Source organism: Lycorma delicatula, chromosome 1 (genome assembly GCF_047948215.1).
Source record: "Lycorma delicatula isolate Av1 chromosome 1, ASM4794821v1, whole genome shotgun sequence".
Classification (NCBI taxonomy): domain Eukaryota; kingdom Metazoa; phylum Arthropoda; class Insecta; order Hemiptera; family Fulgoridae; genus Lycorma; species Lycorma delicatula.
In genome coordinates, this window is record NC_134455.1 from 115,739,758 (window position 1) to 115,883,936 (window position 144,179).

Consider the following 144,179-nt stretch of genomic DNA (forward strand, 5'->3'; position numbering starts at 1 on the left):
TAAGCTAAAATTCACTGTTAATGTGATTATTTGCAACCAATATGCCATAAAACTTATTTTAAGATTAAAAAAGGCTGTATAACCACACTAAGGATATTACTTTAACAGTGAATTTTAGCTTTTTGCTTATTTATTTGCATAAGCTATTTATTACCCATAAAGGTTTATAAGCTAAAATTCACTGTTAATGTGATTATTTGCAACCAATATGCCATAAAACTTATTTTAAGATTAAAAAAGGCTGTATAACCACACTAAGGATATTACTTTAACAGTGAATTTTAGCTTTTTGCTTATTTATTTGCATAAGCTATTTATTACCCATAAAGGTTTATAAGCTAAAATTCACTGTTAATGTGATTATTTGCAACCAATATGCCATAAAACTTATTTTAAGATTAAAAAAGGCTGTATAACCACACTAAGGATATTACTTTAACAGTGAATTTTAGCTTTTTGCTTATTTATTTGCATAAGCTATTTATTACCCATAAAGGTTTATAAGCTAAAATTCACTGTTAATGTGATTATTTGCAACCAATATGCCATAAAACTTATTTTAAGATTAAAAAAGGCTGTATAACCACACTAAGGATATTACTTTAACAGTGAATTTTAGCTTTTTGCTTATTTATTTGCATAAGCTATTTATTACCCATAAAGGTTTATAAGCTAAAATTCACTGTTAATGTGATTATTTGCAACCAATATGCCATAAAACTTATTTTAAGATTAAAAAAGGCTGTATAACCACACTAAGGATATTACTTTAACAGTGAATTTTAGCTTTTTGCTTATTTATTTGCATAAGCTATTTATTACCCATAAAGGTTTATAAGCTAAAATTCACTGTTAATGTGATTATTTGCAACCAATATGCCATAAAACTTATTTTAAGATTAAAAAAGGCTGTATAACCACACTAAGGATATTACTTTAACAGTGAATTTTAGCTTTTTGCTTATTTATTTGCATAAGCTATTTATTACCCATAAAGGTTTATAAGCTAAAATTCACTGTTAATGTGATTATTTGCAACCAATATGCCATAAAACTTATTTTAAGATTAAAAAAGGCTGTATAACCACACTAAGGATATTACTTTAACAGTGAATTTTAGCTTTTTGCTTATTTATTTGCATAAGCTATTTATTACCCATAAAGGTTTATAAGCTAAAATTCACTGTTAATGTGATTATTTGCAACCAATATGCCATAAAACTTATTTTAAGATTAAAAAAGGCTGTATAACCACACTAAGGATATTACTTTAACAGTGAATTTTAGCTTTTTGCTTATTTATTTGCATAAGCTATTTATTACCCATAAAGGTTTATAAGCTAAAATTCACTGTTAATGTGATTATTTGCAACCAATATGCCATAAAACTTATTTTAAGATTAAAAAAGGCTGTATAACCACACTAAGGATATTACTTTAACAGTGAATTTTAGCTTTTTGCTTATTTATTTGCATAAGCTATTTATTACCCATAAAGGTTTATAAGCTAAAATTCACTGTTAATGTGATTATTTGCAACCAATATGCCATAAAACTTATTTTAAGATTAAAAAAGGCTGTATAACCACACTAAGGATATTACTTTAACAGTGAATTTTAGCTTTTTGCTTATTTATTTGCATAAGCTATTTATTACCCATAAAGGTTTATAAGCTAAAATTCACTGTTAATGTGATTATTTGCAACCAATATGCCATAAAACTTATTTTAAGATTAAAAAAGGCTGTATAACCACACTAAGGATATTACTTTAACAGTGAATTTTAGCTTTTTGCTTATTTATTTGCATAAGCTATTTATTACCCATAAAGGTTTATAAGCTAAAATTCACTGTTAATGTGATTATTTGCAACCAATATGCCATAAAACTTATTTTAAGATTAAAAAAGGCTGTATAACCACACTAAGGATATTACTTTAACAGTGAATTTTAGCTTTTTGCTTATTTATTTGCATAAGCTATTTATTACCCATAAAGGTTTATAAGCTAAAATTCACTGTTAATGTGATTATTTGCAACCAATATGCCATAAAACTTATTTTAAGATTAAAAAAGGCTGTATAACCACACTAAGGATATTACTTTAACAGTGAATTTTAGCTTTTTGCTTATTTATTTGCATAAGCTATTTATTACCCATAAAGGTTTATAAGCTAAAATTCACTGTTAATGTGATTATTTGCAACCAATATGCCATAAAACTTATTTTAAGATTAAAAAAGGCTGTATAACCACACTAAGGATATTACTTTAACAGTGAATTTTAGCTTTTTGCTTATTTATTTGCATAAGCTATTTATTACCCATAAAGGTTTATAAGCTAAAATTCACTGTTAATGTGATTATTTGCAACCAATATGCCATAAAACTTATTTTAAGATTAAAAAAGGCTGTATAACCACACTAAGGATATTACTTTAACAGTGAATTTTAGCTTTTTGCTTATTTATTTGCATAAGCTATTTATTACCCATAAAGGTTTATAAGCTAAAATTCACTGTTAATGTGATTATTTGCAACCAATATGCCATAAAACTTATTTTAAGATTAAAAAAGGCTGTATAACCACACTAAGGATATTACTTTAACAGTGAATTTTAGCTTTTTGCTTATTTATTTGCATAAGCTATTTATTACCCATAAAGGTTTATAAGCTAAAATTCACTGTTAATGTGATTATTTGCAACCAATATGCCATAAAACTTATTTTAAGATTAAAAAAGGCTGTATAACCACACTAAGGATATTACTTTAACAGTGAATTTTAGCTTTTTGCTTATTTATTTGCATAAGCTATTTATTACCCATAAAGGTTTATAAGCTAAAATTCACTGTTAATGTGATTATTTGCAACCAATATGCCATAAAACTTATTTTAAGATTAAAAAAGGCTGTATAACCACACTAAGGATATTACTTTAACAGTGAATTTTAGCTTTTTGCTTATTTATTTGCATAAGCTATTTATTACCCATAAAGGTTTATAAGCTAAAATTCACTGTTAATGTGATTATTTGCAACCAATATGCCATAAAACTTATTTTAAGATTAAAAAAGGCTGTATAACCACACTAAGGATATTACTTTAACAGTGAATTTTAGCTTTTTGCTTATTTATTTGCATAAGCTATTTATTACCCATAAAGGTTTATAAGCTAAAATTCACTGTTAATGTGATTATTTGCAACCAATATGCCATAAAACTTATTTTAAGATTAAAAAAGGCTGTATAACCACACTAAGGATATTACTTTAACAGTGAATTTTAGCTTTTTGCTTATTTATTTGCATAAGCTATTTATTACCCATAAAGGTTTATAAGCTAAAATTCACTGTTAATGTGATTATTTGCAACCAATATGCCATAAAACTTATTTTAAGATTAAAAAAGGCTGTATAACCACACTAAGGATATTACTTTAACAGTGAATTTTAGCTTTTTGCTTATTTATTTGCATAAGCTATTTATTACCCATAAAGGTTTATAAGCTAAAATTCACTGTTAATGTGATTATTTGCAACCAATATGCCATAAAACTTATTTTAAGATTAAAAAAGGCTGTATAACCACACTAAGGATATTACTTTAACAGTGAATTTTAGCTTTTTGCTTATTTATTTGCATAAGCTATTTATTACCCATAAAGGTTTATAAGCTAAAATTCACTGTTAATGTGATTATTTGCAACCAATATGCCATAAAACTTATTTTAAGATTAAAAAAGGCTGTATAACCACACTAAGGATATTACTTTAACAGTGAATTTTAGCTTTTTGCTTATTTATTTGCATAAGCTATTTATTACCCATAAAGGTTTATAAGCTAAAATTCACTGTTAATGTGATTATTTGCAACCAATATGCCATAAAACTTATTTTAAGATTAAAAAAGGCTGTATAACCACACTAAGGATATTACTTTAACAGTGAATTTTAGCTTTTTGCTTATTTATTTGCATAAGCTATTTATTACCCATAAAGGTTTATAAGCTAAAATTCACTGTTAATGTGATTATTTGCAACCAATATGCCATAAAACTTATTTTAAGATTAAAAAAGGCTGTATAACCACACTAAGGATATTACTTTAACAGTGAATTTTAGCTTTTTGCTTATTTATTTGCATAAGCTATTTATTACCCATAAAGGTTTATAAGCTAAAATTCACTGTTAATGTGATTATTTGCAACCAATATGCCATAAAACTTATTTTAAGATTAAAAAAGGCTGTATAACCACACTAAGGATATTACTTTAACAGTGAATTTTAGCTTTTTGCTTATTTATTTGCATAAGCTATTTATTACCCATAAAGGTTTATAAGCTAAAATTCACTGTTAATGTGATTATTTGCAACCAATATGCCATAAAACTTATTTTAAGATTAAAAAAGGCTGTATAACCACACTAAGGATATTACTTTAACAGTGAATTTTAGCTTTTTGCTTATTTATTTGCATAAGCTATTTATTACCCATAAAGGTTTATAAGCTAAAATTCACTGTTAATGTGATTATTTGCAACCAATATGCCATAAAACTTATTTTAAGATTAAAAAAGGCTGTATAACCACACTAAGGATATTACTTTAACAGTGAATTTTAGCTTTTTGCTTATTTATTTGCATAAGCTATTTATTACCCATAAAGGTTTATAAGCTAAAATTCACTGTTAATGTGATTATTTGCAACCAATATGCCATAAAACTTATTTTAAGATTAAAAAAGGCTGTATAACCACACTAAGGATATTACTTTAACAGTGAATTTTAGCTTTTTGCTTATTTATTTGCATAAGCTATTTATTACCCATAAAGGTTTATAAGCTAAAATTCACTGTTAATGTGATTATTTGCAACCAATATGCCATAAAACTTATTTTAAGATTAAAAAAGGCTGTATAACCACACTAAGGATATTACTTTAACAGTGAATTTTAGCTTTTTGCTTATTTATTTGCATAAGCTATTTATTACCCATAAAGGTTTATAAGCTAAAATTCACTGTTAATGTGATTATTTGCAACCAATATGCCATAAAACTTATTTTAAGATTAAAAAAGGCTGTATAACCACACTAAGGATATTACTTTAACAGTGAATTTTAGCTTTTTGCTTATTTATTTGCATAAGCTATTTATTACCCATAAAGGTTTATAAGCTAAAATTCACTGTTAATGTGATTATTTGCAACCAATATGCCATAAAACTTATTTTAAGATTAAAAAAGGCTGTATAACCACACTAAGGATATTACTTTAACAGTGAATTTTAGCTTTTTGCTTATTTATTTGCATAAGCTATTTATTACCCATAAAGGTTTATAAGCTAAAATTCACTGTTAATGTGATTATTTGCAACCAATATGCCATAAAACTTATTTTAAGATTAAAAAAGGCTGTATAACCACACTAAGGATATTACTTTAACAGTGAATTTTAGCTTTTTGCTTATTTATTTGCATAAGCTATTTATTACCCATAAAGGTTTATAAGCTAAAATTCACTGTTAATGTGATTATTTGCAACCAATATGCCATAAAACTTATTTTAAGATTAAAAAAGGCTGTATAACCACACTAAGGATATTACTTTAACAGTGAATTTTAGCTTTTTGCTTATTTATTTGCATAAGCTATTTATTACCCATAAAGGTTTATAAGCTAAAATTCACTGTTAATGTGATTATTTGCAACCAATATGCCATAAAACTTATTTTAAGATTAAAAAAGGCTGTATAACCACACTAAGGATATTACTTTAACAGTGAATTTTAGCTTTTTGCTTATTTATTTGCATAAGCTATTTATTACCCATAAAGGTTTATAAGCTAAAATTCACTGTTAATGTGATTATTTCACAGTTTTTCGTTAAGTAATTTCAAAAAATTATTTTTGCACTTTTGTTCATTTAATAAATTACAATAACCTTATTTTCCAGTTACAAAGCTCACACTGCCCAAAATTTTCACAATTTTTCTATTAATCGTGGAATAGAAGAGTAGTTTCTGTAAAAGGAGGACGAAAAAATTTTTTTTCCGTAAAAGTTAACAAGTCTTCAAAAGAAGAGTCTGCGATATATATTTTAGTTCCCTATAATTTTTTTTTGAAGATTAATAACATAAATCAGCCTAATCTGAAGCAAAAATCTGTTAAATACATTTTAGAAAATTGTATTGTAGTATATCGTTATATATAGCGACTATGAAGAAAACAGAGTGCAAAAGAGTGGAAATATTTGAGGTTACATCTTTTGAATTCCCTTAGAGCGCTAAGAATTTGCGAGTGAGTGGATAAGAGACGAATACAAAGATCCTACAGAAGATAACTTGAGTAACTCATCTGTCGAAGATATTCTAAGAGAAGTAATAAAGGATTATACCAAATATTTCAACACTAGAGCGTTTTAAAAATCAGTAATATGAGTAAAAAGAAAAATTTATGATAAAGTTCTTAGGAAATATATTTCTTATGAAACAAATTATAATTTTCGTAAGTTACCATGCCAACTCTCAAAATGTTATCAGACATGTCGGAATTCTTTTTTTTTATCTTAATGATCAATTTAAACGTACTCAAATCTTTAAAAAATTAAAAAAAATTGTCTCCTTTTTTATGTTAAAAATAGAGTAAAAAGTGTTTTATTTAACTTAACTTTTTGCACTGAATTTAAGTTTAGGATTAATCATTTGTTTTTGCAAAAATAAATGATAACATCTATAGAAAACGTCTTTTATTTAAAAATAAATTTCATCATCTAATATGGTAGTTATATGATTATTTTTTTACTACAGAATCATCTTTGACAAGTATCGTATATTATAAAACTACCAAAGATATAAAGAAATAATAATTATAAAAAATAAATTCACCGAAATATTAAGGGAAAAAATATCTAATGTAATTTACATTCTTTATCAAACCAAAATATCTAACAAAAATAAAATGTAATAAATACTGTAATCCACTTACGGAGCATGTATGTAAATTCTCTAACGAGTATATTAAACACACGTGAGTATATGCGCTTACGTACAGCTAACATTTATGTTGCAATATCAATATACTGCGTACATTTCATGTTAATTGTTAATGCACATCTTTAATTAATACTCAATAAAATATAAAACAAATTAATAGTTATAATTTCTCAAAATTATTTGTTCGTTTCTTCTTTAACTAAGACAACAAAATTATATTTATTTAAAGAGAAAAAAAACGTCTATCAAGAGTACATAAACTAAACGTTTTTCACAATAAAATACGAGCATCTGTTAACAAATTAAACATTTGTTTAAAAAAAATCCAGTTCCATATTCCCTCAGCTTCTTTATAAGCTCCGTGGTGAATTAATACATCAAGCAAAAAATAAAAAAAATGGTATAATACATTATTATATTAAGCAATTTATATATAACTAGCAAAATCGGCTTCGCTTCGCTATTGCTAGATTTGATAAATATTTAATGCTAGATATATATATATATATATATATATATATATATATATATATAAAAATATTTAATGCTAGATTAAATATTAATTAATGTATACATATTATATATATGTATATATATATATAATATAATATAATATTAAATAAACACAATTGAAAGTTTGATAAAACATTAAAAAACTGAAAATTACGGAACTTCACAAAATTTTACCTTCACTTTATAAAGTCATAATGTAAATAAATCTAATTGGCAAAACAACAGCACTACCTATCAACACTATGTTCACAGTTCCGACTAATAACGCCCGTGGCACTTCTCAGGACCCAATTTCACCTTATTTTTATGTTTGATGCAGAAATGATGATAAAATGATAGACGTTTGCTAATGTTCAACCCAACGCCAGTGGAATTAGAAGGCAAAATCTCTTGTAACTGTAGGCATGAAATGCAGTAGTACGAAACACCTCCCTCGCGACAAAATAATCTAAACACGTTAATTCTTTGAAAAACTAATATTTTTCTGTCGTTAATTTTAAAAAATTTGAAGAGGAAACTTTTCTTCATTAAAGTTAATGTTTTATATTTTTCGATTAAGAAAAAAACATTAATTTTGTTATTTCTAATTGTACTAATGGTAAAAAGTAAAACATATCGCAAAGTGAATCGTGTATTTAAAAACAACATAAATTTTAATTTAAGGAAGAACGAGCATACTGCACATCCTTAAGCACCTCAGTAACAATCCTTTTATACTTTCCCTACCTTCTGATCTTTCAGCCTAGACTTTACAATGACTCTCATAGCTTGGGTTATCGAGTTATCTTTACCTGAGAAGAGAGGATCTTATAAAATCTTTTGCTTTAGAGCAACTTAATATTTTACAATTAAATCAATCAGGAACTCGTTATATTGTTGGCATCAGTCTAAATTTTTGATATACCAATAGTTTTAGAATTATTTATGAACATACCATGTCCAATAGAAGCTTAATTTGAACTTAGTGTGTCGTAAGAAAAATGTAGTTTCTTTAAATATATTTTAATTCTAAATCAGTAGTATCTTTTTATTTCCCCAAAATAATAGTGATCCCATTTTCTCGGAGTTGTTACTGTTCATCCAAATTACTCTTTTGACAGTTTCTTATTTACAGTGCAAAATCTTCTTAGATAGGACAGAAATGAATGCATTATTTTGGGAAGCACTATTTAATATTTTTAAATTAGTTTTTATTAAACTGTGCTCATCAGAAACACATACCGTTTTTAAAAGATGTTTTGCATTGTTAATATTTTCATGATAATATTTTTACATTAATTATCTTAAATAAGCATTCAACGAATCTTTTCGTTCTATTTTTTTGTAGTTAATTTGTTCTTTTTTAAAGATATTTGTTCAAGGAGTGACCAAAGTAAATGTAGGAATTGAATGAAGTGATAAATTGATTCCGGATTGAATTTCCTTAATTGTTGATTTTTATTTCCTTGTACGAAGTAAAGGAAGTATTGTGATCGCAAAAAATTTCGGTTTTCAGATTTCAACGGAAATATCCATTTTCATTATCCCTGAATCCATTTTTACTAGTTTCGGTGTGACGTCTGTACGTATGTATCTCGCAAAACTCAAAAACTATAAGCTGTAGGATGTTGAAATTTTGGATTTAGCACTGTTATAACATCTAGTTGTGCACCTTCCATTTTGATTGCAATTGACTGAACCAAAAGTGTCCAAAAAAGCCCAAAATCCAAAAAATATTTGGATTTTAGACTTTTTCTTAACTGCAGTAATAAGCCCTGATTGAGAGCTTTTGAACGATATATGATACTTATTTTCATTGGTTCTAGAGTTATAGCCAAATAAAATTTTAATTAATGAAAATTTAGATCTTAGAAGAGGAAGGCACATCAGTTCGAATCAAACTTCATGTTCTTTTTTTTTTATTTATTTGAATTTTTTTAAAATTTAAATATATTGATTTATTAATAATTATTAACCTCTGATTGTAAAAAAAAATTACGATAAATAATAATTCAGTAGTAATAACAATAATAAAAATAATAATAATAATTTTTTTTTGCGGTGGGAGGTGGAAATGCATTTACGCACGGAGTGTCGGCCTCCCGCTGATGGTATTATCCAATCACTATCAGCAGACTTACACGCGGCTGTGGGGGGGGGGGGTACTCGAATAAATACAGTACTTTTCTTTTACAAATACAACTGTATTCGCCCAAGTTATTGTTAATTATTTGAAATTGTTATGCACATTTCCCTATTCTGGTTATCAAAACTAACAGTACACTTATTAACAATTTGATTTTTGAATGAAACAATATTTGACTGAACTATCTATAAGTTAAAAAATGTTCGATAAAACTTAAAATGTTTGGCACAAAAACTTCCAAACTGGACCGGTGCTGATGAACAAACACACAGCAGTGTTCAGAAAAAAATTCTTAATGGATATAGAAGTCATTGTATTTATCTACGCACTCGCGTAGATGTGGAACAAACGTACAAACATACACACCCATATTTGTACGTTTGTTCCACATCTCCTTCTAATACAAAGGACCTATCTCAACCAAACTTGGGACAATTATTACTTACTAACTGAGCAAAACTAGTGTAGAAGTTAGGCATCCCTACCGCAACCGCTTTGGGATGGGTGAGGGGTGAGAATCTTAAAACTTTATAAAAGGTTAAAATTCTGGAACATTTGGAAATATTTTCTTACGCTATTATATTTTTAAAATATGTAGAACTTCCTACAAGTTTCTGGAACTTTTTTTGATCAGTTTAGATCATTCTCAAATATTTTTGAACATTATTTGGAACATGAATAATAAACAAAAAATGTTGTTTACAAATAAGAAATTGATTAGTCTAAGCTGTTCCAGCCTGTTGTGTTGTAATTTGAGAGCTGTGTTTACTTGAATGTATGTTGTATATTTGAATATATTTGTACAGTCGTATTAGTTATTTGTATATTGAACATTTGTACGTGTTTATACGTTTTTCGTATACAATTTGCGGCTGTCTATAAAATTTTTCTCGATGCTCACGGCTTAATTTAATTTAATTAAATTAAAAAATTATGATGTGGACCCCATATAACCTTCTTCTACTTTCTTTTAAGAGGTGGAGGAACCCCATTTACGGGCGCCGAACCAGTGTCGGGCTCGCTAACAGGTTGCGCAAGATGTTATTAAATGCGTATGTGATCCTGCGCAGTACCGACTAAACCTCCACCCCTCGCTACCCATCCTTCCTGGTACAGCTGATGTTCATTACTTCAGGAAGAGGGGAATGCACCCTCAACACATTTAGACACCAGAGTCAACAGACACGGACTTCGCACTCACAAGATACCAAACATCAGACAAAAATCTCACCACACACTTCATGACATCCAATCATCACTCAGAAAATATACTTCACGCCGCACACTCCACGCATCACATCAAAACCAGTCACTTCCAATCACATAAACAAACACCTCACAGACAATCGAACACAACAGAATACTTACCTCACCGGTCACCATCGGACGTGGGAGCGGAGTGCACACGACCTCATTGCATCCACACGTTCAGGGAACCCTCCTAGACTCTTAGCCGTCTGCCTATCCGACCCCGCACCATCCGAGAACCCTTCTTCTACCCCTGCAAGACTCCTGCCAGGCGTACAGCTCCTCCATGATCTTCCTAGCAAATCTTGCTACAGCCGTCCAGTTTTCCGCACTTTCTAACACGATCTGCTGCAGTTCATCTCGGAGGAACATTTCCCTTCTATCTATGACACCACATAGCTTTCCTAAAGGCCTATTAAATTACATATACACATTTTTAAAAGTACGTAAAATTTTATTTCACTAATAACTTTTGATTTTCTTTCAAATTTCTTTTTTTTTATTGTTGTTATTGAATTATTATTTTAATAATGTTGTTAATAATTGTTATTGAATAATTCAATAACAACAATAAAAAAAAAAAGAAATTTGAAAGAAAATCAAAAGTTATTAGTGAAATAAAATTTCCGAAACTAGTCAAAATGGATTCAGGGATGATGAAAATGGATATTTCCGTTGAAATCTGATAACCGAAATTTTTTGCGATTACAATACAAAAATAAAAATTAGATTGTATATATTTTTACAGTCGCATAAGTTATTTGTATGTGGTTGCATTAGTTACTATACTTTGCTTTGCTTGAAAGTTTAAAATACATGTTCGTTCTTAAAAATCCTCGCGTTTTCATTCAAACCATACCATGTAGGGTAATAAATAGGCTATGTTTGGAAAGCTAAATTCAACATAAATCTCCTTTGCAAAGGATATTTATGATTGTTGTAGAAAGTTAGTGACAATTTTTGTAAAAAAAAAATTGATGGACTATGAAGAAATTATGACCCCGAGCAACACCGGATATATAAACCAGTAAAATATATTAATGTAATACAAGTAAGTCGTACCGTTTCTTCAGGCTACGATCGTTGGAATTCGAAGTGGGGTATTACAATTGTTACAAACCGACCTGCATTTAATTAGGTATCGATTAAATTCATTTATTTAGTTTTAAATCTATAATAGTAAAACAAGTTTTATATTTAGCAATAATATTCGTATACGCGTGGTACTTGATGTTGCGATCAGTGCACCGACTGGTCAGCTTTATTTCGCCATCTGAACTCCTTATTTATGTAGTACAGGTACAATATTACTACACTCATGCATCTAAGATCTCTTTCTCTGTTCATAATTTACATTAGATCTCTTATAATGATCAATTTTTTTTTTAAATAAATTTCTCGTCTGTTTATTACAATTATCTAAGGTATTATAAATATTTTATAAATACTGAAGTAACGGATGTGTTCTAAATCTTTCTTATCCAGAAATATGATTTACTTATAATGAAATATGGTTTAATAAAGTACGGACTATTCTGTTTTTAATAATCTTTTGTAAACGAGGCAGGTAAAATTAAGAGTTTAGTTGTACCTACCTTAATATATTATCTAGAAATGCGCACATTTTTTATAATTTTAATTTTGTAACTGTTTACTAGTAAGGTTTATTATTCAATGAAAGTCTTTTCTTGTATTGAAAAACGCAAAATGGTCATTATATTTAGAATAATTACGAAGAAAACTTTACTTCAGAAGCGATGTACTTCAGGCGGAAAGTCAATGAAGATCTCTTCAAATATTTTTTATCTTGTCGAAACTTTATACGGTGACCGACTTGAAACATTTGCACATAATTACCATTCAATACTGGAAATACTTAATCAATAATAATTTAACTAAATAGCTAATTAATAATATAGTATTAAAAAATAACAGAGAACAGACCACGTGGGACGAACATGCGTAGGCGACACAAATAAACAGAAAAGTCTGATGATATACAAGTCTAAGCCTAGAAAGAGTATGAGATTAACATAAAATTGGTTTATAAAACTATGCGAAAGTTGTCTATAAAAAAATCTGATGTAGACACCATATGACTTCCTTATACCCCTATTAAATTACATATACATATTTTTTGTTGCACTTAAACTTACCTTCCATATTAAATATAAAGGCTGTGTAATCAGCCGAGTTACAATTCCCAAGTACCTAGGTGTTTTGTTTAATGAAAAGTTGCTGTTTAGCTATTAGGCAAGTAGCGGTGGACCCCGTCTCAGTGATGCACAAACTAAAGAAGTTTGCTCGGAAAGACTATGGTTTGTCGGGCCGTCAAATGTACATGGTGTACCGAGGTGTCTTCGAAAGCATGACCGCTTACCTGGCGCTCGTTTGGGCGCACAGGTTGGATATGAATAGAGCACTTAGGAGTTCAAAATTTAAGGAGTGTCCAGCGCAGAGTCTTAATTGTATGCACTGGTGTTTTTAAAACAATCTCCTACGAGGCTACCACCGTTTTCAGAAAGACTCTCCCAATCGATTCGGGCAGCCATGTGGAGATTGCGAAGAGACCGGGAGGCCCAGGTATTTGGGATGCGATTTCGAGCAGGGCCAGTGCGGGAGCGGAACGGTGATGACAATACAGCGGATCTAACTTTCGTTCAGTTGCCCACCTCCCGCCTGCGGAAGAGGCTGCAGAGCCTCGCGATGGAAGCATGGCAGCTGGAATGGGACACCACGACTAAGGGAAGATCCTTGTATAATTTTATACAGGATCTGGAGTAACGGTATGCTTCGAGCTCGTTTTTAAGGGCAACGGGTGCTCACCAATCACGCTAACTTGAACCAATATCTGTTTCGGTTTCGCCTGGCAGCTGATGAGCTGTGTGTCTGCGGGTAGGTCCAGCCAGATGAACACCTGATGTTTGATTGCAATGCTCTTTGGAATCCAGAGACTGGGCCACCCTGGAAGTTAGAGGTCAAGAGGAGAATTGGCCACTCAGAAGCGGCGAGTCAATGTAGCGAGAGCTGCATTGTCGGACCGTGTGGGAGTTCCTAGACACGATTGCTTTCTTCAACCGGTATCCGTAGTTTACTTAAGGGAAAGACTCTTACCGCATTGCCGTGGGAAGCTAACCCTGAGTATGGCTGACCGCCAGCCAATTATTATGGCTCCGAGCACTATAAAATGGTGGCCAGGTACTTGCTGACATTCAGCGACCTAGGCGTGGCAGCGAATTGCTGCCTAGACGAAATAAATATTATTATGGATGTCATATGTATTTTTAATAGTTGACGAGGTGCGCCTACCCATTTTAGCAAATATATGACAAATGAACCGTTGGGATACGTAAGCCGATGGTGTATGGCACCACGCTTAGTCCGTTCACCGTGTTAGGTAAGCTCTAGGAGCTATGTTAGGATACTGGTCTCTAAACTGTTCGAGGCTCAGTTGCCGTTTGTAGCACAGACATTTAATCTTATGCTTTAGGGCGACCGAATGAGGTGGTGGCGGGAGAAATGCCAAGCACTTTAACTTATTTCATTTGAAAATGAGATACGATCCACCAATTCTTTAATAAAATGGACAGTTATACAGATTGTGGTGGACACCAGATTGCATCACATTTTTTTGTGGTGTCCGTATCAGCATTTTGTATTAGTTTATATATTAACTTTGTTTTCACGTCGCTCTGGTAGTGATCTGGTGTAAGTGAGAACGTGTTGGATTCGTAATCATGAACACATCGGTTCAAATCCGACTTCATATACATATATATATTTTTTAAACTTTTTTATTTTATTTAATTATATTGGCTTATTAATAATAATTAACCTCTGTAAAAATTTGTAAATAAAAATGAAATGTACATAAATTTTATTTCACTAATAACTTCTAATTTTTTTCGTATCTTTTTCAATCAGAGGTTTATTAATAAATCAATATATTTACGTTAAAAAAAGTTAAAAAAAAAGGAAATGAAGACGGATTCGAACCGACGTGCCTTCCCCTTGTAAGATCCAAATATTTCATTAATTAAAATTTTATTTGGCTATAATTCAAGAACCAATGAAAATAAGTACCACTTAAGGTATATCATTGAAAAGCTCTCAATGAGGGCTTATTATTGCAGTAAAGAAAAGGTTCAAAATCCAAATGCTTTTGGATTTTGGACTTTTTTGGACACTTTTGGTCCAGTCGACTGCAATGAAAGGAGAGGCGCACAACTAGATGTTACAACAGTCCTAAATCCAAAATTTCAATATAACGGCTAATCGTTTTTGAGTTGTACTAGATACATACGTACAGACGTCACGCCGAAATTCGTCAAAATGGATTCAAGGATGGTCAAAATGCATATTTCCGTCGAAATCTGAAAACCGAAATATTTAAAAAAAATAATAATAACAGAAATTTATGCTAATTTGGATAAGGCAATACTAAGCGACGTGAAATTAAATTCGGTACTTACGTGTACTTAATAAATATATAGATTTTATTTTATTCATTCTCATGGAATGTAAGATATAAGAATTGTTTTGTTTTTAGGATACTTCCTGACATTATTCTCAAAAAATTTATGAAATTGATGTTGTGTAATCAGATAAGTGAAAATTCATTATTTTTCACTTATAATGAAAAATAAAAATTTTTTTTTCGCTGGAATTACAAGTAGTTTTCTTATTTGAAATGGCTATTTGCGTATTATCTCTAACAGTATTAAAGAAACTTATATTTTAGGGATTTGTAAGTTTAACTTAACAATAACAATTATTAGAAGGAAATTTCTGGTTAAAGAAAATAAAGATGATTATAATTCTGTAATACTTACAAATATTTAATATATTCTTACATTTCGTTGTGAATAATTTCACGCAAACCCTTATTAACACAAAAGTAAGATGAATATGGTACACGCTTACTCATTGTGGGTGAATGGAATCTCGCGTATATACGTATATAACTTTTTATCTATGTTGGAACTTCTTTATTAAATCTATCCAATCAGTAAAAATAGCTGTAAATAATTAAAAATATATTTAAAATTGAGAAACAACTATGACAAATTAACGGATTTAATTAAGATAAAAAATAAAATTCTGGAGAAGCTGTTGTGAAGGAAAGGTGTATTAAATACACCTTGATTCTTATAAAATTCTTTCAGGTGAATAATAAGTAAAATGAATCATGGCACACGATTTCTGTTATTTGATTGCCTAAAAAATTATAGAATTACTTATATTCAGTCCATCCATTCCTGTCTGTAAAAAAAAAATTAAATATGTGTGAATATGTTTAATAGTTTTTGAGTTGGTGCCTAATCTAAGTGGAAATCCCGGAAAAATTTCTTAGGATAATGGTTCGTTAAAAACTCTCATAAACCAATTGTTTTGTTTTTATAAGTAGTTGTTCTGTTCAACAAAAGATGACGCTGAGATATATATTTTGAGGTAGTTAAGTGTAGATAAAAAGAGTGTCCGTAACACTGTTAAAAAATTTGATGATTATAATTGGATTTCGTAAGGTGCGGCAATTACATGTTTGCTCATCAGTCTGCCTATCAATACTTTTTACTGTTATAATAAATTAGTACCCGAAAACGAAATCATGCCTTTTAATGCGAATGCAAGGAACTGACAGTTGCTAGCGCAGGATTGCAACTAGCTATTTTCACAAATTAATGAAACAAGGACAAATAGCAATTCTGTTTGATATATGTTCTATAATAAAAATTAGTTCGGCGATTGAGCGCCTAGCGTTAGAATGAAATATTACGTTTCTTTCGACAGGTATTAAAATTCAATTCCTAATTAAAGGTGAAACATCTATCCTTTTCCTTTTTCAATGCTAGTATAGAGAATCACTAACAAATATTATTGTATAATATACAACAATCTCTACTGTAACCACTGAAGAAGACAGTAGTCCAGGCTTTAGTTTCAATTTATATAGTTTGCCAAAAAGTAGAACTTAAGATCTGCGTCTAATCAATTGCAACATTTTTTTTTATACCTAGATTTAATCGCTTTAAATTTATCAGTATACGCTGTCTCGATGTCAGATGACAGTTAGATGCGATCTACTTAAAATCAACCGTTGAAGATAGAATGCTGTCACTAAGATTCAGTGGGGACAGCTGCTCCTACAATATTTAACTTTTAGTTATAGATTTAATCTACTTGTCCTTGTAACTGTTTAAAACAGGTATTAAATTTGATGTAGTTACATACGTAACCTTTAAACTTATATTTTTAGGCGATGTTTGCAATAATGATTAACATTAGAGATAAATCAGTTATAAAAATTAAAATTTACAGAAAAAAATAATTGCAGTAGTTTCACACATAAAAGTAATATTTCTGTCTAGTAAAAAATAAAATAATTTGCTACGCCTTACTTCAAAACTATTCGAAAATCAGTTGAAAATTCATAATTAATTCTGATTTTATTCAAAATTTTTCCCCTTGTATGATCCAAATATTTTATTAATTAAAATTTTATTTGGCTACAACTCTGGAACCAATGAAAATAACTACCATTTATGATATCGTTGAAAAGCTCTTAATAAGTGCTTATTATTACAGTTAAGAAAAAGCCCAAAATTCTAATCTTTTGGATTTTGGGCTTGTGGTCAAGTCGATTGCAATCAAAAGGCGCATAACTAGATCTTACAACAGTCCTAAATCCAAAATTTCAACGTCCCACGGCTAATCGTTTTTGAGTTATGCAAATACATACGTACAGACGTCCCGCCGAAATTAGTCAAAATGGATTCAGGGATGGTCAAAATGGATATCTCCGTTGAAATTTGGAAACTGAAATTTTTCGCGATCACAATACTTCCTTTAATTTTTACAAGTATGTAACAAATTAATTTTTCCATTTCACTTATATATATATTTTTTCATTTTGAACATTTATGAATTTTGCTTTTGTTTTATAGGGGCGAATACCAGGATGGTTCATTATCGCTCGAAAGTCTCGATAAAAAAAATGCTGTATTATACCTGAACTGCTACACAATGCAACTTTCCATAAAAAGAGTTCACTGTTTTTGAAGTTGTATAAAGTAATTACTATTTCTCCAATAGATTTTTTCAACGTGTTTGCATTGAAACGTATTAAGTACTCGTGCACTAAAGAAATGTAGGTGATATTTTTAATAATTAAACATTTTTAAACTAACAATATTTTTTTTTACTAGATATATTACTAGTTTTATTATTACCATATACAGTATTTCTATTATTTTTACTTACGTAATATTGTTAATAATTACAGTATAAAATATTTATTTTTGTTTAATTGAAGGTTGTCCAGGATTTTTACTTAATTATAATCAATCCTATTTTTTTAGCTGTAATTGATGTCTATCATAAACATTTATTATACGATACAGATTTAACTGTTGAAATATTAAGCGTCCATTTAAATATGTAAAAAAAAATTATTGTTTAACGCTCATTAAAAATACTTAAGTACCTTTCAGTTCGTTATAAGTTGCCTGTCAATAAATATTGTGTAGGTGCATGTACTTATAATATGCATTTGTACCTTTTGCAGCTGAATTAATACGGCAATGCATTATGATGTGGGGAAAGGAATGTTAATATTACAACGAGTAATACCTTTACCCTACACCGACACACTTTTTCAGGCGTCTGTATTATTATAATTAATTAAGTAACAGTAATAATAATAAATGAAAAATAAACAGAAACTAAAACACTATTGTACTAATATATAAAAAAAAAAAAAAAATTAAATAACAATAACATTGTATAATAACAGATCGCATATGCAATAATCGTATGTAATTAACAATTTTCTCAAAAATTATAATCTTTTTACGGTATTGTGTAAGTTTTGCATGAGTGGTATTGTGCGACATTTTTATGAGCAATTATTTATAATTTTTATTGTTTTAGAATAATAGTATTTAAAGTATTTTTTTAGTTTTTTCAAATGTATAGTTTTAAACCGTTGGTTCAATGATATCGGCTAAAAAGTTGAATCGATGACCACTTTTAAAAACTGTAAATATGAAACATCTTCATCTGCTCAATCGAACACAAAAGCGTGAGTCGTCAAAATCGATCCAGTGATTTTTTTAGAGAAAAGGAAAAGACAAAACATGAAGGAAATTTTACTAAAAATTACTTTTTGGGAATAAATTAGAATCGATACACCGAGCGAAAAAGTCGTTCCAAATATAAAAACATTTGGACATTTAAAAAGGGTTCAACGATTCTAAAGTGTGATAATTCACATGATCAATTTGTAATTGTACCTCGAAAAACGTTGGCCTGAATGAAAAAATCTGATGTGCACACCACATGACTTCCTTGCACGTCTATTAAATTAGATATACAGATTTTTAAAAGTAAATAAAATGTTACTTCACTAATAACTTCTGATATTTTTTCATATTTTTTTTTTGTTGAATTATTATTTATTGTATTTTTTTTTAAATCAGAGGTTAATAATTATTAATAAATCAATATATTTCAATTAAAAAAAAAGGAGATGAAGTCGGGATTCGAACCGATGACCCTCAATCTTGTAAGATCCAAATATTTCATTAATTAAATTTTTTTTTGGCTATAAGTCTGGAACTAATGAAAATAAGTACCATTTACGATATATCGTTGAAAAGCTCTAATGAGGACTTATTACTGCAGTTAAGAAAAACTCCAAAATCAATTTTTTTTGGATTTTGAGCTTTTTTGAATACTTTTGGTCCATTCGATTGCGGTCAAAAGGAGAGGTACACAACTAGATGTTACAACACTCCTAAATCCAAAATTTCAACATCCTACAGTTAATCGTTTTAGAGTTATGCGAGATTCATACGGACGGACGTACATACGTCACGCCGAAACAAGTCAAAATGGATTCAGGGATGGTCCAAATCGATATTTATGGTGAAATCTGAAAATCGAATTTTTTCGGGATCACAATACTTTCTTTACATCGTACAAGGAAGTAAAAATGTAAAATTTAAAATTATATTTATTAATTAATTATCAATTTATTTCGTTTTCAATACATTTAATTAAAACAATTAACTTCTGGTAATTTTATGAATAAAAATTCATAAAAAAACCGAAAAGATTGGTTAAACTTTATTATGTCGGGTAAGATATTTTTATAATAAACTTTAAAACGAAAATAAATGTATGAAAATATTGCTGTTTGAGATTCTCATTAAAAATTGTATGTGTTTTTGTTTATTATTTGTTTTCAGATAAAAAATATTACGTGCGTTCAATAATATCAATGATAAATATTTAAATAATTTGAGATTATCATGAGGAAAACAGTTTAAAAAACAGTAAATATCTTTGATTTACCTAATTATAAAATGTTTATTATAGAGAAAAATAAATACAAAGGTATCATTGTTTCACTATTGAAACTCTTCAAAATATCTCAAATAACCAATAAAAATCTGATGTGGAACCACATGATTTCCTTGTATGCCTATTAATTTACATATACAATTTTTTTCTTTTAATGAAAAGTACATAAGGTTTTACTTCATTATTAACCTGTGATATTTTCTCTTTTTTTTTGTTATTGAATTTTTTTTAATGTAAATTTTTTTACAATCGGTGGTTAATAATTATTAATAATTCAATATAACTAAATTTAAAAAAAGGTAAAAAAAAGAAGTCGGATTCGAACCAATGTGCCTTCCCCAAAGATTCAAAACTTCATTAATTAAAATTTTATTTGGCTATAACTCTGGAACCAATGAAATTAAGTACCACTTATGATATATCGTTCAAAAGTTGTCAATCAGGACTTATTACTGCAGTTAAGAAAAGTCCAAAATCCAATTTTTGGGTGGTTTTGGACACTTTTGGTCCAGTCGATTGCAATCAAAAGGGGATGTACATAACTAGATGTTCCAACAGTCCTAAATCCAAAATTTCAACATCCTATGACTAATCGTTTTAGAGTTATGCGAGATACATACGTACAGACGTCACGCCGAAAATAGTCAAAATTGATTCAAGGATGGTCAAAATGGATATTTCCGTTGAAATCTGAAAAGCAAAATTTTTCCCGATCACAATACTTCCTTTACTTCTTACAAGGAAGTAAAAATACTTAACACCATTCGACTGAATTCGAAATTAAAAATTTTAAATAATGAAAACATGAAACATTGTTTTCTATTACACGGTTATGTTTTTCGTAACTGCTAAAAACATTTTGAAATGAAGTTTAAGACAGGTTATTTTCATAAAAACGTATTACTCAAGTTAAAGTTTGATTAAAGTTTCTCAGATTAAGTTTTTTGCTCAGATTAAATTTGCGTTCTGGGTCTGTAATTTTTTTATTAGAAACATTTTAATCTAATCTACGAAAAGATAAAAAAGACCTTTTATTTAAAAACTGGTATACAGGTTTTATTTTAGAATGTTCTTTTTTACAAAAGGCGAACGAATTAGAATACATATAAAAATAACCCCCACTTTTAAATTTTTCTGTCTAAGCGATTCATTAGTTAAGTTGAATTTCTGACATAAGCAAACATATGAAAATGAAATATGGGTGAACGTATACTATCATTATTTCATAATCTCTTTTTGGATCGTGAAATATACTGTGATAAATGTAAGAAAATATATTAAGATAAACGAATTATAAAACAAATTTTATTTAGTTGAAGTCAACAGTATGACTGATTTATATCTCTTTTTCGTATTTTATAATTTATCTTATGAAAATAAAATTTAACTATATTGTAACATTTAATTAACGACGCCATATTAATATAGTGCAGAAAAAACTTGTTAAACTATTTTGGCTTGTAGCCAGAATGTCAATCAATGTGTCTGGCGTGACTGGAGAGGCTACATTTTTTTTTTTGTTTGTGGGATCTTGGTATCTGAAATTATTAAGTCGGCTGAAATCAAGGCAGTTTACCCTTATTATTTTTTGTGATTTAAGGTGGAAGACATTATGTAATGAAATAACTAGTTTATTTAAATCTATAAGAAGTAATATATCATTAAATATATCATAAATTTTTAACTCGCATTATGAGTACCGGGTGTTTGTTTAAAAAGCAACCCAATTTAAAGAAAAATAATATGATATTTAATGCGATTAGTTATAAATATTACAATTATTTGTGAAAAACAATATTTAAATCAAATTTTTTTATAAAAAATGTTGAAAGTGCCCGCCATTTTCATCAATTCAAACCATAACCTTCTTTTTCATAATCCTTGCAAACTTTCGAAGGGTACTTCTTCCAATTTTTCGTAATTCTTAGTTGTGTTGGCTTTCAGTTCTTCAATGGGCGTGGATTATTTTTGAATATACAACTTTTTAAATATCCCACTTTAGAGAAAAAAATCTGCAGGAGAAATATCAGGTGATCTAGCTGGCCATAAGCCAGTCTATATTACTCTTTCACCAAAGAAATTTCTCAAAAGGTCCATTGTTGTTCTTACCTAGTGACATGTGGCCCCATCTTATTGAAACAACGAATCTCTCTCATTTAATTCTAGATTTACAATAAATTGCGTTACAATTTCTCGGTAGAGATCTGCATTAAGAGTGTTTTTAAAGAAAATGGGGTCACTTATTCTTGGCCTGGAAACTGCACACTACACACCAATTTTCTGTGGTCGTAGAGAAAGATTTCAAAAGAAAATAAACTGAATTATTATAATAACTACAATTATCATTTTACCAAAATCATTTTGAATAAAAAAATCTCGATTAAATATAATAATAAAAATAATTAAAAAAAAATTAATACATGAATTTAAATCCCACCACAAGGAAATCTTAAAATTATTTTTTATAGTTACAATAACTGAAATAAATAAAATATTTGGAATAAAAAAAATTATAAAGTTCAAATATAGAAACGCAGTTACTTTACTTACAGATATTTATTTGCAGATTCGAAACCATTATTTTGCCAATTAATTTATTCCAATGATTACAAGATATTGACTTTTTTGGATTTAAAAATAACGGAAATTTAACTATTAATACACCCATTAATTTTCAATAACAATTAGCAGGTGAAAATTCGTAATATTCTGAATTTGTTTTTTTTTTTGAAAATGGGTAAAACTTGTACCAATTTAACCTTAATAAAAGTAAAACTAAAAAGACGTGAAGTGATGAAACTTAATTTAACTTAACGCTGTGATCAAGATTAAGTGGAAAGGAGACAAAAACAGAAATTGAATGGGAAAAAAACAGCAGTGATTGAGTGCCTTTGTGAAATTACTACAGTATAGGTTAGAGCAACTTTTGATTTTACGAACTATATGTATTCTATCCATTTGTTTGTAATCCTTTCATTGATTTATCTTTAAAACCGTTTATTTGTACAGTAAATCATATATGTACGAGGTGCGACAATAAAGTAATGAGACTGATTTTTCTTTGCAAGATGTGGCAACTCTGCAGCTTGCGTAGGCACACCATCTTTGACCTTGGTCTATAAGCTACTTCTAGTCCCAGCGGCACATTGATGCAACTGCTCAGTCGTGAGTTGTGCTGTAATAAGTGAACACGTGTTTGTGTCTCTCGTCACAGAAATGAAACTGCAAAATATTGCGCAACGGTATGCCATTTCTTTTTGCGTTAAATCGGGTGAAAACGCGACGACAACTTATGGTAAGCTTCAGAAGGCTTTTGGAGAGGAGGTTATGTCAAGAGCTCAAGTTTGTCGGTGGCATAAAATTTTTAGTGAAGGCAGAACGAATGTTGAAGATGAAGACCGCAGTGGACGACCATCAACCTCACGGACAGATGTCAACTTGACCAGGGTGCGTGAAATCGTACGATCTGATCGAAGATTATCCGTGAAAATGATTGCAGAAGAACTCAACATCAATCGAGAAACGGTTCGTCTAATATTAACTGAAGATCTTGGTATGAGAAAGATTTGTGCAAAAATGGTCCCCAAAAATCTCACACAACAACAGCGAGAAACACGGAAAAATGTGGCAGCCGATCTGTTAGAGCAAACGGAAATCAATCCAGATTTGTTGAGCCGTGTTATCACTGGTGATGAAGGTTGGTTTTTTCAATACGATCCAGAGACAAAACGCCAAAGTTCGCAATGGTGCTCAAAGGGATCACCCAGACCAAAAAACGCTCGCATGTCAAAATCAAAAGTGAAATGTATGCTTGTGTCTTCTTCGATTCCAAGGGAATTATTCATAAAGAGTGGGTGCCTCCTGGACAAACAGTTAACCAATATTTCTACAAAGAAATTTTAGAAATCTTCGTAAACGAGTTCTTCGTGTCCATGCCAACATTGCTGATAATTGGATTCTGCATCACGATAATGCGCCATCCCATACTGCTCTGTCAGTACAGCAATTTTTAACCTCAAAACAAATTTCAGTACTACCACAGCCACCTTATTCACCAGATATCGTTTGTGCGACTTTTTTCTATTTCCAAGAGTCAAAATGGCGGTCAAGGGACACCATTTTGAAACACAAGATGTCCAAAAAGCTGTGACGAGGGTCTTGGAGGATATTACAGAAGATGAGCTCCAGAAATGTTACCATCAATGGCAGAAGCGCTGGAATAAGTGTGTGCAATCAGAGGGGAACTACTTTGAAGGAGACAACACTAAACATGACTAAAACGGTAAGCAACATTTTTTTTCACATCAGTCTCATTACATAATTGTCGCACCTATTATGTCCAAATTTCTTAAATAAAGCAGGATTGAATGTAGGGCAGTTGTATGAACAAAATTCATCAGGCTTAAACGTCTGACCAATTCTGTCACACAGGTAATTAAAACTTGTTATTTCCGTAATAAGTAACGAATTAAAAAATCAGCTTTTTTTAGAATTTTTAAATCGGAAGTTTATTTTGACTGAATATAGAAATAAAGTGCGTTTCTTTGATTCAAATTACAACCTTGTCTATAATTGTTTCTTAAGCTAGATTTTGTGCCTTATTATGTTAATAGGACACATTCGGATATACGAGTTGTTTGTATTGTCCTTGCGAAAATCCACAAGGTTATTGACACTACGACTAATTGACAAATAAACAAAGTAATTTATTATTTACTTTTTAAATTGTATTTAGCGTATTTGTTTTTATACAATTTTACAGAAATTGTATTTACTTACAAATTCAGTCATTTTTCTAATTAGTACCTTAGTTGTTAAGTGCTTCTGTCCCTAATTTCATTACGTCATAACAATACTATCTTCTTCAAATTTACTTAGAAATAAAGCAAATGAAGTTTTTTACAAACATTAAAATTTATAACCAAGTTTTACATTCTGCTCCATATCCTGATGCTTTGATTACTCTTAAATTTTCTATCAGAGAAAGGAATCCGCAATCTTGTAAAAACAATAATTTTCTTTGAAAATATTTTATACTTAAAAAAAAAATAATTTTCCTGTCAAATGATACGGATAAGAAAATAATCGACTTATAATTACAAAGGTTATCTCTAAAGTAAAGACCGTTTCATTGTAAAAAAAGTTTATTTTGAAAACTTTATAAATATTTTTTATTTCTCTTAAACTACATACCTTATACTACTTCTTTATATAATCGCCACATGAATTAACACACTTATTATAGCGATACACCAGCTGCAATATACCTTCGTCGTATTCTTCTGCGGCCAGTCTATTTAGCCACTGATTAACAGCATTTTTAAGTTCATCGTCACCGCGAATTGCTTACCACTCAGAGATTTTTCAATTTCCCAAACAAATGGTAATCAGATGGAGTTAAGTCCGGACTATGTGGTACGTGATCGTAAATTTCTCATCCAAATGTTCCCAGTTGTTGCGAGTGTCGGACTCGCAACAACTGGACGTGCATTATCGTGCAGCAAGACGACGCCGTCGGTCAGCCGCCCACGTCGCCGATTTTAAATGGCGCGCCGTAACTTACGTAGAGTTTTCCACTAGGCTTCTGCATTTATAGTCGTTCCACGTGGCACGAAATCAATCAGCAGTATGCCAAACCGATTGCAAAAGACTGTGTCCATTAGTTTGCATCCAAATGGCTGTGACTTGACCTTTGTTGGTCTGATTGGTGATTGAGGATGACGCTAATCACTTCACTGCCGTTTTATCTCTGGCATGTAAAACAAAATCCATGTTTGATCGTCGATAACAATTGTATTAAGGAACTCATCACGTTTTCCTGTGTAACGCATCAAAAATTCCAAAAAAGATCCCACACATGTTTTTGTGACATTCCGTTAAGGCTTGCGGCGCCCGATGTGCACAAACCTTTCCGAAGCCCAAATGGTCATGTACAATGGAACCAATAATAGCTCTTGAAACATCAAGAAAAAGAAGGGCCAGGTCGAAAATCGATGAGCGACGATTTTTTCTGATTTTATCACCGACGCGATTCAACAAGTCCTCCGTGATTATCGAGGGCCTCACCGAACGTTCTTCATCATGCACATTAATTCTGTTATTTCTAAACCTTTCACTCCATCTTCGGACGTTTCTTTCATGCATTGCATTATCACCGTACACAGCAACCAATTGCCTATGAATTTCAGCCGGCTTAACGTTTTGATGGTTTAAAAAACGTATGACTCCACGTATTTCACTGTCAGCGACAACATCGATTTTCCTATTCATTTTATCACGTAATAACTCACACCTAATGAAAGACACTAGAACGCGTTAAGTTACAGACACCAATGCAGTGTGTACATTACTAGCGTGGTCATGAATGTCACAGGTTCGCCAACCTTAAAGAGAGAAATTTCCAGTGGCCTTTACTTTAGAGAAATCCCTCGTAAATTTTCTCCTTCTTGTGTCATTCTTCTAGCTAGCCTGCCTATTGTCTGGGAAAAGAGCCAGTACGCTAATCGGAAGAGCCGTTTTGTGAATGTCTTGACTAGCAGTCCAAGGAAAACTTTCAGTATGGAAATTAAGGTATGCTATGCATCATCGAAGTGGATATTTTTTTTATTTTAGAATTATTCTTATAAATAAAGTTATAGTGTCGGTCCGATTGGGCTATCTAATGGAACACAAAAAAATTTTAATCAATAACCAAAAAAAACTTAAAATATTGGATGAAATCATCGTAGTTGGACAGGAACTAGTACTTTGTATCCTAAGGCTTATAGAAGTATGATATTAGAGGTATCCGCAATCCCATTCCTAAAAATCTTATATGGAATTCTTCCATATAATTTCTTTGTGTACGATGATTCACTATTTTTGCTTTGTCACCAAAGTGTGGACTTGTATCCTTTTCTTGAGTACAGAATAAGAAATTTAAATGAATTTTTATTTACTTTCATAATCCGACTCGCCAAACGTTTCTATATTTTTCTCTCTTCGCAAGTATTATTTGGCAGACCGCACCTTAACGATAAATCTACAGAGGGAATTTTTTCCATTGGTGGATGCCTTGCATGTTTTCATATTTTAAATTCATTAATAAACATAATAAAAAATCAGAACGCTCTACAGGTTTGTTGTGAGGTTATACAGAAAATTGATTCTACAACCGAGAGCTAATTGATACAATCCAATATAAAATTAGATTTTGGACTTTTTCTTAACTGCAGTAATCAGCCCTCATTGAGAGCTTTTAAACGATATATTATATATATTTAAGAAAGTAAACTATCGGCAATTAAGAAATGTTATAAACAGGAAGTGCAAACTGGCGAAAGAAGAGTGGATTAAAGAAAAGTGTTCAGAAGTGGAAAGAGAAATGAACATTGGTAAAATAGACGGAGCATACAGGAAAGTTAAGGAAAATTTTGGGGTACATAAATTAAAATCTAATAATGTGTTAAACAAAGATGGTACACCAATATATAATACGAAAGGTAAAGTCGATAGATGGGTGGAATATATTGAAGAGTTATACGGAGGAAATGAATTAGAAAATGGTGTTATAGAGGAAGAAGAGGAAGTTGAGGAGGATGAAATGGGAGAAACAATACTGAGATCTGAATTTAAGAGAGCATTAAAAGATTTAAATGGCAGAAAGGCTCCTGGAATTGACGGAATACCTGTAGAATTACTGCACAGTGCAGGTGAGGAAGCGATTGATAGATTATACAAACTGGTGTGTAATATTTATGAAAAAGGGGAATTTCCGTCAGACTGTAGGATGTAGTGGGTATACTGAAATGAAACGACTAGCACTAGATAGGGAATCTTGGAGAGCTGCATCAAACCAGTCAAATGACTGAAGACAAAAAAAAAACGATATATCATGAATTGTATTTATTTTCATTGGTTCCAGAGTAAGACCAAATGAAATTTTAATTAATGAAATATTTGGATTGTACAAGGGAAAGGCAAATCGGTTCAAGTCCGACTTCATTTTCTTTTCTTTTTTTTTAATTTAAATATATTGATTTATTTATAATTAACCTCTGATTGTAAAAAAATGTGTATATGTAATTTAATAGGCGTACAAGGAAGTCATGTAGCGTCCACATCAGATTTTTTTAAATTTGATATTATATTACCTCACAAAAAGGCTTTAATTCCAATTAGTAAGGCATTTTTCTCGGTCTCAGTCCGACGATTCGTGAGACAGAGCCGTTTACTGAGCCTCAAAGATAAAATTATGGACTAATATCGCGTAAAATTAATCATACTTTTAGGTTAATTAAACAGGGTTCTGAAGCATTATAGTGCAGTTGTAATAAAAATAGATTGACGTCATTATTTGTGATAATACTTATAAGCAACAGACGGATTGAAATTTTCCTAACTGAATGCGATTGTTTAGATCGTATGTAGAAGAAGACTTACACAATACATTCTATTGTTATAAATACAGTCTTGAAAGTATTTCATTATTCTTTTGTACATCATAAACCATTTATATCAACAAATGGTTTAAACAAAAAATACCACTTTTTTACTTTTATATAATTGTAAGTTGAATTCTGAATGAATTTTCTTAACATCGGCATATGAAAAACGTATGAAAAATTAATATAAAATTTACAAATTTATAAAATATATTTTAAAAATAATTACTACAGTAATATTTTAAAAAATCCTTACACAAAAAAAAAATATCGTTGATTTTTTATTTAATGGAAAGTTTTTTATATTTGTACCATAAACGTGTGTAATATTGTTTAGTGGACTATCGACCAGAGGTTCAATAGCAAGCCTATAGCTGTGATCTGTATAAATCATGATTAGACGTATATGAAGTTATTGATAACCTTACCTATAAAGAACATGTGCTCTTTTTTAAAGTAAATTTGAGATAGTCTAATCAAAAAAGACAACAAACTGAAATTAATATTTAGCAATCTTATCTGCGAGCGACTAGTATTTGGGGAATTAATTTAACAACCAAAGGAAACGCTCATTTAAAGATAACTTCACTCAATTCGAACACAGTTATTTAATATGTTGAACAGCTGTAATAACTTTTGATTAAGTTTTTATAAGACCTTACTTCTTTTTGTTTATTACATTAATAATTTTCTTTTTAAATATTTTTATTTTAAACTTAATTTTGATATTTCTTACAGATTCAGTTTAATGTAGTAATTTGAAAAAGGGAATTAAAAATAGTATTACTCTTTTTAATGAAAGCCTTTTTCATAAATCAGTAATTTTCCTGTTATAACCAATGGACAGTTCTTAATCCAGAATACCTTAATTTATGAAGGTAAATTGCTGATCTTTGGGGTGGAGTGGTAGCGTCTCGACCTTTTATCCGGAGATCCCGGCTTCGTATCCGGTCAGATATGGAATTTTTCATACGCTAAAAATTTTAATTTTTCATTCCCATGTACAAATTTCTTTGTAACGTTTTTGTGATGATATAATTTGTCACAAAAAAAATAAATACTGATATACCACATTCACGATATCATTTGCACTTTCTTTTCAGATATGCAAAATTAAAAAAAAGGATGAATTTTTTCCCAAATTATCCACAGTTTTAAACAGAGATATTCCTTTATTTTAATACTCTTCCAAGTTTACGATTTATTTATTAGTTGCAAGTAATTGAGTACCATTAGAAATTTGTAATTATTTACAATATATTCAAATAAAAAGAATTTTCTCATCATGCGTATTTTACCGATGTTTTATTATGTATGTATTTATAATGACTGACTGCTATATTTCGGAAGCAGAACAAAAGCTTTTCCAAAAATCTGGATACCAGCTCAGGAATTAACAGATTTCATCAACTGACAGCTTTTTTCTAATCCAGTTTACGATTCGCAAGGTGCTCACTGTTTTCTGTGTTTTATCTCCTAAAACGGGATCACTAATGTTGTCGAGTGATACTCCAGTTTGTCCTTTCACAAGGTTTTCCTGTAACATTGCGTAAAATTCTTAGTTACATAATACTTATATAGCTCTACTACGAATATATATGGTGGATAAAGAGAGTGAAAAGTTATGCGTCTAAGACTGAAGTCAGTGACTTCCTCTATGTTATATGCTGCGCCAGTCTGGGTATTCTTTGATGGTTTTTTCCTGTTTAGCTTCCGGTAATTACCGTTCAGATAATACTTCAGAGGATGAATGAGGATGATATGTATGAGTATAAATGAAGTGTAGTCTTGTACAGTCTCAGTTCGACCATTCCTGAGATGTGTGGTTAATTGAAACCCAACCACCAAAGAACACCGGTATCCACGATCTAGTATTCAAATCCGTGTAAAAATAACTGACTTTACTAGGACTTGAACGCTGGAACTCTCGACTTCTAAATTAGCTGATTTGGGAAGACGCGTTCACCACTAGACCAACCCGGTGGGTTGTTCTTTGATGGTTGGGTTTCAATTAACCACACATATCAGGAACGGTCGAACTGAGACTGTACAAGACTACACTTCATTTACACTCATACATATCCTCATTCATCCTCTGAAGTAATACCTGAACGGTAATTCCCGGGGGCTAAATAGGAAAAAAAAGACTTAAGTAATGCTCAAACATGAATGTCGCGTTCATAACGAAAAACTGATTATCACATCTTCATTGTTTAATATTTTTACTTTTTGTTATGAAGGAAAATGATATACATCTTTGTCTGTTATTTTCTTCCTATTCACCATTTCTTCTTTCGTTCTCTTAAATCGATACATTTTAAGACGTTAATAGTTCTGCAATAATTGATTTAATTTTGACATTTTTTGTTTATTTTTATCTTTAATGTAATTTTGTTATTTTTAGTTTTAATTGTAAAATGAGACCTTTAAAATTTCATTTATTCTTTTTTTTTTTTTTTGTTTAAGAACAAAATTTTAACTTTAATCAAAAATGTTTTCATCTCATCTTAGTAAAATTTCAATCAAAATTTAATTATAGAACTAATAATTACATAAATTTAAAAAATAAGAATGTTTTAGTCCCGAATTGGTTTATTACAGAAAAAATCTGATGAGGACACCACATGACTTCCTTGTACGACTATTAAATTACATATACACATTTTTTTAAAATGTACAGTATATAAAATTTTATTTCATTATTAATTTCTGGTATATTTGCATATATTTTTATATTTATTTTTATTATTGAAATTATTTATTGTACATTTTTTTTCCAATCACAGGTTAATTGTTAAATCAATATATCTAAATTAAGAAAAAAGGAGAAGAAGTCGGATTCGAACCGATGTGCCTCCCCTGGTAAGATCCAAATACTTCATTAATTAAAATTTTATTTGGCTATAAATCTGGAACCAATGAAAATAAGTACCACTTTATGATATATCGTTGAAAATCTACTGAATGATTATTACTACAGTTAAGAAAGAGTCCAAAATCCAAAAAAAATGGAATTTGGGCTTTTTTGAACACTTTTGGTCTATTCGATTGCAATCAAAAGGAGAGGTGGACAGCTAGATCTTACAACAGTCCTAAATCCAAAATTTTATCATCCTACGGCTAATCCTTGTTGAGTTATGCGAGATACATACGTAAGTACGTATTGACGTCATGCCGAAACTAGTCAAAATGGATTGAGGGATGGTCAAAATGGATATTTCCGTTGAAATCTGAATACTGAAATTTTTCGCGATCACAATACTTCCTTTACTTCGTAAAAGGAAGTAAAAACTATATCAAACATCATTTTTTTCTATAATAATATGAATATTATTCATTATTACTGTCCAAGAAACTGTTTTTTTTCCCACAAGTTTGTTTAGTGTGTTGAATGATTAGGTCTGTTTTACATGAAGAGTTTTCAACGATTCTAATTTGCTCTTTTACCCCATTGTCCTCTTTTCCGCATAAAAAGCATCTCCGTGGCCTTTTGTTCACCACGCGGTCGACACCAAAAGTAATAATAATTGGTTTATGGACACTGTCGTAAAATTGTCACAAACAGACCAGTTAAGATGAGGAAGTAAACTCGGTAAAAATAAGGAGATGTCGATGTTAGACAAAGTACCAGACGATGATGATATAAACGTGCATGATCCAACATTTAGCAGACAGTAGTCCAAGTCCCGTCTCATTCACTTTATTATATTTCCTCGAGAGGAACAGACTAATGAATTCCATGAATTATTGTGAGCAATAAATCTCTTTTAATAAAGTAATAGTATGGATGGAATTTTTGAAGGAGATTTAATATATCTAGAGCATCGAACTCAGAGCTCGGTAAGAGGTACAGATTGCAAACATGCAGTTTGAAGGACAGGGATTTTTATGGCGACTGCAGGGATAAGAGTAGCTAGTGGTATCCTTGTAGCTGACACCTCGTCTTGCATGAAGATTGCAAGACCACTTTAAAGGCGGATTTATACTCTAACATCTTCAATGCGGAACCGAAGACCTCGAACGTTCCACTGGATAATATTCATAAATAAAATTAATTTTATATATATATATATATACCTATTACTAATTAAGAAAATCCTATTGTTAGGTTTAGAAAAAGCTATAATATTTGGTTTAGAAAAACCTATTATTAATTATATATACGCATATAAAATTAATAATTTTTTTCTTGGAATTTTTAATTTTAACAAGTTCCTATGCCCTGGGGTCGGGCGGTTCCTTCATATCATATCCTCCGGCATACGAGCTGATGAAGGGGAAGATTTTGAAAAATGGGAAGTCGCAGAGGACAACCCAGTGGGAGTATTTGTGTGGGCTCCCTTAACAGGAAGCTTATTTGAAGACTTACCGCCAGGTGTATTTATACCTACCCGTAAAGACAAAATCTTGGGGTAGGAACTTTCAGAGGGATCCCATAAAAGTGGTTTCCTAGCTGCAGCTACTTACTTCTTGTTCACCTTAATTAGCTCTGTGAGCGAAGCAAATTACATCTGAAGAACTTTTTCAACTCACTGCAAGATCCGCGCTGTTGATTACCTGCATTTGTAGGGATTTGCTTTGGTGTAGGGGCTGCAAAAGAGACTTCTAGTATAATCAGGTTCCGGGAGTTCAGCGTCTTTTTGTATTCTCTTCGTACGGTCGGAAAATATAGTTTCTATATATAATAAATTTTGAGAATTGCCTTCTCTTCTTTAAATGTTGGGCAATCTCGTGAACGAGCTGAATGTAGCCCATCACAGTTAGTACATATTTTTCTCCTAGCAGTTAGTGTCGTTGTGACCTTCTTTAGCACATCGAGCACATATTGGAGTTTTCGATTAAGATGTTGTAGTATGGCCGTACACTTGACATTGGAAACCTCCGTGAGTTGGGAACAAATGGTCGTACTCGAACTGACAGGTAACCTACTTTTAGTTTCTCCGATGGTACGAGAACGTTGAACGTTAATATAAGGGAAGGAATAGATTCCTCCTTGCTGATTGACGTTTAATCATTTGCTTCGTCTCTACAAGACCTTCGGGAAGCTCATCGGCTATTTCAGTAACGTCCATCTCCAGAGGGTCCCGGAAAAAATTACCCCGCAGCAGATATTTAAGGTTTTTTGGCATACTCCATCTATGTATATACCGCCCATATTGATGAGACGTAAGAGAGTTCGACTCTGCCTGTTATTAAACGTTTCGATCAATATCGATCCGTCTGTAAACTTCTTTTATCAGAAAAGGCAAGAGCTTATGAAGAAAGAGTATAAAATAATTATTTCCATTACCATTATTCCATATTAACATAATTTTGAAGAACTATAACTAATATTTTTATACTGTAGACAGGATGTGTCGCAATTTAAGATTATATCTTCTACGGAACTGTTATCCTCACTGAGCGAGGTCTTTTCACAAGACTAATATTGGTGTTTTTTTCAGATGGACCACTAACCACCATAGAAGGTTTTTTGAGAACTAGAAATTTCGGCTCCACGAGTACCAGGGAAATACAAAAACAACTCTGCAGAGCCCATGTCTACAGAGACTGGAGCTAAATACAACTGGGTTCGCCCAGGTTCCCCAGAGGACATCGTTCGATACTCACTACTTAGAGCCGTTCACCCATCGGAACGATAACCCCCACCTTGGATTACGGTTACGGTTCGTAATACGTTGCAACGGTCGTGATAGGAGAAGGGTAAGAAGTGCAAATGATAAGGGTAAGAAGGAAGGAACAGAGAAAAAGAAAGAAAGGTAATTTCGATCAGTATTTCCAATGTCCTCTGAGAAACTGGATGAACCCAGTTGTATTTAGCTCTAGTCTCTGTAGGAGTAGGCTCTGCAGAGTTGGTCCTATATTCCCCTGGTACTCCTGAAACCGGTTGCGTTTCGTAACACATCCCAACGGTCGTTATAGAAGAACAATAAGAAGGGATATAAGGGGTAGGAAGGAAGAGAGAAAAGGAAAGAGAGGTAAGATCAATGGACAGTTGCTCTTTAGTCGCCTTTTATGACCTGTAGTAGACATCGTGGGCATAGATTCTTCCCACCGCTTATTTGATTGGACCTCTGAACCAACAAAAGTGAGAAATAATCATATCTTATTTTTCAGTTCGTAAAAACGAAAAACCACGTGTTTGACAACAAACTTCAAAGTGTAGCAAAAGTTTATGGTGTTCACTTCGTATTTATTTACGAAGATTTTTGAAAAATCTTGAATTGTTTCATAGCAGATTTTTCATTAATCAGTATAGAAACCATAACTTTTGTAACAGGTAATATAAATTCTTCATTCATTTTGGAAAATATTCTGGAATTTTTTACATCCGTTGAGAAACTTTAATTCAGGCTCTCATGGTATTTTCATTTTTATACCTAATCTTAGCCTTTTTCTACACTTTATTATTTACCCAAAGCTTCTGCTCTTTACTTAGTGTTGAGATGTCTTTGCAATTTTAATGGCTTCATATCACCGTTGCAAAAATAAACAGTAAAAATCTTTCTTCATTGAACAAAATTTTTAGGAAAAAATTCAATTGTATTGCTTTTAATCAAGTGCATTGAATTCTAAGAATTTTTATCCCACTTAGCACTGATAAGTAAACGTTTAGCAATGATAATTAAACACATTAGTTATCTTAAATACTTAAAAATGTATCAAGAACACCATTATTTTGTAATTAATAATAAATAATTTTTGTTATCATTCACTTTACAATCTTCTATTATCTTTATTGTAGCTAATATACGATTAGATCTATAATTATTTTTGTCAGGATGACTTCAATTGAATTATACTATACTTAAGTGATTATCGAATTTGATAAAGATATTTTAAACTGCATTAATAGCTTTTAACAGAATTCTATACCTCCCTTGATGAGTAATTACGCTACAAACACACATTTGACGTATTATCGATTACATGAAAAAATATATTTCACCCAAGTGTATCAGTTAAGCTTCGAAACATTAACTTTCCATCCTCTTCACACCACGCCAAGTCACTAAAGTTGTTTTCAATATTTTTTTTTTAAATTAAGTAATTATTACTCTACGTTGTTTTCGTATTCTGAATTTATATTTTATTATTATCATATTATATAAGTATCAAGTAATTAAATTCTGAAAACTAATAATATTTTTTGTATTAATGAAAAAGTGCTGACAACACAGTTGTAGGAGTTTCCCGACACGCGGCTCTTTTCTGATGCACGGCTTACTCACACATACACACACAACTTAATTTAAAATATTTATCATTTTAATTAAATGTAATATTTCTGTTTATGTAATTCAATGATTTTAACTAAAGCGCGTGCGCATACCGTATTTCATTCCCGCGGGTGTGGCGGTAGTAGCGGCCACTTTAAATACTTTTTACATTTTAAATATTAATCATTTATTTAATCCCAACGCTCACCTGTGACGTCACAACATAGTATACGACTTCCTTTCTTTCTTTCTTTTTCCTGTTTAGACTCCGGGAATTGCCGTAAGTATTACTTCAGAGAATGATATGTATGAGTGTAAGTAAGTCTAGTCTTGTACAGTCTCAGGTTGAACATTTCTGAGATGTGTGGTTAATTGAAACCCAACCACCAAAGAACACCAGTATCCACGATCTAGTATTCAAATTCATATAAAAGTAACTAACTACCTTTACTAGGACTTGAACTCTGGAATTCTCGACTTCCAAGTCAGATGATTTCCGAAGACACGTTCACCACTAGACCAACCCGGTGGCTACATAGCAGACGACAACAACTGTACGTCACTACTACACTAGCGCTCCTTGTGGTGAGAGGGAGTACTATTGACACAATATATCCATTTAGCCACTAGCATATTTAGTGCACTTTTTTTGGGGGGAAGGAGTGCGATTTGGCAAAAAATTTTTTTCAAATATTATTTTTTAATTATTAACAAATAAGCCTAAGAAAAATACGATCTTAATTAGCCGAAATCTCCAGATGATGAACTTGTTGTACAGCCTCACCTCTTTGACCTTGTAAGTTGAAAATTTAATGGTATCAATTTCCTTGGTCAAAAGCGGTCCAGTAGTTCTGGAGATATAAGAAATGCAACAACAAACACACACACGCACATACAAACATCCGGAAAATTTCCATGGGGTTTTTGGGGTTCCTTTGATGTGAAAACCGCATATGCCCAAATTGGACCGATTACAATACTTTCCTTTGTAAAGCTATAGCTCTGCTATAGCGCTAGACGGGAAAGTAAATATATATATATATATATATATATATATATATATATATATATAGAGAGAGAGAGATATTTAAAAATTAATTAAAGATAAAATTTATTTAATAAAAGACGAACAAATATAAATTGAAATAATGATTTCTTTGATAAGAAATATTATTAATGTATAGTTTTTCTTTTAAACGAAAGAAAAATAAGTTTTCTTTACTTTAATTTATAAACCAATGAATGGCTGGCTCATTTATTTTGCTCTGTTTTCTTTAATATCGTTCTATTTCTTTTTTTAACCTAATTCTAATTCTAGTTTAAACCCGTGTTTGACGCGTAAAATACACTCTAAATGTATACCTATTATTTACCTAATATTGTCTATTTCCGATTTCGATATTTAAGGCACAAGAGATTTTTTTTTAAATTTAAACGGGTTTCCAATTATCGGCTTCTCAAAAAAATGAATTAATTTCTAAAGGATTTAAACAAAAACATTCTTGATTGACATAGGTATTATTTTAAAATTGCTAATAATTGAAAAATCACTTACGCAAAAACACCTAGGATTGGGCGAGCACAGTGAGAAAAGATTTATTATTAAGTAATTAGTTGGCTTTTAAGTTTTTCAATGCGTTTTGTACGAACGTGTAATGTACTTTTCTAATAAAGGGATCTTTTAGTTTAGAAGAAAAATTTCAGTAATGAAATTAAATTATTTTGGTTAACAGAAAAGTAATTAAAGAATAAAACGAAGACCGATGATTTTTTTTACATTTGTTATGTAGTAGTGAATTACTAATCTTCAAAATAGAGCGTATAAAGTATAAAATTCTATAAAAATAAATATGAAAACTTAAGTTTTTGTTTGTAAGTATTTTTATTTATTTATGTAAAAACTTTTATTTACTACTACATATATTATCTTTAAAAATAGTATTAATTTTTTAATGCTCTTTTTAAAAATATTATATAAAGTAGCTCGTACTTGCGTATAGGTTATCTTTTGCAGATATTATGTTCCCTATCTATATATTGTAATTCTTTTTTTTGTCATATTTAAAGAAAAAAATTAATTCCTCTGGTAACTGGTCTCTGTGAAAAACCTTTCCTGCTCTTCTTTATGTTTAAAATCAGTACAAAAAAACTCTTTGAAAAGTTAGAATCTGAACTCAGAATAATAATTCTGCTATTAAAATGATATAAGACTGGAATGGAAAACAGTTGCTGGCTTCCTTAGAATTTTAGTCGTGTGGAGGATGGCTGATGGGATCTGATGCTGTTATAGATGTGGAGATAGAATAACAACCCGGATGGCTAGGAGTTCTCCTAGATGCTTACTTCACCAAGATAGTCGTTTTGACATCGATTCCCATTAGCTGAGATATTCGCTGTTAGGTTGAGAATGGATGTTTGGAGAACTTTGTTGCGGAGCTGCGGTGTGGGGGTGATGTAGGCATTGACCTCGCTTTCGAAAGCGGACCAGAGCAGAAAGGGGTAGGGTATTTTTTCATTAGAGGCTTATTAATTTTCAGAATTTGTTTCTTGATTTTTAAGTAAATCAAAAGGACTTCGATTAAATTGAATGGTAGGACATATTGTCGTTGTTACGATCAACAATTGTTTTGTTGGTATGAGGATAGTATTTTTGGCGTTTAAAGACTCAATCAAGCATTGTTCTTACTCTAATTGAAGTTAAATATGGGAAGAATTTTCGTCTGAAACCTTCGGTGTTAGAGGAAGGCGCGGAAACTGCGCTTCCATGAATCGGTTAATTTGATAGTTGAGGGTTTGTAAGTTGTGGTAGGTGGTCGTGATTGGAAGAGGACATACAAAAGCACTAGTAGGTTGTGTAAATGCTGGTGGAAATGTCTGCCGAAGTATTTGCATCTGTGGCATCCTGACAGAGGCCAAACCGATGACTGTGTTGTGTTATCAAGTTTAGAGGGTCTAAAAGACAACCTCCGGTAAAGCTCATCAGGGCTAGTGACGGTGGTGTGGCAACCGGGATCGTGACAAGGCGGGTGTCCTCCCATACAGAGGTCAGGATGATATAAGACATAAACAAATGTAAAATCTAGGCCTTCTTCTTAATTATTCAAATATAAAGAGGAAGTTTTAGCAGATATATCGGGGCGCAACTCGATATTCAGTATTGTTAATCAAGTTGGGTTTCAAGTGTATTTTAAGAAAATATTTATAACAGTTCCAAATAGTGTAGTTTGATAAAAAAGTTTGCATTTATTAATTTTAGCTTTGTAAAATTTAAAGATTCTTAAAAAAAAATTTACTTGTAAACTACAACTTCAATTTTTAGTTTCGTTTGTGGATTTGTAAAAACAAAATATGATTAAAGAGGGCCCGTAGTAGGTAAAATAATCAAAAATATAGATGTAAAGAAAATTGCTTAGATATAAATGTGTACCTGTTAGATTATATCTACATTATTAAAAGATGTTTCCGTTAAATTTATTTATTAACTTCTTTTATTTTGAGTAAGATTATTATTTGTAAGATGTTAATTCCGCTATTGTTGTATATACTACTTCCCCATCTTTTATTCCGTAGTATCTTTTTTTTTCCGTCCCATCTTTTATTCCCATCTTCCCATCTTTTATTCCGTAGTGAATTTAGGATGATAATCCTCCCAGGGAAATAGACGAGAATCCCCTTTTGCGCGTTTGTATATTTTTGGTTATATATTTCACTTATTTATTTTTATGGTTTTTCAGTCTAATTGTTATGAGTTTTAAAGTTTTTTTTGTGTTCTGTTCTTATATTTTCTTAACTGATTATTTTTTTTTACAGTTGTTTGCAAATCAGTCATAAACACTGAACGATTTTTAAATCCAAATTATTTATATTTTATTTTCTGTAAGAAAAATAATATTTGTGTAGCGGAGTAAATAAATTATTGCACAGCTTGATTCTAAGCTAGCGCTTGTTTTGCTGAAATATTAACTTCGACTGAAATATTGGGTGATTGATATGGGAAGGAGAAGATGCAGATATTTTGCGAAGAACATTTAATTTTATAATCAGAAACCGAAAAAGCGTTCCCCGTTATCGATTAAATACATATTTTAAGAAAATCTGCGACAAAATCTATGTATTTTACGTCTTCTTACGAAAGACTTCAGTTTACCGGATCAGACAGTCGATTAAATAAGGTTCTAATTCGATATTTTAATGGTTAAGGTTCCGGTAGGTTTTCCAGAAAATGGCAATTTAAGAATTCCAGAAGAATATACCAAAAAAAATATTCAAACCACACACAAAATGTAATATCGGTCTGATTAAATTCTAGAAATAAATTTTTATAAAAAAAATTAGCTTTTTATACGAGTATATATAAGATGACGCGTTCATGAAGTAATAATTAGTGTAAAATCAAACCTGTGCTGAAGATAAACTGGTAATGTCCATTACCTTGAAATGTCCGCCTACTTACCCAGCAAACTCATATAAAGGCACATATGTAAACAATTTAAAGCGTACATTAAATAAAAGTACAAATATCAAGTTAGATGAGATGAGATCATGCCACGTCTCACTCCTTTTTTAGTCGTCAGTGGTATTTACTAGTATCATCTATTTAGCTGATTTTTTTTTTATATATAAAACAAACATCTGTAGATAAAAGTTAACATTTTACAAAATTATGGAGTTTAATTTCTGTTTATACATTACATATCGGCTGATCTAAACAAATAGATGAATTATAAATAAAAAACTAAATATAGTGAAATAATTATTATTCTTACTATCGATTCATTTATTTTTAATGCTGACAATTGTCAGTTGATTTATCAGCAGCTTCTCTGTAGCGATAAACTCGTCTGTTGTGAAGTAATTAATTTCCTATATACAAGAAAATATAGCACAGTATTAACTATTAGGTAATTACATGATCTTTCTTCTTGCTTATTTGTATCGCATTCGCGTAGGAACTATTACTCGGTCAAAGTTTAGAAATCGTTAAGGAAAGATGCGCAGTAATTCTGGTTAGGTATCTGAAGTAGTGTTGGCACGTTATTATGTATGTTGTTTATTCAGTACAACTACACGTGATTTATGTCACGTGAATAGCCACATGGGTGTCTTTGTGGGGGAAGATAAAAACCTTCAAGAAGAAGAAGATGAAAGGAGTAGATAAACATAACAGTAATTCAAGAGGAAATTGCAGTAGAAATATGAAAATGGAGAAATAAAAATTAAAAAAAAAAGAAGAAGATTAATGATATCTCAGTCTATTTCTTCGGCGTGGTAGACGAAAGTTTATTAATACTGTAGAAATAAAAAAAAAAAATTATTTGCCATTCAATGAAAATAAAAAAATTGAGTCCAATTAAACATGAAATATCCTATACTAAATTAACATCTTTATTTTTTTATTTATTGAATACTAGTTATTAAAAAGTTAATTTGTTAACTTTAAACTTTAATCTAACAACAATAAACGAAACCCGACTAAAGTTCAAGAATTACCTGTTGCAGATAACGACCTTGGAATATTTTAGATGGCGTGGGCAAGACGAAGATACAAGAATTTAAGCTAACAGCATTCTGTATTAAAAATATTTGTCGTAGTTTTACAGATACCTTTTTTAAAAATTAATGAAACTTAAGTATTTTTGTTATAGAAATCTGTGTTATTTTTTGTTGTGAATCGTAAGGGATGTTTTCTTCAGTGATGCTTATATAAATAAGAATAAAATAATTATTTTTACGATGGGAAGAGTCATTCCAAGGAGAATCTTCTACTGTGAGAATAACAGTTTTATCTCACTAGGAAATCGATCAGTAATCATGTTTACATTGCAACTTGGCTATGCAATGTGTGGTTTCATGATTATCAAATTTTCGCCATAATGAACATTCTCGGAATATCACTTATAACTTTTTTCCTGTTTAGCCTCCGGGAATCACCTCAGGTATTACTTCAGAGAATGAATGAAGATGATATATATGAGTAAAAGTGAAGTGTAGTCTTGTACAGTCTCAGGTCGACCATTTATGAGATGTGTGGTTAATTGAAACCGAACCAGCAAAGAACACTGGTATCCACAATCTAGTATTCAGATCCGTATAAAAGTAACTGTTTTTACTAGAATTTGAACATTGGAACTCTCGAATTCGAAATCAACTGGTTTGCGAGGACGCATTCACCACTAGACCAACCTGCTGAGTATTACTTATAACTTACACCGCAGTATCTTACGAAATATTTTTACTCTAATTATCCGATTAAGAACAAAAAACTGAAGGCCTCCTACACACCTAATCCAATTCGATCCGATATCCTAAATGTAGGATGAAAATGGCAAATTGTGTAATGTGTACGTTGATCGTTCTAACAAAATAGTTGGAGTTCGATTTAGGAAGGTCTTCCCCATCCGACTAGCCGATTTAGGACAGACCCCCCTCCACTTTTCTTCGTAGATCGGATAGTATGTAGCGCAGTCATGCGTCGGTTCCGATTAGTAGTTGGTTTTCTTTAATTTAAAGTATTTATTACAATACAAATAAAATAACAATATGTTAGAACATATATATTGCTGGAAATTTTCAAACTCAAACAAAGAAGCACTGTAATGCAATAAAAAATTTTCAATGATTGAGATAAACAATAAAAACTGGCACATTTTCTGTGAACGGCTTTACCATTCTCAGCAGTTCTATAAAACACTGTTCATTAATTCGTAAAAAAATTCGGAAATCGTCCGAGTTCAAATGCTTCAATAATATCGAATGGGTAAATTTCTTTCTTTCCTTTAGCCACTTTTTTGCTCAAAATTTCCTTTCTGATGGGGCTTTCGGAGGATCAAAAATGTTGTAAGAGCAACCCCAATTTTTTGATTTTTCGAAAAAACGTGCCATTACGAGGGTGTGATCAGGTCGGAAATCTCAGTGTTACTGACTAATGGCGAGAAAAATAAAATAAAATAAAATATTTATAAAATAAATATTTTATATTTATTTATACGAGTAGAAACAAGTCTCTGAGTATAAATCGGTTTTTATATTACTCGTTTGAGAAACTGTAGGCAAGATTTTTTGCTAACTGCCATGTTTTAATTCTTGTCCCTGTACAATTTTATTTTATTTTGGTCATATTCTATGCAAAGTAAAGTAAAAAAAAAAAAAAAAAAAACGAAGAGAAAGGTCATATTTTATTCAAAATAAAAAAAAATTTACAAAGAAAATGTTTGTTTGCCTCATAGAACCAAATGGACCTAGCATGTGGATTAAGAGCAGTTATTTTTCTGTTCCATTAAAACTGTAGAAATAACGGAATTATTTTAGAAATGATTTTCACCAAATTACACTAGATTTATTGAAGAAAATACACTGATACTTCTCTTTCTTTAAAAAAAAAAAGTATACTGAGTTTAGTTAAAGCATGTAATTTAGTCAGTGTGTAATACTTTAAACTGCAATAAATTTTATTACAAAACATAGTTACGGTTTTTTAAATCAGTTGATTATTATTTATTTCCTTGTACGAAGTAAAGGAAGTATTGTGATCGTATAATAATTTCGGTTTCGTATAATAAAACGATTAGCCGTAGAATGTTGAAATTTTGGATTTAGGACTGTTGTAACACCTAGTTGTGCACCTCTCCTTTTGATTGAAATCGACTTGACCAAAAATGTCCAAAAAAGCCCAAAATCCAAAACAAATCTGGATTTGGACTTTTTCTTAATTGCAGTAATAACCCTTCATTGAGAGATTTTCAACGATATATAATAAGTGGTGCTTATTTTCATTGGTTCCAGAGTTATAACCAAATAAAATTTTAATTAATGAAATATTTGGAGCTTACAAGGGGAAGGCATATTGGTTCGAATTCGACGTCATTTCCTTTTTTTTTTTTAATTTAAATATATTGATTTATTCATAATTATTAAACTGTGATTGTAAAAAAAAAATTACAATAAATAATAATTCAATAACAATAATAATATTAAAGATAAAAAAATATCAGAAGTTATTAGTGAAATAAAATTTTATGTACTTTTAAAAATGTGTGTAATTTAATAGCCGTCCAAGGAAGTGATGTGGTGTCCAGATCAGATTAGATTTGGTGAAACGTTTGATTATTTAATATTAATTGAAAATTATAATTTAGAATCGTATTATTTTTATTTATGCATTTGTTCCAGTCTCCTTGATAATAAATATCGCTATAAAATTTAGTAACCTGCTGCTGTTTCAGTTTGTTGATGGTTATATCATAATAATTTTAAAAAAAACATAGTATTAGATGCATATAATACATTTATTTAAAGAGTAATAAAGAGACTTTTACTCTAACCTAATATTTCAAGTAAGATTGTTTAATTAATAATTGTATAAATATTTTACGTTATTAAAAACTAATATTTTAGCAATTGTGTAACTGTCCACTTTTTTAAAGAATTGGAGGATCGTATATCACTTTCAAATGAAATAAGTTTAAATAAGGTGAAGCAAAAATGTGTAAGTGTAATTTAATAGGCGTACAAGAAAGTCATATGGTATCCACATCCATTGTGGATAGGAAAAATATCCACAATATTTTTTAATTACCATTAAAATACGTTCTTTAGATCACTGAATTTGGGTAATAATTTTCTTCTGACTAGTAGCAAATACAGAAAAAAATATTTACTTTTTCTTACAGTTATTTTCTTTTGGACAATTTACGTCTTTTTTACTATTAAAAGCAATCGAGAAAACTGGATAACTTTGTGCGTCGAAAAAGGTACTTGGTTTAGTTAGGTTCGGTTCTGTATACAAAATGATAAGACGTGTAAATAAACAAATTTCTTAACTGTATTATCCATATTACGGTTTCAATTAATCTTCATTAAAAAATATAAGAATACCTTTTTTTCTTTTAATTACTTTCTCAGAACAGGTGGAATTAATTTGGCAAAATATTATATTATAAATTATCTTCTTTAAGTTACTATTACTTTTAATAATAATCTAAGGAAATTACTATAACTGTCTAATTACCGTCGTGTTGTCAATGAAGAATCAAATCTACCTCAGTAATTTTTAATGATACAATATTCTCATTATGATGTCAGATGTCAACTGCTTTATTTTTATTTAATCTTACTGAAGCTACTGTAATTTACAGAATTAATATTTTATTTTTAGCTTTAGTCATTTTTATTATCTCATTTAAATGCTGCAGTACTACATTATACTAATAAAATTCTAACACTGTTATTTTCAATAATTAAACAAATATTGTGAACATCATACAATTACGTTGTTATTCCAAGCAAACCAGTTTATTTATAAACAACATACAGTGTACTTCCCCAGGTGTATTATACATCTCAAATAATATTTTTTTATTAAACAATTATATGCATTTATTTCATAAGCGGGACCTTTTATATGAAAATTATAAAATCATATTTTTATTTTTCTAATCTGTCTTAAAATATTTCTTAGTTTACTGTCATAATTTTCTTTTCATTATAATGATTTAAAAAAAGTGTTTTAAATATCTGTTTATATACTAATAATATGTGCTAACAATATAATTCGTCGATATAAAATGTTTAGCATTTTAAAAAGTTTAGGGTTCAAGTATAGAGATAGAAGAATAATAAATAGAAGTATAGATCTAACATTTACAGGAACCAAATTGCAACAGCAATAATCGAAGAGCATAAGAAAGAAGCAGTAACAAAAAAGGAAGTCGTCAAGGATGTTCCCTATCTCCGTTACTTTTTAATCTTTACATAAAACTAGCAGTTAATGATATTAAAGAAAAATTTGGAACCGGAGTAACAGTACAATGTGAAAAGATAAAGATGCTACGATTTGCTGATGATATAGTAATTCTAGCCGAGAGTAAAAAAGATTTAGCAGAAACAATGAATGGCATGGATGAAATCCTTCGCAAGAACTACTGCCTGAAAATAAACAAGAACATAACGAAAGTAATGAAATGTAATAAATATAAAGTAGATGGACCACTGGATATAAAATTAGGACAAGAAAAGACTATGGAGGTAGAATAATTTTGTTATTTTGAAAGTAGGATTACTAAAGATGGACGAAGCAGGAGCGATATAAAATGCCGAATAAATCAGGAGAAACGAGCTTTCAATCAGTAATATAATTTTCTTACATCAAAAATGAATTTAAACGCCCGGAAAACATTTTTGAAAGTTTATGTTTGGAGCGTAGTTTTATATGGAAGTGAAACTTGGACGATCGGAGTACCTGAGAAGAAAAGATTAAAAGCTTTGGAGATGTGGTGCTACAGGAGAATGTTAAAAATTAGATGGGTGGATAAAGTGACAAATGAAGAGGTATTGCGGCAAATTGATGAAGAAAAACCATTTGGTAAAGTATAGTTAAAAAAGAAGAGGCAGAGTTATAGGTCACAAGGCATTCTGGAATAGTCGCTTTCGTATTGTAGGGAACAGGTACACTGGAAAAATTGTGCAGGCAAGCAACGTTTGGAATATGTAAAACAAATTTTTAGGGATGTAGGATGTAGGGATTATACCAAAATATATTTTTTTACAATTTTTTTAATTTCTTTTTTGTTTCTAGAAAAGTACAATGATAAAAAAACTGAATCAATCACCTTTTACTTTTGGGTAATAATAATTTTCTGCTTGGTCATTCCAAAGCTTGGTTCTTCATCCAAAATTTCAACATTCTACGGCTAATCGTTTTTAAGTTATGCAAGATACATACGTACATGTATGTCACGTACATACGTACATTCAGATGTCACGCCGAAACTTTACAAAATGGATTAAGGGATGATCAAAATGGATACTTCCGTTGAAATCTGAAAACCGAAATTTTTTGCGACCACAATACTTCGTTATCTTCCTACAAGGAAGTAAAAAAGACAAAAGTATATTATTAAAAAAGGCAAACTTGAATTCAATGCCGTTGTAATTAACGAATTACCTGAAACAAATAAAACTAGTGCTCGTCTCTCTTGTATACTAAATTAAATCCTGTTATGTTAATAAGGGCACATATTTTAAGGTGGACGGAAGCAAGTACTTCTTTACATAATACTGAAAGTATAGTCCCCTTCCCCCCATAAAAGGAAATTTTACCGACAACAATAAAAAACAGGAAAAAACAATGCAGTTGATTTATTTCGTCAAAACGTTTTAAGTTTAGCAAAGTAAAGCCGTAATTAATTAAGAGTAAAAAAACAAACAAAATAGTCTGTCACGGTGTAAGTGACAAAATTACGTAATTGCAATCATTTTTAATGATGTCCGAAAGAATGACTTGGAGTATTATGACTTATATTAAAAAAAAAAAACTCCGTATTTTATATTTTTTGGTTCAGTTTGTAGTTAAGAAAAATTTACAGATTATGATTTCAAATCTAATGACTTAAGTTGAAAGCTTCAGTTAAATAAAATTTGGCTCTTTGTAAAAAAATTTAATAATTTAGTATAAAATTAATAAACATAATTTGCTAGTTCTATTAGGACGCGCCAATTTGTCACTTTCTTCATTTTGGTAAGCAAGCTCATCTGACTAGAACGAAAGTGGCATAAGTAGAGACTTGTGATCTCTATATTTAATATTATGTTAATATTACTATTATACTAATAATATTAAAATTTAATCCGCTGGGTTAGTCTGTTGATTAAACTCGTCATTACAAAATCAACTGATTTTCGAAGTCGAGAGTTCTAAGGTTCAAGTCCTAGTAAAGGCAGTTGCTTTTTTATGGATTTGAATGGTAGATTATGGATAGTAGTGTTCTTTACTGGTTTTGCTTCAATTAACCATACGTCTCAGGAATTGTCGACCTGAATCTGTTCCAGACTACATGTTTACGAGTACATTTACACTTACATTGCACTACATCTGCAGCTACGTCAGGTCTGACAAGCCAGTTGCAGTAATTGTATTTACGTATACACACACCCAGATCCGGTGGTAGCTGGAAAACTGGTTGAGAAATATTTCTTTGAGAATGATTTTAATAGACTTCATGTAATATGACTCTAACATCAAGTGGGCGTGATACTACACTTCATTTAGTTTTCAGTCTCTTGGATGTATGCATATATATGTATACTATTATATAAAGAGGAAGAGGATTTTTTTTTAATTTGGGATAAACGAAAAATCTAACCGATCTACTACTACTAAAAAACTTTTACCCATGTTTCTTGGCATAACTGAGAAGGTTTTTAGATATATTTTATTTCGGGAAAAAAAAACAATATATATGAGTGTGTGTGTGTGTGTGTGTGTAATAGTAGTAGTGGAGGTTTGTCAGTTGAAACAAATATTTTAACGAATTGAATTAATGAACTGTGAACAGGGTTTGAACTGAATGATTCGAAACAATCGAATGAATAATATTAGATAATTATAGAATTAAATGTACATTAAATAAAGTAATCTATATGTATACTATTATATAAAGAGGAAGAGGATTTTTGTTTGTTCGGGATAAACAAAATCCTACCCGATCTTTCGCAACTAAATTTTTACGCATGTTTCTTGGCATAAGTGAGAAGGTTTTTGGATATATTTCATCTCGAAAAATGTCTAGCTAGCTATAATTTTTGGGATTCTACTTGTAAAACTAAACAGAAAATATCCTTAGGAAAATAAAAAATTTCTTCTTCGTTCTCCCCCTGTTCATCATTTTGTTATTTTTATGTAAAAATTTATATCTCAAGTTCGGATAGAGGAATCAGATTAACATTTGGTAAGCTTCTTGGTAATAAAATTTTTAAATTAGCAAAGAATCAGGACTTAAATACCTTCACAAATTACAAATTGGCTGCCGTGTTTATTCTTCAATCCGTTATATCTCCGTAAATATTAGTTTTATCAAAATGTATTTTTTTCTAAAATATTAAGCCTTTTATTTTGAAAAAAATGACCATCTTGCATTGATCTGATTGGTTTTTCTTTGTTTACATATCCATCTGATTTATTACCCTCTTATTTAAAAAAAACTGTTCAAATTAAAAATAGATAGATAGGTTTATTAAAAATAGATGAAAACAATATTTGATGCTGGTTATATATTGTGCTAAATTTTTTTTTTATCGTGTTTATTAAAAAATAAAATACAGATGTTTTAGCTGTTAAATATAATTCAAAAAAATTTGGTCGTTTTCGTTTGATCATTTTTCGTTTGACAGCGGCCATCTTGCATTGACCTGATTGGTTTTCCTTTGTTTACATTTCCAAATTAAAAATGTACAAATTAAAAATAGATGAAAACAATCTTTGGTGCGGGTTATATATCGTGCTAAAATTTGAGCTCAATCGGTGCAGAACATTTTGAGTTTTTGAAGCCGTACACAAACGAACTTAACATTTTTATATATTTTATATATATATATATATATAGTCACCCGCAGTATATATATACCGCTAGTATATAAAGTATATATAATCACAGTGGAGATTAGCCGGTTGAAACACAAACTTTAATGAACTGTGAACTGTGAATGTCTTATCACTGTGTGAACTGATTGATTATTATTAAAATGCAAAAATCAATTTCTAGATTTTTTGAGTTTTATTCTGAATTTCAAGGGTTAAAATTTATTTTTGAGTTTGTTTTGAAACCCTGTTGTTTTTTTAATTAACAAATGAATTTTTTTAATCGGTAACAAATGAAAAAATCAATTTGATTTTTCATGAGTATAATCTTCATGTCAATAAACCATTTTTTAGATTTTTGAAATTCGACCTTGAAAGGGGATGAAGAAAGATAAAAAAATGTTTGATTAGCGACTCTAAATTTTTCAATTTCGATTATAGTAAACGAGATCTTCAGTAGATTTGGGTTTGCAAATACTATTTAGATAAACATTTAAAAACCATTTTCGGTTTTTTTTTTATTTCGATTTTTTTAAGGACTTGAGGTATACGGCGCTGTGGTTCAACTATCACAGCTAATGCCACCGTTACTATACGTGTAACTGGCTGCACCTCCCTCCGGTAACTTGACTAATAAACATAAAATAAAAACATTGACCGCTACGGAAAACGCAACTAATCATATAGTGCGGGCGAAGCTGCGACGGGGAGCTAGTATATGTATATATATATATATATATATATATAAGCATCTCCGTTGCGTCTTCGCCCGCTCTATATAGTTTACTTGTCTTTCCCGTTACGGTGAATCATTTTATTTTATATTTTTTGGTCAAATAACCGGAGGAAGGCAGGTGCAGCAGTCGCTTCGCACATAGAGTGTTGGTTGTACATCGTCGCCCCCTTAAAAAATCAAAATTCAAAAACACCCGAAAATGGTTTTCAGATATTTATCTGAAGGGTTTTTCCAAGGCCAAATCTACTGAATATCTCGATTAGTCCAGTCGGAAATGGTGAAAATTTGCAATCATTTTTCAAATGTTTTTTACTTTTCTTCACCCTTTTAAGATCGAATTTCAGAAAATCTAGAAATATATTTTTAGTTTTTAACATGAATATCACACACACCAGAAATCAAAGTGATATTTACATTTTTTACCGAGAAATTCAAAGAATAATAAATCACATTGTCACTTCATTTTAAGCCTTTAAATTCGGGATTTAAAAAATCCTTTCTTGGTATTTACTTACAACGTAAGAAAAACGTGTACAAATACTTCATCAATTTATCTTCCGTAGGTTTTGCTGGGCGTTGATTATGAGTGACTCACGACATGTTATTTTATATATATATATATATATATATATATATATATATACACACTTGCATCCCGTTGCGGCTTTGTCCGCGCCATACGGTTTCTTACGTTTCCCGTCGCGGTCAGGGGATTTTTAGCATGTAAGGGTGCGCTTCACTCGCCCTTCTCCCCTATGTTCATATAAAACTCATGCTTGTGAGAATAATAATGATAAATAAAAATGAATACCTGTCCAATTTATAAAATATATCAGTGTATTGCAATTTCTTCAGAGAACGGCTTGATCAGTACAACCCCTGAAACTTGAAGTGATTTCAAGAGTGTCGGTTTCATAATAATCAGGCTCAACATAAAAATATTAGTTGTAGCTGATATCGTACAAGTAATATTAGTTGTACGGATAAAAATGTATTTTTCCCGATTCTTAGCGTTACTCAACAAATACCACTAGGAGATGATCGAACTTCGTTACTCATTTTTTTAATATATTTTTTTTTATTTTATGTTTTTTAGTTAAGTAACTGGAGGCAGGAGCAGCCATGGCGTCGCTCATACAGTGGCAGTGGCTGTATTGGCCGCCACGCCTTTCACTGTCGCACCGCTTAAAAAATTTTAATTAAAAAAACTCATAAATTGTTTTTAGATATTTATCTGTAGAGTATTTTTAAGACCAAATCTAGTGAATATTTCGTTTATGTAGTCGGAAATAGGGAACATTTGCAATCATTCAATTTTTTTTTACCTTTTTCACTCCTTTCAACGTAAAATTCTGAAAAATGTAGTTATTGTTTTTTTAGATATTTACATGAAAATTACACACACAAAAAAATCAAATTAATATTTTCATCTGTTACAAGGAAATTAAAAGAATAGCCGGGTTTAAAAAAAATCAAAATCCTTTTTAACTCTTTAATCTCGGAATTTAAAAAAAATTCTTTCTTAGTTTGCACTTATACCATTACAAGAACATGTATGCAAATTTTCTTCAATTTATCTTCAATAGTTTTTTCTGGACGTTGGTAAACCAGTCAGTCAGGACAAGTTGCTTTATATATACAGGAATTAAATTTAACCAAAAATAAAGATGTATAATATAATACTATTTTATTATGAAATATAATCTGGGTTACCCAGTATTTTAAGGTTTCAACCAGTTCTATTATAAAAACGAAATTTTCATAATATAAACAGTTAGTGATCATTTAATTAATTTATTTATTTTCAAATATTTAAATTAATACCATTAATTATACCTAAGCATTATGATTCATCGCCTAACGTTTCCCTTCCTTTTTTATTTTCATTGTAACGTAATTATACTTTATGTTTGTGCTCACTCTTAAATTCTAGATATTGTACTTTTGTTGTGGATCTATCTATTGTGTTTGATTACACTTGGGAACGATAATGTATTAAACTACAATTCTGCATATATTATTACAGAGAATGGAAGTTTACGTAATGATGAGTGTTAAATTACAGTTAAAATGTAGGAGGTTTATATTACGATATATTTTGTTGTTAAGAAAAGTAAACTTTTTTAAATTATCGGTTAATTATTTGAACAGGGAGGGCATAAAAGTAAAATTACTAACAAAACATTAAAATTAATTCCTGCGGAGATAAGAAAAAAATTTTTCTTATAATTTTAATAAATTTACCAAGATTAAAGAATTCTCATAAAGCTGCTTTAAATGCATCATCTTCTAAAAAAATGCAATCCGGTTATTTTTAGTTCAGTAAACGTTTTATGCAAGTTTATTGTTTATTATTTGGATTACTATTTTAATAAAAAGTAATGACTGCCTAACGAGCACGGGTTTATAATACTATTCGATTAAGACAGTATGTATACGGTACGACTATTGTTTATTCCAATCAATGAACAAATTCACGTCTTATATTTATTAGTTACTTATTTAATCCTGAGTTTATATATTATTAAATTAATAATTTATTTCATTATTAAATACTGAAATAGATATGTTATGAAATATTATGCAGACTAATCGGCTGTTACTGATTAGTGTTTAGGTCAAAGTATATTTATTTATAGTTGTATAACTGTATATAATATCCAAATCAACCAAGCGCAAGGATTGATGTCTACTGTTTATGCTGCGCTCTTTGCTCTTTGTTCTCGGAGTGGCGAACAACTGTACGCTAGCCTAGGCAAGAGTTACACATAAGAAAATTTTTTTTATTAAATAATAACGAACGATATGTCATTCCAAACATTCCAATGAAACATCATACTTATACAAATCTCTTCTGATTCATTCAGAGACTAACTTGTTTTTGTAAATGATTCCTTTCTAATTTAATTAAATTATTACAAACAATAACATAAATCACCTGATTTTTTGCGGGCAATTATGTTAAGAATCAGGTTACTCTTTAAAATTTAAATCTCTTTAAATAAATTCTCACTTTTTTTGTTACTCTTATTTGATGAATTTTTCTAATGTGGTTGGTCAGTCTAGTACCAACCATCGGAGACTCAACATGTATTAAAACTTGTCCAGTTAATTGTGTGTGTCCGAAGAGTAAGGCTATTGTCCGATTATAGAGTTCTTTGAGTATCAATTCTTGAAAGTAGTTGAAGTCTTAAGTGAAATTTTAAAATAATTTATTCCCGTTAAAATAGTAAATTTTTGTCGGCTATATTTTATGGTAGTGAATTGATTTTATTATTTTGCATATTATATCTAATTTACGTTGAAAAGACAATCGCTGCCAACGGAAAGAAATTATACACAACGTTTTTAATTACATGACAAGAGAACCTACAGTTGGAATGTTTTTTAGTGACACCAAAAAATTGTGTCGTGTGCCACAGGGGTCTCAAAAAGAACAGTTTATTGAATTACTGGTGAAATACCTTCGGAAAAAATTCACTTCTCCTCGCAAAGGAATAAAACGCAAAAAGGATGTGACAAACCCGGACAGTTATGATCGGAATGCTGTACGATGTAAAATGTTAAAAATTTACTTAACCGAAGGCTACTTGTCTTCTCTAAGGAAACTTCCCGAAAAACTAAAAAGTGATGGGGTATTTAATGGATAAAAGAGTAGCTTGCGGACACTTTTGTTAAGCATGAATTTCAAATGGAAGGGAATCAGAAATAACAGGGTAATTTTTATTGGAAAACACGATATTCAGTACAAACTGTTTGTATATTTGAATAAAGTTGAAGGAAGACCAATCGTCTACGTCGATGAGACTTACATTTTAAGTCCTCATTGTCAACAGAAATGTTGATAATCTTCAAATGCGTCTGAGTGTTTTGCTGTGCCGATTTCAAAAGGAGAAAAGATAATAATTATCCACGCCGGTGGTGAAATGGGATTCGTTCCCAATTGCTTGACAGTGTGGAAAGCCAAATCTTCCTTAGGTGATTATCATTCTTAGATGAACTGCAACATGTTTTTAGAGTGGATAAAAGAAAAATAACTGCCTAACTTGCCAGTAAACAGTGTCGTTATTTTAGATAACACTACTTATCACAATGCTGAAGAAAGCCGATCACCGAATTCAGCAACAACAAAAAAAATCAATGATTGACTGTCTGCGGACTAATTAATAGATTACCGTTCCATGAAAATTTGACGAAAGTTCAGTTGTAAGAGACAATTAAAAAAATAAAGATCATCTGAAAACAGATACGATATTGAAGGAAAACGGGTACCCTGCTTTATGCTTACCCTCATATCACCCGGATTTGAATTCGATCGAAATGATATGGGCACAGGTGGAGAACCCGAAAATGTACAATTTACGACAGCTGCAACTTTGGAAATTTGTCATAAAAAATTCTCAGAACTCTCAGTCAAGGACTGGATAAAATGATGCGAACATGTTAATAAACGAAGATGAGTATCGGAAGAACAACAAATTGAAGTGTCATCATCAATTTTGGTAGCGAGAGTTCATCAGAACTATCCAAAGAAGACGAATACATGCAATAGGAGTGAAGTGCTATATATTCGGAAACTTTGTAATTTTTTATTTTAGTTATTTGTATTATGCTAGTGCTAGTTACAAAATTCATAACGAAATACATCATAACGTAAAGTGTAAAAGTTCTAATATAAAATGATAATTGAGCTAGTAAAAACAATTATAAAAACACAGAAAAACAAGAAATTCCTACATTTCCAAGTAATTTTTATTTATATATATATTTTTTATTTTAAGTAATTAAAAATAGGTTAGCTAAATATTTATGTATTGTTTTATTCGGTTATAAATTTATTATTTTTTTTATATAAATATAATTTAAAAATTGATTACGTGAATTTGTTTATTGATTGGAGTAAACGTTAATAAAAAAAAATCTGATGTGGACACCGTTTGACTTCCTTGTACGCCTATTAAATTACATATACACATTTTTTTTACAATCAAAGGTTAATAAATATTAATAAATAAATACATTTAAATTTAAAAAAACAGAAAGTTAAAAAAAGGTAATGAAATCGGAATCGAACCGATGTGCCTTCCCGTTGTAAGATCCAAATATTTCATTAATTAAACTTTTATTTGGCTGTAACTCCAGAACCAATAAAAATAAGTACCACTTATGATACAACGTTGAAAAACTCTCAATGAGGACTTATTACTGCAGTTAAGAAAAACTCAAAAATCCAATTTTTTTGGATTTTGAGCTTTTTTGAATACTTTTGGTCCATTCGATTGCAATCAAAAGGAGAGGTACACAACTAGATGTTACAACAGTCTTAAATCCAAAATTTCAACATTCTACGGATAATCGTTTTTGAGTTATGCGAGATACGTACATATGTACGTACAGACGCCGAAACTAGTCAAACTGGTCAAAATGGATATTTCCGTTGAAATCTAAAAACCGAAATTATTAGCGATCACAATACTTCCTTCGTTCAAGGAAATAAAAATACTAAAAAAAATTTATACCTTAAATTAGAAAAAAAAATTAGTTAAGTTAGAAAATTACTATAAAATAAAATTTAAAAATAATTATACTGTATATTTGCCGTAAAATTTATTATACTGTACATATGCTGCCATCCTGAATAGTCTATTATAGCCCCGTGCTAGCTAGGCAACCATGGCCTAGACTGACTGATATGTGCGAATTTGTCACTTTATCCACATATCTGATTTTTAACATTTTCCTGTAGCACCGAATTTCAAAAGCTTCTAATCTTTTCTTCCTAGGTACTCCGATCGTCCAACTTTCACTTCTATATAAAGTTACCCTCCAAACATATACTTTCAAAAATCTTTTCCTGACGTTTAAATTAATTTTTTATGTAAACAAATTATATTTCTGACTGAAGGCTCGTTTCGCCTGTGCTATTCGGCATTTTATATCGTTCCTGCTTCGTCCATCTTTAGTAATTCTACTTCCCTAATAACAACCCTAATTCCCTAACTTCCCTAACTTCCCTAATTCTACTACCTCCATTGACTTTTCTCGACCTATTTTTACATTCAGTGTGGCCCATCTTCGTAATTTTTACATTTCATTACTTTCGTTTTGTTGTTTATTTTCATGCGGTAGTACTTGCGTAGGACTGTTCCATGCTGATCCATGCTGTTCACTGTTCCTTCTAAATCCTTTTTACTCTCAGCTAGAATTACTACATCATCAGCAAATCGTAGCATGTTTATCTTTTCACCTTGTACTGTTACTCCGGATCTAAATTGTTCTTTAACATCATTAACTGCTAGTTCTATGTAAAGATTAAAAAGTAACGGGGGTAGGACACATCCTTGTCGGACTCTCTTTCTTATTACGGCTTCTTTCTCATATTCTTCAATTATCACTGTTACTGTTTGGTTCCTGTAAATGTTAGCAATTTTTCTTCTATCTCTGTATTTGAACTCTATTTTTTTGGAAATGCTGAACATTTTATTCCAGTCTACGTTATCAAATGCCTTTTCTAGGTCTCTAAATGCCAAGTATGTTGGTTTGTTTTTCTTTAATCTTCCTTCTACTATTAATCTGAGCGCTAAAATTGCTTCCCTTGTCTCTATACTTTTCCTGAAACCAAATTGGTCTTCTCCTAATACTTCTTCTACTCGCCTCTCAATTCTTCTGTACAGAATACTAGTTAAGATTTTTGATGCATGGTTAGTTAAGTTAATTGTTATGTATTCTTCACATTTATCTGCTCCTACTTTCTTTGGCATCATGATTATAACACTCTTTTTGAAGCATGATGGAACTTCCCTTTTTCATAAATATTATACACCGATTTGTATAATCTATCAATCGCTTCCTCATCTGCACTGGGCAGTAATTATACAGGTATTCCGTCTATTCCAGGAGCCTTTCTGCCATTCAAATTTTTAATGTTCTCTTAAATTCAGATCTCTACTGTTCAGATTAAAAAAAAAAAGTGTAGGCAACATACGTTGTCAGCGTTTTAAACAATGATCACTTTTTATTAAAAACATTCCCGTTTGATAAAAATATGATATATGATTGTTGAAATACATTTAATTAATTTTTTTTATCATACTTACACAAATAAAATAATTTCTGTATAAATTTTTTTAAACGACCTGGCAGCGGCGCTATTACATGACAAAAGTATAAAAAATATTATTAACTGTAAAAATAACAAAATTGTGGAAACAAATGGAACAGTTCTAAAATGTTCTAGTTTTTAAATTTAATTCTTCGCAACTATCGTCATATCCCTGTACTCAAAATCGTCTTTTTTAAGCGAGTACGATAATATATAATAAGACTGCTCGAAGATGTGCTATTAATATTCCTATTTTAGACCATTCACTAAGTTTTATAGGATTAAGTTCACACGAGTAAGAAGAAGAAGAAGGTACAGTTTAATTTTACAGTTTAACAGTGTAATATTTTTCTTTTCAGAAATCGTCAGTAACGTTAGTTTTATTTTCCATTTGATGTATTACTAATTTAGAGAAAAAATAAACTAGTCTACTTTCATTTTTCAGTCACGGGGTGCCCTTTGGTTTTAGTAACTAATTTGTGATTTATTTATTATATTTCAAACGTTTGTGAGAAGATAAATTTCAATCGCGTTTTTATAAAAACATACACCTTATTTAAGGTAGCATGAGGTCATCGACTAGACCTCCTCTATGAATCATGAGACCTTGCCGTTGGTGAGGGGGCTTGAGTGCTCAGGGATACAGAGTAGCTGGACCGAAGGTGCAACCATATCGGAGAGGTATCTGTTGAGAGCCAGACTAAGGAATGATTCCTGAAAGAGGGCAGCAGCTCTTTCAGTAGTTGTTAGGGGCGTGAGTCACAATGACTTAAACGGCCATATCAACATCACTCAGTCCTCTGAGTACTGCGCAGCTGAAAGCAATGGAAAACTACAGCTGCTTTTTTTCCAAGAAAATGTGGCTCTCTGCATTTTCACATAGCAACAATGGAGGCGCCTTCCTTGGTAAAATATTCCGGAGGTAAAATAGTCCCCCGTTCGGATCTCCGGGTGGGGACTACTAAGGAAGGGGTCACCAGAAAATTAAAAAATAACATTCTACGAGTCGGAGCGTGGAATGTTAGAAGCTTAAAAAAGGTTGGTAGGCTAGAAAATTTAAAAAGGGAAATGGATAGGGTGAATGTGGATATAGTAGGAATTAGTGAGGTTCGGTGGGAAGAGGAAGGCGACTTTTGGTCAGGTGATTTTAGAGTAATTAACTCAGCGTCAAATAATGGGCAGGCAGGAGTAGGTTTCGTGATGAACAAGAAGATAGGGAGGAGAGTGGAGTATTTCAAAACGCATAGCGATAGAATCATTGTAATAAGGATAAAATCAAAACCTAAACCGACAACGATTGTTAACGTTTATATGCCTACAAGCGCCCATGATGATGATGAGGTAGAGTGTGTATACGAAGAGATTGATGAAGCAATTAAACACGTAAAAGGAGATGAAAATTTAATAATAGTTGGAGATTGGAATGCAAGCATTGGAAAAGGCAAGGAAGGAAATATAGTGGGTGAATACGGGCTGGGCAAAAGGAATGAAAGAGGGGACCGACTTATAGAGTTTTGCACGAAGTATAATTTAGTAATTGCCAACACCCAATTTAAAAATCATAATAGAAGAATATACACTTGGAAAAAGCCAGGCGATACTGGAAGGTATCAGATAGATTATATCATGGTTAAGCAAAGATTTAGAAATCAACTCGTTGACTGCAAAACATACCCTGGAGCAGACATTGATAGCGACCATAATTTGGTGATAATGAAATGTAGATTGAGGTTTAAAAACCTGAAGAAAAGTTGTCAGATGAATCGGTGGAATTTAGAGAAGCTTGAGGAAGAGGAGGTAAAGAAGATTTTTGAGGAGGACATCGCAAGAGGTCTGAGTAAAAAAGATATGGTAGAAAATGTAGAAGAAGAATGGGAGAATGTTAAAAAGGAAATTCTTAAATCAGCAGAAGCAAACTTAGGCGGAATAAAGAGAACTGGTAGAAAACCTTGGGTTTCAGACGATATATTGCAGCTGATGGATGAACGTAGAAAATATAAGAATGCTAATGATGAAGAAAGTAAAAAGAACTATCGGCAATTAAGAAATGCTATAAATAGGAAATGCAAACTGGCGAAAGAAGAGTGGATTAAAGAAAAGTGTTCAGAAGTGGAAAGAGAAATGAACATTGGTAAAATAGACGGAGCATACAGGAAAGTTAAGGAAAATTTTGGGGTACATAAATTAAAATCTAATAATGTGTTAAACAAAGATGGTATACCAATATATAATACGAAAGGTAAAGTCGATAGATGGGTGGAATATATTGAAGAGTTATACGGAGGAAATGAATTAGAAAATGGTGTTATAGAGGAAGAAGAAGAAGTTGAGGAGGATGAAATGGGAGAAACATTACTGAGATCTGAATTTAAGAGAGCATTAAAAGATTTAAATGGCAGAAAGGCTCCTGGAATAGACGGAATACCTGTAGAATTACTGCGCAGTGCAGGTGAGGAAGCGATTGATAGATTATACAAACTGGTGTGTAATATTTATGAAAAAGGGGAATTTCCGTCAGACTTCAAAAAAAGTGTTATAGTTATGATACCAAAGAAAGCAGGGGCAGATAAGTGTGAAGAATACAGAACAATTAGTTTAACTAGTCATGCATCAAAAATCTTAACTAGAATTTTATACAGAAGAATTGAGAGGAGAGTGGAAGAAGTGTTAGGAGAAGACCGATTTGGTTTCAGGAAAAGTATAGGGACAAGGGAAGCAATTTTAGGCCTCAGATTAATAGTAGAAGGAAGATTAAAGAAAAACAAACCAACATACTTGGCGTTTATAGACCTAGAAAAGGCTTTCGATAACGTAGATTGGAATAAAATGTTCAGCATTTTAAAAAAATTAGGGTTCAAATACAGAGATAGAAGAACAATTGCTAACATGTACAGGAACCAAACAGCAACAATAACAATTGAAGAACATAAGAAAGAAGCCCTAATAAGAAAGGGAGTCCGACAAGGATGTTCCCTATCTCCGTTACTTTTTAATCTTTACATGGAACTAGCAGTTAATGATGTTAAAGAACAATTTAGATTCGGAGTAACAGTACAAGGTGAAAAGATAAAGATGCTACGATTTGCTGATGATATAGTAATTCTAGCCGAGAGTAAAAAGGATTTAGAAGAAACAATGAACGGCATAGATGAAGTCCTACGCAAGAACTATCGCATGAAAATAAACAAGAACAAAACAAAAGTAATGAAATGTAGTAGAAATAACAAAGATGGACCACTGAATGTGAAAATAGGAGGAGAAAAGATTATGGAGGTAGAAGAATTTTGTTATTTGGGAAGTAAAATTACTAAAGATGGACGAAGCAGGAGCGATATAAAATGCCGAATAGCACAAGCTAAACAAGCCTTCAATAAGAAATATAATTTGTTTACATCAAAAATTAATTTAAATCTCAGGAAAAGATTTTTGAAAGTGTATGTTTGGAGTGTCGCTTTATATGGAAGTGAAACTTGGACAATCGGAGTATCTGAGAAGAAAAGATTAGAAGCTTTTGAAATGTGGTGCTATAGGAGAATGTTAAAAATCAGATGGGTGGATAAAGTGACAAATGAAGAGGTATTGCGGCAAATAGATGAAGAAAGTAGCATTTGGAAAAATATAGTTAAAAGAAGAGACAGACTTATAGGCCACATACTAAGGCATCCTGGAATAGTCGCTTTAATATTGGAAGGACAGGTAGAAGGGAAAAATTGTGTAGGCAGGCCACGTTTGGAGTATGTAAAACAAATTGTTGGGGATGTAGGATGTAGAGGGTATACTGAAATGAAACGACTAGCACTAGATAGGGAATCTTGGAGAGCTGCATCAAACCAGTCAAATGACTGAAGACAAAAAAAAAAAAAAAAAAAAAAAAAAAAAAAAAAAAAAAAAAAAAAAAAATACCACAGCAAGTCATTGAAGTAAAATCAAGACATATTTTCTACTTAATGGTTTAAAGAAAACAAGGTTATAACGATTCATTGCATTTTCGAAGTTTAATTTCATTACACTCGTATTGTAAAGCAGTAAATCAAAATTTGATCGTTAGTTAATCATTAAAAAATCTAAAATTTACCAATCAGGTGAATTAACAATACAGATCATACCGTTTATAAGAGTTCGCAGTATTACTTTCATTCTTAATCAGGATTTTTTTTTTAACCTCCGGGTCCACCGTTAGATATTGCTTCAGAGGGTGAGATAAATATTTTGTAGCGTGAGTGAAAATGCCATGCCTGACTAGGATTCGAACCCGGGACCTCTGGATGAAAGGCCGAGACGCTACCACTCGCACCACGGAGGTCGGCTTTAATTAGGAATAAAAAATCCCTTTCGGCACGCCGGACGGCGGAGGTAGATTTCACCGGTACTAAGCAGGGGATAAAAAAGATTTCCACCTTAAAGTTAAGAAAGACTTTAAATTTACTCAATACGACAATGGTTGTATGTGAAAAAAAATGCTTCACTTGTTAAGCATACGACAAGCCCCATTTTCTTAAAATTCCAGCAACATTTTTGTCATTCCTTGCCGTAAGAGTCAGTCATATCAAAAATTGTTTTAAAGGTTTTAGGTAATGTTTAGAGGCCTAACGACCACTAAACCGATTCGATACTGTGCCTATTAAGGGAGGATGATTTTTTTTTGTCTTTAAAACCCCATTTTGTCCACCCCCTGGGCCAATAGTTGGTGATATCAAAAACGTTTACTTAGATAATAATTGAGCAAAAATTTGGATGTTTTAACTTTTTTCTCATAGTATATTGTAGGGGGATTAGATTAGGTTGGGTATGAAGTATTCACCGACCGGGTCGGTATAGTGGGGAACGCGTCTTTGCAAATCAGCTGATTCGAAGTCGAGAGTTTCAACGTTCAAATCCTAGTAAAGGCTTTTATACGGATTTGAATACTAGATGTGGGATACCGGTGTTCTTTTGTGGTTGGTTTTCAGTTAACCACACATCTCAGAAATAGTTGACCTGAGACTGTACAAGACTACACATATAAATATCCTCATTCATCCTCTGAAGTAATACCTGACGGCGATTCCCGGAGACTAAACAGGAAAAACGTAGGGTATGAAATATTGCATGGTAATTCAAAATTGGTCTACATGTTATTTATTTGTTTAAATTTAATTTAAACAATAAACTCTTTAGATTAAAGCTTAGTTTTTAAATTGATAAAAAATTTAAAATTCGAATAATTGTTTAGTAATGCATTTTACAACAATAAAATTAAAACAGTAGTTATCTTAACATAACGAGTGATAGCAAAGTCATACGATTAGTTAATGATATGACAAAACAATATTATTTTTATTAGAATATTTTGTTTAGTTTATCAGAAATAAAGTATTAGGCTCTACAGACAATCATATCTTACTATTTTTGCTGTGTTATAATCTCTAATAGTTTTCTTCCTTTTTTTTTACTAAATACGCGCGATATTACGTAGGTTGTATCTTTAACATAGTAGTAAAGTTAATGTGTTTAAAAATCAATGTTTTCGTTCTTCTGCCCGACTGGATTTTCCCAAAGCGGTGAAGTATGTACTATTATATACAGCATGAACTTATACAACTTCATGCTGTTTTTTTTTTTTTTTTTTTTGACAACTGATAGAAACACGTATTCATTAAATATGAATTCTGAATTCTCAAATGTTTAATAGATCGTTATCTTAAATTTATGTTTTTTTAGATTTAATTAAGCATGTTTAAAAAAAATTAGTCAAAAAACAGGGATGTTTGATTTGCACAGAAGTTATAGCAGCCGTTTGTAATATTTTGCATGTCTATTCTTAAAACCTATTTCAAAATGTGTATCAATTTTCTCAATTTTTCGTATGTGATTGTGGAAGACCCTTAATAAACATTGAAATTTCTTCCGGATTTTTTACTTCCATCTTGATATATAGAAAGCAGCGTTAAAACTCTTGCCCAAGGAAAATATTTTTTTTAACCTACTAAAACTCATGAATATCTTGCAAAATAAGGCAACTACTATGCTGGCTCCCACTGTCTTCAATACGCGGGATTTTCTTTCTAAAATTGTAATCTTGAACTAGGAACTGTGAGTTCCTAGTTCAAGATTACAAGTTCAATTACTAGTTCCTAGAACTAGTAGAGTTCGAGCCACTCTGGAACTTAAAGATCGAGTGTGACGTGAGCCGCACTGTTGGACAATGTGGGAGCTCCTTGATGCAGTTACATTGTTCAACCGCATCAATAGTTTGCTTAAGGGAGGACTCTAACCGCGTTGCTAGCGGAAGCTACCCTTGAGTAATGATCAACCATCGATCTATAACTCCAAGCAGCTATAAATAATGGAAAGGTACTTCTTGCTAGCATACAGCGACCAAGGCGCGGCAGTCCTTATTTAATTAAATTGACGAGATAAATTTTTAATTTATGACGCACATTTATTTTATTTTAAGACGGGAAGCGCCTACCCATTTAGAAAATATAAATATATGAACGGCTGGACTCAAAAGCAACTGGTGTAATAGATCGTGCTTATACCGTTCATTAGGTTAGCTCCGGGAGCTATAAGAAACTAGGTCGCTTAAATTGTTTCAAGGTACAGTAGCCCTTCCAGGCACAGACATTCAGCCTCATGCTTTAAGGCGACCGATTGGATCGTGGCAGGAAAGAGTAAATTCAAGCAACAGTCGAAATGAAACTTCTTTTAAACAAGTAGGTGTCTCTGACTGCCTCAATAAACATCATTAGTAGATGGCAATTTAGTTTTAAATAATCTAAGGATATTCAAGAACAGGGCGAAGGAATTAATCTGATATATATGTTTGAAATTTTGAATTGTCCACAAAAATTAAATGAATTTAACCATTAAATATTTACTGCTAATATCTAATAATTTGTCGTTATCCTCCCAAAATATAATATTATTACACTAACGATTTTCGAATCATCGGTCATTTTCCAATCAATAAATATTTCAATCAGGAATGCTAATTTTTAAAAATTCAAAAAGCGTTTGTTTTGATAAGCCGCGTAAGAAAATATTTATTACAGTGAAAAACAACAATTTTTTAAAAATATAATTTTTTAATTTTGTAAATTAAAATTTGAAATTTAAAAAAAATTTCGACAGAATAAGGGTAGCAGCATAGTTACTCTCGTAAGAAAATGATAAAAACCCGCATTGTCTTATGAGCAACTGTCTTTTCTTATGCTCTACGTGTACATCGGTTTACGTAGCGTTTATACGACAGCAACTTTTAATCACTGTATACTTTTTACCGACTTTTCGAAGAAAAGTACAGTAATACTTTCGGTTGCATAGAGGGAGTGGAGGGTGAAAATGAATTTTAGGTAGATTTCATAAGAAAGCTACCTATTGTAACGGTAACATCATTCGACTTACAGAAAATTTCGATATATCTTCGCGTTTCCCACCTCTCAGACCCAGATAAAAACGTCAGCTCAAAAGTTTATATATACATTTATTTATACAGGGAAGGATCAAAAAGTAGTAGGACTGAATTAATTAAAATGTTATTATTGAACTAATCTGTACAAATCCTTAGTAGTCCTCAAAATAGCACCCTTGTGCTTCGACACAACGCGTATAACGCGATTCCCACTGCGCGTTCATGGAAATCAACATGCTTACTCTTCGCTTGCCCGCAGGCGACTGGAAAAAATATCGGTCCCCACTACTACCCTCAGGTGGTCCGACCCATCTCCACCGCGCTATAAAAATTCATTCCTACTACTTTTTGATCCTACCTTGAATATATCTGCATATATATTTCACGTTCCTGTAGACACGATAACTGCCGTAATTTTGGGCCAATAACTTTCACATTGTTCCTTAAAAATAACTCGTTCCAAAATCTCGGTCGAGTTTGTTAACGGCCAAAATGGGAGCATGGGGGTGGAAATGGGAGCTTTTTTGAAAAAACAAAACGTCGCTATAACTTTCTTAAGCAAAATATCGAATTCTTTTAAAGTTCCTACTATTCTTTGGATAAGGGTATAAAACTTATCTAAGTAAAGTTTTTTGATATCACCAACCATTGGCCCAGGGGGTGGAAAAAATGGGGTTTCGAAGACAAAACTTCATACATCCCTTAATAGGTATAGTTTCGAATCTGTTTAATGTGGTTTTTAGTCTCCTAAACATTACCTTTAACGTTTCTGAAATGACCGGAAACAATTTTTGATATGACCAACCCTTATGGCAAGGAATGGCCAAAATATTGCTGGAATTGTAAGAAGATGGGGTTTGTAGTATGCTAAACACGTGAAACTTTTTCACATGCAACCGTTGTCGTATTGAGTAAATTTAAACTTTTTCTTAACTTTAAGGTGGAAATCTTTTTTATCCCCTCTTAGCAACGGTGAAATCTATCTTTGCCTTCCGACGTGCCGAAAGGTTTCTTTTACGTTTTAAGGTATGAGGAATATGAAAAATCAGTAATTTAATTCTTGTTTCCTTATACATATAGTTATAAGCCTATGTATAAAATTTGTGGCTCGAAAATTTCCAGAACTTCTACATTAATGACATTGAAATTTAGATATGCTCTAATAGTGTATCTGAAGTTGTGCTTGTAAAAATTTAATGACGATTGGATCAGTCGTTTGTGAGTTACGTTCAATTAATTTTCGAAAAAAATTGAGCGTGGTTTGTTATGATGCTGCAAGTTGGAACGTTGACGTTTTTTTATCCGCAGTATCTTTTGTTAGTAGTACTCTTCAGCATATTCAGGTAGCGTTACCTGACCCACCGGGTTGGTCTAGTGGTGAACGCGTCTTCCCAAATCAGCTGATTTGGAAGCCGAGAGTTCCAATGTTCAAGTCCTAGTAAAGCCAGTTATTTTTACACGGATTTGAATGCTAGATCGTGGATACCGGTGTTCTTTCGTGGTTGGGTTTCAATTAACCACACATTCTCAGGAATGGTTGAACTGAAAATGTACAAGACTACACTTCATTTACACTCATACATATCATCCTCATTCATCCTCTGAAGTATTATCTAAACGGTAGTTACCGGAGGCTAAACAGGAAAAAGAAAGAAAGGTAGCGTTACCTACTTTGAAGGTCGTGATGACTAAGTATGTATTTCAGCGGGGTAAATTAAACAAAATAAAATAACGAAAAATTGGTACAGAACTGAGCAAGAATTTTTTAATTGCCTTAATTTTAATCATTCTTGTCTGAAATAGTTATTACTTAGAAAACGGTGGATAATTGAAAAAGCGATGATCGAAAAATTTCCACCTGTTAAGAACACTGGAAAAAGGTTTGTTATTAGAGCATATTTTAAAAAAAAGTTTTTTTTTGCCTTTCATGGAAGTATAAAGTTTGTTGAGATAAAAATCAGATGTGGACACCACCTGACATTCTTGTACACCTATTAAATTACATATACACAATTTTTAAAATGAAAAGTAATAAATTTTTATTTTATTAATAACCTTTAATGTATTGTTTGTCTTTTTATTGAGTTATATTATTTATCGTAAAAACATTTTACAATCAGAGGTTAATAATGATTAATAAATCAATATATTTAAACTAAAAAAAGGTAAAAAAAGGAGATGAGGTCTGATTCGAACTGATGTTCCTTCCCCTTTTAAGATCCAAATATTTCATTAATTAAAACTTTATTTGGCTATAACTCTGGAACCAATGAAAATAAGTACCATTTATAGTACATCGTTGAAAAACTCTCAATGAGGGCTTATTACTGCAGTTAAAAAAAGTCCAAAACCAAACGTTTTGGATTTTGGGTTTTTCTGGACACTTTTGGTCCAGTCGATTGCAATCAAAAGGGGAGGTGCACAACTAGATGTTACAACAGCCCTAAATCCAAAATTTCAACATCTTACGGCTAATCGTTTTTGAGTTATGCGAGAACGAACATACGTATGTAGACGTCACGCCGAAACTAGTCAAAATGAATTCAGGGATGGTCAAAATGGATATTTCCGTTCAAATCTGAAAATCAAAATTTTTCGCGATCACAATACTACTAGTAAAAATTAGTTAGAAGAGTTTTTTATTTAAAATTTAAAAAAAAAATTAATAATGACATGAAATCGCATACTTTAACAGAGTAGTAATTAATTAATGATATTGTAAATAAGATTTCATTTGAACTTGTACCGTAATTGCACAGCGAATTATTTATTACGTTTCAGATATATTGGAAATGATAACGTAACTTTGAATTGTACTTTTTTTTGTTATCTTGTTTAACAAAGGACGATGAAAATAAAAATAGGGAAGTTATTATTGCATTTAATATTGCGGGAATACCTGAATTTGACAATCATGAGCAGAGAACTATAACCAGCCTCAAGGGCTTTAATTCATCAGAATACCTTTCAAATTGTTGTGAATGGAAGATTTTATTAATGGATATATTCTTTGCTTTTTTTATTATTTACAACTCAAAACTTTAAGAGATTATGTAAAAATAAGTTCTTAAGATTATATAGTTTTTATTTCACTCTAATGATATAATACGTAAAACAAATTACTGAAATAAATAAAAAATTTTATTTCATTTTAAATCTTTTCATTATTTATTTCTGTAGAATACCAGACAAAAAATGGTTTAATATGTTTTCACATAATAATAAGTTAATAGGCAGATGGAAATTTACAAAGTGATTTATAACTGTCATCGGAACATTGTATATTATTATAGTAAACAAGGTATTTTTCTACAATTAATTAATGATATATTAATGGAAAATTTCTTTCTCCTTACGTTAATTTTAAATCTTTTTTTTGTCTTCAGTCATTTGCATTTAGGCAGTTGAATTTAGTTAGCAGAATGTTACATGGAAGTTTCCATGACAAAAAAGCCCATTTATGAACAATGAATGCAGTACATTTTTTTTAAGACTCTGTAGAACATACAAGCTGAACTTCAGTAACCGTTGGAGCTGTTAAGTTAGGATGCTCTATCCAACTTTCATTAAGCCTGATAATACATAGAATGTCGGGGTTGTACTATTATTTTTTTTTGTCTTCAGTCACTTGACTGGTTTGATGCAGCTCTCCAATATTCCCTACCTAGTGCCAGTCGTTTCATTTCGATACACCCCCTACATCCTACAACCCTAACAATTTGTTTTAGATACTCCAAACGTTGCCTGCCTGCACAATTTTTCCTTCTCCTGTCCTTCCAATATTAAAGTGACTATTCCAGGCCTTAATATGTGTCCTAAAAGTCTGTCTCTTCTTTTAACTCTCAAACCACGCGAACTTGAACCAATATTTGTTTCGGTTCCGACTGGCAGCTGATGAGCTGTGCGTCTGCGGGAAGGTCCAGTCGAACGAACATATGATGATCGACTGCCCAGCTGTTGGGGGGCAGAACTCAAGCCAGTCTTGAACTTAGAGGTCAAGGGGAAAATTGGCCACTTCTAAGCTTGATACCGTTGCTTTGTTCAACCGGCATCAGTAGTTTATTTAAGAGAATGACTCTTACATCACTGCTGTGGGAAGCTACCCGAGAGTTGTGGCTGGCCATCAGCCAATTAAAGGCCCAAGCGGTTTAATATTGTTGGACATGTACTTGCTGGTATTCAGCGACCTAGGCGTGGCAGCGAATTTCTGTCTTGACGTGATAAATATAATTTATTGAATGCCATACATATTTTAGTAGTTGACGGGGTGCGCCTACGCATTTTAGAATATACGACAAGTGAACGGTGGGACACAAAGCAAGTGGTGTTTGGTACCATGCTTAGTTCGCTCACGCAATTAGGTTAGCTTTGGAGCTAGTTAGGGCACTGGTCGCTAAACTGATTCGAGGCCCAGTAGCCGTTTGTAGCACAGACATTCGGTCTTATGCTTTAGGGTGACTGAATGGGGTGGTGGCGGGAGAAGTGCCATGCAAATCAAATCAAATCTACTTTTAACTATATTTTTCCAAATGTTCCTTCTTCATCAATTTACCGCAACAGTTTTTCATTTGGCACTTTACCCACGTATCTGATTTTTAACATTCTCCTACAGCATCACATTTCAAAAGCTTCTAATCTTTTTTTCGCAGATACTTCGATCGTCCAAGTTTTACTTCCATATAAAGTTACGCTCCAAACATATACTTTCAAAAACGTTTTCCGGGCGTTTAAATTAATTTTTGATATAAGCAAATTATATTTCTGATTGAAAGCTCGTTTCGCCTGTGTTATTCGGCATTTTATATTGCTCCTGCTTCGTCCATGTTTAATAATTCTACTTCCCAAATAACAAAATTCTTCTACCACCATAATCTTTTTTCTTTCTACTTTTATATTCAGTGGTCCATCTAACACTTTAAATCGAACAGGTAAAATATATATGGTTTTGAAAAGATTTTGTTAAAGTAAACAAAATTTTTCAAATTATATTTCCTCATTTTTTTTCAGAAAATATATTTTAAAATTTTATAAATAGGTATGACGTAAAAAAATGACTAACGAGTTATTGAATAAATAAATATACGTAGTTGTTTAATAGTAAGTAAACGGTAACACTTAACAGGCTATTTATACTTAGCCGATTTAACGTCATAATAATAATTCAAGGAAAATTGTGTACTAAGATATCCCGAGATATTAAAAGAAATATATGAATACAGTCTTGCCTAATTTTTGTAAACAAATAAGAGTTTAGTTATTAAAAATAAATAAATAATATTTTTATTCTTATTGGAACATCGTTATAAAGCTCACATCAATATAAGATAAATTTTAAATTAAAAACAAATTATTAGATAAAAACGATGCGATTAAAGTCTATATTAATTATTTAAATACTAACACATGAAATAATGCAAAAGTAAACACCTTAAATGTACTTTAATATACCATTAAATATAAAAAAAATTATTACAAAATAATTCAGAATCGGTTACTGAAAATTATTTTGAGCATATATTTTGGTACACGTTGAAATGGATGCAAATAAAGTATATATTTTTTAAATTTGTATCATTTAAAACTTTATAGACTGCGTAATATTTTTTTCCTAAACAAATTCTTTTATTAGTTTTTAAAAGCTTTTATTTAACTCGCTTTAGGAATAATCAAATCTTGCAACTGCTATATCTTTTGATCTATCGTATGAAAATCAATGAAATTTAGTACAAGTATGTAACTTCAATGAATATACAGCACTACGGTGTCGGAATTTGATATGACCCACCCCCAGGCCCCCACGCGCTACCCCTACGCTAAATTTTAGTTGAAAATTTTCATTTTTCATGAACTATCGTATGAAAATGATTGAAATTTGGTACGCGTATGTAACTTCGATGTGTAAAAATAAATATTTTTACTTTTTTTAGTCTTAAGAAAAAATACAAAAAAAATTACAAAAATATATTTGATTACATATAAAAAATTATTTTTAAAAAACGCTTTTATTTAACTAATATTAATATTAAAATTAATAAAAAAAGGAAACAAATTAGAAAAACCCTCTAAAAAGTAAGAAATAAGAATTAAATCAAATTGAGAATTTTAAACAAAAAAAAAAAAAACAAATGTAAAAATGCACTGAAAAGTATAAAAATTAGATAAATATCTAATAAATAATCAATAAATAAATGTAATAATTATTAAATTTTAAAATTAAAAGTAATGAAAATATTTAATTAAATAAAAGCATGGTGCCGGTTTTATAACAATGTTTTCGAATAAGTATTTATAGACATTTGCTGTATTTTAAAATATATTTTTTGTTTAATGAGGTTGTTTAGTATAAGTATATACTTTATTTATCTGTAATAAAATAACTCAAGTTTTAATCCTTTGATGGCTCAAATTTGCATCGAGATAACCTTTAAGGGTTAATAAGATTAAAAATTAATAAAAAATTAGAAATCTTGCGAAAAGTTATTACATTTTGACGGTAATCTGAAAAATTATTAATTATTATCATTATTATAATTTTAATCGTAATTATGAATTCATTAAATAAAAATTCATAATTAATTAAAATGAAACTTTTAGGGGAAAGAGTGAATTCAATTTGGCTTAAATTACAAGCAGAATTCGAAGATGAACTTCAACTATGTGAGAACACGTACAAAGAAAGCGAGTGGGTGCATTTTCCCAGATTGTTCCTTGTAGCTAGTCAGTCTCAACTGGAGAGGTTCCAGCAGACCTTTCCGCCTCCTCGCGTCGTTATTGAAAATGAAAATGAAGATTAATTGCTGTAAAAATAAATGTTGTGTTATTTTAAATAAATTATAAAAACTGCGCCACGTTTTTATTTAACTAAATATTTTCATTACTTTTAATTTTAAAAGTTAATAATTATTACATTTATTTATTTTTTACTTTTCAGTGCATTTTTATATTTGTTTTTTTTTTTTTTTTTTTGTTTAAAATTCTCAATTTGATTTAATTCTTATTTTTTACTTATTAGAGGGGTTTTCTAATATGTTTCCTTTTTTATTAATGTTAATTAATAATATTAGTTAAATAAAAGTTTTTTTAAAAAATATTTTTTTATATGTAATCAAATACATTTCTGTAATTTTTTTTGTTTATTTGTATTTTTTTTAGATAAATTGATAAGGAAAATTTTTCAGATGTTTCGACAATTTTTAAAATTTAGCAATGAAGCAAAATACGGTTCCTTTTTCTCTAAGCCATTTTTTCTTTGACGGATTAATTCATCATAGAAGCTTTTGAAGCTTGTACGTGGGAATATGGAAATGGAATTTTATAGCGTATGAAAAATAGCCTGACCGGTATTCGAAACCAAAACTCCCGAATGAAAGACCGAGACGCTACCACTCCCCCACGGAGTGGCAAAGATATTGTTTTGAGTTCCGTTGTCTGGTTTAGTAAAGGAATAAATGACTAAATTTTTAACAAAGATTGTACATTCATAAATATAAACAAAAGGATGAATATACGGTATTTAATTTTTTTTTAAATGGTCTACACGAATCATACTTATGAATGACAGTTATTAATGGGAATTCTTTCAACGTAGTCAGCAATGTTAAATTCCATCTGAGAAATATAATGCAACGGTTTTTTTATATTTAAATTTAGATAGTTACAATCCATCCAGAATAATTTTTTGAGCTGCAATCGTACAATTTTCATTTCCTTTTAAATAATTATATTCAGATATATAGACAGTTCTGTCGTCAGCGAAAACGGTTACAACTGAAGGGCTCAAGATTTTTATGGAGGTCATTAATAAAATAAAAAATTATAAAATTAATGAAAACTTTATTAGACGATTAAAGTAATAAATTGTTTTATTTTATACATTGATGCAGGGTTCGTAAATGTATGTATAATGTTACATTAAGTATTACAGATATGTCATGAATGGTATTTTTAAATTCGATTAAATAACTAACAGTATTCGTTGTGGTGTACTTGTCTACACATTTTTTTCAACATTACATTAAATTTCAATAAAGGAAGAAGACTGTCGGGAAGAAGTTAATATCTCCGGTTTACGAATAATAAATTAGACTATTGTTTATCTACACATCGTTACAGATTGTTCGAGAAGCAAATTAACACTGCAGGGAGAAATAATGCAGAAGGAAGCACTAATAACAATATAAATAACATACTCGTTGAATTTAACTGAAAAATGAGTCAGTGTGTAAGGATGGTTATCAAGCACTTATGTGTGTTGCCAGTTGTAGAAATTAGTTGTGATGTCAACGGTATTATTTACATGGTGAAATATTCATTTGTATTTCAGGCATAAAAGATTATTTTTGGCTTCTGGCCACTCGGCGTTGCGTTGTTGTGATATTTAATTTTTTTTTCTCTAAGAGTATTCATATTAGTAATAAATATTTTAAAAAAGCAGATGAATTTTAATATACGAGGGTAATTTAAGAGTTGATTCTTGGTTTTAAGAATAATTTTTAGATCTTCTCTCGTTAAACATTTATACGATACAGGGCTAAGTATTATGACTATTTATTTAATGTTTTATGTGACATAGTACGCGGCACGGTGGGATCAAGATCCCGGGGTACCTAGGCACACGGCCCATCTCTTGCACTGGGTCAGGGATATGGCACACTATCAAGGAAATGCTACTGCAGATCGCTGATGAAACAACGGAAATAGCCGTCGCCTTATTACATGTTAAATTACAAAATAATACTTCAAATCATAATTTATTACTAAAATATACAAAATTGATAATAAAATTACATTCCATTCCATTAATTTTTTACAATCGATATAAACAAACACTATATTTAGCTATTGGTAAACTACATCCTTGAGGTAAATGAAAATGCTTTGCCTTGAAAAAAGAGGTGAAATGAATAATGAGGAATTAAATATTAAAATGGGTTATTATAATATATAGCATAATTATAATAGTATAATTAATAAAGGATGGACAAAGTAGCGCAAAGACAGATGGAATAAAAAAAATTAAATATGCTTTTAAATAAATATAAAAAATGGATTATCCAGTAAACATAACTAGAAGATAATTTTGTTTTCAACAAAATAATATGTATGTTGTCTATTTTCGCAAAACTACAATGAAAAGCATGGGGCGCGCTTTAATTCTATTTTGGATCTTAAATTTTGTTAATCCAAAGAGATTTACTAGATATTGTATACTGAAGGTATCATTTCCATTTTGCAACAAAACCTTTGTCATATTCAAAGAGTTTATGTAGAAATTGAATATGAAAGCGCGCCCCATGCTTTTAATGTGCTTTTGCGAAAATAGACAAGTTTATACATATTATTTTGATGAAAATAAAATTATCTCCTCTTTGTGTTTACTGGGTAATCCATTTTTTAGATTTGTTGAAAGCATGCTATTAAATTTTTTTACTTTTTAATAGTATGATGTTTAAATATTTACGGGAGCAGATATAATTTAGGAGTTTTCGATATCTCGCACAAGGATGTTCGAAGTAGAAAAAAAAATAGGCATCAAAATATAAACAAGATCATGTTGAAATTTAGGTAAATGGGTAAAATACAAAACGAGGAAGTCTTTTTACAAAAAAAAAAAAAATATATATATATATACAATATTTATGTATTTATCAATAATAATATAAATAACAATATTATAACTTTTATTATACAACTGCAATTATAACATACAATATAATTAATATATATGTATATATATAGTAGCTTTACTTATAATATTTTGAATTGCTTATTCATAGGTTGGCTTATCGTTGCTGACACCTATTAGTAACAGCTGGTATACGATATATGCAGAAATCTGTCGACCGCAGCAGGAATGGTTTTATTAACCCAGCCTTGGCTGTAACGGTTTATTTACATCAGTTAATATAAAATTAAGTATAACAAGTTATAATGTATTTCTTTTTATAGTGATTGATATTTAAATGCCCAGTATAATGGGGCAGTAATTTTATAATTATATAGCAAATTAAGAAAAAATTAATTACATTTTCGTCTTTAGACAAAAACGCTGAAATTGAGTAGATCTGTGAGAAATGATTAGTTAGTTGATTAAGCAGTTAAAAAGGCATATTTTTAGAATTTTTTTTACACGTTTTCTATATAGTCAAATAAGGTTAAAAAAACACTCAAAAGAAATAATTTTCATCATTTTTTTTTTTAAAGACAAATTTAATGCTGAAATGAAACTGGATAGGTTAGAACAGAAAAAAAAGACGAGAAACGATGCAATTTTACTGTTATATGAAGCGAATTATTAAAATTTAAACATCGGGAGCGTGTGGGTGTACACAAACCACACACGTTCTTTTCATTAACAATACCGCAGTTGATCTAGATAAATTTGTTGAAATAATAAGAGATAAGATCACTTTTAATTAATGATATCAGATGAAAACGATTTTAGTATTCTTTGAATTTTAGTATTTTTCATATTACTGATAAAGATGTAAACTACAAATACTTAGCAGCTTTACGTTGTTTTAAAATCCCTTTATCAATCATGTTGTATGTAAATTTATTTTAATCGTTAATTGAATTCGAGATAAAATAACGTAACTGATGACTTCATCCGTTAGTATGTATTATGGTATTATCGTAAAATATTATTTAATTTATTTATTTTTCTGTAATAATTACGTAAAACCCTTATCAGTGAGTAATTTTGTTTCTATGCAATATTTTAATGACTAATAAAAGCAGGAGTTAAATATTTGGAAATAAAATACATATCAGTTTGCGGAACGTAGAGTTTATCTCATTTAACCCTTTTATTACGATGACTGGTCTACGTTCTGTCTAAAGCAAAGTTTATTATGTAGATATTATGTTTCTATAAATAACGTGATTTTAAAATCAAGAGTTGAATGTTGAAATACTTCAGCTCTGCTAAATATTTTAAAGTTTACGTAATTTTTAATTCACCTCGAAATACTTCAACTTATTAAGTTGAAAAAAAATATTTTGAGTATGCAAAATGACTTTTAGAAATACTGAAGTTGATATTTTAAGAATTTTAATTCTTTCTAATAGCGCAATATATATTACTACAAATCATTATTATATTATACATTATTTATAAGCGGAGGTTTACAAATAACTCATCGCTTTATTAGGAACTATCTTATAATTTATTATAATTTGGAATATATACTTGTATATAATTATAATTAGAAGCAAGAATGTACACTATACACAAGGGTACTTATCTCCACACACACACACACACACACACACACACACACACACACACACACACACACACACACACACACACACACACACACACACACACACACACACACACACACACACACACACACACACACACACACACACACACACACACACTTAAATTAAATAGTAAAACTGTGAAAAGAATGGATGAGAATGTCTAATTTTCGGCTGTGGTAGTCGATTTTCGATATATAACAATAATATATATAAAAATAAGTATCCACTTACCAACAAATATGAGTATCGACTATCCAAGCGCTTTCGGATATTCCTCCATCATCAGGAATTACTGATTAATTATGAATTTTATAGTTGTGCATATACATTTTTATTAATCGGAATTAAAATGAAATAAAATTTTAAATTATTATGTTCATAACAGTTGAATGTCAATAGTTAAAGTAAGTCAACGTTAAACGAAAAACGTCTTGTCAGTAAGATGTTTACAACCGTTATTTAACAAGTATAAGAATAACAGTTGTAAACATCTTACTGACAACACGTTTTTCTTTTAACGTTGACTTATTTTAACTATTAACAATCAACTGTTATGAACATAATAATTTTAAATTTAATTCCCATTTATAAAAATTTATATGCACAACTATAAAATTCATAATTAATCAGTAATCCCTGGTGATGGAGAAATGGAGAAATAATCCGAAAGCACTTGGATAGTCAATACTCACAGTTGTTGGTAAGTTGATACTTTATTTTTATATAAATTGTATAATACCAACGGTGCCAGAAGTTAAGAAAATTGAACCTAAACTATAACAATAACAATAAGTTTTCTGGCGCTATCATAATTCTAGAATTTTTTCAGTAATTCCTAAAAATTTACGTCGTTGAAGCTTTCAGGAGAAGTAAACACGGAAAACTCTCGTGGATAAAAACCCAAAGTGGCATTTTTAATCCCTAACATTTTAAGAGTTGAAAAACTACCAGTCGTTTTGGAAAGAAAAAATAATTGTAAAATATAGATAAAAGATATCTTTGAGATTTCCTAATAATTCTTTTAACTTTTCTATAAGGTAAAGAGCAGGAATTTTTTTTAATTGTCTAGTCGGTAATATTTTATTCTCAACCTTCTTGTGGCGATAGTAAAAGAGATTTTAAAATATATATTTTGGAATATAATAAAGGCTAGAGGACATAAGCACAAAAATTGATAATAAATAGAAGAAAAAATGTAAGAAAAAAAGAAAAATCAAAATTATAGTTTAAAAGCACCAATTACTCACCACGGATAAAAGATGGCAATGCTGCATTAAAAAAAAAGTTTTATATATGTCTTGGAGTAGTTTCACGGTCGACGATTGTAATATATCTAGGCCGGAAATCTTTCTTTTTGAATAATCGTACCAATTTTGCTTTAGTTTCACCAATTTCCGTTTTTCTTTTGGAGCCATCTACTATTAATTTTTTTGTACGTTTCACTTTGCAACACATTCAAATGTTCAAGGAGCATACAAATAAATGGTTTTTTTGAATGGAATAATGATCGGTAATCTTTTCAAAGAAAGATTTCAACCAGTCACTCGAATGATTATTTTATAGCAACAGATATCGGGCAAACCTAGATTTAAAATTTTTCTACACCATGATTGTCCCAAATGAAATCTTCACCCACGAATTTGGGAAGCCGGATAAAGAAAATTAACCGCAAGAAAAGCACCGCACTCAAAACCTAAAATCATGTGTTAGGTTTTAATTGATTAACACAAAGTTTATTTACAGCATTGCCAAGTCTCCATCACTCTTCTTTATCTTCCTTCTGCATACCTTTCTTTTACCTTTTAGCCTCCGGGAATTACCGTCAAGTATTACTTCAGAGGATGAATGAGGATGATATACATGAATGTAACTGAAGTGTAGTCTTGTTCGACCATTTCTGAGATGTGTGGCTAATTGAAACCCAACCACCAAAGAACACCGTTATTCACGATCTAGTATTCAAATCCGTATAAAAGTAACTGTCTTTACTAGGACTTGAACGCTGGAACTCTACTTCGAAATCAGCTGATTTGCGAAGACGCGTTAACCACTAAACCAACCCGGTGGATCCTTCTTCATACCTATTTGAATATGTCTAAAAAGACATCATCTGTGCATTTACCCTTTTACATTTTTACAGAATTTGTGCTTATGTCCGTCATCGTAATAGTTCTACAATCTGAGTATTAATATTATTTACTATTTAATATTAATAGACAGGAGACTATTAATGCATTGTTTTACAATAGAAAACGGATAGATTAATTTGTCACTTTATGCAATCTCCCTTCGCTTTTCATTACAAATCATTCTTTGAGGCATAATAAGAACGGGTTTTTTCTGAGAGTAATGATGTTCACTACGTCAAGCTCTGAGTAAAAAAAATCGTGTTTTCCTTAAATTGCTGTTTTTATTAAGATTATCTTCATGAGCAGGTTGGTCGCGGGGTTGTACGAGATCCAAGTTAAAATCCAAGTTACTCTAACGTTTTATATGGTATTGTATTAATATTTTGTTCTGTTGAAGAAAATATTAACGTTTTCTGAATGATGCCGTTTTACCCCGTTTAAATAAATATTATTGATAATTCAAAGAAATTCCAAATACCAACGAAAAGAGCAACAAAAAGTAAATCTGTTTACTTTATACTGAATTACTAAATACACACATACGAATAAAATATCAAAATAAGGTCCGGTTTGATACTTACCAATTTTAATCAGCCGTTTACACTAACAGCTGAAAATGCTGAACAGCTGAGTAACTTCATTACTGATGAAAAGTACTCAGCCCCAAGCATTTATGAGGTTCTTTACTGCTTGACACCGACAGTAAATCAAACAGTGATTTAAATGCGATCAAATTAATGTATTTTTACCTAATTTAAACTGACTTTACCAGTGAGAATATGACATTCGCCGAAGAAAACAAGAAAATCGCTTAAAACGGTTGATTGGATATTTTCTATTATTTTTCGGCCAGTGCTGGTGTGTAATAATCTATGCCACAACAGTATGTTTTAATCTTTTTTTTTACTTAATGGTATGCCTTGTATAATCAGTTAATTTTTTTATTATGATTAACCAATGATATTATCATTTAATATTAGTGTGAATAATTCATGATTAAAGATTACAGTTTTTAAATGTTGAAAGATGATGACGTAATCTACAATAATAAATAAATAACGATAATGATTTAATCAGTACAATTTTAGTCGATGTCGGAGTTTTTATCACCTCAATACAAATTAAAAAAATTATGTATTTTCTTAAGAGCTTAGAGTTTTAATTTTTAAGTCCTTAAAAAATATTATTGAAAGTAAATAAGTAAAGTTTAGTATTTAAAATTAGTAGTTCACGCAAGTAGCGAGCGGGTGACTAAGGGGGCTATAGCCACTGGCGAAACTGTTAACAGTAATTAAACTTTATCTTTTAGGGGTTAAATCTAATAAGTTGGATCCAAAAAATCCATTTTTAGCATTTTAAATTTTCGTAATGTATAACATCTCAAAATTATTTTCACAAAATTTGAGATAAATCGGTACATAATCATCTCCCTAGTCATTAATACCCTACTATACATATACCTTCTGTTTTCCTTTATTGCTGTTTAGTCTTCAGGAATTGCCGTTCTGGTATTAACTTCAGAGGATGAATGAGGATGATATGTAAGAGTATAAATAAAGTTTAGTCTTGTACAGTCTCAGTGCAACCATTCCTGAGATGTGTGGTTAATTGAAACCAAAGAACACCGGTATCCGTGATCTAATATTCAAATCCGTATAAAAGTAACTAACTGCCTTTATTAGGACTTGAACGCTGGAACTTTCGACTTTCCAAATCAGCTGATTTGGGAAGATGAGTTCACCACTAGACCAATCCGGTGTGTTCTACTATTCACCTTAAACCGCTGTTACTCGACCCTGCAAGAGTAACGCCGTTACTTGACGTGTGAGCGCCGCGCTCACTCTGACGCAGTACTAATAAAAATAACTGATTACTGGGGATTTCCCGCAAGACAGAAATGCAAGTTGCTTATCGCATTCCAAACACATGCGTATGCAGCTAGACGGCGTTCCAAGAATCTTCAAAACGTTTTCAAGTTCTTTTGTCAGGTTCAGCTAGTACTGTAAAAGTGGATGAGCTAAAAATCTTAGCAATGTAGGTAATAAATGTTCTGAATCTGTCTTCCAAGCGGAGTATCTTATTTGGTGTGAGGAGATTAAGTCATTAAATTTAAAATGCGATCTAGAAGTGATTGAAGTATTGGATCGCTGCAATAAAGAATATTTGCCGAATATCCATAATCTCTTGCAAGTTTTATCGACTCTTCTGGTAACAATATTTACTAATGAACGATCGTTGCGCATAACAAGTAGGGTATGAAGGATTAATTTCGTTAGTTTCTTTGTCAATGCATATAGATATTACTACTGTTATCCTGATGGGGTTTTAGATATCGCGAAAAAGAAAAATCGACGACTCTCTTTAAAAAAATTCATAACTTTTATTGGGGTGTAAATGTGTGAGTATGAAGTATAGATATGGATTATGAAAAAAGTTATGATCTTTATTTGTGTAGTAAATTATGTATCAGATCTAAGCATATATTTTGTATTTTTAAAACGCAATAAAGTATAAAAAACCGTTTCAAAAATTATTAATTATTACTTTATTAATTAAAAATTTAATTTTATTAAAATTATTAACCGTTCAAAATTATTATTATTACTTTATCATCATCATCATCAGCCCCCTTAGCCGTCCCCCACAAAAAAATTCCTAGCTATGTGCCTGTAGTTGTAATAAAATAAAAGTAGTTTTAATAAATGAACGAATGAGTGGAATTTAAATCTAATTTTTAAATATAACATTAAACAACATTATTTAAATCAATAACTACAACAGTATTTGATAAGGTGCAAATTTTTCTTATTGTTCAGTACTTTAAACCTGTGACGGGCTATAACAGGTAGATCCGTTTTGTAATTAAATACAAAAACCTGGAATCTGTAATATAAGTTATAATTAAATCTGTATATAAGATATAAATTACGAAAATATTGTTAAATTTAAAAATTTGATAATTAGGTCCCATTTTATGTAATTTACGTCAAGGAACTAATAGTGTTTATTTTAAACCATGCTAGTTTAAGGAAATTTTAAATAACATTTCATAAAATTCTTAATGTATATATTATTATAAAGTAGTTAATTTTTTGTCTTTTACATTCACTTTTCCAGCATTACTTCGCTTAAACAAAAGAGGTTTCGCAGTATCTTATTTTCAACTATCAAAAAGGAAAGGATTTATAATCTTTTCCCAAACTCAGTTAAAAGTTTTTCGTAATTTTTTTTGCAAGCAGTTTTTACGTAAAAGTATGAATAAAAATTATGGGTGCATTATATATATATATATATATATATATATATATATATATATATATATATATATAACATTTAGAATAGGAGAGGGATTATTTTGGAAGAATAATGAATTGTATAAACTTCTTTTTTTCCTGGTTTCTAACCTTTGTTATCCCCTTTTTCAAGTATTTTTAATAGGCATATAAAAAGTAGAATTATGCTCACTTTGTGTTCAAAACAAAAAATTTATGTCCAAATTTTCCTTATTTCCAAGATAATTGTGCAGAACATATTCTTAAAATAATAATTAACACTCGATGACCGAGTGTTTTAACTGAACGATAATACCAAAATACCTTGGTTAAAAATCAGATGTGGACCCCACATGACTTCCTTGTACGACTGTTAATTTAAAAGTATATAAACACCCTTTTAAAAGTTCATAAAATTTATTTCACTTATAATTTTATTTTTTTCCATTTTTGGATTTTTTATTGTATTTTTTTTACAATCACAGGTTAATAATTATAAATAAATCAATATTTTAAATTAAAAAAAAGTTAATAAAAGAAATGAAGTCGAATTCCAACCGATGTGCCATTCCCTTGTAAGATCAAAATATTTTATTAATTAAAATTTTATTTGGCTGTAACACTGGAACCAACGAAAATAAGAGCCATTTATGACATATCTTTGAAAAGGTCTTGAGGGCTTATTACTGCAGTTAAAAAAAGTAAAAAATAAAAAAAAAATTGATTATGGGCTTTTTAGGACACTTTTGGTTCAGTCGATTGCAGTCCAAAGGGGAGGTGCATAACTAGATTTTACAACAGTCCTAAATCCAAAATTTCAACACCTACGGCTAATCATTTTTGAGTTATGCGAGATAATACGTATGTACAGACGTCACGCCGAAACTAGTCAAAATGGATTCAGGGGTGATCAAAATGGGTATTTTCGTTGAAATGTGAAAACTGAAATTTTTCGCGATCACAATACTTCCTAGGAAGTAAAAATTAACCGTTAACAAGAAAAGTTAAAATTAACCATTTTGTTAAATTTAAATCTATCTTAAATACGAGTACGAAATAAATTCGATTTTAAAGAATTTATGGTTCTGAAAACTTTCCGTATTTAGCTTTCCGATTTTTTGTTTCATTATTACAGCTACATGGAGAAAGATAAATTTGTTTGGCACATTGGAATTTTCCAGTCAGGTTCAATTTGACATATTGAAAGGTAAATAGTAATTATTATGTATTAAATTTCTGTTGAACATTTTTTATTTTCTAATTTTATTGTGAAATTTTTTCTCATTGGTTCATAAAGTAAATAACACTGCAACTGAAATGGAGTTTAGTTATTGCTTCTTAATAACATTGTAAAATAAAAATTATAATAGTAATATAATAAATAGTTTGAAATAAAAACTATTTTGTTTCTACTAGAAAATTCTACTTTTTTAAAGGACAAACACAAATATCATTAAAATACATTCAAATTAAATCGCATGTAAATATTATTATTATTATTGTTGTTTGAAGTCTGTAAATAATTTAAGGTATATTTTGCCGTGTGAACAAACATCCGCGTCTTTTCTGATATTTTGCTGTTTTCTTTTGTTTGAATTCAGCTTTCTTGAGATAACTCATAATTAATTTTTTCTTTGTTTTATAACAATCTTTTATTTACTTATTTATTTCTACATAATGTGTCTTCAGTAATTTATTTCTTTGCATAACAAACACCCTTTCAGTGAATTAAAAACTTATTTTTGGTTTATGAATAACTAATGAATCAGTGAAATTGATTTAATGTGAAAAATGTAATCATTTATAATTATTGTAATGAAATTATACAAATTATTTAATTTAGACTATTTTAGAAGTAGATTTAAGAAGTGTGGCGGAAATCAGTAAATCACCGATTTACGTACGAAATGATCCATTAAAAATCTAACTACATCTCATTCAAGAGCATGTCACGTAAAACATTTCAATTAAAGTTTGAATCTTCTAATTGATATAATTCACAAGTTACAGGAAAAAAAGGATGTTACAATAACTCGATTTTTTGTAATTAAAACTATTACTTGAAAAGTGTGTTATAGCCAGAAAACCGTTAACAAAAAATGGCAAAATCGGGCGATTAGAAAGGATTGGTTAGACATTCAGAGGACATACGTATTCATAGTTACTTTTTTGACTATTTATATACTCAAAAACCGAGTTAGGATTTAAAGCAGCCAAAAAGGATAATATTCTGTAGTTTATCTTCGTATTTATGATAGTTTTACAAGTTTTTTTTCTCCTGCTCCGTAGGGCCGGCTCAACAATCTAGTATTACATACAAATATATTATATAGCAGCTGGGTATCGGTCGTTACGTTTTTTTTTTTTCTTAAAGTAACTCCTCCCACTTTTTGTAATCCACTTCCTTTTGCTCATATAACCTCAGCCACAAACTCTCTATTGTCAGACATTCCTTTTAAACTCTCAGGATATACTTCGTTGTAGTTTCCGGGGTAATCTCTTGTATGTTATACCTTGCTTTTAGATCCTCCCAACATAACATACACATTCAAAAAAGGTGCTGCAGGCAGTGTCCTCTTGACCGCAGTACACACAATTTGGGATCTCCATTCTTCTAAATCTGTGTAAGTGTACACCAAATCCTCCGAGATCGGGAGGAATTGTGACAGGCAGTACCCCACATCGCCGTGTTTTCTTTCCGTAGCAAGAGATTAGTAGCATCTTCCTTGCCGATGCTCTCATAGATCCATTTCATTTGGGTAGCCCGTAACTGGAACCCACCGCGTTGGTATAGTGGTGAACGCATCTTCCCAAATCAGCTGATTTGGAAGTCGAGAGTTCCGGCGTTCAAGTCCTAGTAAAGGCAGTTACTTTTATACGGATTTGAATACTAGATCGTGAATACCGGTGTTCTTTGGTGGTTGGGTTTAAATTAACCACACATCTCGGGAATGGTCGAAATGAGACTGCACAAGACTACACTTCATTTACAGTCATACATATCATTCTCATTCATTCACTGAAGTAATACCTGAACGGTAATTCCCGAAGGCTAAACAGAAAAAAGCCCGTAACTGGATCGGTAGTACCCTGGCCAGGACTCCCGCCGCATCCGCCGATACCGTTCGATACGACGCAACGATCCTTAAATTCATTGGTCTCTGCAGTGATGTCACCATCTTCACATTCCTCGTGCTGTTTAGTGCCGAAATCCAGGCAGGCACTGCCTACAATACATTAGAAGTCGCTGTCATCAATAGCTTTCGTTTAGCTGCTCTGGATCCCCACTTAGCGCCCATCAGTCTACTCAGAGCGTTGACAATCCGCTCCGCTTTACTGCATACTTCACTGAGGTATAGGTTTTATAGCCTTTCTTTCTTTTCCTGATTAGCCTCCGGTAATTACCTTTCGGATAATACTTCAGAGGATGATTGAGGATGATATGTATGAGTGTGTAAATGAAGTGTAGTCTTGTACAGTCTCAGTTCCACCGTTCCTGAGATGTGTGGTTAATTGAAACCCAACCACCAAAGAACACCGGTATCCACCATCTAGTATTCAAATCCTTGTAAAAATAACTGACTTTACTAGAACTTGAACGCTGGAACTCTCGACTTCCAAATCAGCTGATTTGGGAAGACGCGTTCACCACTAGACCAACCCGGTGGGTTACGGTTTTATAGCCTATTTTGATCGAACCATACTCCGAGATATTCTACAAAGGGCGTTGTTTCTAGTCTAACCCCATCAACCGTAACTCGAATTCTTCTAATCTTACGTTTTATTAGTTTTACTAATTAAATTAAATCTTGTAAGGTAAAAAAGGAGAATAAAAAAAATTACTCTTGATATTTTACCATAACTAAGAAACAATATTTTATTTTTCAGACATACACACACACACACACACACACACACACACACACACACACACACACACACAAATTATTCATTTACATAGTTTTGAGATATTTAACTAACGTGTTCCATATTTTATTTAAAACTTCACTACTGTTTTTAGACGTCATTTGTAAAGATTTCTCACCAGTCGATTGTTTGTATATAAACGTATATCATATTTTACGAGTAAACATATCATATTTTACGAGTAAAATATGATATGTTGTAGTTAAAAAAGTTAAAACCATAATTGTTTCGTTTTTTTCTGGTAAAGAAATTAACGATATTTTTTCTTTTTACAAAGAGGTGTATACATTTTGTACTGGAAAACTCAGTTAACGAATATCGTCTGGAAGAAGGGAAAGTGATAAACATATCACGTATAATAACATCAACGTATAAATGATATCTAATATCATTTAACTGATGTTCATTGTTTTGCTTTTGATATGATGCTCAAGTTACGGACGGAGTATATCTGCCACCTAACGTTACGACCTACCGCTATATACCGGGTCTAAAAAAAATATATCGGGGTTTTAATTTGCTGTAATATCTCTTGATAAAGATGTAGTGTTGATTTAAGGTTCGAATTGAAGAACAAAACGGATAGTTTTAGTTGCGCGCATGGCCGTAGATCGTTTCGTATCTTTCCGCTTGTAAGCACCAGAACCAAAGATGGCGATCACTGAATAGAAATCTAGTACTTTGCTGTTTTCTAAATGCAAATTTTTAGTTACAGTTCAACTTGCGTTCTGTAGAAAGTTTTATTGTGATCCTTTGAGTGACAATAACATTCGTCGATGCCATAATCTGATTGGAACGATCAGATGTCTGTGTACAGGGAAAAGTACGGACGACCGAGGGTATCTGAAGAAAATTTTGAACGCGTCAGGGAGTTTTTCCCTTTTGTACTTTTTTTACATATTTATTTTTTCCCTTTTGAATTTTTTTTCCTGTTTAGCCTCCGGGAATCACCGTCAGGTATTACTTCAGCAGATGAATGAGGATGATATGTATGAGTGTAAGTGAGGGAGTTTTACCTGAATAGTCCTAAAAAGTCTCTTAAGAAGGCCAGTCGCAAACTAGAGATGATAATGTGAAATATTTTAACGAAACGGTTACATATGCATCCATAGAATTTACAGTTGATACAGGCTTTAGAGCCATATGTGTAATACCAACATCTGGCACCGTTGGTATTACACAGGTTATATAAAAATAAAGTATCCACTTACCAAAAATTGTGAGTATTGACTATCCAAGCGCTTTCGGATTATTCTTCCATCATCAGGGATTACTGATTAATTATGAATTTTATAGTTCTGCATATAAATTTTTATAAATGGGAATTAAAATAAAAATAAAATTTAAAATGATTATGTTCATAACAGTTGAATGTCAATAGTTAAAATAAGTCAACGTTAAAAGATAAACGTCTTATCCATAACATTTATAATTAATCAGTAATCCCTGATGATGGAGGAATAATCCGAAAGCGCTTGGATAGTCAATACTCACAACTGTTGGTAAGTGGATACTATATTTTTATTTAAAATGACTAAAGGTGCTCACAGTGAACACTTGTATTGAAAAACTATAAGCGTTACTATTTCATTTTATTTGTAAATAATTACTGTTAAGTCAAAGTTAAGTAGCTTTAAAACCCCCATATTCTTTTTTGTACACTCTGCATTATTTGAGTAACACGTATTATTATTCTGATTTGCGAAGAATATTCCAGGAGAAAAGCTAATCAATTAATCCTTTTGTTATTTTTTAATAAAATTAAAATAGTTATTATATTTACCACATCTCAATATCACCTCAATGTCTATGAACTTCATTTAAAAATGATAATCGCCAATTAACGCTAAACTTAATTTAATTTTGTTTTTTCTTAATAAGATATCCAAGTATAACGTTTTTGTGCGTTTGTTCATGGATATCTGTCGCATACATAATAAAATCACGTTGTAAAATGCACGTGGCGTGTAATTTATTAATATCTAAAGTTATTTGCATCACAGTTTTCTATACTGTGTATAAAATACCAGTTACGTATTTTCTAATTAATGTAACCATTTTAAATAATCAGTCATGCTTTGCCACATTAAATTATTCATGTTAAATAATATACTGTTGACTTCCAGCATAAAAAAAAAAAAATTGGCATTTGTTTTTAATAGAATATAGTTCTTTTTTTTACTTTCATTTTTTAACGTTTTTAAACTTTTTTTTGTAGAATTTCCGTTTTTAGAGGAAATCTATTACCAGAGGCACATTCAGTTTGTGTTTGAATGTATTCTGCTTATTCATTCATCCATATTCAAGGTTATTTGTTTGTTATTCGTAATTTTCGTTATTTTAAAATTTCCTCATTTCTGTTTTTTAATCTCAGCGCGTTATTTTGAATTCTGACAAAAATAGTTTAATAATTTTGTTTCTCATTGTAAACGCTACAAGCCACTGACAGGTTTTTAGTTTAGGCTTGGTATTCCCGCTTGATAATTATTTTTATATTTAATTCTTTTATAAAACTATTATTATATCTTCCTGCTGAAATATGTAATTAACATGTTTTTGTTCCCCGAAAATATAACCGGTATAATAAAAATCCAATTTCCTGGTTACGTTTTCCTCTCAAAAATGTTTGAAAGAAGTTTACGTAAACAATGGGTTGGAAAATTAGCGTTTCTCAAGTTTTTTTCCTTGTACGAAGTAAAGGAAGTATCACGATTGCGAAAAATTTCGGTTTTCAGATTTCAACAGAAATATCCATTTTGACCATACCTGAATCCATTTTGGCTAGTTTTGGCACGACGTCTGTACGTATCTCGCATAACTCAAAAAACGATAAGCCGTAGGATGATGAAATTTTGAATTTAGGACTGTTGTAACATCAAGTCCCCTCCCCTTTCGATTGCAATCGACTGAATCAAAAGTATCATAAAAACTCCAAAATCCAAATTTCTTTGGATTTTGAAATTTTTCTTAATTGCCGTAATAAGCCATCATTCAGAGCTTTTCAAACATATGTGGTAAGTGGTACTTATTTTCATTGGTTCTAAAGTTTGTCAAATAAAACTTTAATTAATGAAATATTTGGATCTTACAAGGGAAGGCACATCAGTTCGAATCAGACCTCATCTCCTTTTTTTAATTTTTAATTTTAATTTAAATATATTGGTTTAATTGAAAGAATTTTTTTTAAAATCCTTTGATTGTAAAAAAAATTTACGATAAATAATAATTCAATAATAACAATAAAAAAATATATATGAAAAAATATCAGAAGTTATTAATGAAATAAAATTTTATGTACTTTTCGTTTTAAAAAAATGTGTATATATAATTTTATAGGCGTACAAGGAAGTAATGTGGTGTTCACATCAATCTTTTTTTAATAAGAATTCATAATTCAGAAACGTATCTTTTAATTTTATACCTTTTTGTTTTTTTTTTTTAATTTATGTTAAAAAGTATATCTACCACAACCATTTTTCCCATAGAAAGGGTGTGCGATATAAATATATATGCAATTTAAGAACTTTAAAGTAGAAAGTAAATAGATTCCCTCATAAAATATGAATTTTAAACTCATTTTATGATTCCACTATCTTCGAAACCAACTAATAGTGAAACAACATTTAATCAGTTAATTATAATAAACCAAACAGCAAATTTAAAACAAATTTTTTTATAATAATCCTAAAAATAGGAATTGTTTTTCGACTAGCCAGATAAAGAAAACCTGATTGTTTTACTGCTGAAGTAGAATTTTAACTGAATAAAATTTTTATATACATACAGAATGATATTAAAGTATCGAAAAGAGTTCATATTTCAATACTGAGAGATAATACTGTAAAATTAAAGTAAATAATATCAGTTGATCTAGCCATTTAATTTGTAGTAGTGTCGCAAATTATTCATTTTGTTCATTATTACTATTAGTATTATTTATTATTTTGAAGGTTGTTATTATTAGTGTTTGGCCATTGATTCGAACTTTAAACGTGTGAAGTTTGTTATTGAATGTAATTCTGTAGGTAATACTAAATAAAAAAATTACTACAGGGGGTTTACCTCATTTTATTACTACCGCAATTTTTCTGTTTTTGTAAATTTGATTATTTGTAACTCAAAAATGAAGTCATTTATCGGGAAACGGTTTACGCCATTATTTCTCTAGTAATATTTTATATCAGTCATATATCATGACTATTTTATATGTACAACTTCATATTAAAAAAAAAAAAAAATCAGTTTGATTCAATATGTCAGATTCAAGAAGGTGGAAAAAAATTTCAAACACCATAATATAGTAATTTTGTAACAATGTAGATCCAAAATAGTTTCTACTTTCTAATTCCTCAGTTGTGAAATATGATGCCGTTTACATACTTTAATATCAATCTATATACAACGTACTAGGAATAAATCATAATGAAAATGTTATAATAAGTCGTGAATTTTCCTGATTTTCTTTTTTTTATTATTATTAAACTTTCATTTTAAGCAGGATATGTCCTAAGAGGCGGAAAGATAACATGGGGAGATGCCTTTTTTTTGTTATAGATGAGTCAGAAATGCCATTTACGCACCTCCTATAAATGGGGGAGTGTCGGACTCGCACGGGTTCGGCTAGATGTTATTAAGAGCCTATGTGTACCCGCACCCTACCGACTACAATCCAATCTCATTGTTTCTCCTCCTCCCGGGTCGGTCCTGCAGTTTAAGCATTGCGCGGGCCCAGGAGGAGGTGCCTTAGGGTCCAGAACTCCAGACTCTCCGTGCTTCATCAGCGTCGCCCATCCGCAGAAGTGCAGACACACGACGGCTCCACAGGGGGCTGTCCTTCGCTCCTTCACTTTCTTCGCCTGAGTCTCAGGTCTTTTGTAGATGCTTAACCCCACATTATCTTTACCCTACTGGAAACATCAAGTGAGTAAAAGGGCGTAAGTAAGTTAATGCAAAGATTGTAGAAATTACAAAAAATAAATTAATAGTATTAGTAATCTGGTATTTTATTTGAAGAGCAAACTCAAAGGAAAATTTTACAGTAAAAGAAAAAGTCGCGACTCTATATTGTCAATGATTGTCTTTTATTCTAAGTACTGTATCTTGGCAATGTATATAATATTTAACAACTTTATAAACACTCAGATAACGATTAGTAAATCTTTTTGTCATTAAAAAAAAAAGTCTGATATGCACAACACATGACTTCCTTATGCGCCTATTAAATTACATTACTCTTCTTTTTTTTTAATGAAAAGTACATAAAATTTTATTTCATTAAAAACTTTTGATATTTTTTCATATTTTTTTTTGTTGTTATTGAATTATTATTCATCGTAAAAGTTTTTTTTACAATGAGAGGTTAATAATTATTAATAAATTCATATATTTAAATTGAAAAAAAAAGTTAAAAAGAAAAGGAGATGAAATCTGATTCGAACCGATGTACCTCTCCTAAGATCCAAGTATTTTATTAATTAAAATTTTATTTGGCTATAACTCTGGAACCATTTGTGATACATCCTTGAAAAGCTCTCAATGACGGGTTATTACTGCTATTAAGAAAAAGTCCAAATTCAAATGTTTTTGAATTTTAGGCTTTTTTGGACACTTTTGGTCCAGTCGATTGCAATCAGTAGGGAAGGTACACAACTAGATGTTACAACATCTAAAATTAAAACAAAATTAATCCAAAATTCCAAAATCCTACGGCTAATCGTTTTTGAGTTATGCGAGATACATACGTACGCACAAAGGACACGCCGAAACTAATCAAAATGGATTCAGGGATGGTTAAAATGTATTTTCGTTGAAATCTGAAAATCGAAATATTTCGCGATTACAGTACTTTCTTAACTTCTTACAAGGAAGTAAAAAGAAAAAAACTGAAATTGAAACAATTAATTAATCTCTAAAAAAATAGACAAAAAAACATTAAAAAAGTAGCCGTTACCTTGGATGCATTGTAAAATGTATGTCTGACCTGGAAACTATTCACGGGAAAAATATTTCTCATATACATTAATTTGCTTTTTATAAATAAATTGTTTATTAATTACTTATCAATTACTATTTAAAACTGCAAAAAAAACTTTTATATTAGCAGATAATATTTAATGAATCTTTTAACCTTGGTTTTTAAAATTCTGCATTGAATTAAAATTCCCTTCTGTTTCTTTTTTCTTAGGAAGATGCAAGTACTTTTTAATACTACGCATATGGTATATTATTATACTCACTGAATCAATATTTTTATGATAATTAACATTAAAATATACAATGTTTGTTAAATAAAAGTTATTTTAATATTCAGGTGGAGTTCTTAATCCGGGATAAAATTTCAACCTTATGAATTAAGTTGATTAATCCATAATCGAAATGTAACAAGTACATTTTTTATACCGAGTTATAATATCGTAGAAGTAGAATGTAATTTAATAATGGTAAACGGTTTATCTATTTAGAAAATTAATAATTAGAATAAAATGTTAATTTCTTAAAAGTATTCCGCGTATGGAAGGACAAATAGAACAGACAAATTAAAAATAAAAATAAAATTTGATTGCAAATTTCTTTAAATTGTTCAATATATGAACGATATGTTCCTGGGATAAAACTAGTATTTCTCATGACGCAACATTCCTCAAAGGAAATCACCATCTGCTGTATCATTCCTGTTTTTTAGCAGTATTATTATAAGTGGTTGTTACGGACAGAACAGTTAATCCGTATAATTACTCGAAAAAGTGTATATATTTATCTGCTCCACGTATGTAAGTGTATATATTATTGTGTTGAGGTTGGATCGTAACGCTCAGATGGTTCGGTTAAATTAATATAAATGAAATCTTATCATGCATCACGAAAATATAGTTGAATACGTAATAAAGATATTTTTTAACTTTTGATGCGCCACTACGATTTTATAATACATAACACACAACATAAGATAAATTTTAATAAAACCTTTAGATTGTTTTTTCTTTACTTCCTTGTACGAAGTAAATGAAATTTTGTGATCGCGAAGAATTTCGGTTTTCAGATTTCAACGAAAATATCCATCGTAAAATCCCTGAATCCCATCGTATATCTCTGATATATTTTGTACAATCCCTGAATCCATTTTGACTAGTTTCGGCGTGATGTCTGTACGTACGTATCCATGTATCTCGCATAACTCAAAAACAATTAGCCGTAAAATGTTGAAATGTTGGATTTAGTACTGTTGTAACATCTAACTATGCACCTTCCCTTTTTATTACAATCCACTGGACGAAAAGTGTCCAAAAAAATCCAAAATTATTTGGATTTTGGACATTCATAGCGTAATCAGCTCTCATTGAGAGATTTTCAGCGATTTGTCATACATACGTGGTACTTGTTTTCATTGGTCCCTGATGTTCATTGGTTTTCTTATGTTCATTTGGTATAGCCAAATAATATTTTAATTAATGAAATATTTGAATCTTACAAGGGGAAGGCACATCCGTTCGAATCCGACTCCTTTCCATTTTTTTAAATTTAATTATATTGATTTATTAATAACTATTAACCTCTGATTGTGAAACCATTAAAATGAAACCATCATCAGTGATAAGATAGATTGTAGGTAGATCTATAATTAAACAAACAACAAACATTAAGTTATAAAACTCTAAAAATTATGATTAAAAGGGCATTAACTTACATTAATCGTAGTAATGTTTGATAATAATTTATGAATAATATTGAATTAAAATAGACTGCTTAATTTGGAGATTAAAGTATTTAAGAAGTGTAAGTATTTAAGCGTCAAATAATGGGCAGGCAGGAGTAGGTTTCATAATGAACAAGAAGATAGGGAAGAGAGTAAAGTATTTCAAAACGCATAGCGATAGAATCATTGTAATAAGGATAAAATCAAAACCTAAACCGACAACAATTGTTAACGTCTATATGCCTACAAGCGCCAATGATGATGATGAGGTAGAAAGTGTATACGAAGAGATTGATGAAGCAATTAAACACGTAAAAGGAGATGAAAATTTAATAATAGTTGGAGATTGGAATGCAAGCATTGGAAAAGGCAAGGAAGGAAATAAAGTGGATAAATACGGGTTGGGCAAAAGGAATGAAAGAGGGGACCGACATAGAGTTTTGCACGAAGTATAATTTAGTAATTGCCAACACCCAATTTAAAAATCATAATAGAAGAATATACACTTGGAAAAAGCCAGGCGATACTGCAAGGTATCACATAGATAATATCATGGTTAAGCAAAGATTTAGAAATCAACTCGTTGACTGCAAAACTTACCCTGGAGCAGACATTGATAGCGACCATAATTTGGTGATAATGAAATGTAGATAGGGGTTTAAAAACCTGAAGAAAAGGTGTCAGATGAATGTGTGGAATTTAGAGAAGCTTGAGGAAGAGGAGGTAAAGAAGATTTTTGAGGAGGACATCGCAAGAAGTCTGAGTAAAAAAGATAAGGTAGAAAATGTAGAAGAAGAATGGGAGAATGTTAAAAAGGAAATTCTTCAATCAGCAGAAGCAGACTTAGGCGGAATAAAGAGAACTGCTAGAAAACCTTGGGTTTCAGACGATATATTGCAGCCGATGGATGAACGTAGAAAATATAAGAATGATAGTGATGAAGAAAGTAAAAGGAACTATCGGCGATTAAGAAATGCTATAAACAGGAAGTGCAAACTAGTGAAAGAAGAGTGGATTAAAGTTAAATGTTCAGAAGTGGAAAGAGAAATGAGCATTGGTAAAATAGACGGAGCATACAGGAAAGTTAAGGAAAATTTTGGGGTACATAAATTAAAATCTAATAATGTGTTAAACAAAGATGGTACTCCAATATATAATACGAAAGGTAAAGTCGATAGAAAGGTGGAATATATTGAAGAGTTATACGGAGGAAATGAATTAGAGAATGGAGTTACAGAGGAAGAAGAGGAAGTTGAGGAGGATGAAATGGGAGAAACAATACTGAGATCTGAATTTAAGAGAGCATTAAAAGATTTAAATGGCAGAAAGGCTCCTGGAATAGACGGAATACCTGTAGAATTACTACGCAGTGCAGGTGAGGAAGCGATTGATAGATTATACAAACTGGTGTGTAATATTTATGAAAAAGGGGAATTTCCGTCAGACTTCAAAAAAAGTGTTATAGTCATGATACCAAAGAAAGCAGGGGCAGATAAATGTGAAGAATGCAGAACAATTAGTTTAACTAGTCATGCATCAAAAATCTAAACTAGAATTCTATACAAAAGAATTGAGAGGAGAGTGGAAGAAGTAATGCGGAAGATTTAATGAAAAACAAACCAACATACTTGGCGTTTATAAACCTAGAAAAGGCATTCGATAACGTAGACTGGAATAAAATGTTCAGCATTTTAAAAAAATTAGGGTTCAAATACAGAGATAGAAGAACAATTGCTAACATGTACAGGAACCAAACAGCAACAGTAACAATTGAAGAACATAAGAAAGAAGCCGTAATAAGAAAGGGAGTGTGACAAGGATGTTCCCTATCTCCGTTACTTTTCAATTTTACATGGAACTAGCAGTTAATGATGTTAAATGATGTCTGTTTAAGGATGCACACCTAGTTGTGGAAAAGTCCATCACCAGGGGAACCTCGCAAGGCTCTTTTCTTGATCGCTTGCTGTGGATCCTTGATTTGACGGAATTTTGGGACTGACATTCACGGAAGTGGTCACCGCCCAAGCTTTCGCCGATGACTGTCTCCTGTTAGTTCGTGATAACTCACGACAGCAGCTGGAAGATCGAACTCAGGTGGCTTTGTCAACCGCAGAGGACTGGATGGACATTCAAAATTTAAAGATTTCAGTGCCCAAGACGAAGTTTATGCTTCTCAAGGGTGCGGACAAATTATCATACAGTCGTAACTTTCGTATTAAGTATAAATGCCGTGTAATCAGCCAAATTCTAGTTCATAAGTACCTAGTTGTTTTGCTTGATGAGAAGTTGCTGTTTAGTAACCACACTGGGCAAATAGCGGCGGACACCATCTCTGTGATGCACAAGCTGACAGAGCTTTCGAATTACTCGAAAGGATTACGGGCTGTCGGGCCGTCAAATGTACATGGTGTACCGAAGTGTCTTCGAAAGTATGACCTCTTACGCAGCGTCTGTTTGGGCGCATAGGTTGGAAAGAAATCGAGCACTTATTCAAAATTTCAGGAGTGCCCAGCGCAGAGCCTTAATTGTATGAACTTGTGTTTTTAAAACAACCTCCTACGAGGCTACCACTGTATTGGGAAAGGCTCTCCCAATCGATTTAGTGGTGAAAGTTCGGGCGGTCATTTGCAAATTGCAAAGAGGCAGGGAGGCCGAGGTATTTGAGATGCGGGTTCGAGCCGGGCCTGTACCGGAGAGGAACGGGCCTGCACCGGTTCTAAATTTCGAACAGTTGCTCATCTACCGCCTGCGGAGGAGGCTTTACAGCCTCGCGACGGAAGCATGGCAGCAAGAATGGCACGACACGACTAAGGGAAGATCCTTGTATAAGTTTAAACAGGATTTGGGGGGATGGTATTCCTCTCCTTCGTTTTTAAGGGCAGCGGGAGTCTGAGTGCTCTCCAACCATGTAAGACAATTTATTAGCTATTTATAATAACAAGTCTTTGTTTAAACAAAGTACATACATGACTTGTTTATAACAAGTCACGTACATGAAAGTTATAGGTAAACCGTGACAATTTCGTGACTTTATTACTTTATTATTTTCAGTAATAATATTTGATGGATTGATAAAAAATCGAACTCGATGAACGGAATACTGCAGCTTTTAATTTGAAATAAAGATTAAATAATTACGTCAATTGGTACTTAAATTATTAAGTTAAAGTTTTCATTTTCTACTTTGCTTCATTCTTAAAGCCTAGTTTGCAAGTTGTAAGAATAAATTACATATCTACATATTTTACCTGTTTTTTTTCCTAGTTAATAAATAAAATAAAAAATATTTTTTAAAAATAATAACAATGTATTTAAAATAAGGTGTTTTACATAAATGAAAATTATCACAGCTGTTCTTTTTTTCTAATAGACCTCTTTTTTCCTTTTTTTCTGTTTAGCCTCCGAAAATACCGTAAGATATTACTTCAGAGGATTAATCAGGATGAAATAAATGAAGTGTAGTCTTGTACAATTTCAGTTCGACCATTCCTGAGACGTGTGGTTAATTGGAACCCAACCACCAAAGAACACCGTTATCCAAGATCTAGTATTCAAATCCGTATAAAAGTATCAGCCTTTAGTAGGATTTGAATCTTAGAACTCTGACTTCAGAATCAGTTGATTTGCGATGACGAGTTTAACCGCTAGACCAACCCGGTGGGTTTTTATTTAGACCTACTATAACAGTAGTATTAGTACAAATATATTTATAACAAAACAATTGTGAAGGCAATTTATTTACATACGAAAGAAATTTAATAAACAACTCGCTTTGTTTGATTTCATAATAAAAATAAGTATTAACTCATTCTGCCTGCGTATCATACGTGAAATCTTTTTGCACACTTCGCACGTGTGATAATTTTGTAATATGACCGTGAGTCCTTGACATTGTGTGATAATTAGACAGGCTCCGGGGCCTCCCTCTTTCTGCTGTCTTCCAGTATTACGTAAGTAGGTACCACCACTTAGGGTAATGTATCCCTCTCCTCTCGACCGTTTAATAGGAATATTTATAAAATTATCTTATAAAATTAAAAAAAAAAAAAAATGTTTTTTCCGGATAATAATTATGTTATTCTGTTTATGAAATAATTGGTTTATTAATTACGCGTGCGTAATCAGGTTTTTTGTGTATACTCTAATAGGTTTTTGACGTAAATATATGTTATTTTTGATTTTGGAACAGTGATATATATCTTGATTTTCTTTGTTCTTAAAAATAATTATATGAAATATATAAATTTTAATTAAATTAAAACTTATGACGTCTTCAGATTTAATAAATAAATTACTAAAATAATTCTCATGTTTTCTATCTTATAAATTTAAGTACTCATTTGATATTCATGAAGTATTTTTAGTATATTTTTGATAGTTTTTTTTGTTACTATTTTTCTAATAAGTAATTAGGTAACTTAAAAATATAATAAATAAATAACAAACTTAATAATAAATAAATGAGCTTTATATTTAAATAAAGTATTTTAAAACAGTACATGGGGCTACGTATGATTCACCGTTTTGATTAAATAATATCATCTGATAACAAGCATGCGTGTTTAGCATTTATTGTGATAAATAAACAATAAATATTATTTAAATCAAAAAATTGTTTTATTAATAGATTTACACGATGATAAATAAAGCGTACAGATTAAAATTCCAAATTAAAGCTCTGGTGTCGGTCCCTGGTTTCATCGTATCTGTCCAGTTTATATCCTAAAACGTATTGGCGATTTGTTTCAATTTTTTATTTTTGTTTTCATTCCACTTTATAATGTTACTTCAAACAAGGCATTTTTAAAGATTTTTTTGATACTATTTTTATTCTTGCCTGTAGGATTCTAAGATAAAAAAATCCCTTTCGGCACACTGGAAGTCGGTGGTAGATTTCACCGGTGCAGGGGATAAAAAAGATTTCCACCTTAAAGTTAAGACAAATTTCAAATTTACTCAATACGACAATGGTTGTATGTGAAAAAAATTTCACATGTTTAGCATACGATAAGCCCTCATCTTCTTACAATTCCAGGACCATTTTGGTCATCCCTTGCCGTAAGGGTTAATAAAAATGAGTATATATATATATATATGTCGGAGAGGCGAGGAGATTTGTCAGGGATTCAACGTTTTGTGTTTCACTCACTTTTATTATTACAAGTGGAGAATATATAAGACTATAATAAAGCTCAACCAATAAAAATGAGTAGACAACTCGTACAATGAAACAATTACAAATGATAACTATCACCCATCAATAACTCAGCAGTACACGAATCATAATATAAGATTAATTTAATTTAGAACTCAAACAATACTAAAACAACCTGCGATAGACCGAGGCTCAGGGAAACAACGAATTCGCGACCACCAGGACGTTCGTTCGATCTGGGTTCCAAAGCAAGACTACCTTTTCTCAATATTCTCAAATAATATACCTACTGCATATTTCCTTTTCCTTATTAATTTTATGATACCCCTATCGTCCTGGGATCCCGACTACGTTGACAACCATGTGCCTACCTAGGCCTAAGCCTACCGCAATAAAACAATTTAAACCTTATTTTACAAAACATTACAAGTAATAGTACATTTCTTAAAACTACTAAAAATACAGATATTCTAAAGAATATTCTCATCGTTTTGTCGGAAGATACTCCACTGTACTTTATTCTCCGACACGGCCATTCTGACAATCACACGCCCTCGGGTGTATCTAAAACATTGAGTTACAGTGGTATTTTAATTTTTGTTTTCAACTGACCTCGGTCATTATAAAGCATTTTACAATAGTTAAAGTACAAAAGATAGATTCAGAAGTCCTCTCGAGTAACAGAAATCCATTAATTATTCATTATCCTAAATAGTCATCGTACAGTACTCAAGAGATCGAAAAGCCATCAATCATTATTCCTTATCAGTTAACTGTCAAATAAGATTTTATTTCCTCCACCAATAGACCTCTGCACTATCTCTAGGCTACCCTGTATGCCACATACAGTATCATACATATTCTGTAGTTGCCACAACTACCTGCCCGACACATCATCAGGTGCCCATCGCGCCCTGATCAAATTAACATTAGCCACTAATTTAGTTTGCAGTTACGACTACACACTGATGCATGTGCGAAAAACAAAAATGCCAGGTCCACGACCTGCTGCCAGCCATTAGTGCATTGAGTCATTGGTGGTCTCTTTTTAAACCATAGTCCCTGTTTCAGGACCAACATCAACAGTTTTATTTCCTCCACCAATAGACCTCTGCACTATCTCTAGGCTACCCTGTATGCCACATACAGTATCATACATATTCTGTAGTTGCCACAACTACCTGCCCGACACATCATCAGGTGCCCATCGCGCCCTGATCAAACTAACATTAGCCACTAATTTAGTTTGCAGTTACGACTACACACTGATGCATGTGCGAAAAACAAAAATGCCAGGTCCACGACCTGCTGCCAGCCATTAGTGCATTGCGTCATTGGTGGTCTCTTTTTAAACCATAGTCCCTGTTTCAGGACCAACATCAACAGTCTCCTCGGCACAACTTTCATTGTCCGAGGAAACATCCAACTCATTAGGAATATAATTCTCAGGCATTTCTCTCAACTTATCATGACTATACTTATAACTTCTACTACTCCTTAAAGATTTTAGTGTGTACCTGTCGTTATCAAGTAATTCTGTTACTACGAATGGACCTCTAAATTTCCTATCGAGTTTCGTTTGATTACGTTCTTCGTTCTTAATCAAAACGTGATCTCCTATTTTAAACTTATTAACCTTCGCTTTATTTTTATCAAATCTAATCTTCTCATAATTAGCATTTTTCTCTATACTTTCAATCGTTCGTTGTCTTACATTAGAGATATCAATTTCATTTTCGTTGTCATCAACTAACAACCCGTAAGGTCTTGCCTTCTTACCAATTAATAATTCTAACGCACTAGATTTGGTAATACGATTCGCGGTTGAGTTTAAAGCTAGCTGAACTTCACCAATGGCGTCTTGCCATGGACGATTATTAGACTCAACAGCAGTAAACATATTTTTTAACGTACTCATTACACGCTCTACTTGACCATTTGCCCTACTAGTACCTGTAGCTATTAAATGTAAATTAATATTCAAAGATTTACAGATTTTAAAATTATTTTGAGAAATATTTACTTCAAAACCCAAGCTCAACATTTCTCGACCAATTAAAATATTATAACTCAAATATTCATCTGGGACAACGTGAAAAAGAATCTCTAATGTAAACAAATTCATAATTACAATAGATAAAATTTGCATGCTACAATTTACTACAACATTTCCGATGCCTTTCAAAATTATTAATTCATTAATTCTACGTCCAGAAAACTTAATCGCTATCGATTCCTTTATTAATGAGCATTCCGCTCCTGAATCAAAACAATATGGAAACGACTCACCAAGATGGTTTAGAATACCAGTAGGAGCTGCAACTGTGCAAAGATTCACACGGCGTTCGACGCTACCATTCTCCTTGTTGTTCCCTGGACCGCTACGGCTGCTACCTGGAGCCGTACAGTTTGGCGCAATATGACCAGCTACCCCACATTTGAAACACGTCACATTGCGCGATGAAGAGGATTTTCTAATAGACACAGTTCTGCTGCAGAGCACCAAGCAACAGAATCCGATCCCGCACTCTCTGGATTAAATCGTGGTAACGCAACACTTTTCTTTGTCGATAATGGCTTTTGCATACAACACTTCATAAACTCAAACAATGTATTCCACTGATCAGGTGATGGACCAGATGGAGACGATCCCACTTCTGATGTCGGAGACGCGAGGAGATTTGTCAGGGATTCAACGTTTTGTGTTTCACTCACTTTTATTATTACAAGTGGAGAATATATAAGACTATAATAAAGCTCAACCAATAAAAATGAGTAGACAACTCGTACAATGAAACAATTACAAATGATAACTATCACCCATCAATAACTCAGCAGTACACGAATCATAATATAAGATTAATTTAATTTAGAACTCAAACAATACTAAAACAACCTGCGATAGACCGAGGCTCAGGGAAACAACGAATTCGCGACCACCAGGACGTCCGTTCGATCTGGGTTCCAAAGCAAGACTACCTTTTCTCAATATTCTCAAATAATATACCTACTGCATATTTCCTTTTCCTTATTAATTTTATGATACCCCTATCGTCCTGGGATCCCGACTACGTTGACAACCATGTGCCTACCTAGGCCTAAGCCTACCGCAATAAAACAATTTAAACCTTATTTTACAAAACATTACAAGTAATAGTACATTTCTTAAAACTACTAAAAATACAGATATTCTAAAGAATATTCTCATCGTTTTGTCGGAAGATACTCCACTGTACTTTATTCTCCGACATATATATATATATATATATATATATATATTTATGTGTGTGTGTGTGTATGTATGCGAAGATATGTCGAAATTTTCCGGAAGTCGAATTATGATACCCAATACAATAGGTAGTATAGACAATAGGTAGATTTATAGATAGATAGATTTCATAAGAAATCTACCTACAAGTCTGGTTAGATAGTTCAGCTGATAAGTACTGTAAGAATTTTTTAAATTAACTATGTAAAGTAACTAACGAATCTAACGAAAGAAATTCCCAATAAGGATTTCGTTAAAAAAATATATACCGTTTACCTGCTGGCGTAATTAATAATGAATTCCTTGATTAGAAAATAATGCAGGGAGCTCAGCTAAATAGCATACATGTCAATACTTGTGTTTTATAGTAGTTTAAGTTTTGTCCTTTAGTAATTTAGTTAGGTTCTTTCAGTCTTACTTAAGACTCGGTAAGATGTGTTTTGTTTGGAGTTTATGTTAGTAGTACACCGATGGGAATGTCACTCGTGCAATTCGCATCGGTGGCATTCTGAGCGAGGCGGACTGGAATTTGTAAAAAGCCGAAGTTTCGAAGATGACCTTCGATAAATCCTATAAGGGCAGGGAACGGAGGGTGTCTTCCCCTACGGGGGTCAGGATTTTAAGTTTTGTTGTTAATTCTGAAGTAACCAAAAGAATAGATTAACTCGGAATTGACGTATCAAATATTAATTGCTTACAGGATATATTCAAATTATTTAAATTTTTTAAAGAATTTTTAATACTTCATTCGTTGCTACGTAATCAAATTCTGCGGTATGATTTTCCTTAGTAACTGGAGAAATTGCAATGACAAATTAAAAATATTACTTGTACTTAATCTACGAAACAGTAGATTTATATACCATTCTTATGTGTTTTCTTTCTATAACTAACTTTCAGCGTTAAAAGTTTTACTGTAGCAAGTGTTATTATTGTCTTTTTTAGGAATTCAGTTTTTAAAATTGATATTGGGCAATTATAACAGAAACGTTAAAATTCATTTAAACAATTTTATTTAACATCTCTTATTATTTATATTTTCATCAGAAAATATGACTAGTGCATAGGATGAAATAAAAATACACATAAATTACAATTTCATAACAAGTTATTTGAAATCTCGTCTTCCATTAAGCACTTTAGGAAATCGTTTACACTCATTATTTTGAAATATAAACAAGTTGCAAGTTTTACATTATTTATAAACGACCCTATTATTTCATTAGTTAGTTCAATAAAATTAATAAAATAAATTATTTATTTTTTGAAGCGCTTTTAACGAAACAGTTTTGATTGTTATGAAAGTAGACGCTGTCCGTGGCTTTAAAAAAACCTGTTCCTTTTTCACCTTCGTATTATCATGATGTTGAATTTATATTTTGTTGTTTTAAATTTTTTTTTAACGACAATTGGTGATAATTTTAAGTATATTATGAAGTTGTATAATATTTATAGAAAACTTAACAATAAAAAACCAGCCATAAAATTTGTATAAAGTAGATCCATATTAATATCATATCCATTTATAAAGTACGAAGCTGATGTTCTTCTATGAAATATACATTGTATGACACTACAATGTGGCATAACGTGCCACATCCTCACCACAAATTCAAATAACTAACAACACTTTCACCGTAACATATGTTACCTGCGACAACATACCGGTCACTCTGATTGCCAATAATTAGTTATTTGGAAGGTCAGAGACAACTGGCATTAATTTACATTGCAGTACATTGCAGAAGCTGTTGTACATGTTATGTATATTAAATTAAAAAACATTGTGTTTGTGTGTGTGTGTATATATATATATATATATATATATATATGTGTGTGTGTGTGTGTGTGTGTGTGTGTGTGTGTTTATATATATTCAACATATTCCGTTAACATATTACTTAAGATATTGTTTGTGCGTACATCCAAACCACGCCTTTTATTATTCTCTTTAAATAAAATAAATAATTGTACGACCTACTGAACAATCAGGTGCAACTAAAATACACATGTTAATGATATCCACACTTCTAAAGAAGTTTTTACCTAAATTTCTGGAGCAAGGACAACATCAAATCAAATCTAATCAAGTTGTTATGTATAAATAAACTTTAGTTTCTCCCTACAATAAAAAAAAAACACAAAAAAGAATGAAAACACGTAAAAATAAATGTTTATGAAATCTATTATTAAATAATTTTGCAACTAATTGATAAATAGAGGGCCTACAAGGTAAGAATACTCCATTTCATAATTTACAAACGATGTTGCGCTATGTGCTTGTGGAATAAACTTATTTAGATAACGTATTTTTAGAATAATTTATAATTAATTTTAAATAAAAATAAATCGTATCTTTAAAAATAGATTACAGTGAATTTAAATACCAATTAAATTTCATCTCCTTTTATCTTGTCTTTTCTATTTTCCCTAACGGATATAAACAGTTTTCAATTTGTTTTTTTCATATCTTTAAACTGATATTTTTAGATGACGTAGTTTACTTGAAAATTATTTTTGACCTTGTCAGTTTATTATTCCTTCTTTCCTTCCTTCCCTACAATTAGATACTAAATATGTATTATGTATGTATTTTTTTTAAAATATGATTTTACTTTATAATAATCTACAGGTTATTACAATTCAGTTAAATTATATGTATTTTTAAAGATTATTTTTGATACTATACAAAAATTATCTAAGGTGAGAATAATCTTTTAATTCTCTTAATGTTTTAATAACATGTCGGTAATTTACATAAATAATAAAGAAAAAACTACAAAAGGTAATATTAAAAAAAATAAATAATGTAACGATAAGTATTCAGAACGAAAATTAACCTGCATTGTCTGTTTGTAATTAAGATTTGATATCTGTATTTTTTCGCATTTATAATTTAATATTAAATATAACTATAATCGTGGAAACGAATTTTAAGCAAATAATAATAATAAAGGAATGTTTTTGCTATGTTGTAATCATCTAAGCGTTCAGTGATATAAAAAAAACGAATTTATGATTATTGATTATACGAGTCATTATCATCTGAATTGCTTGTTCGCTTTTAAAATCCAATAGCGGGGCATTGTTTTCTATATATTAATTAATAATTTATATAATTATTGCGTTACGATATTTCAAAAATATTTTAAGCTTTATGGTAAATTTAATATAGAAATTTTATATATAATATAGAGCATTCAAAAATTATATTTACCACACTCTTGGCTTACCAAGAAGTGGTCCAACTCTTAAATCGGCCTGAATCTAAATTATCTGTATTATGATGTGTTAACGTATATTATACAATATTATAAAAACTCAGAAATTTTCTTTTTTTTAAATATTTAATTCGGATATATATCAACCGATTTGTAAGATTGTTAATAACTACCCCATTCATTGTGACATTGAGAACGACCTCTACCAAGTCATGAATTGCAACGGCTGCTTTCATCAAATTGTAATCGTCAGTAGTCTCAGGTATCACCAAACTGTAACGATTATGACCTTCACATACCTATCTACCAAAAGAATATGAAAGCTTCCAAACAAAAGTATATACGTATGTATATACGTATACATTCAATGAAATACCCGACAGGCTACATTATATTATAATGTATGGATCCATAAATGTGTAAGGAATATGGATCTTCCTCTTCTAATATTTTTGAAATCCAAAATTTTTCTGTCTGAAGTATAAAAACTGGATGTCAATGAAAAATATAAATAAATAAAAATCATTAATTTCAAATTAATAAGTTACGTAGAGCAGTCGTTCATTTGCAATGAACAACATTTATAACATGAACATTAACACTTGTACTCGCAAATTATACATAACAACTGTAAATGAGAAAAATAAATTATCAATATTAAAAACCACTTTGATTGAAACAAAATGTACTTTTAGAGTAATTTATTTTGTTGATGAAATTAATATACCGTATATGGTAAAATTTTCTTTCTTTAAGAAATCACTCTTGTAATATTTCATATCAGTCGATGTCTAATAGGATGTACATGTAGTTCTGAGAACATCTTTTAAAGAAAAGGAGAATTGTGCTGAGAAGAGATCTGGAAATATCAAAATGGATATACTGTGGTCGCTGTTAAGACTCATGTCTCTTTTTCTTCTTATTCATTTGTAAAGGTAAATATATATATTAACTAACTGACTCTTTCTTTTTATTCATTTGTAGAGTAAATTTGTTTATATTCAGCTAACCTATGTTACCAGCTGATATTTTATAGTAACAATGTATCTAATTTATTGTATTGTTCAGTCTTCATCTACACTTCATACTATCATCATGTAAATACAATGTAATATTTTATAGTGAAAAATTTAAAAATTATATTAATCGTGGTTGAACAATGACTATTATTTATTTGAATTATGAACCAGCGAAATTAAGATACAGAATTAGTACACCTATCCGAGGTATTAAACCAAGGTGCGGTTATTGATTCGAACAGTCGCCACATTAATTTTGAAATGAATTTGCATAGTTGCACTCACGATGTTGCTGCGGAAAGATGCCCCACTATTTTGGGCTATAAATACAAAATAAATTGTGCGTTTATAACTTTTCCATTTAAAGAAACTTATGGACTAGTAAAGAATCTTACTAAGTTTTAATGTACACTTAAAACAACCACGAGAGATATCTCTAAAGTAAAGAGTCTGGGAAATTTCTCTTCTTAAGTTTGGCGAACCTGTGTCATTCATAGCAAAGCTAGTAATGTACACATTGCATTGTTGTCTGTAAGTTGTCGCGTTGTAGTATCGTTGATTAACTGTGAGTTATTACGTTATAAAATGAGTAGGAAAATCGATGCTGCCGCCGAGTGTGAAATACGTGGAGTCATACGTTTTTTAAACCATCAAAACGTTAAGCCGGCTGAAATTCATTGGCGGTTGGTTGCTGTGTATGGTGATACTGTAATGAATGAAGGAAACGTTCAAAAATGGTGTGAAAGGTTTAGAAATAATAGAATTAATGTGCACGATGAAGAACGTTCAGGAGGCCCTCGATATAATTACCGAGGACTTGTTGAAACGCGTAGATGATGAAATCAGAAAACATCGTCGCTCAACGATTTCCGACCTGGCTCTTCTTTTTCCTGATGTTTCAAGAGCTGTTATCGGTCGCATTTTCATGAGCATTTAGGCTTCAGAAAGGTTTGTGCACGTCGGGTGCCGCACGTCTTAAGGAAATGTCACAAAAAGATCCGATGGGATCTGCTTTGGAATTTTTATGCGCTATACAGAAAAAGGTGATGAGTTCCTTAATTCGATTTTTACCGGCGATAAAAATGGATTTCGTATTACACGCCAGAGAGAAAACGGCAGTCAAGTGAATGGCGTCATCCTCAATCCCCAACCAGAACGACAAAGGTCAAGCCACAGCCATTTGGACGCAAACTGATAGTTACAGTTTTTTGGGATCTGTTTTGCATACTGCTGATTGATTTCTAGCTACGTGGAGCGACTACGTGTAGCGCCGTCCTGCTACACGATAATACAAGTTCACATGTTGCGGTCCGACACGTGATTTACTGAGAACATTTGGATGAGAAATTTACGATCACGTACCACATAGTCCGGACTTAGCTCCATCTGATTACCATTTGTTTGGGAAATTGAAAAATCTTTGAGTGGTAAGCAATTCGTGGTGACGATGACCTTATAAATGCTATTAATTAGTGGCTAAATGGACTGGCAGCAGAAGAATACGACGAGGGTATATTGAAGCTGGTAATCGCTACGATAAATGTCTTAATTCATGTGACGATTTTATAGAGAAGTTTATAAGGTATATAGTTTAAGAGAAATAAAATATATTTATAAAGTTTTCAGAATAATTTTTTTTTATTCTGACAATAAAACGGTCTTTCCTTTGCCGATAACTTCTCGTAGATATATTCTCAGTATTTTAGGGAGTTGCCGTATAGTAGTCTTTGTGAAGAATATCTTTAGGTGTAGTGCGACGTATGCACTCGCGCGCGCGTACGCGCGTGTGTATTAACAATATATAAAAATATAAAATATTTATATACAATTATATTTTTCAAAAATAAAATGTAATGTTTTTCAAAATAAAAGGCCTAATATTTTAGAAAATAACATAAATTTCGATAAAACTAATATTTATGGAGATATAAGGGATTGAAAACAAAAAATGGCCGCCATTTTGTAAGGTATTTAAGTCCTGATCTCTTGCTAATTTTAAAACTTTATTTCCAAGACGCTTATTAAATATTAATGTGATTCGTTTGTCCAAACTTGGGATATAAATTTTTATACAAAAATAACAAAATAGCGGACAGGGAGAGAACGTAGGATAAATTGCCATTTTTCCTAAAGATATTTTTTGTTTAGTTTTACAAGTAGAATCCGAAAAAGTATACCCAGCTTACTATTTTAGAAACACTCTGTATAGAAGTTTGAATTCAGAATTTTATTTCAGCAAAAACGATTAAAAATATTTAACGCTAAATCCAGGATCCAATACAATAAACTATCTTTAAAAATAAGTTACTTAATAAAACACAGAACTTTGTTTTACGTTGTATATTATAACCCACCCTATAAACTGCGCACAATTAGTTTAAGCATGAGCGTTTTACTACAGGAAAATTTTGTCGCAATGAAAAATTCCTTTTAATAAAAGAAAATTTTGTACTTTGATAAATATTTATAGAAAGTTTTCTATTTCCACGTAATCTGATAGTTTTATTATAAATTCTCATTTATTAAAATTTCGGATGTGGTTGTTTTGATTTGTTTTATGTGTTATTTTTATTTTCCTATTCTGATAAGTCAACAGCCATTATTCGGTAATCTAATCTTTATAAAGGAAAAATAATAATTGATAACTATTACATAATCTACAATAATTTTTTTAGATTTCCAAACGCATTATATAATTTTAATGATGTTGAATGTTAGGTTGGTGTAGGTAAGTGCACAGTCAAATATATGAATATACATATAAGACTATATACTATATACTATATTATAGATAATATACTGTATTTAGATAATATGCATATGAACCGTATTACCTGTGGGCATACATTCATTATACAGAGCGTTTCATAATGTTCTTAGGAGTTACAAAAATTCAGTACAAAAAAGTATTTCACTTACCTAAATGAAAGTTGTACGAGGTGATGCAGGGACTCAAACAGTTTTTGTTAAAATCTATAAATGTTCAATATGTACTCCTCTGGTGACACGGCACACATCAACACGAAAGTCTAGCTCTTGCCAAACTCGTTCTAACATGTCATTTTCGATAGAATTGAATGCATTGATTATGCGATCCTTTAGCTCAGCGATATCGTGCGGCATTGGTGGGATAAACACCTTATCTTTCACGTAACTCCAGAGAAAGAAATCACATGGCGTGAGGTCTGGTGATCTTGGTGACCACAGCATAATGTGTTGGTCTTCTTCAGACGCACGTCCTATCCAGCGCCGAGGTAATGTTGTGTTAAGGTACTGTCGAACCTCGTTTTGAAAGTGGGCAGGACAACCATCTTGCTGGAAAATGGAAGTCGTAGAGTAGGTGAGGCATAAGCCATAATTGTAACATATCCAGGTATATCATGCCGATTACTGTCGTTTCCATAAAAAAGAACGGCCCATACACTGCCTCACAAGAGATCGCACAAAAAATTTACTTTCGGAGAATCCCAAATGTGTTCCACATAAGCGTGTGGGTTTTCAGTTCCCCAAACTCGCACGTTATGACGTTTTACTTTGGCGCTAATATGGAAAGTAGCTTCATCGCTGAAAATTATCTTGTTTAGAAAACCTTCATCTAACAACATCTTTTCCGGTAACTGTAAACAAAAATTGAGCCTACGTGTTTTATCTCCATCAGAAAGACGCTGGATTAATTGAAGATGGTACGGTTCGCATAATAAACGTTTACGGAGAACTCTCCACACTGTTGTTTTTGGAATTCCTAATTCTCTGCCGGCAGTCGCAGTCGATTTTGACGAACTGCAAATGAAACTTGCACGCACATGTTCGACATTGACTTCTGAGGTTGATGGACGACCAGTTGATTTTCGCTTGCACAAGCAACCAGTTTCAGTGAATTGTTTATACCATGCACGAATTGAATTGTCACTTGGTGGCTCCTTATGAAAATTTCAACCGAAACGCAGGTTGCACAGAAATTACTGACTTTGACAAGTAAAATTCTAACACACAAAACGACTTCTCGCTTCCCGTGACAGCCATTTTCTCTACTGTCGACGCCTAACGAGGAAATGGTTTACTAACTGCCTAGTGTATGTGGAAAAAAATATTTGAAGTACTCTCTCCTACAGTACTTGGTTTATTCTTATGGGTGAAATAGCTTTATGTTAATGAATTTTTGAATCTCCGAAGAACATTATGAAACACTCTGTATTAAATATTAAAATTTATTAATCTTAAGTTAACAATAAACATTATTATTAACAAGTAGTTAACAAAGCGGAAGTTAACTATAAATTATGTTTAAAATGGTTAGTTTTTTTAAAAAAAGGATTAGTAACTAAGGACTACTTTTTATAAATAATGAAATTAATAAATTAAAAACGATTATTTAAAGAAAAAAGTTAGTGTATACGATATTCATTGTCAATAAATTTTTTTTGTCTTCAGTCATTTAACTGGTTTGATGCAGCTCTCCAAGATTCCCTATCTAGTGCTAGTCGTTTCATTTCAGTATACCCCCTACATCCTACAACCCTAACAATTTGTTTTACATATTCCAAACGTGGCCTGCCTACACAATTTTTTCCTTCTACCTGTCCTTCCAATATTAAAGCGACTATTCCATGATGCCTTAATATGTGGCCTATTAGTCTGTCTCTTCTTTTAACTATATTTTTCCAAATGCTTCTTTCTTCATCTGTTTGCCGCAATAGCTCTTTATTTGTCACTTTATCCGCCCATCTGATTTTTAACATTCTCCTATAGCACCACATTTCAAAAGCTTCTAATCTTTTCTTCTCAGACACTCCGATTGTCCAAGCTTCACTTCCATATAAACCGACACTCCAAACATATACTTTCAAAAAATGTTTCCTGACATTTAAATTAATTTTTGATGTAACAAAATTATATTTCTTACTGAAGGGTCGTTTTGCTTGTGCTATTCGGCATTTTATATCGCTCCTGCTTAGTCCTTCTTTAGTAATTCTACTTCCCAAATAACAAAATTCTTCTACCTCCATAATCTTTTCTCATCCTATTTTCACATTCAGTGGTCCATCTTTGTTATTTCTACTACATTTCATTACGTTTGTTTTGTTCTTGTTTATTTTCATGCGATAGTTTTTGCGTAGGACTTCATCTATACCATTCATTGTTTCTTCTAAATCCTTTTTACTCTCGGCTAGAATTACTATATAAGCAAATCGTAGCATCTTTACCTTTTCACATTGTACTGTTACTTCGAATCTAAATTGTTCTTTAACATCATTAACTGCTAGTTCCATGTAAAGATTAAAAAGTAACGGAGATAGGGAACATCCTTGTCGGACTCCCTTTCTTATTACGGCTTCTTTCTTATGTTCTTCAATTATTACTGTTGCTGTTTGGTTCCTGCACATGTTAGCAATTGTTGTTCTATCTCTGTATTTGAACCATAATTTTTTTTAAATGCTGAACATTTTATTCCAGTCTACGTTATCGAATGCCTTTTCTAGGTTTATAAACGCCAAGTATGTTGGTTTGTTTTTCATTAAATCTTCCGCATTACTTCTTCCACTCTCCTCTCAATTCTTTTGTGTAGAATTCTAGTTTAGATTTTTGATGCATGACTACTTAAACTAATTGTTCTGTATTCTTAATATTTATCTGCCCCTGCTTTCTTTGGTATCATGACTATAACACTTTTTTTGAAGTCTGACGGAACTTCCCCTTTTTCATAAATATTACACACCAGTTTGTATAATCTATCAATCGCTTCCTCACCTGCACTGCGCAGTAATTCTACAGGTATTCCGTTTATTCCAGGAGCTTCTCTGCCATTTAAATCTTCTAATGCTCTCTTAAATTCAGATCTCAGTATTGTTTCTCTCATTTCATCCTCCTCAACTTCCTCGTCTTCCTCTATAACACCATTTTCTAATTCATTTCCTCCCTATAACTCTTCAATATATTCCACCCATCTATCGACTTTACCATTCGTATTATGTAACGTATTAACTTTCCTGTATGCTCCGTCTATTTTACTAATGCTCATTTCCCTTTCCACTTCTGAACATTTAACTTTAATCCACTCTTCTTTCACTTGTTTGCACTTCCTGTTTATAGTATTTCTTAATTGCCGATAGTTCCTTTTACTTTCTTCATCACTAGCATTCTTATATTTTCTACGTTCATCCATCAGCTGCAATATATCGTCTGAAACCCAAGGTTTTCTACCAGTTCTCTTTATTCCGCCTAAGTTTGCTTCTGCTGATTTAAGAATTTCCTTTATAACATTCTCCCATTCTACTTCTACATTTTCTACCTTATCTTTTTTACTCAGATCTCTTCCGATGTCCTCCTCAAATATCTTCTTTACCTCCTCTTCCTCAAGCTTCTCTAAATTCCACCGATTCATCTGACACCTTTTCTTCAGGTTTTTAAACCCCAATCTACATTTCATTATCACCAAATTATGGTGGCTATCTTTGTCTGCTCCAGGGTAAGTTTTGTAGTCAACGAGTTGATTTCTAAATCTTTGCTTAACCATGATATAATCTATCTGATACCTTGCAGTATCGCCTGGCTTTCCAAGTGCATATTCTTCTATTATGATTTTTAAATTGGGTGTTGGCAATTACTAAATTATACTTCGTGCAAAACTCTATAAGTCTGTCCCCCCTTTCTTTCCTTTTGCCCAGCCCGTATTCACCCACTATATTTCCTTCCCTGCCTTTTCCAATGCTTGCATTCAATAAAATAACAAAAATTATTTCTTATGATATAATTTAATTCTCTATGAAAAGAAGAGGAACTAATGGCGGCTGGTGAAGAAGCGGATGATGCGTTAAGAGGAGGCTAATAGCTCATGGTCTACGGCTCGCTGAAGACAAAGTGAAATTGGTTGTTATGGCTGGAAGACGCAGACTACATCCATTGCATTTTAGAGTGGGAAACACGATGGTCCACCCTAGTCCAGCCGCGAAGTATTTAGGTGTGTGGCTGGACAAGAACCAATCCTTTACTATACCTGTTGAGGAGGCAGTGAGAAAGGGAGAAAATGTGGTGAAGGCGCTCAGCAAAATGATGAGGAATAAGGGCGGTCCTCAGACGTGTAAGAGGAAACTATTGGCCACTGTGCACTCTTCGGTGGTGTTATATGGAGTTCCTATATGGCTGGGAGCGTTGTCGATGGCCAGGAACGTGAAGCGTTTGGTTATGCAACAACGTAGGTTAAACGTACGTATCGTCGCAAGGTATCGTACGAGCCTTCCGGTCATACGGATTCGGATAGCAGAGTGCCTGGGTGATCATGCAAGGGCTGTACATACTATGTGGCTTAGATGCGGCCCCTGCATGATAGGAGGAGAGGTTTTTTAGCGGGTGAGAGCCCCGCACTGCCGTCAGTGCGGGCCTGACGGTGGATGGCAGAGCTTTACCTCCCCCTACAGAAAGTAAAAAAAAATCTCTAAGAAAACAAAATAATTTTTATAAGAAGTAATAAAATACTAGCGACAGATCAATTTTCAGAAATCTTTGTTACTATAATTAAATTTCCAAAAATAGCAAATGATTAATTACTTTTTTTTTAATCTCCGGGACCACCGTTATTACTTCAGGGGATGAGATGAATGACACACAAGTAGCTTGGGAAATTGCCATGCCTGATCTGGATTCGAACCCGGGTCCTCCGGATGAAAGGCCGAGACGGTACCATTTGCGCCACGGAGGCCGGCAATTACATTTCTATTTTTGTTTTGAAACTACTATATTTGCGATAAAAGACGCTTAAACACACTGTTTATAGAAAATGTTCAACTTTGTTTTAAAATAAATGCTGAACTACCTTCATCATAAGTTGTAAAATATGTCGATATAACTAATCCAGACAGTTCAGAATTGGCTGCGGAAAATGATTTATGAAAAAGTTTATTTGGCACACTAACTCATAACTATGAAAACAATAAATTTAAATATCTAATGGTTTCCACAACAGTGAGAGTATTTCATATCAAATAAGAACAAGACTATTAAGAAAATAAATTAGCTTTAGGCATACTTAGACAGAACTATCTATTTCATAATTTATGACTTTTAAAAATAGAATCCAATCGTGTATAATTTATGTGAAAATAATACACTAGTTCTGTAGTTCTGAGTTATAAACGAACGTATTTGCATGCATATATACGTACAAACATATGTATACTCAACATACAAATATTAAATTCAACATTCTGATTTACGTGCAAAGAAAGACTTTTTAAAGTAATTAAGAAAAGATCCTTCAAAAAATGTTAATTGTTCATTGCAAAATTAATAATAAAATCAACAATAACTTTTAAAATGTCTTATATAATTAAGTGTAAATTTAATAGATGTTATTTGATTTATTAATTTACCTAATTTACTGTTTTATATAATATTTACATTTATTATTCCATTTAATCCAGATCTTTAAGTATAAAAACAATATTTTTATTTTTAAACTCGTTTAAAAATTTAATTATAACTTTCTTTGCTTTTATTAGATATTAACAGAACATGAATTAAAAAAAAAGTAGATCCAATACTTTTTATCGAAAAAACAACATAATAAAACAAAAGTAAAATCAAATTGGTAACTTTCTTCCTGTTTTCATTCAAGCTAAATTTGTTATAGCTGGTCTTATACTTTGTTAGATTCCGAAGAGGAAAATGGGCTAATTATATATGGTAATGCCGAAATTACATTATCTCCCACAAATACGAAAATCAGCTAATAAATTACGACCAACCGTTTAATAAAATGCTTATTAAAAGAGTTTATCTAATTATAATATCACCATCTTTTTGAGTTAAAATTAACTTCTATCTAATAAATTATTTAAAACATTTTAAAATTTACAGATTGGTGAAATTGTTATATATTTTGATGTGGCTACCCCTTCAAGGAAACAATTGAAATTTTGAAGGATCGGTTGATCACCTACCTATTAATTCTTGTAAAATTGAGAAGCATATAAGATTTATGTAAGAAACGAATTACTTAATAATGAATTTAACGAATTTAATAATGATTTTTTTTTTTATAAATAATTAGTTGTAAGAGTAATAAATAATGCCCTGTCTGGATTTCTAGTTATCTTTTTGTGGGTAACACAGAAATGAAATCTAAAAGAGAATTTCAATATTTGCAACGAGTTTATTTAAAATACTTGGATAATAGTTTTATTATTCTTGATACATATATTGAAAATTTTGTTACAATATTAAACCGAACAACAAAAACGTTAAATCTACCTATGAAACTGGAAATAAAGAGGTTAACCATTTTTGGATTGATTTGTAATATAATAAATTAACTGTTTGTGTATATCGAAATAAATTCTTATCGTTGTATTAGACATATCGCCAACCATTCTTTTCTTCCTGTGTAAAATAAGGAGCAGAACAGAGGATGGTTTACAGAGAAAATCATAATAGAGGGAAAAAGGTACCTTTATCTAGAGGCTTATCGCAAAGAAATGAATTTTATTAAATAACTTATCTTTGTCAATAAGCGATACAGAAATTTCATTGTTGATCAACGATAGTAATTTAATAATTTTTTTTAATTTAAATGTGTTAAAAATTTGTTATGAATGTTTTCAATCACAAGAGTATTAGGTTCTAAGGCAGGGGTATCTTTATGATTGATTAGTTTAAGGTTCTTGCTGCCTTTGTCTTTCTTCATATAAGTTTTATCTATTTAAACTATGTAAGTGGCGTGCTCTAAGTCGTAGTAGACAATCTGGATTGGAAGTTTAAATGGTTTAATATTTTTTAAAAACTAAATTTAACTTTCTGTTTTAAGAGTATACTTAGAAAAAAAAAAAACAGTTATTTGTACTTTTTCAAATTTTTTATTCTCATTCTAAAATAACTGGTAAAAGTTCTTGTTCTAAAAATTTTATTTATTATTCTGTTCGTTTTTATTTTGCTCACTTTTTTTAAATAGGCTTTCATACTGCCTACTGTCAATGATTGTCTAACAATCGAGATAGCCACCTAGTTTTTGATCTTAAATATACAGTTTCGTAAACTGATTTTTAAACTTGTTTTTCTATTTCTAAGATTATTATCTATTTTGGCAAAATGATCACCTAAAGCAACACTAATTCTGCTGGTTAGTTTAAATTTTCGTTGCATAACTTACACTGTGAAACAGAATAATCATTATACAATACTTATTCAAAAGAAATATTATGATCGCATTAGCCAATGATAAGAAAACTCCGTGAACTAAACCAGATGACGCTAATAAACGAAAACTTCAAAACGGTATGTGATTAACAGTGATAATATCAAAGAAATCTCTTGCGAAAGAAAGATTTGGAAATCTTGGAAAGATATTCAAGAAATAATTATCGAAATGTTCAACATTGTTACACTACCTTCAAGTACTTTTTATATTATAAAAATTATTAAAAAAAGAATGATGTGGACACCACATGACTTCGTTGTACCCCTATTAAATTACATATTCACATTTTTAAAAATACATAAAACTTTATTTAGTCAACTTCTGATTTTTTTCAATTCTTTTTTTATTGTTATTATTGAAATTTTTTTTTACAATCAGAGGTTAATTATTATTAATAAATCAATATATTTAAATTAAAAAAAAAGAAAAGGAAATGAAGTCGGATTCGAACCGATATGCCTTCCCCTTGTAAGATACAAATACTTTATTAACTAAAATTTTATTTTTCTATAACTCTGGAACCGACGAAAATAAGTACCACTTATGATATATCGTTGAAAAGCTCTCAATGAGGGCGTATTACTGCTGTTAAGAAAAAGTACAAAAAACACATATTTTGGATTTAAGCTTTTTTGAACACTTTGGTCAAGTCGATTGCAATCAAAAAGGGGAGGTGCACAACTGGATGTTACAGCAGAGCTAAATCCAAAATTTCAACATTCTACGGCTAATCGTTTTTTTAGTTATGCAAGATACATAAGTACATACGTAAGTAACTCACGCCGAAATAGTCAAAATGAATTCAGGGATGGTCAAAATGAATATGTCCGTTGAAATCTGCAAACCGAAATTTTTCGTGATTAGAATACTTCCTTTACTTCGTACAAGAACGTAAAATATTAAGAGAAATTTAAAACCATGGATATATATAAATTATTTCGTTCATGGATAGTAGAGAAAAAATATGGCATATATCTCAACTCAGTAAAATATACGTTATATGTTCATGCGCAGATTATGTCTCGATTCAAATTCATTAACAATTATCCATCAAGATGCGGAAGAATTGTACATATAGAACTTTTTTAGCTAACTGTAAACAAATTTTATAGTAAAAATAAATCTTCTAATTAGTCTTCTTACCACCTAACAATAAGTTCATTTAACATCGGTTGTCGAAACGGATGGAAACACGAAAGATGGAGTTTTTCAGACGAATGATGTAATAATGAATTGTCGGCTCATTTTTCATTAAGAGAACAAATTTTTGTGACCAAAATTCGTGACAGGTAATAAATATTTATCTCATCAAAGCAATATATATCGCACAATTGGTGTAATTTGACGGGCCACTCAAATAACCGTTCCTATTTGCATAGTTACGTTTTTTTCACCTAATTTATCGATCTATTTAACTCATCAGCGAACTAACCAGTTTAGATCGCTCTACTATCGGGATCTGATTGTTATTACTTTCTAATTAACTGATCAGAGAGTAATAATAATCATAAACATTCATTTATTTTGTGATTTACTGTAGGAAGGATTTTTCTAAGGATATTTTTTTGTATTTATTTAAATAATCGTTAGAATGAATCTATTTATTCATTTATTTTATTTCTAAAAACTATTGGATTAAATGTAACTTTTAATGTGATTTTTCTGACAGGTTTTCGCATTTAATTTAGACGGAAGATCTTAACATTCCCGCCCTAGGAACATTAAATTTATTTTCTATGCATATAAATTGTTTTATAAGATCATCGATGAATGAAGCCGTTACTTGATGAAAATCCATCTTATCAAAAAGAAAATAAACAAAATATGTTATTTTTTATCTTCACAAAATTATTTAAAAAATCACATCAGTTGTTTCGTACGCAGTACCATTCTCAGACGTTACGAACAGAAAACAACATTATTACTTATTATAACACTATTAGAAAAATTAAATCAAATGACTATTATTACTATAGTAATAACTATAACAATTACTAATATTATGGAATTTCTTTTCCTTCATGCTGATGGGCTTCTGTCTTTTTTCTCCTCTCTTTTTTTCTAGAATTGGGATGCATGTGACAATTATATAACTAGTTAATTATAGTTATTAACTTTATTATGAATGTTAGGTAGATTTCATAAGAAAGTTACCTATTGTAATGGGTACCGTAATTCGACTTCCGGAAATTTCGACATATCTTCGCGTTTCACATTCCCAAGACCCTAAAACCACCGTCAGTTCAAAAGTTTATATATATTTCACTTTCTGGTGGATACGATAACTGCCGTAATTTTGCGCCAATCACTCTTAAATTGATACATAAAATATAATGACCCAAAATCTCGATAAAGTTCGTTAATGGGCAAAATCGGACCAAAATCGGGAAAGCTTTTTAAAAAAAACAAAATATCGCTGTAACTTTCTCATTAAGTAAAACATAGAATTTGTTTAAAGTTCCTACTATTCTTTGGATAAGGGTCTTAAACTTATCTAAGTAAAGTTTTTTGATATCACCAACCACTGTTACAGGGGGTGGGAAGAATGGGGTTTAGAAAGCAAAAAAAATCACACCTCTCTTAATAGACAAAGTATCGAATCGGTTTAAAGTGGTCGTTGGTCCTCTAAACATTATCAACATTATCTAAAACTTTTGTCTGAAACAATTTTTGATATGACCAACCCTACGGCAAGGGATGACCAAAATGTTGCTGGAATTGAACAGAACAGAAGACAGGGCTTGTCGTATGCTAAACATGTGAAACCTTTTTTCACATGCAACCATTGTTGTATTGAATAAATTTGAAGTTATTCTTAACTTTAAGGTGTAAATCTTTTTAATCCCTTATGTAGGACAGGTGAAATCTACCTTCGTTTTCCGGCGTGTCGAAAGGAATTTTTTAAAATTTATTATGAGTGTAATTTATTTGGTATTTTTAACTTGTTTGTAAATTATGTGTATAAGCTCTTTCCCTTTTCTCCACCCATTTTTGTTCGTTTTTTTCTTTCAGGAGATCATTTAATAATAACTTTTTATTTTTAGTTTTAACATTCATTGGTCGCGAAAGTTTGTTTATATATCTGTTTATTATATTTTACTGTCTCAAATAAAATCACATATACACTTCAACTAAACTAATACTTAAATGTTTTGGTATTTAATATTCGGACAATAGTAGTTTCTCTGGTTGTTTATCATTTAAAATAGATTGGAATGCAGTAGATTTTCTAAAATATTGTGGAATTTCTTTTTCGGTCATGCTGGCGGTCTTCTGTCTACAAATAGAATTGCGAACTCTTGTCTTTTTCCCTAGAATTGGGGAGTGTATGAGAATAATAACAGTTCAAAAAGCGTAACTCCAAATCCGCCATGATGAATAAAGAAACTGTTTTCAGAGATTTATAAATCAAGAATAATTAAAGAAAAGTATTATTAATGTTAAAACTTACAGTTTTTAATTTCTCTTAAAAGAGATGTACAGTTAATTTTAATGACTTTTTACGAATAAATTAAGAATATAACAATGAATAAAACAACCAAATTTTATTCTAATTAAATGTGCTTATGGTTAAAATACGTATCGCTACACTTGAATAAACTTTTGACACTTTTCATGTTCATAAATTTAGTATAGGTAGTGAAAAATCAAAAGAAAGGTTAAATAGTTTTACCAGATTAAAGCGGAAATCTACGGTGATTGTCAGGTAAAGTTAACGTGTTTGGGAATAAGATATTATTTTTTATTATTATTATTATTACTATTATGTTTCTCATATATTATTGTTATAATTTGACAGAATATGACTACTATTAAAAGTATGTTCTTCAGGTGATATATGAAACAAGGGGAAAAATTTCTCTTTCAATACTTTCAATAGGATATTGTTAAGAAGATTAATAAACTGTTAAATAATTGAACCTACCTTCCCCTCACCAACGCTGGTTATTTTTAATCTTTTATCTTTTAAGAAGTAAATAAAGATTTGTAGTCCTTAGCCTTGCCTACTGAGAATTCGTGGTTTTCTAGCTCGGAAAAGATACCGATTCGATTATTTATTTTAAAGGCACATAAGACACAGAAATTATACTGAACGGAACGTAAGGAGATCGGGGAATATTTTATCCCCCCCATTTATTATAGAGCTTGGATATCAGTCCCTTGCTGCCGTGTATTTCAATTTTTCTGGCGTATGTTTTATTTTAATGGTGGTTATATGTTTGTTTTTTGGTTTAAGAAGAACGGAGTTTGGGACTACGTTCTGAACCTTTGGAAATTGTGTTATGAAGTACTTTACTTAGATTATACCTTAGAAGATTAGCGAGATCTGAACCCTTCCCAGTCGCGATTCTCCTCAATCTGTACACTGAAGGTCTTTCAGTGCTAGTGCCTTTCGGTTTGGTAGGAATGCGCCTGATGAGGCCCTAGTTTTTGGAGGATCCAATGCACTCCCTTCAAGGAGGTTAAAGGTGCATTCCATTTGTTGTCTGTAGGGGATACTTGACTAATACTTGTAAGATGAAGGAAGAGCGGGAATCTAGGTTTTGGAGATTGTTCTTCTTAATCTTCGTTTCGTCTTCTTCTTCTTACACCAACCGTCTGGGCTGGGCTGAATTCGCTGTCTTGGGATGACCTTCTTGCCACTTTCTTCTTTTTGCCTGATTCTCCGTTTAGTGGTTGTAATAAATACAACCGTAAACTTCGAAAGACCTCTGAGCCCTGAGAAGCTGTTGTCTGTAGGGGATACTTGACTAATACTTGTAAGATGAAGGAAGAGCGGGAATCTAGGTTTTGGAGATTGTTCTTCTTAATCTTCGTTTCGTCTTCTTCTTCTTACACCAACCGTCTGGGCTGGGCTGAATTCGCTGTCTTGGGATGACCTTCTTGCCACTTTCTTCTTTTTGCCTGATTCTCCGTTTAGTGGTTGTAATAAATACAACCGTAAACTTCGAAAGACCTCTGAGCCCTGAGAAGCCATCGCAGTGCTGCTGGATTTCTTCATCTGCAGTCTTCCAGCCCTCTTCTTTTTCTTCTCTGTTGTTAGGATATAGGATTGTGGGGAGGAGTTACAATTAATATTGATTCAGTTTGTTCCCGTAGGCGAGGATGGACGGCGTTTGTATTTGTTAAACTTCCACAGGTAATGCCAACAGAATAAACTTTCATCATTTCTTCTAGACACACATTGTATCTAGGAATGGTTTACTTTAGTCCCGCTGTTGTCTGCGGTATTTGTAACAGACCTTAAACAAAAGAAAGGGTGAGGAGGAGTACCCTATCCGAGGGCCATTGTCCTTATCCCTAAAAGTCTTCTTTTTGTTTGGGAGATGATAGACGAATTTTAACAACGTAGATAATGATATAAAACTCATAAGCTAGTTATTATTTCTTGTTAGTTGCCGCACGGCGAAAAATAGTTATAAAGTCTTTTTTTAATATGGTAAAACAAAAACCAGGTAACAATTTGGCAGTACCGAGTACCAGTTAACCTTCTGACTTAAAGTTTTCTGGTATTTTCAGTTTGGTGGTATTTCTCATCAACTTGAAAAAACAAATGGGATAGAAACCCCATAGCGAGATTCCCGACCTGGTTGGGTTGATGAAATCATTGGAGAAGGGTAACTGTTATGGTGGAAGAACTGATCTATTTTCCTTGAATTAATAACTGGTTAGATAAAAAATATTTAACTCATTTTGATAAACGATAATAAAATTTAAGGCCAAACGAAGAGAATCTGGATAAATGACTCCTACATTACTTACATGATTGACCGTCGGTTAATTGTTAATTTATTTACGAGATCTATCTTGTTTATTTTATGTGTCTTTCCTTGGTTATCTATTATAATAATGAATTTTAGGCTTATTAGTGTAAAAAGAAGAATCAAACAACAACAAAAATAACAAGGGGTTTACCAGTTTTTATACAAAAACAAGAAAAGTTTTTCTTTTAAAAAGTTTTTCCTTTTTATGGATGTATTAATAAGCTTGTTTTTACGCAAATTATAGTTTATAGGTTAAATTGTAGTTTTATAGGTAGTATTTCTATAACCAGTAATTAAGTTGTAGACGATATAATGTTATAAAATAATAAAATATGGTAAAAATAATTAATTTTCCTGACCTTAGAACTGAATAAAACATTTAGTCGTGTCAAAAAATGTATTAGTTATACATTTATACACTATTTGATACGAAAAATGAAAAAAACACCGGTATTTTATTTTCGTTGTTAAATTATACTTATTTATATGTATTCTATAAAAAAAGTAGTTTATCTCAAATGGTACTTATTAAATAGAATAAATAAAGTTTCAGTAATTTTTTCTGAAAGAGTGGTGATTAGTTACTGTCGGGTAAAATTAAAAACACGTGTAATAAAAATATTTCCTCCTTCAGTATACAGTTAGCCTCAGAGTGTTTGGAATAGGATTCTTAATCGCATCTGCTGGCAGATGGAATTCCCCGTATATTTCCCCCTCCATCGCGGTACAGGTAAGTAACATTCCTGATTTTTATAACATCCACAATCTTGCCCTGGGTTACTTAAAGAAATCAAAGTCGCACAACATTACAGGTTTTAATGAAAGGTGGGAGTAGATTGACGTCATCAGGCACTTTTATGGTCACTATGGGAGGAGTTGGTTATTTAGTTGAATTAATACTTGACTTGACCCGACTATGGAGTTTGTCTTTTATTTGGAAGAAAGTTCTTTTAGTTGTACATGAATAGTAAATATTCCATGTATAGTAAATAAAAATAACGCTAATTCATTTGACTACTACGGATGTATAAAAAGAAAATAAAGCAGTTAATTTGTGCGTACATCTTATGTACAACGTACTTCCGTTTTTTCGCGCTTAACTTTAAACTTCTCCATCAAATGACGCCAATATTTTTGTTATTATTTACTCTTTGCTAGAATATCTAATTACAGTGCATAAAAATATTATACAAATTAATGATATCATTACGTCAATCTCAAATACCCTAACGCTTTTTAGACCGCTTTGGACCTACTCCTTTAAACTGTAATTTTTAAAATGCTTTTTATTCCCTCCTGCGTTATGTGACGTTAGACCTACCGAAAATAAAAAGCCGTATAAAATGGTGAAGTCTACTTCGCTATTATGTAAAGAATATACTTAATTTACGTCATGTTTACAAAATTGATTACTACTTCGCTGAACGCTCACCTCCTTCCTAAAATTTTCTTACTAGTCAGTGACCCTTTAATACAATAAAAGGAAAAGGAAAATAAGGAAACTAAAGTTTAATAAGGAAATAATAAGTGCCATTGACGTTTTTGTTTGAAATGTTTACTTTAGCTATTAAAGCCTTCTTTATTGTAACAAATCACAAAGTATGGGAATGGTGTTAAAATATTTTTTCTAAATATCTTCAAATCTATTAAGTTCAGAAAAAAAGTTATCAGACTTTCTTAAGCGTACAAAATTCTTGTATTTTATTATATTTTTTACATTGTACGATAAAAAATATTTAAGTTACAGCTCTTTTCCGTTTTATATTTTTTTACTGCTTTGTCAAAAATTGAAAAAAAAAAATAAAAATAAAACACTTAAAGCAAAATGTTAGAGAAACTATGCTTTTGAAATTTTCTTTTTCTGAACTTTCAGAATTGAATTATGAAAAAAATATGGATGAAATATCTTTTTTTTTAATTTTCCTAATGTGTACGTTGCAATCTGTTCATCTAGTGAGCAATAAGCAAACCCCTCCGACAGCCCAAAGAGGTTATAAAATGAATAGATAAGGTGCAGTCTTGTACAGACTTAGGCCGACCACTCCTGAAAGAGTGGGGTTAATTGAATCCAAACCACCATAATACACTGGATTTCACTGCCCAGTATTCAAAACCCGTATAAAAGCAACTAATTATTACGAGGGTTTGAACCTCAGAATCTTAGATTTTGAAAATCAGCTGTTCAAACAATTAATTAGCGAGATGTGTTAACCATTAGACCAATCCGGGGCTGTTATTCAGTATTTAAAAATATTTATCGAAATAACGAGGTTATAAAAAAATACTTCATCTAATTTTCTTTTTGTTTTTTGAATACGTAATATGTTAAAAGTTAAAACATTTTCTCAGAGGATAAAAAATAAACATTTTGTTAAGGGGTTAAAAAATCTTAGTTTTAATGAAAAATGTATTGTAATGTAAATATTTTAAACTAAAAAATATAATATTGATAAATTATTAACAAAATATTGATTTTTTTTTATGGGAAAAGGGTAATGATTATAAGAAGGATATGACTACAAATAAATAGTTACATATAAAAATATATTTGTTTCTTAACCTTAATTTGTGTAGTCATTAAAAAAAAATATATATTATTGCAATGTTATTAAAATATCATTCTGTTTTCCAAACGTTGCCTGTCTGCAAAATTTTTCTCATCTACCTGTACCTCCAATATCAAAGCGACTCTTCCAGGATGCCTTAATATGTAGCCTATAAATTTGTCTCTTCTTTTGACTATATTTTTCCAAATTCTTCTTTTTTCATCAGTTTGCTGCCACACCTCTTCATTTGTCATTTTATCTGCCAATGTGATTTTTAACATTCTCCTGCAGCTACATATTACAAAAGCTTCTAATCTTTTCTTCTCAGACACTCCGATTATCCCAGTTTCGCTTCCATATAAGGCTACGCTCCAAACATATACTTTAAAAAATGTTTTCCGAACGTTTAAATTAATTTTTTATGTAAGCAAATTATATCTCTGATTGAAAGGTCGTTTCGCCCGTGCTGTTTGGCATTTTATATCGCTCCTGCTTCGTCCATCTTTAGTAATTCTACTTCCCAAATAACAAAATTCTTTTACCTCCATAATCTTTTCTCTTCCTATTTTTATATGCAGTAGTCCATCTACATTATTTCTACTACATTTCATTACTTTCGTTTTGTTCTTGTTTATTTTCATCAGGTAGTTCTTGCGTAGGACTTTATCCATACCATTCATTGTTTCTTCTAAATCTTTTTTACTCTCACCTAGAATTACTGTATCATCACCAAATCGTAGCATCTTTATCTCTTCACCTTACACTGCTACTCCGGATCTAAATTGTACTTTAACATCATTAACTGCTAGATCTATGTAAACATTAAAAAGTAACGGTGATAGGGAACATCCATGTCGGACTCGCTTTTTTATTACGGCTTCTTTCTTATGTTCGATTATTACTGTACCAGAGTTCCTGTAGATGTTAGCAATTGTTCTTCTATCTCTATAATAGAATAGAACATTTTTTTTTAAAATGCTGAACATTTTATTCCAGTCTACGTTATCAAATGCCTCTTCTAAGTCTATTAATGCCATATATGTTGGTTTGTTTTTCTTTAATCTTCCTTCTAAAATATTAGAAGGAAGATAAAATAAATAAATATAGGAAGTTAAATATTAGAAGGAAGTAGGAATGATATTCCACGATTTTTTGTACCTTTTTTTTCTTGTACATCTCTGTCGTTGAGTGTAATGAAAATTTATTTTCTTTTTCTTTTTAAAGATTTATGTTAGGTCAAGATGCAGTTATAAAAAGGTTATTATGGGTTACATTAATTTTTATTTTTTGATTTTTTAATTTGATTAAATAGAAATGCTGAACATTTTATTCCAGTCTACGTTATCAAATGCCTTTTCTATGTCTCTAAATGCCAAGTATGTTGGTTGGTTTTTCTTTAATCTTCGTTCTACTATTAATCTGACCGATAAAATTGCTTCCTTGTCCCTATACTTTTCCTGAACCAAATTGGTCTTCTCTTCACTTCTTCTACTCGCCTCTCAATTCTTCTATACAGAATACTAGTTAAGATTTTTGATGCATGACTAGTTAAACTAATTGTTCTGTATTCTTCACATTTATCTGCTCCTGCTTTCTTTGGTATCATGATTACAGCACTCTTTTTGAAGTCTGTCGGAATTTCCCCTTTTTCGTAAATATTACACCAGTTTGTATAATCTATCCATCGCTTCTTCACCTGCACTGTGCATTAATTGTGCTGGTATCCCGTCAATCCTAGGAGCCTTTCTACCATTTAAACCTTTTAATGCTCTATTAAATTCAGATCTCAGTAATGTATCTACATTTTCATCCTCTTCTTCCTCTATAATACCAGTTTCTAATTTATTTCCTCCGTATAACTCTTCAATATATATGCCACCCATCTATCGACCTTTTCTTTCGTGTACCATCGTACTATCGTATCGTTATAAATCGGTGTACCATCGTAATTAACCCATTATTAAATTTTAATTTATGTACATAAAATTCTCCTTAACTTTCCTGTATGCTCCGTCTATTTTACCAATGTTCATTTTTCTTTCCACTTCTGAACACTTTTCTTTAATCCACTTTTCTTTCACTAATTTACACTTCCTGTTTATAATGTTTCTTAGTTGTCAATAGTTCTTTTAACCTTCTTCATCACTAGCATTCTTATACTTTCTACGTTCATCCAACAGCTTCAATATATCATTTGATATCCAAGGTTTTCTATCACTTCTCTTTGTTCTGCCTAAGTTCGCTTCTTCTGATTTACGAATTTCCTTTTTAAAATTCTCCCATTCTTCTTCTAAACTTACTACCTTATCGTTTTTACTCAGACCACTTGCGATATCTTCCTCAAAAATCGTTTTTATCACTTCTTCCTCAAGCCTCTGTAAATTCCACCTCTGACACCTTTTCTTCAGGTTTTTAAACCCCAGTCTACATTTCATTGTCACTAAATTATGGTCGCTATCAATATCTGCTCCAGGGTAAGCTTTGCAGTCGACGAGTTGATTTATAGACCTTTGCTTAACCATGATATAATCTATCTGATACCTTGCAGTATCACCAGGCTTTTTCCATATGTGTATTCTTCTATTATGATTTTTAAGCTGGGTATTGGCAATTACTAAATCATACTTCGTGCAAAACTCAATAAGTCGGTCCCCTTTTTCATTGCTTTTATCCAGCTCGTATTCACCCACAGTATTTCCTTCCTTGCCTCTTTCCATGCTTACATTCCAATCTGCAACTATTATTAAATTTTCATCCCCTTTTATGTATTTAGTTGCTTCGTCAATTTCTTCGTATACACCCTTTACTTCATAATCATCATGGGCACTTGTAGGCATGTAGACGTTAACAATCGTTGTCGGTTTAGGTTATGATTTTATCCTAATTACAATGATTCTATCGCTATGCATTATGAAATACTCTACTGTCTTCCCTACTTTCTTGTTCAATATGAAACCTACTCCCGCCTACCCGTTATTTGAAGCTGAGTTAATTATTCTAAAATCACCTGACCAAAAGTCGTTTTTCTCTTCCTACCGAACCTCGCTAATTCCTACTACATCTACATTTAAAATATCCATTTCCCTCTTTAAATTTTCTAACCTACCAACCTTTTTTAGACTTCTAACATTCCACGCTTCGATTCGTAGAATGTTATTTTTTAATTTTCTGGTGACCCCTTTCTTAGTAGTCCCCACCCGGAGATCCAAACGGGGGACTAGTTTACCTCCGGAATATTTTACCAAGGATGGCGGCTCTATCTTTATTATATGAAAATGCAAAGAGTTACACTTTCTTGGAAAAAAGCAGCTGTAGTTTTCTATTGCTTTTAGCTGTGCAGTACTCAGAAGATTGAGTGATGTTGATATGGCCGTTTAAGTCCTTCTGACCTACGCCCTTAACAACTACTGAAAGAGCTGCTGCCCTCTTTCAGCAAGCATTCCTTAGTCAGGCTGTCAACAGATAGCTCTCCGATATGGTTGCACCTTCAGTCCAGCTACTCTGTATCACTGAGCACTCAAGCCCCCTCACCATCGGCAAGGTCTCATGATTCATAGAGGGAGTGCTTTAACATAACATTACTTTATTAATAATTTTTTTTCCAAAATATATTTTACTTAATATATATTTTAATTTCCTGGCATCATAACTTTAGAACTATTCTGCAAGAAGGATCCTATTTCTAACCCACTCAAAAAACGGGGTATAGGTTTTTTGCATATATTGACGTTTCATGCCCCAAGGACCCCAAAATACCAAAACGTGGCGGAGGGTAATGTTCGTATGTACGTATGTTGGCGTATTTGAATCTTAACAACCTTTGAGTGGATAAACCGACTTTGATTAAATCTTGTATACAGCCTGTTATATATGGGTCAATTTATTGGTAAAAGTTTGGGATCAGTATTTCCAAGGAGTTGGCTGGATAGTTTCTTTGGGGGGTCAATATTTTCAAAGTTTTGTAAACATAACCCTACTTTATATTAAGCTTAGTACATGTGTACGTGCTTATTTTACCATTTTCCAAAAATATCTTGTCCCAAAACATCCTCTCCATAAAAATCGAAAAAGTTACGTTTTTATTTACAGCATTTTTTTTTACCGAATTTTTTAAAAATGTCTTCCTACGTATAGTAGTAGTGCAAGTAGCCCAAAAAAAATATTTTAGGACAATATTGGAGGTGGGGAAGCTGATCAAAGTTTAAAAATGTTGATTTCTTGAATCTTAAAAAAATTTTTTTTTGCATTATTTAAACTTTTAATAATAATATTTCAATAACTTTTCGTCTCTAATCCTCAAAAAAGAAATCGTAGGCAAATTTTTATTGGTTGTATACATTTTTCAGTGGACTTTTATGTAGTTTCTTTTACTTACCATAGTAAACGTAGACAAATCAAAAAAATGTATTGGGAGATGATTTTGGGAGAATGGGTGATTGAGAGGTGATGAAAAAGTTAAAAATGATCGATTGTTTGAATTTTTTAACCTTTTTTTCATATATTATTATTTTTTTTTTCTATTGCATAAGAATAAATAATTAGTGGCAGAAGGTCCGATGTTACCGAGTGTCAAATGCACAGAGTTGTATAGTTTTGATGAACATATATGATAAGGGTTCTTTACAAGTAAGGTTTAACTAATTTAAAATATAATGTAAAATTTGATAGTAATCAATGGCAGGAAAGTATAACAACTTTGTTGTTACCTTTTTTTTACTTATAGTAATATATCTACAATCTGTCATCGAACAACAAGAAATGTATTCAATATTTGGTGTTTTGATTGATAAGATTGATTGATATCCTTCTTATGCGTATGTATCATGAATTTTGGTAGTTTTATTGTTAAAAAAACGTTCGTATGGTAGTCATTTTAGCTTTCTAGGACTTTCACTGTTGTCAAGGAGATTTATAGCTTTTATATTTTGGTGGTCTTCTTTCTTGTACGTGCTTATGTGTTGTAAGATTATTTGTTTCTCTATTTGTTATTGCGATGGCTCTACCAGGGCGGGTTCGTGATATTTCAAAAAAATTTGGACTGTTATCTCAATTTTACTGTGATTTAAATAACTGAGACCTATGTTTCGTTTGTTTAGACGATGTTAAATTCTGTTTTTTAAATTTAAATTTAAATTTATAAAAAAATTATAATTTTAAATTTATAAAAGATGTAATTATTTTTTTGTATAAGGATTAGACAAAGAAAACATTAATTAATCAATAGTGGAATTACAAAAATAAAAACTGTTTGTCATTGCCTGAAAACTAAAAAAAGTGCATTTGAGAGAATGACTATGACACTGGTTTATCGATACATTACGTATACCTACACCATTTGGAACTGTAAATAAGGTGTACATCCTTTTTATTTGAATAAAATCTTTATGGTTATTTAATTTTTAATACAGTATTACAAAATTAGACATATTGAGTGTAATAATTTATTTATTGTTCAATTAAAGTGGTGGAGTTCTTGATTTTTGGTTTTAAGTTGCTTAATAACCGTAACAATCGAAAAATTGCCTATTGGTTATAAAATATGCACAAAAGAAATTAAAATTGTACATATTAAAAAAAAAAAATGAAAAGGTAATTTAGAGAGAAACAAAGCATACTGTTCAAATCCGACCTTCAAAACAACTTCAGGACTTACTATATGATAAAATAAAGTGCAATGATACTAAAATTCTTACTTATACGAGCGTCAGTTGGTTGTTACTTCAAACAATCAACTCATAATATCCTACCTACACAAATATTCCCCCTCTTAAGACTAGTTTGCATTTGTTTTTCACACTCCAGTTGTACTAAATTAACTACTATCCCGGAAATCCCCTGAGATACTGTAGCAATGAGCAGCTATGGATGACTGCGTGGGATTTTCCTCAGTACTCCACTGTTTTATAAACTCTGTTAAGTACTGGTAAACACAGAAAAAGTGATTCATTATTACAGTTTTAACTTGCGTTTAAATCACCTTTTCACTAATCTGATATAATTTGAGACCTCAAATGACAATGCGTAAAAATTGTTGACTAAACATTAAATAAAAATAAATAATTTTAGAATTCTCGAAAACATTTATAGATTTAAATGTTAAAAACTGGAAATGAGATTTTTTGAGAATTTTTTTTTTGTGATTGTTTTTGGTTTTTCAGAGTTAATTTATAATATCCTTGAAAAAAATTCCTTCGTAAATTGTTTAATAAATAAGTCCTACATTGTTTGAAATATAGGATGTTCAATGAGAAAATATCCAAGTAATACATTATACTGTTAAGATATAGACACTATCATATAAACGGAAAAATCTGATGTGGACACCACATGACTTCCTTGTACTTCTATTAAATTACATACACAATTTTTTAAAATGAAAACTTCATAAAATTTTATTTCATTAAAATATTAATAAATTATTTTATTAATAATAAACTTTTAATTAATTTTTAATAATAAATTATTTTATTATAATTATTAATAAATCAATATATTTAAATTAAAAAAAACTTAACAAAAAAGGAAATGAACTCGATTCGAACCGATGTAAGTTCCTTTGTAAGATCCAAATACTTAATAAAGAATAGATAGAAGAATCTTTAATAGATTTGCAAATAAGCTTTATTTGCAAATAAAACTTTGACATTGAGGTAGTTCATTAAATGAGAGTTCGGGGGGCGGTGTAATAGAAAATCATTCAATTGATGATGAGTTATTGTTTTTGAAAATTGTAATTCGTTTAAATATTATTGATTCTCATATGATGAATATAAAGAGTATCAACCAGCAATTATAATAAAGTAAACCCCTAAACCAGAAGGACAAAAAAAATAAATAAATAAACAATAAGTAAAATCAACAAAATTAAAACTAAAAGGAAATATCAACCAAATAATCAAAGAAACAGAAAGACCCAAAATAGGAACGAAAAAATAAATCAAATAATTTCCAAAAACAAGAAAATAAAATTCTCTTCTAAACAATTATAAAGTAACTCTAAAAGGCTGTAATAAACCAAATACACCACTAAAAAAAAAAATTTATAAACAAAATAAAGATCTATACGGTCTTATCGTCCCTCTTCTAAACTTAAGCTTTTTAACTCAAAGATAAAATTCAAATTAAATTAAAAAAATAAAGTATAATTTTCGTCAAACCATCCATTCCAGATCTCAATTAAAAGACTAATAATTATTATGCTACCTTAGCACAGTCAAAATACTGCGGCTATTTAAAACCACTGAACAGGCCAAACCTTGACAAAAACAGGACATGTTTTTGATAAACAGGCGAAATTATTTTTTGCCTAATTCATAAATAAAATTTTTAAATCTACTAATTCAATCATAATTAAAAATTAAAAAATTAATAAAAAAACAGTAAAAAAATAAATAAATTATTAATCTACAACGAACTTAAAATGATGAAGAGCAAATAATAGATTTTCAGATCTATTCTATTTTCTTTATTTGCAAATTACCATCATACCCAAATTTTACTTGGGTATAACTCTGGAACCAACGAAAATAAGTACTATTTACGACATATCGTTAGAAAGCTCTGAATGAGAGCTTATTACTGCAGTTAAGAAAAACTCCAAAATCCAAAAAATTGGATTTTGGGCTTTTTTGGACACTTTTGGTTCAGTTGATTGCAATCAAAAGGGGAGGTGCACTTCTAGATGTTACAATAGTCCTAAATCCAAAATTTCAACATTATACGGCTAATCATTTTTTAGTTACGCGAGATATGTACGTAAATACATACATATTTACGGACGTACAGACGTCACACCGTAACTAGTCAGAATGGATTCAGGGATGGTGGATGGTCAAAATGGATATTTCCGTTAAAATCTGAAAACCGAAATATTTCGCGATCACAATAATTCCTTCACTTCGTACAAGGAAGTAAAAAAGAAGTAGGGAAACAACAAAAGATTTAAGCAATTTGAATGATGAAGTAGAAAGGCTTATTGCTGAAAAAAAAGAATTGAATCATCTAGGACTCGGAATCCTGATGGCAATTAAGACTAAATATGGTGTGCTTTAGTTGATATGAAGTTTAAGAAACGAAACTTTAACGTTGTGTAAACTTATGCTGCATACGTGACGAAAAAAATGGTCTGAAAAGCAGTGATGGAACTGAATGCGGCTGTGGAGGAGTGGAAGGTGGCGGAGGAGGAGGGGAGGATGTTCTTAATTCAATCCTAATAACTTGAAAGCAATATTTAAACAATTTGTACTACTGATCCTCTCTCGACTATTTTATGGTATCTAATAATCCAAATGGTGATTAAATTGGCAAAGTCGTTCCTGATCAACTCAGGCAACTGAAGTGAACCTTCGGTTTTAACAGTTGAACCTTAACAGTGAACCTTCGGTTTTTCCAGTTATGTAACTGGAAAAATGAGTAGCCATATATTCAGTTCTTTTCTTCAGAATTCTTGTCTTTCTTTAACTTATGTTGCCTATAAGTGTAATGTCTGTGAAATGACATTTGTCAGTTGTTTTCCTGTTGGAAAAATGACCGTTATAATTACAGAAACTATAAAGATATTAATCTGTTAGCATTTAGTTATAAAATATATAAAAAAAGAGGCTACTCAACCATAGGAGACGTGTAAGAAATTATTACATATTACACCGTAGATTTCATAAAGATCAGTAAGTAATACATTGTTTACATATCTTCTCAATTACTTAAAAAAATGAAAGAGTTTAATTTACCAATATACATCACTTTCATTGTCTAAAATGTTCTAAATTTGAAATATTTAGGCTTTAATTTGGGTCTATTTCAATAAGGAACAGAATATCGGTTGTAAGTTAGATGCTTCTGTTTTTGTTCTCGATGGTTTATTCGACTACCGGTAGGAACATATTTATAGGCACATATATTAGTTTTTATTATAATTTTTTCATCAAACGACAAAGATAAATACTGTTTGCTTATATTTATCTCTATATGTATACATATTACTTTTATTGCTTCCTTGTATGAAGTAAAGTAAATATTGTGATCGCATAAAAATTTCGGTTTTCATATTTAAACGGAAATATCCATTTTGACCTTCCCTGAATTCATTATGATTAGTTTCGGCGTGACATCTGTACGTGTTTATCTCGCATAACTCAAAAACGATTAGCTGTAGGATACTGAAATTTTGGATTTAGGACTGTTGTAACATCTAGTTGTGTACCTTCCCTTTTGATTGCTTTCGACTGAACCAAAAGTGTCTAAAAAATCAAAAAACAAATTTGATTTTGAACCTTTTCTTAACTGCGGTATTAAGCCCTCATTGCGAGCTTTTCAATGATATACATAAGTGGTGCTTATTTTCATTGGTTCCAGAGTTATAGCCAAATAGAATTTTAATTAATGAAATATTTGGATCTTAGAAGGGAAGGCACATCGGTTTGAATCATACGTCATCTCCTTTTTTTTTAAACTTAAATACATTGATTTATTAATAATTATTAACCTCTGATTGTATTTACCATAAATAATAATTTAGTAATAACTATAGAAAAAAATGAGAAAAAATCAGAAGTTATTAATGAAATAAAATTTTATGTACTATACATTAAAAAGAAAATGTGTATATCTAATTTAATAGGCGTACAAGGAAGTCATGTGTAAACATCAATTTTTTCATTATTTCGGTAATCGTAACTAGAAAAGAAAGTATCTGCCCCATACACATATAAAATTCATTTTCATTATCTACCAGTGACTGAGCTTAAATAAATTGTTCTAGCTCAAAGCTTTTAGAGAGCTCAAATATTCTAGCTTTTAGAAAGCTCTCAAAGCTTTTCCTGTTCAAGTAAAAGATTTTAGAGATTTTTGTCTCCTTACGCCACTTTACTGCACTAACAGAAGATATATCAAAGGGTAAAGGCTATACCGGCATCGCTGTGTTGGTTACATTATTAGGCTTTACGAATCAGCAGCCCAGAAGGATTGCGGATGATGAAATTTGATTTTTACGTTCGATTGGTAGTCACCGACTGACAGATCACGTGCCGAATGATGTTGCAAGAGCTTTCTTTCTTTTCCCTGTTTAGCCTCCGGTAACTACCGTTTAGATAATACTTCAGAGGATGAATGAGGATGATATGTATGAGTGTAAATGAAGTGAAGTCTTGTACATTCTCAGTTCGACCATTCCTGAGATGAGTGGTTAATTGAAACCCAACCACCAAAGAACACTGGTATCCACGATCTAGTATTCAAATCCGTGTAAAAATAGCTGGCTTTACTAGGACTTGAAAGTTGGAACTCTCGACTTCCAAATCAGCTGATTTGGGAAGACGCGTTCACCACTAGACCAACCCGGTGGGTTGATGTTGCAAGAGCTAATTTAAGTAACTCTAACCTTTATATCATCTGAATCATTTTAATATAAAACATTTATCGAAAAATAGAAAAGATTTAGCGTTAGAAAAAAAGAATGAAAACGTCAATTGCAATCTTTTTCTCGACAATATTTCAGACGGGCTAATCAATCAGTATCATGGAAATTCAATTTCTGTTTATTAAATACAACATTTTATTTGCCAGTAATGGGAGTTATTCAAGTAAGTGTTTGATAATGTCTGACAATACGTATTCATTCAATATATGTCCGCTCAACTTCGCCATCACTTCGGATCAGCTTTATTTGTACTTTTTTTTACATTTACCATTGTTTTACTGTAACATTTGAATCACCAAATATTCGTTGAAAGTCTCTATTGAGAAGATTAATGGACTAATATTTGTTCTGTTGGGAGTTTCTTTTACAGTAAAATAATTTTTTCCAAATTCATTTGCAAAGTTTTCAAGAAGACTTGCGGGAATAAAAATTTATAATTATGAAAAATTTCCTGAAAATGATGCAACTAATCTTTTAACTGCAGTTTTTTCAGGCAGATCGATTTAAGGTACAGGTATCACGTTTTAAATGTTCGAACCATCAACCCGGTTTATTTGTTTTTGTTCTTAATATGACGTAAAACAATATTCATCAGTTTATGATCGATCATTATGTAGCAGTTAAATAGATTGTCACGAGTTTATTCTAGAAAGAAGTCTGCTTCTATTAGGATATTACAGTAAAATTTAATAAATTTATAAAAATTCTTTCAGACAAAATAAGTCTCAATAGCTGTTCAGCGATTTGTTAAATCACCTAAGTTATGGCAAAATAGCTTAGAATAGATATGAATTACTAATGCGACGTCGCTTAAAAATCTTTACAATTATCCAGAAATATTGTTTCAGCAATGTGTTCGTATTTTTCGCCAAGCAGTGAGTTACAAAAAATTAATGGTACAAACAATTTCTAGTACACAAGGTCGTAATTCTGAGATCAAAGGATCTAATCAAAATCAAAGTGAATGTGAAATAACCTTTTTTAATATTAATTGTAGGGTTACACTTCAAATTAACACACTGTAAAAAATGTTCATTTTAAACGAAGCTTAAGAATATATATCAAAGAAAATATACCATGGATTCCAATTTGATCATTAAAACAAACTTAGATTAGAAAATTAGAAACACATTTTACAAGAATAAAATTATTAGGAAAAAGTCAGTTATTAGTATAGACAACAACGAAACTTCTTTGGATCTTTCATAAAAACATCATTTCAGGTTAAAAAAATTGAAGATTTGATAAATAATTAATCATTTAAATTATTTTATACGTTTAAGAAGTTAAAAGTATTGACAAACGTTGTTTCGGTAAAAAGTGCAAAAAAGTACGTATGAAATAATCATTCTTTAAACTACTATTTCCTAAAAATTATATTTATTTACAACAAAAATTTATCAATTTAAAAAAATCCCTTTCGGCACGCCGGAAGGCGGAAGTAGATTTCACCGGTGCTAAATAGGGAATAAAAAAGATTTCCACTTTAAAGTTAAGAAAAACTTCAAATTTACTCAATACGACAATGGTTGTATGTGAAAAAATTGCACCTGTTAAGCATACGACAAGCCCCATCTTCTTACAATTCCAGATATATTTTGTTGGGTGTTTTAATTTATTTACTGTAAGTCATCCTTCTTGGTGGCTTTTCTTTTTGTTTTGGGTTTTTTTTTTTAATAAAATACAGATGTTTTAGCTGTTAAATATAATTCAAAGAAATTTGTTACTTAATCAGTTGTGATTTTGTTTCCATTGGCAACGGCCATACGGGCTCTTTGTGATTGGTCGTTGTGTTTGACAGCGGCCATCTTGCATTGATCTGATTGGTTTTCCTTTGTTTACATTTCCATCTGATTTATTAGCCTCTTATTTATTAAAAAACTGTACAAATTAAAAATAAATAGATGGATTTATTAAAAACAATCTTTGATGCGGGTTATATATAAAGCTAATTTTTTTATCGTGTTTTTTTTTTTTTAATAAAATACAGATGTTTTAGTTGTTAAATATAATTCAAAGAAATTTGGTCGTTGTGTTTGACAGCGGCCATCTTGCATTGATCTGATTGGTTTTCCTTTGTTTACATTTCCAAATAAAAAATGTACAAATTAGAAATAGATAGATCGATTTATTAAAAATAGATGAAAACAACCTTTGATGCGGGTTATATATCGTGATAAAATTTGAGTTCAATCGGTGCAGAACATTTTGAGTTTTTGAAGCCGTACACAAACGAACTTAACATTTTTATATATATAGATAAAAGTATATATAAACTTCTGAACTGACTGTGGTTTTGCGATCTGGGGGATGCGTAACGCGAAGATATGTCCAAATTTTCCGGAAGTCGAATCATGGTACCCATTGCAACAGGTAGCTTCCTTATGAAATCTTCCTAAAAGAAAATCGTTTAATATGTATTAAAAAACAAAAATATTTGTTTCTTTATTACCTTTTATTTCAAATTTTTTATTAAGGCTCCTTTTCTTTTATTAGAATGGAGATGATGCCTTTTGGACCACTGTGTATGTGAATGCTTTCCTTTATTTTAGTTTCTAGATTGTTTATTTGAAATATGTATGTTTCCAAGTGTACTACTTCAATCTCTAAAATTTAAAGTTAAATGTTTTGTTTTGGAATTTCAAAATCTGTTTTAATTGTTTGATTTGTTTTGTTGCACTGTTCAACTATTAGTAAAATCAAGTATATTTATTGCTCTGTTCGTTATTCGTGTAAATATCTGCGTACGTAAGTAAATTATTTATAATTTCTAAAAGAAATTTTTAAATGTGTTAAGAAGAAAAGCGAATCAGTAAATCTAGTCTTTGATTAACACTGGATTTAAGTGTGGCTGTGTAAACCAGAACTACTAGTATTATATAGTCGGGTATTCCCAGGAGTATTAGGTCAGTAGTTGATACCTAAGATTATTGTAATTTCCTTTGCTCAGCACACCTGATGGATTTAATCAAAGGTCAATGTCCTCCATTAATTATAAATATTATTTTTGAAATTATTTTATCCGGGCACTTAAAAGCTATTCATTAAATATAATACCCCAGTTTTAAAATACTATGAAAATCATTATAATCGTAGAAATAACATTTTATAAATAAATAAAAAATAAATCAACTTTTTAACTTAATGCAACTATAATATTATACAAATTTACAATTCTTTGTCCTTAATCCTACATTAAATAACAAGTTGTAGGCTTGTAGAATTTTTTGATGTCATAATTTTTAAGAAAATGTAACGGAACAACATTGATTTAAAAACTAGTTCAGCTTCCAATGCGTTTTTAAGGTTAAAACATTTTACTTGCAAAATACTCAGGTATATTTCAGATTACAATTAAAAAAAAAATTAATAATGTTATCTGTATTTAGGAATAAATAATAAAATATTTCAAGAAGTTATATACTAATATAAATTAGTGTTTTTCAATATAAACAATATGACAGTATTTTCTTTAACTTCAGTTTTCTAAACACGCCTAAAATATTTATAAAACAGTTTTATAAATTCTTCCTTATGAACTTGAAAAGTTCATTGACATAAAAATTTATTCAAAAGTAGACGTAATTGTAAAACAATTAGATATTTCTCTTATATATTGTTTTTATACTTTATCTTATATACTGTTTTTTAAACAAGGTAAAATACATATTAAAAACATTTTTTCTATTTATGTTTTCCCGGAAAAAAACTAATAAACATGCATATTTAATGTAAGGATGATTGATTCTTTATAAAGTCGTGACCGATAATATCATCACATAGAATAACACGTTTTTAAATGATTTGAAAATGGATCTTTTTCATATTTAACCTTGGATTTTTGTCAATATCACGTTTACTTATTTAGGTAAATAAAATATTTTAACTGTATAAAATATTTTTTAACGAACGTGAATCATGACGTACAGCTAGTTTATACCATATTTGAAAACAGGAGAAACCGCAATTATTATAATTTAGCAGTTTGCGGTTTCCTCTTTTCTGTCAAAAATGATTAGTTTAAAATGAATTTGATATTAAATCAAATAAAAGATATTAAAAGTTTCGTATATCCATATTTATCGTTAATTGTAAACTTTAAAAAAAGTATATATATAAAACTTAACTTCTAAAAAAAATTATACTTTTTTCGATTTTTTTTTAAATTTCTATTTATAACAAAATTAAAATCATCTACCGGTCAATAGTTGTTAACCTAAAATAAGCCTTAATTTTGAGCCGACTTTAAAAGCCAAAATTTAAAGAATTGAAAATAAATATATATATTATTTTATTTTTCATAGCAGTTTTTTTTAAGTAGATTTTATTTTTCTAATTTACATTATTTTACTTTTTTTAATTTTAATATCAAATATTTATAAATATATAAAAAAATGATGCCCGAATGAAAGTATTCACATGAAACGAAAATTCAAGTAACCTGAATTTTTAAGACTACTACAAAGGATGTGACCTAAGGATGTATGGTGGAATTTGAAGTAATAATTTTTTTTATTCAAGTCTCAAGTAGTTAAAAGTTTTATTTTTTACGAAAATAGAATGCTTATCAAACCGATATTTGGGTTTCTGTTATTACGCTATAACAATCTAGTACGAAGCAATATGGCAATAAAAAGAATTACATTGTTTTTCTTCTACTTGAACAATATAATTTTTCGTTTAAAAAAAGTTCCACTTATCATGAGATGGACCACGGATCAAATGTTTACTGATCGCGAAAAATTTCGGTTTTCAGATTTCAACGGAAATATCCATTTTGACTAGTTTTGATACATATGTATCTCGCATAACTCAAAAACAATTAGCCGTAGGATGTTGAAATTTAGGACTGTTGTAACATCTAGTTGTGCATCTCCCCTTTTGATTGCAATCGAATGAAGCAAAAGTGTTCAAAAAAGCCAATAATCCAACAAGCTTTGGATTAGTTTCTTATTTAGTATTGGTAAGTTTATTATTAAATACATTTTGCAGTACTGATATTTATTTATCAGTTTATTATATCAGTGTAAATATATTGCTTTCAGTGCAGTGTTTTTTTCAATGCAAATTTTGTTTTGTTTCCTTTCAATAAATTAATAAAATTTTTTAGTAATATTTTCTTCTCGATATCTTCGCGCCCTTTATTTAGTGTTATCACGCCCTCCCTAGGGGGGCGCGCCCCACAGGTCGAGAAACACTGGGTTACAGAGATATTGGGGGACCACGAAGAACTTTTATACTCACGTATCAGTTTTAACAGTAGTCTGTAAAAATCTGTCTGTGACATTTGTTTATTCAGACTGGTCCCTCAGCACATAAGCTAACCTACTATCCATTCTCTTTTAATAACACAACAGCATCTGCATTCTTGTAAGATTCCTAATTCGTACATTTTTCATTTTATTATAGTATTATTTTGAAAGGTTTTTAAATGTTTTATTTTAAATGCTATAATTTCTTCTCCATCTCTTTACTAATGGATATAAATACACGTATTTATGTATTTAACTATTTTGTTATACCTTGTATTATTATTTTTATAGTAGTAACTGGATATTGTAAGAATGGAGATTATGTTAGAAACACTATCTAAAGTATTAATAAAATTTAAATTGAAAATTAATAAGGAGAGGACATGGATTATGATTGTAAGAAAAATAAAGGAAGGTACAAAGGTTAATATTAAATTAGACGGAACTGTTGTAGAGAAGATTGATAGTTTTTGTTTTTTTGGGAAGCACTGTCACTAGCGATAATAAATGTGTCAGAGAAGTAAAAAGAAGACTAGTGATGGCAAAACGAGCTTTCCAGGATAAAAATAATTTACTGACTGATAATCATATGAGTATGCAAATAAAAAAAAACAGTTCGCTAAAACTTATGTCTGGAGTGTTCTAACTTATGGATGTGAAACATAGACGCTTGGGAAAACAAAAAGAAGAAGACTGGAAGCAATGGAAATGTGGTTTTGGAGGAGAATAACAAGAACAAGCCGGGTGGATAGGACAAGAAATGATCAAATGTTAGCAGAAGTGAGTGAGAGGAAATGTTATACGAAGAAGAAGAGCGAAATTGATAGGACATGTACTACGACATGACCAGTTCTTGACGAATATATTTGAAGGGACGGTTTTAGGTAAAAAAACTTAGAGGTAGTAAACTTAGGTAAAAAAACTTGGTAACCATCATCAATATTGTTAAAGAAGAGATGGGCCTTGGTTCATATAATGACTTGAAGAGAGAAGCGGCGATGAGGGTGACGTGGCTAAATCGATAAGGCATAGCATTTAGTGAATGATGATGATGACCTGGATATTAAACAACTAGACACTGATTTATGTTCTTATTAATGTTTGGAACGAAAAGTAAATACGCCATATGTTAAAGAGTACCCGTTCGTGTGTTATAATACATCAGTTTGATAAAATTTAATATCGATGACTGAAAAATACTGTTAACGGAATAATTTCGATTCTCATTGAGAACAAAGCTTATGTTAATGACTCACTGAGATACTTGACATAGAGTAATGACTGATGAAAATTTTGCAACTGATTAGGATGCATAAATTATATTGTATTAAATAATATGGTGGTATATGTTACCAATTATTATCAAAAATATTATCATACCATGTTATTTAAATCTACTGCTTAGGAAAATATATATTGACATAATTTATTTAATTTCTGAATTATTTGAATGTAGCTCCAAGAGTATTAAAGTTGTATATTAATACAGTACGTTCGGAAAGTCGCTGTGTTGTATGTTTTAGAATTATGTGTTACATTCTGTTCTTTCGGGCTTAGGTTGGTTGCCCTGTGGGTTCGTTGGGCGTTGCTATATAAACCAAGACGTCATTTCCGCATTTAGTTTCGTTTATTATTTCTCGCAATAGTTACGAGAAACGTAATGGTTCTTTCGGTAGAGGAACGCATTTTTATCATTGAACACGTCTTTTGTGAAGGTGACAAGTACACTGATTTAATGAAGAACAGGTTTTCTGAAAATTTTCCAAATACTCACCGCATTGGAGTTCGAACTCTATAGAAACATTTTGGGTAATCGGCTCTCTTTAAGACGCTGATCGAAGTGAAAAACTACCTAAACTAAACGAATAGGGGCTGCTTGATATTTCGGATGCTATAGCCGGAAGTCATTAAAGTCAGTGCGTAAGTTAGCACAGCAGCAAGATGTCGTACTTGCTACCGCACTTAAAGCTGTAAGAAAAAAACTGAAAATTTTTCCTCTACAAAATAATAATGTGTGTACAATAACTGAAACCTACAGATCATGCCAAAAGACAATTTATGACAATGGTTTAAAAGTTTTATTGACCAATATTACGTAGGCATCCTCAACATTACTTTTTTTTTACAAATGAAGCATGGTTTCATCTGGGAGTATATATTAATTCACAAACTATACGATTGTGGTCGACAACTAACCCCCATCAATTACACAAACAATCTTAAAAGAAGCAAAAATTGGAGTCTTGGTCTGTGTGAGTAAAACGCTTATTGTGGGTTCAATCTTTTTTGAAAATATAATTAATAGTGATCGTTATTGTGCTATTTTAACAAGCGTCATTAGTCAGTTAACAGAAGCTGAACTCAATCACGGTTGGTTCCAACAAGATAGCGTTACAGCGCACACACTTAACAGATCAATGATTTTTTACAAAATGTCTTTGGTGAACGAATCATTTTGAGGGATCTGCACGACCGTCTGGTCTGACTCCCCCAGATTACTTTCTATGGGGGGGCAGCGAAACATGCAGTGTATCGCAACAGACACGCCCGATTGACGAACTAAATACCGCAATAACGACATACGTACGAGAGATTCCAGTACATCGGCTTGTTAAAGTTTTTGAAAAGAAATTAAAACGTGTGCACTGTTGTATTAATATTAGAGGAAGTCATATTTAACACCTTTTATAAAAAGTTCCAGTTATTGTAATATTTGTTTCTATAAAATAATAAAATAAAAATATAAAACAATAATTAAGACAATTTCGTCATTACACTTCTATAATTCCAGTGCATAGCAACTTTCCGGACGCTCTGTATTTTTAGCTTACAAAAAGCAGAGATGTTTTAATGACGAGATATTTAATTACCAAACATAAAATATAAGAGAAAATATCTGTAGCAGTTAATTAGTTTTGTGTAAAAAAATTTACATTTCATAATAAACATATAACATTTTTTTTATTATGTTAAGGCTATTTCAGTACTTATTCACAATACTTTTTCTAGTAGCTGTTTGCATCCGTCTACAAAAAAAAATTAGTCATTAGCATAAATTCTGATTTTAACACGTAGACGGTCGTTTCTTCTTATCCCAAATCTACATGTATCGTTTTATTTTAATAAAATTTGATTTATATTTTATTTATTCTTACTAACTACGTAGATGTATGAAGTTGTTTTTATTTGCATATTAAATATTATTTACTACAAGGATATTTAACAAAAAAAGTTATTTGCTATTATAAACAGTTTTATTTTTTTGCAATACCTTTTGCGAAAAAGGTATATTGGTTTTTATATTGAAGAGCTCATGATTCCATTATTATATAGTACTGAATATACTATAGCGCGTCGAATGGCTGTGGATATTACGTGCGAGACAGACTGGTAGGACGGGTAGAACAGTTAGATAGTCATTCCTTTACGAAAACATCTTGTAAAGCTTTGTATACTTACGTAGTATGCAGTACATTTTCAGTGTTGTTGAATAGTTAATAGCGCGGTAAGTCAGCCGTCAGCCTGTGTGCACAGCAATAAGCCACCTGCTATACTACGGAGTTGGTTCCTCAATTCTTTCTAGCCCCTAGCTGTTGCGCTGACTGACATCATTTTTGTTTCTTTGTAGGAAGTAACGGACGTATTTTGATCGCGAAAAATTTCGGTTTCGAGATTTCAATGGAAATATCCATTTTGACCAACCCTTAATCCATTTTGACTAGTTTCGGCGTGACGTCTGAACGTACGTACGTACGTACGTATGTATGCCAGTACGTATATATCTCGCATAATTAAAAAACGATTAGCCGTAAGATGTTCAAATTTTGGATTTAAGACTGTTGTAATATCTAGTTGTGCACCTCCCCTTTTGATTGCAATCGACTATACCAAAAATTTCGAAAAAAGCCCAAAATCCAAATAATTCGGATTTTGGACTCTTTCTTAACTACAGTATAAGCTCTCATTAAGAAGCGTTTCAACAATATAACATACGTTGTACTTGTTTTCATTGGTTCCAGAGTAATAGCCAAATAAAATTTTAATTAATGAAATATTTGGAACTTAGGGGAAGGATATCGGTTCGAATTCGACTTTCCTTTCCCTTTTTTTAACTTTTTTGTTAATTTAAATTTATTGATTTATTAATAATTATTAACCTCTAACTGTAAAAGAAGTTTTACGGTAAATAATAATTCAATAATAAAAATTAAAAAAAGGAAAAATATCAGAAGTTATTAATGAAATAAAATGTTATGTACTTTTCATTAAAAAAAAAAAAAACCGGTAAATATAATTTAATAGGCGTACAAGGAAGTCATGTGTTTTTCACATCAATTTTTTCATTATTATGTAGATACAAAGCCATTTTGTGCTTTTTATGATCTACCCATGTCATCATCATATTGTTATTCAACGAGTGTGTCGCTTTTATATGTTCAGAGAAATTTTTTATTTATTTGGTTGAAATTCCAATTGCCTACTTGTTAGAATTTTATGAAACTCCTTTCACAAAGATTTAAAAAACGTATCAACTGGACAGATTTTATTGATTCAAGCAACTGTCGGAAAACAAGTGATTA